The sequence below is a fragment of the Arvicola amphibius genome, chromosome 12 (assembly GCF_903992535.2).
Source record: "Arvicola amphibius chromosome 12, mArvAmp1.2, whole genome shotgun sequence".
NCBI lineage: Eukaryota > Metazoa > Chordata > Mammalia > Rodentia > Cricetidae > Arvicola > Arvicola amphibius.
Window position 1 is genome coordinate 59,557,013 of NC_052058.2, and position 144,179 is coordinate 59,701,191.

Here is a 144,179-nt window from a genome sequence, read left to right on the forward strand (position 1 = left end):
GGACTTTTCCTCAATCACCAGCTAAATACTTAACCGTTAGAAAAACTGTCAAAGATGGTCGTGCAGATAATGGGCAAGGAAGGAAACTTAAGGCAAGAAGCAAAAGTACATTTTTAAAGTTCTGAAACTACATATGGCAATGAGAATTCTAAGACCCTAAAATACAAGAGTCTGTAGGGAAATGTTCCTTTACTTCACATCTCCACTTGTTCTACTCTTGACTGTCTTGGAACTTGCTCTATAAACTAGGCTGACCTCAACCTCAGAGATTCCCCTGCCTCTGCCTCCTGAGTGCTAGGATTAAAGGCATGTGGCACCATTGCCTGACCCACACGTTAATATGCGTGTGTATACAAACATACATACATATATATATATATATATATATATATATATATATATATATATATATAATCTATATGCCATAGTAGATAGTATGGTTTGTCTCACTCACATACTCAATACAAAGGTATACAAAGATGGAGAACATGATTAAAATATGAACTTATTTTTCCATAAATAGCAAGTACCTGATGACGATGACATAAAATATTTTCCTAAATTCAGCTGTATGTATACCTAAGAATCAAATCATTCCAGTAAGATTATGAAAAATAAGTTTCCTAACCCCTACCACTTCTCACTATTCAACTGCTTTCATCTTTTATAGTCAATAATTCTGTTATTTACTCCCCGTCTTAAACAGCATGCTAATTATTCTTTGGTTTTGTATTTTAAATTGTAGACACTACTGACTTCAAGGGAGGCAGACGTGGGATTCCCCTCTGTATGCTGTGAATACCATTGGTTAAGAAAGAAGCTGTTTTGGGTCTGTGATATGATAGAGCAGAGCTAGGTGGAGAAAACTAAACCGAATACTGGGAGAAAGAAGGCAGAGTCAAAGAGAAGCCATGTAGTCCCTGCAGGAGGCAGACACCAGACAGAACTTTACTCGGTAAGCCACAGCCACGTAGCAATACACAGATTAGTAGAAATGGGTTAAATTAAAATGTAATAGTTAGCCGATAAGAAGCTAGAGCTAATGGGCTAAGCAGTGATTTAATTAATACAGTTTCTGTGTGGTTATTTTGGAGTCTGGGCAGCGGGGAACAAACAAGCAGCCTTCCTACGACAGGAGGCCAAGGATTTGCTTTTTCTTCCGTAGACTAGTAAGTCTCATGAGATCTATGCTTTTCTCCATTCCTCACCTTCTTGATGTAATTACATCACAATTTTGATGAATATTCAGTGTTTATATTGAGTATGTAACTGCTTTTCACAGACACACCTGTCACACAGAGCTGTTTTGCAGATTATGTTTGTTTTCTAGATGGCTGCTTCAATGGTCTGATTTTCTTTGTTTTCCACTACTTGTTTATATTTTGAAATCCTAGTCTTCAAGATGATAGTATTTGTAGATGGTTCCTCAGAAGGTGATTAGGTCTGTTTGCCTCCTCAGGGGGAAAAAAATCTTTTTACGTGTATGTTGTGTGCCACTATTTATGGGAAGATGTGAATAAAGGTCTATTCACCCCAGAAAAGGAACCAATGACACACTTAAGTAAGGATATCACCAAAGTCCAACTTGGTGAACCAATGAATTTTATTGGAGTTGCTTAAAGAGCAGAAATTATTCAACGACAACTTCATTACCTAAAGCCCACCCCGACATGAATCCTGGAAACTCGGAGAGAAGTGCAGTTTGCAGGTAGTTCAACTGCTGGATAGTGTCCTTTCCATGAAGTTCTACTGGACTGAGACTCTTATTGGCTGTCCAGCTTGTCTGAACGTCTTGGAGGCAACTGAGCTTATACTTTGGTGTCTCCAGTAGTCCTTGTAGGCTGAGACTGCTTGTTTGTTTCTGGCTACCCAGACCTAAAATAATCACATAGAAACAATATTAATTACATTACTGTTCAGCCAATTAGCTCATGCATACTTCTAGCTAACTCTTACATCTTGAATTAACCCATTTCTATTAATCTATGTATCACCATGAGGCTCGTGGTTTACCAGTAAGATTCTCAGGCGTCTATGTCTCCTTTGGCAGCTACATGGCATCTCTCTGATTCATCCTTCTTTCCTCCTCTATCTGTTTGGAATTCCTGCCTTACTCTATTCTGCCCTTCCTCAGGCCAAAGCAGCTTTATTCATTAACCAATAAAAGCAACACATATACAGAAGGACTTCCCACACCAAATCCTCACTGCTTAGATTTGCTTTCAGGGAAAGACCCAGTGAACCTAAAGATGCTCACTGACTATCTCTGTGAGTCAGAGTGTGACATTTGACTATGGCATTGCCTGGAGAATGAACTGGTTAAAAAACATCAGATCTCCATTAGGTGTCGGACTGTCCCCCTGCCCCTTTTACATAGAATTTCTCACTGGCCTGCAAATGAGTAGGCTAGGCTGGCTAGCTAGTGGCCTCTAGCAACACGCCTGGATCTGCTCCCAGTGCTGGAAGACAAGCCTTGCCACACCACTAATTTCTGTTTTTGAAAACGTGGGTTCTGGAAGTCAGGTTCAGCCCTCATGGTTGAAGTCAAGTACTTTACTGTCTTCACTGTGTCTCCAGCCCTGTACTATCTTTTATACATCCCATCTTTTTATGTAGACCATCTTTTGTATATCCCCAAAATATATCTACTTCTTCCCTCAAATAAAATGTAAATTCATTTTTCCCTTAACCTCGTGGCACTAGCTATTAATATCGTTTGGCCTTTATTCAACATGTCTTTTGCATCTTATTTCTCCTAGTGAAGATACTTTCACGTTATTTTGGGTGCAATCCATATTTAGATGTATTTTACACTGCAACCCAGTTTCATGAATATATATAACAGGACACACACACACACACAAGTGAAATAGGAGTGCCAAGAAAAATCATCTCCATTACAGAGACATACTCTGATCTTTTTTAAAAAAATGATTGTTTTATGCTTCTGAATTGTTTTTCATTCTTTAATTACAGTGGATCCAGAATTCATTTGGAGCTTAGGTAGCTTCAGACTCTCGGGTGGCCCTTCTGTCTCATCGTTGGTAGCACATGTTGTGGCATGAGCCACCATGCCTGGCACCATTTACTTTCTAAAATGTGCTGCTAGGCTTCCTCAAAATCAACCTCTTGACCCTCTAATGAATTGTGACCCAATCTGTTGTAAAGTTTCTTAATTTGAGGCATGGAAGCATCCTTTACCAGTCTAAAAACGTGGGTGAAAACACAATTCCACTTTCACTTTCACTAACTTCTGACGAAAATTTACACTTTTGTTTTATTATATGAATGTAGGTAACAGGCTGCGGCAATATTCTCAGGATATAGATTGTCACCAATAGAAATAGTACACATGTTCACACCACATTAAGTATATTGTAGGTATCCTGAAATATGCTGCTGCTGGATGCTGTAATTATGCATTAGTTCAAAGAATAGTTAGTATACTGTGGATTCCTTTTGATTATTGCATTCCATGATTGGCTTTTCTGTTATGCTATTCATTTTATGCCTTTATAAACTTTCTGTGATTCAACTTCACTAAACCACTGTCCAGTCCAGAAATATGCTAAGACTCCTTCTCTATAAGTGGGTCTCTGTATTAGTATTTTTTACATAAGGAAGGGTCAATAAATATTTCCTAAACAATTTAGTTTTCCATGTTGTACAAGGGTAACTGGAACTCAGAACAATCTAGCCAAACCCAAATCAAACGATATTATACAAATAAAACCTCGTGGTCATTAGTAGAGGAAGAGCTAGTTGGCTGGGTAGGGCCTCTGGGAATTAGCAACATCTTACTATTTCTAAGAATTTCAGTAATAGAGCAGGTTATATTTAGTGTGATTACATAAATCAAATAGTTAAGCAAAAATATTCCTTGTGCTCTTGTTAAAAAAGTTATTGTGTTATAAAATGCACCATCTCATAAGAATTTTATGCACTGTTTGTGAAGATAGAACACAAACAAATGAACATTAAATAAAATGGTCTTACAAGGGCCAAGTATTTCATGGCATGGAAAAGAGTTTGCTTTAGTGAGAAAATTGAGTTTTAAAAGGAAAAAAATGGTAGATAGGTCTTGAACCATCAGATACACTGAATTATAGAAGGCCTTGAAGCAGGCTTTTATTTATTTATTATTGGCCATTTAGGCCAATGGGAGATTTGTGAATGAAATCAAGGCAGGATGGAGGCAAAGTTTTAGGAAGCAATTACATGCTGTGCAGGAGGGACACAACAGAGCCTCCAGTACATACCTTAGTATCACTTCCCACTTTCTTCCACTTCCTCCTTATCTTATTCTGCAAAGTTGTTGCCAGATATTTCCACAGAGCCTTAAACCTAGTACTGTGTTTCAAAAGCAAAGGAATACTCCTTGAAAACCTGTTTCTACAGTTTGAACGTGCTCCCCAAAGTTTGTATGTTGGAAACTTAATCTCTAGTGCAATAGTGTCTGTGTGTAGGATTTAAAAAAAAAAACAAAAATCAACAAAAAATAACAAGAAGGATTATCAGGAAGACTACCGTCATGAAGGGTTTCATGCCGTTACTGCAAAATCAGATTCCTGATAAAGGGCTCTCTCTCCCTCCCTCCCTCTTCTCCACCCCGTTACCTCTCCAATCCCTCTCCTGCCTCTCTCCACTTTTTCCTCTCTCCTTCCCTTCATCTTTGCCAAGCTATGACACAGAGAGAAAGTCATCCTTGGGTCCTCCCTAGAGCCATCAATTGTTCTTGGACTTCTCAGCCTCTAGATCTGTAAAACACAAACAAAACAAAACAAAACAAAACAAAACCCAAATATCTTCAATTAAAAAAAATAGTTAAGCCTAAAGTATTCTGTTAGAGAGGCACAAAGTTAACACAGATAACCTGGAACTCCTGATTTTTACGTCAGTGCTCCGTATTTACCAGGAAGCTGTACGTTGCTTTCTCCCTCTTTCTCACCCAAATTTCCCCTGTTTACTTCCTCTTTGAGCTTATTAAACCTAGCCATCTAAAAAGCACTCATATGTTAAACTTGGGATCTAAACTTGTGAAGTCTGAATTTGGCATAGTAAAACAAAAGTATAAGTTTGAGGCAGGGTGTTGTTCAGGCTAATGGCATGCTCATAATCCTCCTGCCTCAGTGGCCTGGATTTTAGGATTTACGAACTAGCACCACAATTGCAGACTCAATTTTTTCAATGTACAAGTGTTTTTTGTTATTTGAAAGATAAACTAGACTCTACAGAACTAAAATAGAAATAGAATTTCTAACCTAGAAATAGAATTTCTTATTTTATTCCCTTCTAAATGCCACATTTTCCTCCCCAAATAGTCAAATTATACATGATTCTAAAATAGATTGACAAGGTAATTTAAGTTTTTTTAATTAAAAAAGAGTAGCTAAATAAAAAAGGTACATAAGGAAGGAAATTAGGTGGATTCAGTTGTACTTATTCATACATGAAGTTTTAAGTGCTGATTTCCACACTCACCCTTTCTACTATGGTTTGTTCTTTACACTCTGGCAGTTTTCACCTATTTCCAAGCAATTTCTGGCCTAATAGGCTTTTCACCATGGAAGCATCAAATCACGCTAGGTAACAACTATACAAAGCTTTCTTAGACACAGACCTCTCAGCATTTTGTTGGCAATAAAAGAAGCAGATAGAGTTTCAAGTCAATCAAAATACGTCAAAGCTTGCTGATCAAAAAACACCTCCTTAAATGGGACAAAACAGCTCTTTTCTTGAGTTTCTTAGGTATGATTGATATGTAAGATAAAGAACAAAGTGGCTGGCCAGAAGGTGCTGGCTTTCTTTCTGAGGTCTGCCTGTTCTTTCTTACCACCAGGGAAGACATTCTGATCTTTATCAGGGCTGGGACCTGAACTCTACATAGTTTCTGTGTAGTTAACCTTTTAGGAATGGCTGATCTTTTGTTCATCATACAGCACACCCTTTGTAAGTTCCAGAATAATCAAGGACTGACAGGGAACATCAGTTACCATGTGTAGGTGTGTTGTTAGGGGTTCTAGACTTTATCAAATTGAGAGATTTTGTTATATCTGATTCTCTTATAAAAATAAAAAACAAAACAATAAAACAAATAATCCAGTTAAAAAAATAAATGAAGACCTAATGGACATTTCTGAAAAGAAGGTATTCAATAACTACATGAAAAAAATACTTTCACTATTTCTTAGGGAAATGCAGATTGAAAATAATATTATAGAAACTTACTCTAGTGAGGATGACTACTATAAAAAGGACAAAAACATCTAGCTAGGGGACAGAGAAAAATGTGAATTCTTATAAACTCTTCAAGGAAATCTAAATGTATAGCGTTCCATGCTGTCTTAGTAAGTCAGTTAAGAGAGACAGACTATGGCACTATGGGAAATTGGAAAGTCTTATATTGTGATGTTGGCCTTAAAATGAGATCTTAAATAAACAAGAAAAGTTATAGTTGAAAAGGGATGTGTTTGTGTGTCAACTTGACAAGGAGTTAATTGTCCTCATTTTCTATTCGTTGTTCCTGTTTTGTTTTATTGTCAGCTTGGCACAAGCTAGAGTTAACTGTAAAGAGTAAGCTCAGTTGAGAAAATACCGCCTTTTAGATTGTGTGTAGGCAAGTCTACAGGGCATTTTCTTAATTAACTATTGATGTGGGAAATCAGGAATTCCCAGTTTACTGTAGGGGATGTCTACTCTGGGAGGTAGTTCTAAGTTGTATAAGAAAGCAGGCTGATGGACTGGAGCATTGGTTCAGTGGTTAAAAGCATCTGTTACTCTTGCAAAGAACCTGGGTTCAATTCCCAACTCCCAGATAACTACTCAACACCTCTATAGGCACCAGGCACACAAGTTGGTACACAGATATACCCACAGGGAAAGCACTCACACATACAAAATAATAAGTACTTTTAAAACAGAAATCAGACTGAGAAAGTTGTAGAATACCAATAAGCAGTGTTCTTCCACAGTATTTGATTTAATTCCTGCCTCTGGTCAGGTTCCTGTACTGATGTTCCTGCTCTGATTTCCTTTTGTAGTGGATTGACTGTAAACCAAATAAACCCTTTCCTCACCAAATTGATGTTGGAATGGTAATTTATTATAGCAATAGAAATCCTAACGAAAATACATAAAACAGTACAATGCTTTCTCAAAAACAAAAAAACTAAACAAAAAAGAACTGCCAAATAATTCAGCAATCCCACTGTGTAGGTATGTCAAGAGGAATTGAAATCAGTGTGTCAAAAAGATGGGTATATTTTCATTATTATTGCAACAGTAGACACAATAGTCAAATATGAAATTAACCTAGGCATTCATTCATAAATAAAGAAAAGAGTAAATTTAGACAATGGAATTCAGCCATTAAATGAAATATTGTCATTAGTTGTAACACAGATGGAATTGGAGAATGTCATGCAAGTAAATCAGGCATAGACATACAAATAACATGCATTCTCACTGCAACCAGACAGGCACTGCAGACGCTCTGCATCCTAGGGTACCTCAAAAGCAGGGAAAGCCACCTTCTCCACAGCAACTGCTGTGGACTGAGCAAAAAGAATTGTGTTTACAGATCCCAGGAGCTGAGAGGTAGGAGGAATACAGAAAGAACGGTTAGTAGGTATGGAAATGCAGCTGGATGAGAGGAACTGAATGAAAAAATTAAAAAGGAAGGACATGACTGCTTCTAGGTATAGTGGAGGAGAAGGTTTATTGTAGATAAAAGGGAGAACAGAGCCAGAGGCGGGGACTTCTGGAAGAGGCCAGAGTGAACATGACCTTGAGCCATGTGGGGAGCATCCTTACAACAAATTGGCACCCGTGTGGCCACCTAAAATCCACTTAAAACCTGAGAGGGCTTGCAAGGAATTGTAGACACTAAAAAAACAAAGTTTATCTGAATTTTTTTTCTAAATGGACTTTTGCTTGCTGGCAGCACACTGTGGCTCCTTTAAGAGAAGTTTTCCTGATTCAGTGGTAGCAGAAAAAAAAAAGCCTGAATTTTGAAACAAAGACTTCCTGGGCCATGCTGTCAGTGTGAACTGGCTCTTTCAGGAGGCCGAGAACTAAAATGGAGTTTGTAAGCAGTGCTACAAACTGCTTAATGGCTCAACATAGACCTGCTGCATACTTGGAACTGGGGCAATGTGCATGGCTTACGGAAGTGGTTAATGGACTTCCACCATGTTGGACTGTGCGGAACAAGCAGGCAGTGCTGAATATACCCTAGCAATACCACAACTTAGATTCTTAAGAAGCACTTAGCATTTTAAGAAGCACTTGTGGTCAGAAAAGATTTACAGATTCTCAGTAAAGACAGATTCAACATAAAAGACCTCTAAATGGGTCACAGTGTTGGATAAATGTATATAAGCTTAGGAAAGAGATGAAAAAGAAGATAGACAGTTATAAAAAGAAGTAAATGGTTTACAAAAAGTAAAGTCTTTAAAGAGACAGAGTACAGAAAGTTATAGATTAAAGGAGTAAAGATAATAGAATAAATATAAAAAAGTAATAGAGTAAAAACAAGCCAGGTAAAGATGAAATACGTGCAGAGTCTGAATTATGTATATTATTGTGTTTTCTTTGAAATTTTTGACTGTGAAGGAGCTAAGTACAGAGAGACATTTCATTGTACAGACTGTTAAACTAAAACAGAATATATACTCTAAAGGTATCTTGACTTCAGATTTTGGGTCTAAGAATTTGTTGCTTTGAAAAAGAGGGTCTGCCTTTGTTTTCACAGAGGATGAGAACCTATGGAATACTTCCAGACTATTGTGGTTTGATGCACCAAGACCCCCAAAAGGTTGCTGTGAACACCCTCCAACAAATACTTCACCCAACAAAAATCAGGAAGCAGTTTGGAGAGAACTATGCCCAAATTCCCTAAATGATTGTTTATAAATGTTTGTTTACATTTAAAGGGGGATATGCTATAGAGATTTGCATGGGTACGGATCTTGGTTTATTGATACAAATTTAAGGTCAATTTTGCTATACTGTGTATATATATATTTCTGCTCTTGATTAAGGTATTGTGATTGTGCAGCTCATTTTAAAATGTAATATATAATTGAGAAATGTATCTTAATAGAGAGTCATCTATAATAGTCAAGCTTGTAATCATGTTAGTTAGATTTTTTTAGATGTACCTAGATATATTTCAGATGGGTAGGCATTCTTCAAACCTTTCAAAGACTACAGAATATGGCATTTAAATGTTTTAAGTACTTAGGACTTTTCATGACAGTGAGACACATCTGCTCCTGGCAGCCTCAATAACTTCAAGATGAAGATGGACATCGAAGAGGCTCCTTATGGAGTTGGTTAGCTCTTTGGGCAAGAAACTGCTCTTGCCTGGACATTCAGGAATTGCAGAGAGATGACTGTTGAATTTGCCTAAAGGTGAGATGATCCTTTGGGGATCCTGCTTCATCAAAGAGTCTGCCAGAGATTCTGCAGGATACAGAAGAAAGTAACTGACAAACTGCCAATATAGGCAGAACTGTCTTTGAAATTTCCTGCTTTGCAGAAAAGTTTGCTGGATATTATGGGCCTGTAGGCTGAAGATGGATGCCCTAATGGTACAGAAGAACTTTGGGTGACTGTCCAGGCAGCGAGATGTCTCTGTCAATTTTAGAGTTTTGGAAGTTGCTTACAATGCATTTCCTGTTTACTTAGGTGATATATAAAATCCTTTTGGAGTCTTTGATGGAATTGAAGAATTTATAGTTATAGTTTTCCTTAGTTATAATGAAAAATAAAGTAGATATAAATATTGTAACTGTAATTCTTGCCTAATAACTATTTGGTATATGTAATTTTACTATTTTAAAGTTAAAACCTTCCTTTTTATTTAAAGAGAAAAGGGGAGGTGATGTGGGATTCCCCTCTGTGAATACCATTGGTTAATAATGACCTGTTGATAGGGCAGAACTTAGGTAGGTGGGGAAAACTAAACTGAATGCTGGGAGAAAGGAGGCAGAGTCAGAGAGAAGCCATAGAGCCCAGCCACAGACAGACGCTGGGAACTTTACCCAGTAAGCCACAACCTCATGACTATACACAGATTAATAGAAATGGATTAAATTAAGATGTAAGAATTAGCCAATAAGAAGCTAGAGCTAATGGGCCAAGCAGTGATTTAAATAATACAGTGTCTGTGTGATTATTTCGGGACTGAGCAGTAGGGAAACAAACAAGCATCCTCCTTATAACAATAGCAGAGGTATATCAGTTCCCTATACAGACTTCCATAGTTCATTTATTAAGAAAACAAGTAACAAGTGGTGGTACGTGCTCAAGATCTCAATACTCAGGAGGCTAAGGAAAGGAGAAAGTGGAGTTCAAGGCTAGTTTGCACTACATGGTAACACCATGTCTCAAACCAATATGTAAAAAAAACACTTGCAAACTAATAATTTGGTTTTGTATTTGAGGTAAATGCTGGTCTGCTGTGGGGAATAGACAAAAGGTTTTTATTGTCATATAACTAGAAATGGCATCAACAGATGATTCAGACTGTTAACTATTTAATTGTCAGATAAAGGTAATTTAAGGAGAACTCTTCTGAGGACAATATTAGCATCTTTCATAGATTTCCTAACATATGGTTGTATTATTTCCAAGAATTACTCAGTGGGTTATTTTTCCTCTGGAATATAACAACTTATTCAACTTAGATTCTTAAGGTAAACACCATGTCTCAAAAATCAGTATTCATTAGGCATTTCTTTGCGTTTTTCCTATGAAGGCATGAATAAGTATCGTCACTTTAAAGCCGTCCACCCTACCTCCAATAACAGAAACAACTATATTATGTCCTGAGACACAGATAATTGACAGTAACTCTGTGTCCCCTTCCTCCACTTTGTAGAACAGCTTTCTTCGGAAAGTAGTTTTGTCTTGCAGTAGGAAAAGGCAATAAGAACAACAAAATTGAGTTGCACTTTTATATTTTGTATCTAATAAAAGAAATATCTATCAGTAACGACTAGTTTCTATTAGTGTCAGAGTAATTATTAGTAAGTATTAGTAAGAAGTGTGCCAGCACAGACGAGGCCAAATGTCTCTTCCAACAGCTGAGTTTCAGAATCAGAAAGCTCCTCGAAAATCTGTCTGGCAGTAGCCATAAAGCATTCTGAAGTTGCACGCCAGCGTTCCCTAAATTATGATCCAAGGATCTCAGCTCCGTACACATTTGGGGGCTCCACGCTGTGGACATCAAACACTGAATTTTCTTTTTGCTCAGTCCATAGCAACTGTGTGGAGAAGGTGGCTTTCCCTGCTTTTGAGGTACCCTAGGATGCAGAGCGTCTGCAGTGCCTGTCTGGTTGCAGCGAACCCAAAGCCCAAAATAAAGACAACAAAAACGAATCCTATATCTCAGGAATCTGGCGGGCAGGGAGGAATTCTCACTTAGGTGCAAGAAAAAAAAAAAAAAAGCCAAAACAAAACAAAACAAAAAAACCTCTCAGCCCCAGCCAATCCTATGAGAGGAAGCCTCGACACGCCTCTTTCTATCTTCCAATCAGCATTTACCTCAATAAGGCAGCCCCACTGCCTTGGGTAAACCGATTTTTAAATTACGTTAGTATGGCTTTCTTCTGACCGTCCCCAGTAATTCTAGGCCATTCCATGACTGTGCTCAAAGAAAAAAAACAGGACGTAACAATGACGAAACTAGTCAGCCTGGAACTGAGAAGTGATAACTCAAAAATTCTAGAATCAACCAGCCGGTTCTAAGGAGCAAGAAAAGCAGGTTCGTTTAGGAGGACTACAACCCCCAGGTGGCCGTGCGCGGAGGCGGCGCGCGCAGCAAGAGGGGCGGCCCATTCAAAGGCGGAAGGCCGAGGGTCACAGGACTTCCTGTTCGAACGCCAGCAAGTGGGCGGGACCCGCGTAGGCAGGGCGGCGGTTGAGTCGCTCCGGAGCTTTGTCAGCGGCGGGGGCGTGGCCCGCGCTGAGCCTGGTGAAGTGAGCGGAGAGGGACGTGGGTGACGCGTCTCCTTCCAGCTCAGCGGCGTGCGAGGTGTCGGGGCCCGGGCGGCCATTGGCTGTTGAGAGGCGAGTACGCGGCGGCCGTTGGTCGCTGGCAGCACGGAGCGAGGGCTCGAGCGGGCGGGGCGGGGATGGGGAGGCAGTGGCGGCGACGGCCGGAGGAGGCGGGCTCGGGCGAGCGGGCGGACCCAGCGGCGGCGGCGGCAGTCCCCGGAGCGTCCCTGTGAAGCGTCCCTGTCCGCGCTGCCGTGGGCCTTTCGGGGAGGCCGGCCCGGAGGCAAGCCGCTGCGGAGCAGCTCCCCTAGCGCCACAGCCCTTCGGACTCTCGGTCCCAGCCTCGCGCTCCTGCTTCGGCTCCTCCATCTTGGCCTCGGCAGTGACTGCTGCGGGGAGGATGTGCCGCCTCCTGGCAGGGGGAAGAAGGAGGAGAAGATGAAGAAGTACCGGCGGGCCTTGGCCCTGGTCTCCTGCCTTTCTCTCTGCTCGCTAGTCTGGTGAGTAGGGGCGACCTCGCGGGACTTTCCGTGGGCACCATAGGGGAAAGGGAGCAGGTTGGGTCACACCCCCAAGTCATCTTGGCTTTTGGGGGTTGCGGGTGCTCCTGCTCCCCAAGCAGGGGACACAGCGGCCACCGGGCTCCTCCTCTTGAGATAATCGAGTTGTGTTTTGGAATTTGCAGAGTCTGACGGGGGGGGGGGGGGGGGAGGGAGAAGGGAACAGAGGGGGATGGATCACTTGGTGCCTTTGTACTCAGGTGCTCCCGCGCTGCAGATGGGGCAGTTTGGGTAGTGTTCAGAAAGCTGGCGAGCGAGTAACTCGGTTTTACTGGCAGTCATTTGCTTTCCTTATGAGGTCAGGGCATGGGCGAGTCAGGTGTGATGCGTTCCGGACCTGTGATTTTGAAAACGTGAGTCGGCTTGAGGGTAAGAGTACCGTATAAACAGTTGTTCTTCTGGTCAGTTCTTGCGCAGTCTTGACCAATGGTCCCTTTGGGGCTGCTGTTCTTGAAGCACAGGTCTTATGAAGCACTTTTCTGGCTACCTTGATGGAGAAGGTATCACGGAGTGTCTACCGTAGTTTTCGGTCATGGCCTTTGGTACTGGGAGAGTAAACTAAACAATCTGCTACCTGTTCCGTTCTTTGTCTCTGAAACTTTAAGTTTGTTTTAAGCATATCTCTGGTTTCTGAGGAGCAGAAATAGCTTGTGAGCCAAAGGATTGCTAAAGGTGTACTTGGGAAAGCCATTCTTTCTGAAGGAATTCCTGGAAGAATTCCTTCAGCGTCGTGACGTTTGGTGACCAAAAGGATGGCCTTTCTGTTGAAGTGATTTTGTTCCTTACATTAAAATCTAGATAGACTTTCTTATTTAGCTTTTTCAAAGCACTAACAATAATTCCGTTTTTATGGGTGTGTAATGGAATCCAGGGACTCTGAAGTTGTTAGAGTTGTTGCTAATATAGAATAATATATTAATAAGTGTGAAAAGAAATCTCCTGTCTGAGAAAATCTGACTGGAAGGGTCTATATTTTGGAGAACAAAATGTTTGGTCTCCTGTTTGTCATTCTGAGTCCTTTAAATACTCCTTAACAGAAACAAGTATCTGAAGCGGGTGTGGGGTTAGACATCAATTTCTTAGAGTTGATGAGCTTCTCCTTGTGGCCATTTTTTCTCCTCTCGTCCAGAAGTTGTCTCCATGTTGTGTTACCCACTTCTGTTTTGTAGATGGAGTGTTGTATGTTCATATTATAATCAGTTTCTGAAGTTTACCTCCTTATCTTCTAGTATTATTCATTTTAGTTTGATCTTACACTGTCATCGTTTGGTAGATTATGATAAACCTTTCTGCTTTTGTCTTTCCTGCTTAGAGTATTATAGATTTACCTTAACAGAAAAACAAACCCAGCCTATCCATCTCATTCATGATGGTTGCATTTTTTGTTTGTTTGTTTTTTCGAGACAGGGTTTCCCTGTAGTTTCTAGAGCCTGTCCTGGAACTAGCTCTTGTAGACCAGGCTGGCCTTGAACTCAGAGATCCGCCTGCCTCTGCCTCCCGAGTGCTGGGATTAAAGGCGTGCGCCACCACTGCCCGGCTTAATGGTTGCATTTTTTCTTTTGCACACTGTTGATCATAATTTTTGGATAAGTAGGACAATGTATTCTAGGTGTGATTGTAGCATAGCTATAGAACAGCGGTGGTAGCCAGTATTTGTCAGCCTTGCCAGTCATGTGGCATGTGTACATTTCAGCATCTTTGTCAGCACAGCCCACTCAGGTAGGTATTATTAACTTCATTTTGTATTTTACACATGAGTAAGTAGAGAGGCTGAGTGAGTTAAGCTTGTAACTGAGTAACATGGTTAAGGTTAAGCAGCTACTACATTCTGGAGCTTAGATTTGAACCTCTTTTGACTATAGGTTAAATAAGGCCTGTGTTATTAGACAGATATGGTACCATCACTTACTAGATACATCCACTCCAACATATTATATAACTTCTTTGAACTTTAGTCATTGGAATCTCAGTATGATAAATTTGATCCATTCGTTTCCAAGTTAGTAGAAGTAAATGAGCACACATAGACGACTCTTTATAATAAACAGTAAGGACATTGTATTTATGTACTTTATTACAAAAGCATTCAAAGGTGTTTTCTTATGTTACTGTGTAGTAAACATTGTGACTCTTAAGAGTGAGCAGTCCATCTTGTTTTCAGTACTGAAGCTATAGTGGCTAAGAAGCCCCCTTGTTAGTTCCTACTGCTGCAGTAACAAATTACCAGGAATTCAGTGGCTTACACGTAGTTATTTTATAGTTCTAGGGTGTGTGTGCAGGAGTCCAAAATCAGTCTCGCTAGGCCAAAGTCGTTAAGGAGGAATAGCTGGTTCATCCTTACTTTGATTATTTCTTTACTTTACCTTCTAGGGTTGCTTGTATTCTTTCTCCTGTCTCACATCACTTTATCCTCTTTCTTCAGCCTTCAACATCTGCTTATGACTCATCTTCTTGCCTCCTCTTTCTCCTCTAAGGACTTACTATATTGGGTATACTCTTGGTCAAATCTAGGAGACTCTTCATGTCTCAGAACTCTTAATTTGCTGAGGTCTTCAAAGTCTCTTACAGTATAAAGAACAATGTTGAGATGCTGGAGATGCAGAACTGACAGTCATTGGCATGGGAAGTTGATCATCTCACTGAAGTGGAACATGTGATCCATGCCTTTGAATAGATGTTCTAATTAGTAAAACTGCATGTGCCTTTAAAATGTGTCTGATTTTTTGTAAGTTATATACATGTGCTAATATGACATAGCATATTAGTATAATTACATAAGTAGGTAATTAAGAAAGTTAAAAATTATTTTAATATTACTGTTTCCATTAAAGTAATTTTCAATAGAGCTGTATGATTGACCATTTTATATCAAATGTAGATGAGTAATGGTTTATATTGGTTAGTCTTCTTAGCCTTGCTATTTTCTTAATGGCTTATGATTGTAATACTATGTTTGTTGACTGTTTTTTGAAAAAAATGTTGTAAGGGTTTATTTAGTTAAAACAAGATAAGATAATCCTTCAATTTTATTAGCTGGACATATGTGTAAACCACAGTGAATCATGGTATGCTGAAGGTAAACCCCACTGCTTTTGAACTTCCATTCTTCCTTTGGATTTCTGACTATAGGTACTACAGTTTTTGATGTGTGTCCAGCTAGCCCTTAAGATGAATAAATCCATACATCAATCTTAGTAAAGGCTTGTTTTTAAATAGTAACAGATCTCTCCTGTCTGGGCCTCAAAAGATGATCTTGGAAGAGCTAATATTTAGACCAATGAGAAGAGCTTGACATTTAACCAACTCTGATATATTTGACAAAAATATAAAGCTACATAGAGAGGACATTAGAAGCATCAAGTGAAGAATTTGTATTTTAGGGTATCCTTCCCGTTATTCTATCATAAATTATGCCTTTGGGTCAGTTATTTCTATGAACCTCAGTTCTTGCCTGTTTATATTTTCCAAGGTGAATAATTCAAAGAGGGAAACTTGTATTACAAGCAAAGGGAACATTTTTGTGAGGTTATCTAGAGTGTTTAGTAGTGTTTAGTAAAGTCTAAAAGGAATGTTAGAATTAGGTTTTTGAAGAGATTTGATTACAGTGTAGGTGAACTCTGATTTTAACCAGACAGCGAGCAAGTGAAGTAGGTTAAATGAGAACAAAAGAGGCAGGCCATATTGATATTTTAATTAGATTACTAGCAAATATAAAATTGATTGGCTGACAGACTTTGGAGGTGGTAGGTCATTAATGGAGATGCAGTAGGAGAGCATTGGGAGCTGTGTAAATTAAGATGACGACCTTTCTTGTACTTAGACATATGTCAGTCTAGTTTTCATGGATGGAAGAGGTTTTTTTTTTTTTCATTTCCCCCTTGGGTTATGATTCTATTTCTGTATTCTTAATTTTTTCCTCTCATAATTTTTTTCAATGTCTTACTTTTGATAATATATGGACAGAAAAACAAGAAACATGAGCTATGTGTTAGTTTTTTTTTTATTTGTATAAACATTGAAAATTTCTGTTCTGTCTTTACCTGGAAATTTTTATGAAAGATTGGGAAAAGATTGGGGTTTGTTCATATATAGTCAGAGAATAGCATGTGGTTCATTGTAAACAGTGCCAGATCCTTCATAGGAGCTGGATGAACTAGGTTGCTTTAGTGGGAATAGATCTGTGAAAGGTGGTACATCTTTATGAAAATCTGTAGCATCTGTGTCCAGATACAAAAAGGCAAATGACTCTTTCTAATGTTCTTTGAATTATTTTTAGGAGCTGGAGATGTGGCTCATGTTGCCCTTTAAGGTTAGACATTTGAAGATGTTTTAGAATATAAGTAGAAATAAGCTTGGCAGATAATAAAAAAAGAATCAAAGATATTAACACTTTATCTTTGAGCATTATCATTTTATATTTTTTTTTGTTTGTGACTAGTAAATTATTCTTTCATGTCTCAAGCTGAGCAGAGAAGTGAACCCAATACATATAGTTAATGTTCTTGCACTTCTAATGAAAAGGGAGATGCTTAGAAAAGTACTAAATTGCTTTTTTCCCCTCTCAAGTCTTCAGTTATGAATATTATACATATAAATACAATATAGACACACTTATTTTGTAGCTTATTTATATATGGAAATAAATAAAACACCCTGCTTGAAACAGTGATTTACACATTTTAAGTCGTTCTTTAGTGCCAGCTACCTAACATTTAGAGCAGAAAACACAGTTTTTACCTTCATTACCTTTTCAAGACCATATTATGAAGGGTTTTCACATAGTTCTACATGTCACAAGGGAATGGGAAATTGCTTTTGAGTATTTTCAGTATAAAAATACAATCCCTTGGGTTATACGTGTTTCATAAATAGAGTGCTTTTTTGTTGTTGTTTTGTTTGCTTTTGAAGGACCTGTCTTTTTTTGTGTGTTGGGTATAAAGCCTTGGGGTTTCCCAAGTGCTAGGCAAGTACTCTACCTTGTTCTGCACCCCAACCCCATAACTTTATTTTTGTGATGAATTACTAGCTAAAGTGATGTTTGAATTTTACATAAAAGTAAAAGTGATACCTAGCTTTATTTATCAATGTTTTATAATGATGACAGGGTTCTTAGGTACTTAAACTGATTTTATATCTTGTACTAAGTACTATTATGTATGTTCTGATTCATTCCATCTGGGTACTTTGGTAGCTTATTAAATAAAATAGGAAAATAGGAAAGGCTATAGATTAGTTTTGTTGTTTTTTTGAGACAGGGTTTCTCTCTGCAACAGCACTAGTTGCCCTGGAATTAGCTCTTGTAGAACAGACTGGCCTCGAACTCACAGATATCATCCTACTTCTGCCTCCCGAGTACTGGGATTAAAGGTGTGCGCCACCACTACCTGGCTAAGGCTATATATTAGGATTTAGACTATTCCACATTTTTTCACAAATTTATTTAAATTAATTCTTTGTTGGTACAGAGAGGGAAATAGTAAGTGTAGGACTTGAGCCTTGTGTACAAGTTGCTTGTCATAATACAGGTAGATACCTGTATTAGAGTAGTGGAAAGTGTCTGGTATTCATTTTATGATCATTGCAACTCTTGTGAAATATACAGCCTTTTAGTATGGACATTTTCATTTAAAGATGGAGAAGGAAGGCACATGGACATTAAGCAACTTGGCCAAGTTTTCTCACAGCTAATTTGGGGTGTATCCAGAATCCAGGTAGCTATGAGTTGTGAGCCTGTGTTCTCTTAACTGTCATTTTCTGCCTCTGTGCCAGTAGAAACTTGGACTAGTTTCTTTATCTCCTTTTTTGCAGACAGATTTCTTATTGAAAAGGTGCCTGGATGACCCAAGAGAGGATTTAAGAGCAGGAGTTAACAATCTGAAACTCTTTTGAAAAGCACACTTTCCAGCTGGGTGGTGATGGCGCATGCCTTTAATCCCAGCACTCAGAACGCAGAGGCAGGAGGATCTCTGTGAGTTTGAGGCTAGCCTGGGTAGAGCAAGTTCCAAAACAGCCAGAGCTGTTACACAGAGAAACCCTGTATTAAGAAAAAGAAAGGAAAAAAAGGGGGGAGAAAAGTACATTTTCCTAGGATTCCTACCTTATGGGTATTTTTGTTTTTATATTCAATTTAATGTTACTGGATTAAATAAACTCAGCTATTTTTATACAGCCAACATTCTAGAAATATGATTAGAATGCTAATGACTCGTTCAAAAAGCTGAGTTTCATAGTAGTTATTAAATGTAAAAAATAGGACTGGAGTTGCTAGGAAGGCTTGAATGTATGTGCCAGTTATAAACTCTCCTTTGTGAACAGGTGCTTCATGAGCTGAAATAAGAGCTCTGATGAAGCTAATATGAATGATGGCTAAATCTGTATGTATGTGTCTCACTGCCTGCAGTGAGCAGGTGGTATTTAATTGTCAAGGGGAAAAGAGTATGGGTAAATTGATAATGAATGGATAGAAGTGGTAATGCAGTTAAGCCTAAGGAAAAATGGCAGATATATTTGTGAGATTATGATAAATTTTATAAGTAAAGCCAAAGAGCTAGATGATAAATATCCAACAAGGGAATTTATCTTGAGAAGGTTTTTTTTTTGTTGTTGTTGTTGTTTTGACATTGTTGTGCTAGATGTCTTTCAGAAGAGAGACTTAATGAGAACAGGTACTTTGAAGCATAGTAATTAAGTTTGCCACAGCAAGAATGAAGAAAGTAAGTGCATTAAGCACACATTTTATGGAAGTAAATGATCTGGTTATGTGGTTGTGAAGTTGACCCGTAGTGCGACTGTAGAGTAAAAGTCACAGTGTTAAGCTAGTATTCAAAAGAACTGTCGTAGTTTGTGTCTAGCCTGCTCTTGTTGAGCACTCCTCTCTGTTACTCATCTCGCCATCAGCAGATCTACCAAGGCTCCTCTGCACTCTTTGTAGGAGTCTGCCAGAATTGTGTAAGACTTAAAAATGCAAGCCTGAGAGATAGAAGACTGGAGTTGTCTTCATAGAGGAAATTATTTTTTAAAGCGGAATGTTTGACTTTTGAAACAGAAAACTGAGCTTCTTAGATAATAAGAGTCAAAAAATGACCAAAGAAAGCGCCTTGAAGACCTGGTATGCTGCTGCCTCCCTGAAACCCCAGCACTTGGCAGGAGGGAGGATAAGCAATTCAAGGCCAGTCTCTGTTACTGGAGACAGTTAAAGGATAGAAAGGAGGAAACTGGAAACAAAGGAGGAAAGACCTTTAAGATCACTTTGTCAGCATAAGTTAGTGTCTGATAAGGTTGAAAAGTTTGAAAACAAAAACACCTTGTTTTTTAAGAGGGAAGTGTTGATAGACTTTTGGGAATTGAAAAAGATGATGTTTGGGAAGTTGCAGACATGCATTCTTACATATTTGTTTGGTAATCTGAAGGAAAAAGAATTCTTAGAATATTTATAATAAAAAAGTTAATGGCTACAGTAGCCTTACACTTTTTACTTTAATTTTTAAAAAGGATTTATTAAATTTTGTATATATGTGCATTGTCTCTGTGTGGGTATGTACAGTGTGAATGCAGTTGTATATGGAGGCCAGAAGAAGACATGGGATTCCCTGGATTTAGAGACTATTGTAGGTATGCAACTTGAGTTTTGGGAACTCTGGTACTCATCAAGAGTAGTACGTACTCTTAACCACTGAGCCATCTCTCCAGCCCCATACTTATATTTATCAGTCCCTTAATGAAATTCTTTTAAATGTTTGCCTAAGGATGAAAATTTGAAGACTTAGTCTTGAACCTACTTTTGAGGCTTAACTTTTTGTTGTTCTATGTGTAGATTTCTGTTTTGTCCAGACTATACTGTTACTCTGGCACTAATTTATTTGGGAACTTTATTTGTATTTTGAACTGAAATTACTGTATTTTGAATTTTATAGGATAAATACATCTTGCACAATTTCTTAAAATATGCCATTTTAACTGTGATTAGTGTCTGATTATTTCCAGTAGCTTCAAGAAAAAATTTATTGGCAAAATTAGTAATGGTAGATTAAGATATAAGACATTGCATACCTTGCTCAGTGCTTCTTCATGATGGATCACTGAAATTATAAATCAATCTTTAGTCATCAATCATTGAATAGATTTGATATATGGAGTTTAGTGACTAAAAATCCAAGACCAGTTCTTGAGTGATGGCTAGTAATTATCTGAACTTCTAAATTGAGAGGTTTGATTATCAGCAAGCAATAGAACAGAGTTTTCTCAGCTAGATTGAAAGAAGGGACACATTGTGCTGTTACCTATGAAGAGACTAAGAGACCAAGCAGAAGCAAAACAGTTTTTAAAGAACCCCATATACATATATACATACATATCTATATGTGTATGTATTTTAAAATTTTAAAACCAAGCATTTGAAAGAAAAAAAAGTTTGTGCCTATTAAGCAAAGACTCTGGAAGCCAAATGACAGTTTGGAACTATTTCATCACCAGTGTTTAACCAGAATGACTTCTGTGTTATTTACTCATTTCTCATAAGTCTTGTATTACTTCATAGAATTTTGTAGTTTAAAAAAAATTTAAGTAGTAATGTTAAAGAATAAAACCTGTATTTTTCACTGTTAACTTGAACCGTACTGCCCTAAATGAATGGCCAGCACTGTATTCCTGTATGAAGAATGAGGTGTGAATTTGGTATTGGAAGCATTCTTTAGCATTAGTGTTAACTACTGTTCTACATAGTGTAGATTATTAGATTCCTTTACATGCTTTGAATAGTTTAGGTATTTAGTCCTTGTATGGTTATGGCTATATAAATGCTGTTCACAGCTGATTCATGTTGTATAATCTGATAGTTCCCTTTTCTCTATCATCTTCCTAGAAGTACTGACATGCTTTTACTAAATTTGCTTTTTTTTTCTTTAAGTACAAAATCTTTCCAGTTACAGTGTATACTTGAGACTTTCAAAGACTAATCATTAGGTATGAATTTTACATTCTGTCAGGCTTATGACCTTCTGATAACCTTCCATCTGGACTGGTTCCCCAGTGTTCCTTGTTTTTAGCTGTCGTCCTGAAGCTACTCTTTCTAGACACAGAAGATAGAGTCCCTTTGATACTTCTCAGTACCATATTGCTGTAATTGTAGCTTCACAGGTTAATCAGTCCTTGTATGCATTAGAACTGTCTTTACTAGCGCTAGCCTACTTTAATTTTTTCAAAAGGTATCCATCCTTGTAGTTTCTGGATGTGGTTTTAAAATCTACCTTATATGTCAATATTTTGAATTGTGTTAAAATGACATTTTTTTCAAGTAAAACAGTTGTCTTAATATTGGCAATCTCAAATAGTTTGATTTAATAGTTTTCATGTTGTTTCTATCTTTTATTTATTGCAAGTAAGAGTTATATAACATTTTATAACTAGTAATGTAATTTTATATCTAATTTGTAATAATTAATTCCTTTATATTTTACACTTATGTGAACTCATCTGTATATGATAAACTCATTATTTGTAACTCATAATAATTTTATTGTTACTTTTCCACTTTGGTACTTTTTTAAAATTGAAAATAGATTTGCCCCCCCCCCCCCAATATAGTATTTCTGATTACGGTTTTCTCTTCCCCAACTCTGCACCCACTCAATTCCACCCCTTTTCTTTCTCTTTCTCACTAGAATACAGACTTCTAGATAATAATAATAATAATATAAAGTGAAAATAAGCAAACCAGAATAGGATGAAACATAAAATGGACTGGGTAGTGATGGCGACACCTTTAATCCCAGGACTCAGGAGACAGACAGGCTCAAAAAAATAATTAAAACAAAAGGAAAAAGAACCAAAGAGAAAGCACAAGAAGCATGTGCAGACACATACATACAGAGAGAAATTCCAGCAAAATTAATATATACACAGAAGACTGTAAGAGGAAAAATAAAACAGTAAAGCCCAGAAAAAGCTTTCTAAGACAAAAGCCTCCAAAAACGCCATTGAGTTCATTTTGTGTTGGCTATCTGCTGATGGGCTTGGAGTCTGTCCTGAAGAGTTGTTTTTATACCCAGTGAGACTCCATTGGAGAAAACTCAGTTTTCCTTTGGAAGCGATTATCAGTTGGAGATAGCTTCTGGGTTAGGGTTGGGAGCTTGTGTTGGCTTGTGTTCACTTCCCCTCTCAGTGCTGGGACCCCCCCCCCCCCCCCGTGGCTTAGACCTGTGCAGGCCCTGTGCTTGCTGCTACAGTCTCTGAGTTCATATGAGCATCAGTCCTTCTGGTGTGTAGAAAGCCTTGTATCCTTGATGTCCTTCATCCTCTCTGGCTCTTAAAGTCCTTCTACCTCCTCTTCTGAAGGATTCCCTGAGCTCTGAAGGAAGAGATTTGATTGAGGCCTCTCATTTAGAGCTGAGTATTCCAAGATCTCTGACTCATTCACTGTACATTGTCCTGTTGTGGGATCTATCTATCTATCTTTCTTTCTTTCTTTCTCTCTTTCTCTCTTTCTTTCTCTCTCTCTCTCTCTCTCTCTCTCTCTCTCTTCCTCCCTCCCTCCCTCCCTCCCTCCCTCCCTCCCTCCCTCCCTCCCTCCTTTCTTCCTTCCTTCTAGCATATGATACTAGTGACAGTAGATAGTGATGCTGGTCTTGTTTCATGGATTATTTTTGTTTTTTTTTTTTTAATACTGACTTTCTATTATATGGCATATATGTTCCTATACTGTATATGTGTTCTTTTCATTTGAAAAATCTTTATAGCTGTGTAAGTTTATCCAGTTGTCTTTTAGTGGGAGTGGTAATGGTCCAAGGTATGCATTACAAATAAAATAGATTTGTATCTCAACCAGTTTTGACAATCTGCTTTCTAATTTGTCTTAATTTAGAATGAAAGTAACTTAAATACTAGGCTAAAAATTTGGTAGAGATTTTTCTGTTTCATTGTTATGAGGAATTCCTGAGATAATTTTGACATTAAGATAGCTCAGAGATGTTTGTGTAGTTATTTTTGTTGATTGTTTTGAGCTAAATAATCATAAGGTATTCTATTCCTCCTTGCTATATTGGTAGAGAATTTTTTACTTTAGAAGAGCTGTATTTTATTTCATAATATTATTAACCTGTAGTATTTGAACTTATACAGTTTCTGTTACTTCTGGCTGTCAGAATTCTTTTTTTTTAAATATTTATTTATTTATTATGTATACAATATTCTGTCTGTGTATGTCTGCAGGGCCAGAAGAGGGCACCAGACCTCATTACAGATGGTTGTGAGCCACCATGTGGTTGCCGGGAATTGAACTCTGGACCTTTGGAAGAGCAGACTATGCTCTTAACCACTGAGCCATCTCTCCAGCCCCTAGAATTCTTTATGTAAAAATAGTTAAAAGTTTTACTTCCATGCTTTGGAATAATTGATGCAGGTTTTAGAGTTATCTTTAAATATTTGTTAATGTCTTTGACATCTGGACACTTTCTCAGGAGGCTAACTCTGATAACTTTCTGTACCTGCTGTGAGAATTATCAGATGCTGCTTTTGTGAGGTTGTTTATATTGCACTCTAGAAATTTATGTATTACTTGGCAGTGATAGCAATAGAATTATTAGCTTTTTCCCTTTAAAGATATTCATACTCTAAAGTTGTGTTCTTGAGATTAGAACAAGAACTTGTTTTTTATTGCCTCAGGTTGTAGTACATAAGAAGTGTATGTTAATTCCCTTTCTCTGTTGTTCATTGTTGCTGGTGGTTGGTGTCTGCAGGCTTCCTAGTTGGCATGTGTGCTGTAAAGAGAGTTCTTCAGCTTCAACATCGTATTATTCTCAAGACGACAATTGTGCATTAGAAAGTGAAGACGCACAGTCCCAGAAAAAGGTACCTTAAATGGAATTGACAGTCTTGCTTTCTAAGACTGTCTTAATTTAGAATGAAAGTAACTTGAGAAATACTAGGCTACAAATTTGTTGGGGATTTCTATTTAATTGTTATGAGGAGCTACAAAGATAATTTTGACATTATGATAGCTCAGAGATATATGTGTGTTAATTTTTTTTTTTTTTTGCTGTATTTCAGGTTTTGGTAGCATACCACGTTCTACAGTAGGGAATAAAAAATGATGTATATTCAATAAGATTGCTCTTTTATCGCTAAAGAGTAATATGCTTTTATAAATTAAAAGCTATCAGCAGTAAGTGCTTGGAGAAGTTGCAGTTGGAGGCTTTGTAGTTCCTTAGAAATAATTAAGTACAGTGAATAGATTTAAAATACCTGATAGTTTTGAAATCATTTATAACTTTACTATTTCAAATGATAAAGGTAAATATTGATTTGCATTTTTGTCTTTTGCATCCAATTTTGTGTGTTTTGAATTATAGAAGTAACTAAGGCTAACTATAAAACATCCTCTTTGTATTCCCAAAGGAACCTTAGTTTACTGCTTGTTGTGAATGTTCAGGCGTTTCCTGTGGGTATAGATACACATTTAAATAGGAGCACAAATTAATATTTTCATTTCCATTGAGATAACAAAAATGTTCGACCAATGATTTCCTTCCTTTTCCAAGGTATATCCTCATGCTCTTTGATCATTTACTGTTTATTCAGAATGGCTACATTTTCCTTTTATTACATAGATACATGAGAATGTATTTTTTCTTCATGGATTTTTGTGTTTTTTCTCAGCTTGCCTGCATGTATACCTATATAGGCATGTTAAGCATATGTATTATGAGATGTTTTTTGTTTACATATTTGGAAGTTTGAGATCTGATAATTTGGATTAGATTATTTAATTTTTTGAGTTGTATAAAATTTATTCCTGATGTAAACTTTTTGAAGATTTGTCTAAATCTTTAAAACCAAAATATAAAATTTTATGCTTTTATTCACAGTCAATAAAACTTGTCTCTAACTTCTTTTTTAAGTAAACATTAAGTAGGGAAAAATTCTTTCAGGAAACATTTCAATATTTTGTTATGTATTAGATAAGCTCAGCTTTAAAGGTGAATATAACTTTCCTTTTATGAAATGTGTATCCTAGGAAACATATTTAAAGACATAGGTGTAGAAAATTTTAATGAGCATATCAAAAGAGAGGTGAAACAAAAGCATGTATACTCCATGTAATTATGAAAGTTTTACTTTGTGTCTGATACATACTACTTCGTGATGTTTATTAAGCAGCCAAATGAGGTTCTTAAATTCACATTTTATATTTTAAGTGTGGTGGCAAGGATAGGGATAGTTGTAAATATAGTTGAGAGATGTATAGAAGACTGGTTCTGTAGCAAAGAAGGAGATAGTTCTGATGGCTGATTTTTTTTTAATAAAATAATTTTCTTAGTCATTTCTTTGTCATAATGTAGGATGAAAGAAAGGAACCTAGTAATGCTGAATTATCAGGAAAATTGAATTCATATTTACCTATTCTTCCAGAAGAAAATAAATTAAAAGATGACTACACTGTGGATGTACAAGTAAGCTTTATATTGCTTTTGCTTTTTATAATATACCTTTGTGGTCTTTTTGTATAGGATTGAATGCCTTTGTTTGCTCGTTCTTTACTCTAAATTACCGTATAGCAGAATGTAATATTAGCAATAGTAATAGTAGTACTTGTAATAGTAGTACTGATTTTGAGAAAATGTAAAATTACAGATTTAATAATAAATATTGTTTTCTTAGAAGTAAAATTTGAGTGCAAGTATTTATTTCTTCCTTTGTTCTATTATTTGGCTCATAAATATTTTCTTATTTTTAGGTACCATAATTTTTTTTCTGACCTGCTTTATTTTACAATAGTAGTTGTATGTAGAAGAACACAGAGCATTTTTGATATCAATATTTAAATTTATATAGGATGTAAAGTTAAAAGAATAGATTAAGATAAAATGTTTTACCCCTTTTCTTCAAATGATTGTTTTCTATTTTATGGACCAGAATTAATGGAAGATATTAAAACCTTAATAAATATACTGTAAACCTAGTAGAATGCTGATACATCTGGAAACCATTTAATTCAACAGTAGTTGAAAGAACTAGGGATATTTGATTTGTAGACAGAAAGATTAAGAAAAAAAGCAAAACATCTTAGATATTAAAAACATGTTCATCACAGTATGAGGGAGTTTTGTTTGATTTTCATAGGGGTCACAAATCAGATATTTATATTACAGTTCATAACAGTAGCAAAATTACAGTTAAAAAGTGTCAACAAAATAGTTTTGTGGTTTGGAATCACCACAACATGAGGAGCTGTATTAAAGGATCACAGCTTTAGAAAGGTTGAGAACCATGCTCTAGAAGCTTTTATCTCTAATCCTTTGAAATTTTACTGTTAAGTACAAAATACATGTTGAATATTAAGGACTTGGATTAAAAATATAAAATCACTTCAGAAAATTTTGAGTATATGCTGAAATAATGTAGTATTTGATAATGTCCTTTCCTAAAGACTTCCTACCTTAAAGAATAAACCAGTATTATTTGTGAAAATTTCTCTGCTACTCATTCTCCAAATGATCACACACATTGTAACCTGTTACACTGTCTAATGTCTTCTTTTTGTTTCCATACTGGCTCACCTATTTGGCAAGGCCTACATCATCTAGTCTGTAATAGTTGATAGTTTTCCTCTTTCCTTGAACTTGATATGAATTCTTCTCACTTGTTATTCTTTGTTAAACCTTTAAATGCATTGTGTGCTAGACGCTGGGAAAATTACAGTCAAAAGAGTGTTTTCCTTTTTTAATGCATTTATATTATAATTGAAAACAGGAGGGAGACAAATAATAGCAGTTGAGCTATTATGGATGTAATAAGTCTGAGTAGGGAATAGTGGAAATAGAAAGGATGGGAACTAGCTAGTTCTATTGTAGCCGGTTTTGGGGGGCTGATAAAGGTTTTCAGATATGAGAAGTGTTTGATCGATTTCTGTTTGGGAGGGGTGAATGACCTGGAACATTCTAGACTGAAAGAAAAGCAAATTATTTATTGCATTGTAATATTTGTGCATATGGTATATTGTTATTTAACTGATAAACATTTTCCATAAATTTTTAGGGATATGATTACTGTATCATACCATTTTATATTTACATAGGATTCTTTAGTTACTGCTGGTATTCATTAATTAAATAGAAGTGGGATTACTTGTAGGATCTGATATAAAATAGGAAGAAAGGAGAACAGGCAAGCTGTGCCTGCTGTATGAAAAATGCACATGTTCTGTATTCGAGTAACAAATTTATAATAATAAATAATAAATTTCTTAGGGTAGTAATGTTGGAAGAAAGGATTTTGTGTGTGTATATAAAAGTTTTTTTTGGTAATTTTCTTTTTTTAGTTCTGGAGAATTAAACTTGGGATTCCAGGTCTCATGTATATTAAGCACTTACCATTGGACTAAATACCCTTAGATTGTGCACATTATATAGTCATTTTTCAGCTTTCTATGAATTTTTCTCTATCAAAAAAGTGATTAATCTTAACAGTTAATAAAACCTTTAATAAAACAGAACATGGAAACAACAAAGTCAAGTCTACCTGTGGTTGACTCACTCCCTACGGTTGATTTACATGAAGATTCTTCCAGTGTAGTTGTGGGCAGTGAAGACATTGAAAATAGCTCCAGCTCATCTACCTCAGAAACGACTCCAGTCTTAAAGCTTGAGTAAGTCTTTATGAAGAGAAGGTTGGGTTGGGAGAGAAATCAAAACAACAAATTAGAAATATTCCATAATAGGACACCTTAATATACTCCGGGTTGATATTTGTGCTAAATAACAGATAAGATTTATTGTATCTGTGTCTAATTCGTGTGTATTGAATGTAATCTTAATAGTGAGCTTATTTACTTAGCTGAGTAAATGAATAAAATCGATTATGGCCCAGCCATGAATCTCTACAAAGCACAAGTTCTACTCAGGAGAATGTATGAGTTTGTTTGGTTTTTTTTTTTTTGTAATCTTTGTAGTTATTCAAAAATCAAATGTCAGTTTATTTATTATTACTAGTTTTTCAGTAATAGGTTTTTGTGTGACTAGTTATCTTTTTCTAACTTAATAATATTTGGAATATTTAAGCTTAAAAGTTATTTTTAGTAAATCAATTTTGTGCTTCTGAGTTCCTTCAGCTGTAATGCAAAGAGCAAAGCCAAACACCATCTCTTAATATTACATTATGTATTTACTCTATCATAAGAATTGACAATAGTAAGTGAAAGAATACGTAAGAACAAATGTTATTTATTTCCACTTTAAAAAAATTTTTATACTGCTGCAAGTCAGTTTAGTGGGCTGTTTAAGTGGTGCACAGAGATAGTGCCAGATTGCAATAAATGTTGCTTAGTTAAGGAAAGGGTACAGAAAGCATGTTGAGAAACAACTAGATGCTATTTCAGAAACAGTTTAAGACCAGGATACTGTTTATGTAAACAGTAGGTTCTTAATTCTCCCATATTGTTAAAAAGGATTGTGAATTAAAGGAAGGCAGGGGAAAATACTGCAATATTATTGCAGTTCTTTCAAAAGTAAAATTGTAAAAGTGCAGTAAAACTTTAGCAGAATGGCCTGAGATAATTGGTAGTTTTGCTGTATGTAACACTATTAATAGATTCAGTGTGAACAGAAATTGAATGTTAGGGAAGATACACTTAGAAAAATAACTCTTTTATTAGACCAAATACTAATTTAATGTTGTGTTTTAAAATTCAGTAGTGTTTTAGAACTAGGTATACTCACAGGTGGTTGGTTGTGCATGATTTAAAATAAAAAAAAGCCCAGGCTGGCCTTGGCCTCTCAGTCCTGTTTTAGCCTCCTAGGTAATAGGATTAAAAGCATGTGCCACTGTGTCCAATTTAAAAATAATTTTTGAAAACATTCCATAGATCCACAAAGCATTCTCCTTTTGGAGGCTTAGGTTATGTTTCAGTGCCACTATTAGAATTTTAAACTTGCATTAAGTCAATTAAATTATTGGATTATCGTTTTTTCTTTCCTCTTTTAGTGAAATAGAAAAATCTGGTACTTTATCTCTAGCCAAGCCTGGTGAAGCGGAGCAGTCTGAAGTTGACTGTGATGCTGGTGAGGCTCCTGATGCAGATGCTCCAGTTGAACAGCCTGCTTTTGTTAGTCCGCCTGAAAGGTGAGTGTAAGCATTTTAGTACGATTCTTTGTTGTTTTCATTTTGTTTTTTTATCATGACTGCATCTTATGTAGACCACTAGAACTTAATGTAACCCAGGTGGGCCTCACATCTGATTGTGATAGGATTCTATAATAACTACTATTACAACTGGAATTTTGATAATCATAATTGTATAATACTTTTTATCCAGCTAAAATATGTTTAATATATCTTTTGCTTTTAAATAGCCTCGTTGGACAGCATATAGAAAATGTGTCATCTTCACATGGCAAAGAAAAAATAACAAAATCAGAATTCGAATCGAAAGTTTCAGTGAGTGAACAAGATGGCAATGATCCAAAGTCTGTGTTGAATGCTTCAGTTACTGTAAAAAATGAGGTGAGTTATAACCTTGACTGTCTCCATCCATTATGTAATGTACTTTAGTGGAATCTTGAAAAAATTTGCTAACTATATTTGTTATAAGATTAGATATGTTATGCATAAAGCTGATAGAACTCTGATTCTATATATAACATATAGTTACCTTATGATCTGACTAGTTTTTACATATATAAGTGTTCTGGTATAGATTCTCTTTGGTTTTATATATAATTATACAACTTTCTGCCCACCATCTCAGCTATTTGGGGCCATATAAGTAAAGTCCTCACTTAAGCAATGTTTTAGAACTATAATAGATGCCACGACCATTGATTATATATTATGTATTTTTGTTTTTGTTTTGGGGGCTTTACTATCTCAGCCAAGTGACTTTTTATAATTAATTATTTACCAGAGCTAGTTTTCTAAATAGACTTTGTTAATAAGCACATTAAGGTTTTTGTTGTTGTTGTTGTTGTTTTTGTAATGCCCAAATGGTTAAAACATGACATGACTAGGTAAGTAAATTACTCTGTTTTAGGAAAAGGTAAAAAAACAAGAAGATCGTGTGCCCTTTCTTGATTATAGCTCCTCTTTAGACTGTGCTATATACATTTGGTGATTTTATGATTTTTTATTTGAGGACTTTGAAACAGAGTGTTCTGATGTTCTTTCCTTTATATGGACTTTTACTCAGTTTTGACATTGTGATTTGTCTCGTGTGCTTCTTGATTATTCTATTACAATTATTCACTTGAGGAATATTTAAGTTTCTGTTTTCCTTATATTAGAAGTAGTGTTGCAGTGTGCAATTACACACATTTAAAAAAATAACATACAAGCATTTTTACTGACAATGCACAGAAGTGTGAATTAGTGGGTATATATATTTTGCAAATACTGTTTTTAAGATTCCTTCAGCAATCTGATAGATTCCCCATGATGCATTAGATATATCACACTTTGCCAAGACTGTCACATTGTAACTGCCATCAGATTGGTATGATTTGTGTCTCTGATTTTATTAGCTTTTCGTGATTATTTTTATGATTGTATTTTCCTTTTGCTGAATTTGTTGCTTCTATTTCTTCTGCTTATTTATTTCCAGTCATTCTTTACATGCATTTATTTGTTGGTTGAAAATAGTATAAATCACTCTTGAGGCTTGTGTCATACAACTTATTGGCATAATTTTATTTTTAATTTTTATATTACCAGTGCATGGAGTTTTTAAAAGTGCATTTCATACATCCATTTTTTTGTTCAACCCTTTTGCTAGCATGAGATATGATCACTTTTTTGTGTGTGTTCTTTTAAAGTATAATAATCTTGGGGCTTTTAAAATAACGTTTTAAAATTACTTTAAAATTTTTGTGCCTATAATACTTGTTACTTTTTATAAAAATAATGTTACATCTAAAATTACTTCTTTATGAGTGTGTACATCTTAGAATTATTTGAAGGTGGTGTATTGCAAGTAAAAAAAATATATATGTATATGTTGAAAAAGAAATATTACTCATTCAAAATACATTTTTTTCTTTTTGAATAGAAATATTTTTTGAAAATATATTTCTATTCCATTCAAAAGAAATATATATATATATTTTTGAATGAGTAATGAATTTACTTAGAATATAGAATTCTGTTTATTTTTTAAGATAAGTTATGTTTATGTCACTAACATGTAAATGAATGTATTTTGTAATGCTTGAAGTTTCATTTCTTTTATATGAACTTGAATTTTTAAGTAAATTAATATTTCATGTTAAAATAGTTTTCATTACAAAAATTAAACTTTAATTTACTGTTAGAGAAACATTTGTGCTTACACTCATTTATTAATCTTTTTGAAAGATTAAAGTTTGTTGTTTTTCTTTTGTTTGGCGTTTTGGCATTTCTTTCAGAGCTCTGATTATACAAAGTCTGGAGAAACTGACCCTGCACCTGTCACAGGTCCCAAAGATCCAGAGGATATACCAACATTTGATGAGTGGAAGAAGAAAGTGATGGAAGTAGAAAAAGAAAAAAGTAAGGAAGCTCTAGGATTAGATTAACTTTTTTCTATTTTTTTTTAATTATTTGAGGGAGCGGTTTAAACATGCTCTTTTCTAAAAACTTCATCAGAGAGATTCACCACATTGCTGCTGATTACCTGCCATTTACTGGTAGTGTACAGTTTTAATCTTAATTAAATTCCATTCTTAGAGATTATCCACTGATAGTAAAATAAGAAGGAATAATGATATCACTCCCGATTTATGGGAAAATAACTTGAATGAGGAAAGTTTGGTCAGAAAGCTTTAAACGTTTTGTATAAAAATTCTGAGTTAAGAATTGTTGATGTTGGAGTTAGAAGTAGAAAAGGTAAAGCATAAAAAGTCAGGCTTTATTTTCATGGATGATCTTCATTTTATGCTCTTGGGCATATCTCAGGTAATGTGGATTTTTGTAGTTTATTACAAATATGTTAAAGCACTTTGAATTACTAATTTGTCAGTTTTGAGATAGGCCCCTGTGTGACCTTGGTCATCCTTGAGCTAACGGTGAAGTATAAGCTAGCTTCACACTCATGGCAGTCCTCTTTGCATGGCATCCCAAATGCTTGGATTGCAAGCGTATGCCACTATACCTGGCTTGAGTTTTCTCATTTATTTTAAAGCTGTATTTCTAAGAGTTAAAGCCTGTTCATTTCTGGAAAGCAGCCTGTTTGCTACTTTTGAGATCATTGTGTTTCTTAGGGGATATTTTCAATCATAATCATTATATATATGTTTATAATGAGGTTTGTCTACAGGTCAATCATAATCATATATATGTTTATAATGAGGTTTGTCTACAGGTCAGTCGTTGCATCCGTCTTCTAATGGAGGTCCACATGCTACCAAAAAGGTCCAGAAAAATAGAAATAATTATGCCTCAGTAGAATGTGGTGCCAAAATTTTGGCAGCTAATCCGGAAGCCAAGGTATTTAAAGTATATAAGTTTTTTAAAAAGAAAATACAAGAAACTAGCAACCTTATTAAAAACAGACATTTATGATAACTGTCTTTTAATGTGAGTTATTTTACAACTTTACTAATTATACATTATGCTTTTAAATACTTTGTAGTGTCGATTTTTGGTTATATTGGTTGATAACATTGTACCTTTAAAAGTATCGTTTAATAACCTTATGTAACTTTTAAAATAGCTAATAAAAAGTTACTTTTCCTTTATAATAACAGACGTAAATTTCAAAATGATAATTGATATAAGGCTAATTTAATGCTTTAGCCTTAATGGAAAATTTTAACCATTTAGTTAATTTTTTTCTCCTTATATATTCCATCATGTGCTTATTTTAAAAGTCTAAAATACAGGAATCTCACAAAATTTTAGAATTAAAATATTTTAAACTGTTTTTCTTTAATATAATTCTTTGCCTTGAAACAGAGCACATCTGCTATTCTTATAGAAAATATGGACCTTTATATGTTGAATCCTTGCAGCACTAAAATTTGGTAAGTAATGTAAAATTTACAAAGTGTATTTTATATGTGTGCATTTTTTATTGGGGTAAGATTGCTATATTTATGTAATTTAATGAGCATTTATGTTTGATCAGTATTGATATCACTTCCAAATTGAGAACAAACTGCTTTTCCTTTTAAGGAGGTAACAAAAGTGCTAACAGTGACAGGCCTGATCAAAAGTACTGTTGGAGTTTTCTAGAAAGAGATAGAAAAATGAAGGAGAAGCCGGGTGGTGGTGGCGCACGCCTTTAATCCCAGCACTCGGGAGGCAGAAACAGGTGAATCTCTGAGTTCGAGGCCAGCCTGGTCTACAAGAGCTAGTTCCAGGACAGGCTCTAGAAACTACAGGGAAACCCTGTCTCGAAAAAAAAAAAAAAAAAAAAAAAAAAAAAAAAAAAAAAAAAAAAGGAGAAATTCTTAGAAGAGTGTAATTCCTTTGCTGAATCTTGAAGGACACATAGACAATGGTAGATGACTGGATGACTATATAGAAGCAATTTAGTAGTGGCAAAAATAAGAGTAAAATTATGTATGACAAAAATAGGTATAATTATGATGAGATCAGAGCATTAGTCTAGCTACAGTCAGACCATTTGGTTCTGTATGTATGTACTCAGTTTGACAATGTGCATGCCTCCCCGACCCCCGTGTGTGTGTGGAGGGGGGCATACATGCTTGCTCTGGATGGAGGCCTGGTGTGTTTTCTTTATTCATTCTCCACTTTATATATTGAGGCACGGTCTCTCAGTTGAACCCAGAGTTTGCTGATTCCATTAGTCTAGATAGCTAGCTTGCTCCTCGAATTTTCTGGGATTGTTGGCAGTTCTCATACACACTCAGCTTTTACCTGAGTGCTGGGGATCTAAACATTGGTCCTCAAACTTGCCTAACACTTTTCCACTAAGCATTCTCCTCCAGTTTAACAGTTTGTAAGACCTGAAGGCTAACATTTATTTTAAAGAAGTGACATTATCTCATTAGCATTTCAAGAAAGAATGGCCTACAGGAAAATGCAGTGGAAGTAGAGAAATGAGATGGAAGACTGTTCTCATAGCCTTGGTCTGAAATCATGACCTTGAGCTATGTAATTGGCAATTTGAGTACAGAAGAGAGCACTCTATCTGAAAAACATCTGAACAGGTATAATTGACAGCCCTTAGTAATTTGGTATGGAGAAGAAAAAGCCATCTAAGAAATGCTCTATTATTTTGGCTTTACAGCTTTATAATTCTTTGATTAATGAATACTATAGACATGGGAACAGATTTATGGGGAAACAATACACTTTTATTACAATTTTATTTATTACTTGTTTGTTTATTTTTAGTTTCTTGATACAGGGTTTCACTGCATAGCCCTAGCTATCCTGGAACTTGCTCTGTAGACCAAGCTCACAGAGATCTGCCTGCCTCTGCCTCCCTAGTGCTGGAATTAAAGGCATGCACCACCGCTACCTCTGCATATTACATTATTTTATTATTTCTAAAAGCCAATTGAAGGGACTGGAGATCTGACTCACAGGTTAAGAGTGCTTACGGTTTTTCAGAAGACCCAGATTTGGTTTCCAGCACCTACATGACAGCTCACAATCATCTGTGACTCCAGTCCCAACGTCTCCAACATCCCCTTCTGGCTTCTGGGCAGCAGGCAGTGTAGTGCACATAGACATACATATGTTACATATTGTTACAAGCACTTTGCCAACTAAACCATCTGCCCAACCTCTTTATAGTGTCCTTTGATGAAACTTTTCACTTGGTTTTGATCTCTCTGGAATTATTTCTTACATTGTGTTTAGAAAGAATTCTTTCCATATTTCCTCATTTTCCTCTTGAGATAATTTTTTATTCAGTAATTTATTCTGTTTCTTAGCTTCAAAACCATTATCACAAAGTTTCCTTACATGCACTTTTGTTAAAATGCTTCTGTCCGTTTATCAGTTCATCATTATGTGCATCAATACCCTGTATAGCCTTACAGATCTTAATATCTAATAGGGCAAATTATTGTACATTAGGACTTTTTATGTTCTTTTGCCTCTTATTGATTACTGTTGTTTTTAACTTTTCTTGTTGAACTCCTGATTTCCAAATGGAGATTTTATTTGAAATTGTATTGAAACTGTAAATGATGGGTACTGAGTTTTTCTACCAGTAAATAAGCATCCTTATTGTTTACATATTTAACCCTTTCCATAACTTTTCTGAATTTTGTACCTCAGCAGTTTTCTTGTCGCTATTTTAAGAACCTCTGTTGATGAAGTCTCTTTCCTTCCTGGTCCCACAGCCGTTCAGTATCAACAAAATACACAGAGGTTTATAGTAATTATAATCTGGTTGGCCTATTAACTCAGGCTTTTTATTAATTAGCTCTTATGACTTAAATTAACCCATAATTCTTATCTATGTTTAGTCACATGGCTTGGTACCTTACCCAGTGAGGAATTCCCATCTTGCTTCCCCTGTGTCTGACTTATGACAGCAGACTGAGCCTTCCCTCTTCCCAGAATTCTCCCAGTCTGGTTGCCTGTCTATATTTCCTGCCTGGTGACTGGCCAATCAGCATTTATTAAAACAATACAAGTGACAACTCTTTACAGGGTACAAGACCATTATCCCATAGCAAATCTCTAAAAACTGTCGTATGTAGAGATACAATTAATCTATACATTTATATTATAGACTATATTATATACTACAATGAACAATATTCTATATACTATATACTACATATATATGATGTATAATATATATGGAGAGAGAGAGATAGCTGCCTTCTTTTTCTGTTGCTTACAGGAAGTAGTCAAGAAGCTTCTATGTAGGGAATTCTATATAGTGTTTCCAGTTCTTTCCAGTTCTCCTTATCACATTGACCTTTTCATCAACATGATGTTTCCACCTTGAAAATTGTTGAATAGAAAGTGACAACACACATTCTCAACTCATTCTGTATTTTAAAGGCAGTGCTGCTAACTTTGCACCTCTATTATTGTTTTTAAGATGTCTTAGGAGTGTTTGCTTGCATGTATGTATACCACATGTGTGCCAGGTATCCTCAGTAAGGCCAGGAAAGGGCATTAGAGCCCCTTGAAGTGAAGTTACAGATGTTTGTGGGTTACCATGTGGGTTCTGGCAATTGAATCTGGGTTTTCTGGAAGAATAGCCAATGTTCTAACTGCTGAGCCATCTCTCCAGTCCCAGGTACTATTAAATTTTTAAAGTTTGTCTCATCTGCTAATCCTCCTTGTAGAAGCTATTAATTTTAAATGAAATGTGTACTGTTTATGATAATGATTGAATTCACATGGTTTAAATTTTTTAAAAAGGAAATTTTCCAAGCTCTTTCATCTTTCATTTACTGTTAACATTTGAACCTGCATTTTCAGTGTCAATATACAAATACATTTATCTTTTTTCATGTAAATTAGTATATTTTACATCATATTTATAGCTTAGAAGTATTTAGGCCATCCCTTCTTTATTTTTGGAGACTGTTTCATTCTTTCTGATTACTAAAATTTATTTATGTAGCTATACTGAGTATAGTGGTATATTATTTGTGTTTTAATAAATAAAGCTTGCTTGAAGATCAGAAAGCAAAGCAGCCATACTAGTCAGCCATACAGGCTAGGGAGTGGTGGCATACACCTTTAATCTCAGGACTCAGGAGACAGAGGCAGAGGGATCTCTGAGTTCAAGGCTACCCTGGCTATACATGATTAAATCTGTCTAAAAAGAGAAACAGCTGATACAAAGGTGATCCCAGCACTTGGGATCACACACCTTTAATTTAGTTACAGCACTAGGGAGGCAGAGACAGGATTGATATGACTGGGCCGAGAGAGGAATATAAAGAGGAAGAGATAGGAACTTAGTGGAGTGTGGGGCATTGCAGGATTGCCCCTTTGTTTGTCTGAGCCTTGGTAGAGGTGAGATCTCTCTAATGGCTTGACTGCTTTGCTTTTCTGATCTTCAGCTTGAACCCCAATATCTGTCTCTGTGTTTTTATTTATGCTACAATTGATTTAATGAGTCCTCACTAAATGAATATTTGGATTATTTGTAATCATTTCCCTAGGGTAAGCAGTATTACTGTTAGCTGCCTGTGTGTTAACATCTTGTATTATATGAATACCAGCTGACAGACTGAATGACTGACAGGACCTCACTTGGTAGCATAGGCTAGCTCTGAATGTATTTTGTATCCCAGACTGATTTCATACTCAAAAATTTGCCTTTTCTTTTTATGCACTGGGATCATAGAAATGTACTATTTTGTCTAGCTTATATTGTAAATATTTAATTTTTGTGACTAGATTTTCTGTTCTTCTTGAGTTACCTTTTGTGGTAGTCAGTTTTTCTTCTGTAATATAAAATGCCTTAAAAAAAAGCCGGAGGAAGAATTTAATTTCACTTCAGTTCCAGTCTAAGGCTCTATTATTCTGAGCCTGTTCATGATGAGCAGGAAGCAGAGACAGGTGAAAGGTCTGTGGGAAAAGATAAATCCTCCTAAAACACAGCCCCTACTTTCTTCAAGTAGGCCCTATGTCCTGCTAGTCCATTCAGATATAAATTCATGACCGGATAAATCCATCCATGAAATTAGAGTCTTTATAGCCAATCATCTTTCAAAAACTTAGTAACTGACAGCTAAGCCTGTATGTAGTAAGATCTTTCACTGTGGAAATTGTAGATTTAAACCTCAACAGTTTTTGATAAATTACATATTGTAGAAATAAATTAATATTTTCAGTTTTATAATAAAAATTTTAAAGTATTGTCTTTCTTGAATTAGAGATCTATTCTTTTAAAAGTAGTATCTAATGTTTATGCTTCCACCTTTATCTTCATAAAGATCTTGTCATCGTTTCTTCTGCCATCTCTTCTTCACTCACAGATTTGCCTAAGTCATGAATTTTATATATTTAGATTTGTAAGATTCCTGTACTATAGATGCTTAATAGAATATATTGAAATTGGATTTGCTAGTATAGTTTTATACAACATTCGTTTAAATTTACACATTGTTCTCTCCAAGAAAACGAGAGATATAGTGTTGTGGACCAGCCCCAACAAAAATACCTCTTGCCAGGGTAGAGGTGTTGGGTTTTTGAAATATATGTAAAGAATTTGAAGATGCATGAAAAATATAAGAACATAAACCACATAAAGTACCGGGAAGGGCAATCCAGTGAATTCTAAAAATTGTCCTCATTTATTTTTCCATACATTTTTATACTCAATACAGACGGGAGGGAGGAGACAAAACAGGAGGGGGAAGACAAAAGACTTTATTAACATGATACAAAGGACAACTCAAGCAATTAATCTTTAATGAGACATCAAATCATTAACATTCTGTTGTTTAGGCAGAGAAGCTGCTCTAGACCAAGTATCCTGAAGGCAACCATCACCAGGTGACCTCATAGTTACAAAAGAAGGAGCAAAAGTACATTTTCATATCCTGACCACCTGTCGGGATGGCATGGACCTACTCATATGGACTATCTTAAAGTTAAAAGTATTAAGTAATCACTTCTTGAGTTGAGACATGCAACTACACTTGTCAGCCACTTTGAGCAACCTCCGACTCTGGCCATCAGACAAGGTGGAAATAGGCACACATTTTTGGGCCTCTACAGTATAGGTATAGTGAAAGATTGACAAAAAAATCTGATAAGCTATAGTAACCAATGTACTCGTATTTTCTATAATATGAGGCTTTTTTTTTACTGGGGATATATAGTTATTTAATTATGTTTCCCAAGTGAATTGACTTGATGGTGCATTTACCTGAAATATCTTTATATATAACATTTATGATATATTAGTACAGTTTTTATCTTTGAAACAGGGAAACATTTTATGTAAAAAATGAGAGTGGAGAAATTAGCTTGGTCTTAGAGAGATTAGGTATACAAGGATCATATCTAAATATAATAAAAGCATTATACAGCAAGCCAACAGCTAGCATCACATTAAATGGAGAGAAACTCGGGAACAAGACAAGGCTGTCCACTCTCTCCATATCTCTTCAACATAGTTCTTGAAGTTTTAGCAATAGTCATAAGACAACATAATATCAAGGGGATTCAAAATGGAAAGGAAGAAGCCAAACTTTCATTATTTGCAGATGATATGATAGTGTACATAAGTGACTCCAAAAACTCTACCAGAGAACTCTTACAGCTGATAAATACCTATAGTGATGTGGCAGGATACAAGATCAACTCAAATTTGTCCTATGCACAAAGAATAAAGAAGCTGAGAGGGAAATCAGAGAAACATCACCTTTCGCAATAGCCACAAATAACATAAAATATCTTGGGGTAACACTAATCAAGGGAGTGAAAGAGCTATTTGACAAGAACTTTAAGGCTTTGAAGAAAGAAATTAAAGAAGACACCAGAAAATGGAAAGATCTCCCATGTTCTTGGATAGGAAGGATCAACATAGTAAAAATGGCAATCCTACCAAAAACTATCTATAGATTCAATGCAATCCCCATCAAAATCCCAACACAATTCTTCACAGATCTTGAAAGAACAGTAATCAACTTCATATGGAAAAACAAAAAAACCCAGGATAGCCAAAACAATCCTATACAATAAAGGAACTTCTGGAGGCATTACCATCCCTGACATCAAACTCTATTACAGAGCCACACTAATCAAAACAGCTTGGTATTGGCATAAAAACAGAGACGTTGACCAATGGAATCAAATTGAAGACCCGGGTATTAATCCACATACCTATGAGCACCTGATTTTTGACAAGCTAAAATTAAACAATGGAAAAAAGAATCATCTTCAACAAATGGTGCTGACATAACAATGTCAACCTGTAGAAAAATGAGAATCTATATCGTCATACACAAAACTCAAGTCCAAATGGATTAAAGACTTGAATATAAATCCGACCACATTGAACCTGATAGAAGTGGAAACATACTTTTATGACCTTATTTTTTCACTAAGTAGTTGTAATATGACATTTTACTATATTAGTAGGCCTCTCACATCCCTTTCTTTTTGGTGGGGAGAGGTGTCTAAGTGATAGGAAGTGAACCATTGACTTTAATCTTAATGGACATTTGCTGCTTCATTGTCCAGGAAGACTATAAATTTTTAACCTTTTCGGCTTAATATATATTAGGACAGACATTTTTGCTGCTTTTCAATAACTTTTGCAAAATGTTAATATAAGGGTGACATTTGGGGCAGTGTTGCCTTCAGATAATATTAAAGAGTATATTGCTGAATCAAAGACTTTCATACTCTGTATATATCAGATTATTCTTGCCAGTTTATAATGTCACAGAATTTTTTTTGTAAAATCAAAGGTAACTTTAAGATGCTTGTCCTGATCAATACATTTTTACTAATGTGTAAGTTAGGTTACTAATGCTACTCTTTTGTTACATTTTAGTAACTTGTAGATGTCTAGTTTATACAGATGTTTAATATGAACCAGTTTGATTGGTTTATTTAAGTAATTGTCTTATTTTCTTTTAAAGGTTTGTTATTGAACTTTGTGAGCCAATTCAAGTCAAACAGTTTGATATTGCAAATTATGAATTATTTTCTTCTACTCCCAAAGACTTTCTGGTTTCTATCAGTGACAGGTAAATAAATTCTTAAGCTATTTCTTAAAGAGTCCATGATAGAATTTCAGAATAAAAATTAAATGCACATGCCAGTCTGTTGTCTTTTATCATTTTAGTTTTTATTTTAATACCAGTTTATAGTAATATTTTATTGTGGGCTCATGTTAATTATTTATCTTAGCTTTTGTAATATACAATCTGTTATGTTATTCCCTCATAAGCTAAAGACACAGATGGGGGTTAGTTTGCTTAAGACACATGATTGGTTATTTGGGAGAAGCAAGATTCCAATCTAGAACTATGTAACTTTTAATCGTTATGTTTATTGCTTTCAGACAGTTCTTTAAAACTTACTAAAAACATGCTTCATTTCATATCACAATATTTATTTTTGGTGAAATGTTTCAAAAACTTGTTTTACTTGCATGATTATGGAAGAAATGAAAATCTTAAAAATTAGAGTATATTCTGTTCCTGGTAATGAAAATTTACTATTCTTAGCATTTTAATATATTCTTTTCAGCTTTTCATGTATATTTTTTATTCCACTTAAATGTGCATATTCATATTTCTTACATCCTGAGACTATTTTGTCTTTTAAGCATAGCTTTTTTAATTAGAATTTAATTTTATCTGACAGTCAGGGTGTTTATTTGCTCCACAAGTACATTAGTGTGCTAGTGATTTACCATGGGGATTGTTGTGACGTCACTATGCGCTGCCATTGATTATCAAAGAGTTGCAGTGGTCTTTCTTTTCTTCACAGTCAATATTGTATCTGTACAGCTTTTGAAAGCTTTCTCAAAATTTCTTCAGAATTCCATCTACTGTTTTGTTATTAACCTTTTTTTTTCAGATTTCTTCCCCAATATTGTATGTGTTAGATGGCCATACCTAGCTCTGAAAATTGAAGTATACATATTTTTTAAAGATGAGAAGAGAGAACTCTGTATTTTGAGCTCTTTAAACATTACAAACAATAACAGGTGTAGAGTTGGAATGCTAGATTCCCTTTTAAAGAAATCAGCAATGGAGGATATCGGTTTAAATACAGTAAGATGTTATTGTTCCTTGTCTTCTGTTTGTTAATATGATTGATTGTTCAAGTAGTCCTTTTCAGTGAAGTGGAACTTGTCAGTTTAAAAAAAAATTAACTTAAAGGCCTGTTTTATTTAAATTCAGTGTGCTTAACACGAGAAGAAAAACTGTACATGATATATTTATTTTTTTATGTTTTCTAGATATCCCACAAATAAATGGATCAAGCTGGGCACTTTCCATGGTAGAGATGAGAGGAATGTCCAGAGTTTCCCTCTGGATGAACAGATGTATGCAAAATATGTGAAGGTAATCTTTATGCATATAGAACTATGTCTTTCCTGTAATAAAAATCTTATAGTTATTCCCCCTGCTCATTTAGAAATCCGAGAAACTAAGAGGAAATTTATAGCATAATATTATTTAATTAAATACTTCTTACTAGTCTGCATTTTTTTATGAGACAGATGGTACTCTGACATTTTTATATTCTTGGTAACCTAGACCAAAAAAAATTATTTCTGGCTCTAATAAAATGCCAAAATATAAGTTTTGTTTTGGAGTTTTTTGTTTTGAGGCTGAGCCTCTTGTAGCTCACCAGGCCTAACTGACCGGGTACTGTGAAGTACAGTAGTGCAGCACCATGCCAGCATGCTTTAGCATCTGTAAGTTGTCATCAGCCTGGTATTGTATTCTATTTTGAGACTTAAAACATTGCTACCATTGGAATCTTTTAAGTAGGTCTGATCTGTTTTTAATTTTTTAAATCTGATTCAATTTTATTTTCAATTTATTTATGACTCCACTTTTTATATTCAGGTGAAGCATTTTATGCCCATTTAGCAGTTTCAGATAAAAATTTAGACATAACTATTCCCATTGCTTCCTTCACCAATTGTCTTGAGTTGAATTTAAATAATAAATGGAAGTTTCTGTGCCTCTCTTTCCTACCCACCTTTTTCTGTATTAGAAAGTAAGAGAGGTTTCTTAAAGTACCATAATGTTAATAATAAGGCCTTTTCGAATTGCAGAACTTCTAACTTCTGTTCATTCTTCTTTAAATTGTAAGAACTTATAGCTACTGATTTTGTCTTCTGGGATTTTACTCTCTGTTTAAAGCATGACTCAAATTGATTTCTACAAATGGGTAAACTTGTAGTATTCCTAATTTCAGTATGAAAGTGCTAGATTCAATATTGAAAATGCAGTTGATAATTTTAGTATAAAAATTGCCATGTAAAACTCCCACTTTTATGGAGAGAAACTGTATAGAATTTTTTTGAATTGTTTAAGACAAGTCTAAAAACCATTTGCTTGTGATCTGTACAGTGATGAGTGCTGTCTATGCACACAAATTCTTACCTGGGTTTCTGCTCCACTAAAGGAACTAAATACAAATATACAAATAACTTTTTAAAATTTGCATTTTCTAAGTGAAGCATCTTTCAGTTGTGTTAGTTATATATGGAAAATTTATGCTTTCCCTGAAACACATTGTATATAATATTTTAAAACCACCAGAAACACTTCATAGTAAACTAATTTGTTTATTAAACTATACATTTATTCATAGATACATACATTTTAGATGGCAATTTAACATTGGTTTTAGAATCCTTTTTTAATCTAACAGAAAGCAATAGCAATGGATATAATTTCACTATTAACTTCAAGCTAATCTATTACATGTATTCAGATTATGCTTTTCAGTCGTTATGGTATTAAGTGGAAATTATGACTTTTGCTTCTGCAAAGAATTAAGAGTACTACAATGTTACCTGTCACAGTGCGTTGCCCTCTACACTTAATACCATATGGGTGCGGAAACTTAAGTTACTTATGGCATGTTATCCAGACTTTGGAACTGATTCCTTTTTCTTTTCCTTTCTCTTGCTTCAGATGTTCATCAAGTACATAAAGGTTAGCAACCTTCTCTTTTGCAATATTGAATAACAGAGCATGGCACATTAATGCATTACAAAAGAAATTTTCCAAAGCTTTACAAGTATTGATGGGGGAAATGACTTTACTTTTAGAAATGCTCTAATGAGAAGACCGAGTATACTGCTCACCTCACAGATGCACTGATGGTTTCCAAGTTTATGAACTTCTGTTTTTCAGGTGGAGTTAGTATCACATTTTGGATCTGAGCACTTTTGTCCTTTAAGCCTAATAAGGTAATACAAAGCAAAATATTTCCTGTTTTTACAAGTGATATAAAAAGCTAATGTTTTTAAAGTGAAGAGATATTTTTTTTTTTCCTCATGGTTTATTTTTTTTATATTTAAAAATTTCCATCTCCTTCCCTCCTCCTCCCCCCTCCCTCCCCTCCTTCTCCCCTTTCTCTCCCCTCCTTCTCCCCCTTCCCTCCCCTCCCCTCCACCCATACCTCCCCTCCCTCCCTCTCAAGGCCAAGGAGCCATCAGGGTTCCCCACTCTATGCTAAGACCAAGGTCCTCCCAACTCCCCCCAGGTCCAGGAAGGTGATCGACCAAGCTGAGAAGGCTCCCACAGAGCCCGTCCATGAAGAACAATCAGAGCCCAGAGCCATTGTCCTTTGCTTCTCAGTCAGCCCCCGCTGTTGGCCACACTCAGAGAGACGGGTTTGGTCGCATGATCCATCAGTCCCATTCCAACTGGAGTTGGTGATCTCCCATTAGTTCTGTCCCACCGTCTCCATGAGTGAACGCACCCCTCTCGTTCCTGACTTTCTCCCTCATGTTCTCGCTCCTTCTGCTCCTCATCGGGACCTTGGGAGCTCAGTCCAGTGCTCCAATGTGGGGCTCAGTCACCTTCCCCATCTGTCGCCAGCTGGAGGTTCCCTCACGGTCCTGACTTTCTTTCTCATGTTCTCTCTCCTTCTGCTCCTCATCAGGACCTTGGGAGCTCAGTCCGGTGCTCCAAGGTGGGGCTCTGTCATTTTCTTCATCTATCGTCAGGTGGAGGTTCTATGGTGATATGCAAGAAATTCATCAGTATGGCTAGAGGAACTGGCCTTTTCAGGCTCCCTCTCCTCAGCTGCCCAAGGAACTAACTGGGGGCGTCTCCCTGGAAACCTGGGAACCCCTCTAGGGTCAAGTCTCTTGACAACCCTCAGGTAGCTCCTTAAATTCAGATATATGCTTCCCTGCTCCCATATCCACCCTTCCTATATCCCAAGCACCCCATTCCTCCGAGCTCCCCCCACTCTCCCCTTCACACTTTTCTCTCCCCATCTTCCCTTGGCCCAGTCTTGCCCAACCCTCAAGTTCCCAATTTTGCCTGGCGATCGTGTCTACTTCCAATATCCAGGAGGATTACTATATCTTTTTTGGGAGTTCACCTTCTTATTATCTTCTCAAGGATCCCAAACTTATAGGCTCGATGTCCTTTAATCATGGCTAGAAACCGAATATGAGTGAGTACATCCCATGTTCATCTTTATGGGTCTGGGTTACCTCACTCAGAATAGTGTTTTCTATTTCCATCCATTTGCCTGCAAAATTCAAGATGTCATTGTTTTTTACCGCTGAGTAGTATTCTAGCATGTATATATTCCACAGTTTCTTCATCCATTCTTCCACTGAAGGGCATCTAGGCTGTCTCCAGGATCTGGCTATTACAAATAATGCTGCTATGAACATAGATGAGCATATGCTTTTGTTGTATGATTGGGCATCTCTTGGGTAGATTCCCAATAGTGGAATTGCTGGGTCCTGGGGTAGGTTGATCCCGAATTTCCTGAGAAACCGCCACACTGCTTTCCAAAGTGGTTGCACAAGTTTGCATTCCCACCAGCAATGGATGAGTGTGCCCCTTACCCCACAACCTCTCCAGCAAAGGTTATTATTGGTGTTTTGGATTTTAGCCAATCTGACAGGTGTAAGATGATATCTCAAAGTTGTTTTGATTTGCATTTCCCTGATAGCTAGGGAGGTTGAGCATGACCTTAAGTGTCTTTTGGCCATTCGAACTTCTTCTGCTGAGAATTCTCTGTTCAGTTCATCGCCCCATTTTTTAATTGGGTTAATTGGCATTTTACCGTCTAGTCTCTTGAGTTCCTTATATATTTTAGAGATCAGACCTTTGTCAGTTGCAGGGTTGGTGAAGATCTTTTCCCAGTCAGTAGGCTGCCTTTGTGTCTTAGTGACAATGTCCTTTGCTTTACAGAAGCTGCTCAACTTCAGGAGGTCCCATTTATTCAATGTTGCCCTTAAAGTCTGTGCAGCTGGGGTTATGCATAGGAAACGGTTCCCTGTGCCCATTTGTTGTAGAGTACTTCCCACTTTCTCCTCTATCAATCTCAATGTGTTCAAATTAATATTGAGGTCTTTAATCCATTTGGACTTGAGTTTTGTGCATGGTGATAGATATGGATCTACTTTCATTCTTCTACAGGTTGACATCCAGTTATGCCAGCACCATTTGTTGAAGATGCCCTCTTTTTTCCATTGTGTACTTTTGGCTCCTTTATCAAAAATCAGGTGTTCATAGGTTTGTGGTTTAAGATCCGGGTCTTCTATACGATTCCATTGGTCAACTTCTCTGTTCTTATGCCAATACCAAGCCGTTTTCAATACTGTAGCTCTGTAATAGAGTTTGAAGTCAGGGATGGTAATGCCTCCAGAAGTACCTTTATTGTATAAGATTTTTTTGGCTATCCTGGGTTTCTTGTTTTTCCATATAAAGTTGATTATTGTCCTCTCAATCTCTGTGAAGAATTTTAATGGGACCTTGATTGGGATTGCATTGAATCTATAGATTGCTTTTGGTAGAATTGCCATTTTTACTATGTTGATCCTCCCAATCCACGAGCAGGGGAGATCCTTCCATTTTCTGGTATCCTCTTCAATTTCTTTCTTCAAAGACTTAAAGTTCTTGTCAAATAAATCCTTCACTTCCTTGGTTAGCGATACTCCCAGATATCTTATGCTATTTGTGGCTATTGTGAAAGGTGATACTTCTCTGATTTCCCTCTCTGCTTCCTTATCCTTTGTGTATAGGAGGGCGACTGATTTTTTGGAGTTGATCTTGTATCCTGCCACGTTACTGAAGGAGTTTATCAGCTGTAGGAGTTCTTTGGTGGAGTTTTTGGGGTCACTTATGTATACTATCATATCATCTGCAAATAATGAAAGTTTAACTTCTTCCTTTCCAAATTGAATCCCCTTGATTCCCTTATGTTGTCTTATTGCTATTGCTAGAACTTCAAGCACTATATTGAAGAGATAAGGAGAGAGTGGACAGCCTTGTCGTGTTCCTGAATTTAGTGGGATAGCCTTGAGTTTCTCTCCGTTTAATTTGATGTTAGCTGTCGGCTTGCTGTAAATAGCTTTTATTATATTTAGGAATGACCCTTGTATCCCTAATCTCTCCAAGACCTTTATCATAAAAGGGTGCTGAATTTTGTCAAATGCTTTTTCAGCATCTAATGAGATGACCATATGGTTTTTTTCCTTCAGTTTGTTTATATGATGGATTACATTAATAGATTTTCGTATGTTGAACCAGCCCTGCATCTCTGGGATGAAGCCTACTTGATCGTAATGGATAATTTTTCTAATGTGTTCTTGGATTCGGTTTGCCAGTATTTTATTGAGAATTTTTGCGTCCATGTTCATGAGTGAGATTGGCCTGTAATTCTCTTTCTTGGTTGAGTCTTTGTGTGGTTTAGGTATCAGGGTAACTGTAGCTTCATAGAAGGAATTTGGCAGTGACTCTTGTGTTTCTATATTATGAAATACCTTAAGGAGTATAGGTATTAGGTCTTCTTGGAAGTTCTGGTAGAATTCCGCATTGAACCCATCAGGTCCTGGGCTCTTTTTGGTAGGGAGGTTTCTGATAACAGTTTCTAATTCTTCGCGACTAACAGGACGATTTAGAGCATTTACCTGGTCCTGGTTTAACTTTGGTATATGGTATTTATCTAAAAAACTGTCCATTTCTTTTACATTTTCCAATTTTGTGGCATACAGGCTTTTGTAGTAAGATCTAATGATTTTCTGAATTTCCTCTGTGTCTGTGGTTATGTCCCCCTTTTCATTTCTGATCTTGTTAATTTGCGTGTTCTCCCTCTGCCGTTTGATTAGTTTGGCTAAGGGTTTGTCAATCTTGTTGATTTTCTCCAAGAACCAGCTTCTTGTTTCATTGATTCTTTGGATTGTTTTCTGTGTTTCTATTTTGTTGATTTCTGCCCTCAGTTTGATTATTTCCAGTCTTCTACTTCTCCTAGGTGAGTCTGCTTCTTTTTTTTCCAGAGCTTTCAGGTGTGCTGTTAAGTCACCAATGAGTGCTTTCTCCGTTTTCTTTAAGTGGGCACTTAGTGCTATGAACTTTCCTCTTAGCACTGCTTTCATTGTGTCCCATAGGTTTGAGTATGTTGTGTCTTTGTTTTCATTAAATTCAAGAAAGACTTTAATTTCTTTCTTTATTTCTTCCTTGACCCAGGTGTGGGTCAGTAGTTGACTGTTCAGTTTCCATGAGTTTGTGGGCCTTCTGGGGGTAGCATTGTTGTTGAATTCTAATTTTAATCCATGGTGATCCGATAAGACACAGGTGGTTACTAATATTTTTTTGTAACTGTGGAAGTTTGCTTTGTTACCAAGTATATGGTCAATTTTCGAAAAGGTTCCATGAGCCGCAGAGAAGAAGGTATATTCTTTCCTATTTGGGTGGAATGTTCTATAGATGTCTGTTAAGTCCATTTGGTTCATTACCTCCATTAAGTCTTTCAATTCTCTGAGATATTTTTTCTTATGTGAAGTTAATACTATAGAAATATAGGGTATTGAGCTTCCATTTAAATTTATTTTAGAAAAATACCAAGATAGTCTGAAAAAATTATTTTATACTGTTTTTCTGTTAGTTTACTTTCTGTTTTATTGCGTTGATAATACATAGAAGCACAGATTGGTCCTTATATTTCTAAATGCTTTGTTACATTTATATTTTAATGAAGTAGTGGATGAATAATTGTAAGAAATACATTATTTTGATTGCAAAAGCTAGTGTTTGTGACCTTTTTACTCATGAGTTGTGAAGTGATGAGCCTTTGTAACCTCTATTTTAATGCAAGCCTTCAATGAAATTGTTACTAGGGTTTTCGGTACTAGCATGGTGGAAGAATATGAAGAAATTGCTGACTCCCAGTATCAGTCAGAACGTCAAGAACTATTTGATGAGGATTATGGTAAGTGATTTTAATTAGGTGACTAGCGGGAATTTTCTTTCTTTTTCTTTTTAGTAATTCAATAGTAATGGATTACATAAATCAACAATTGTGGTCACTTTATTTTATTGTTTTTAGCCCTAGTAACCAAATCTTTCTTAAATGATGTTCTAGTGTGAATGTTTTGTAACTTACATTCCAAACTTATCAGTGAGTTCTTTGCAATTGGGACTCCTTTGTAACACCAGCAATATAAATTTTGAGTAGTCCCAATTCTGGGCTTAAGAATCTGTTAAACTTATATGATACTGAAACAGCAGAAGTCAGTATTGAGTTCTTTGCTATGCCCTGTGCCGTGGAGTAAGTACATTAAGACCACAGTCTTTTAGAAGCTCCTTTGAGTCTGGGTTTAATCCCCTGGCTACTTTGTTTACTCAAAATGGTATAAATGTAATTTGAACAATTTAAAGTTTCTTTTGACATTTTCCTACAAAAAATACAAAGACATTTGCTAAAGGTTGGAAAAATGTTAAAAATATGTTTAATACTTTTAGTCAGCATTACATGTATTTTCCTTGATTTACATCAGGTAAAGGCTTCTGAACTTCTGGACATGTTTTAGGTTTATAATTAATATTTACTACACAGTGTTTTATATTTCAGTTGACTGACAAAATACAGATACTTTTAAATGCTTTTAGTAGAACTAGTTCTCATTAAAATTATTTTTGTCTTCTCTTAACAGATTATCCACTGGATTATAATACTGTGGAGGATAAATCTTCAAAAAATCTTCTTGGTTCTGCTACAAGTGAGTATTTGGGGTTTTCTATTTATATTATTAAAGTCTGTTTCTCTTGCTCTTCTTCTGACAGGCTGTTTGTTGCAATGTAGTTTAGAATGCTTATACTCCCACTCTTGAATTATATTAGCTTTTGGATGTGCTTTCCATGGAAATGAAATATAGTAGATGAAAAGGAGGAAAGTGTAAGCAGCAGATATCAAATTTGACGAGCTTAATCTCTTTGTAGTGAAGAAAGGACTATAAATTTCTTGGGAGAAAATTAAGAAAGGAGCACACCAGTAAATTTTTTGTGAGTGAAGGCTTAGTAATCTGTACTTACGCCTACTTTTCTGTTCAATTGCAAAATATAAAAGCTGTTTCCAGTGTGCACCAATAATAGTAATAATATGATATGGTGTTTTCAACTCTAAAGAAATGACTAAAATACCTACTTGGTGGTTTAGTTTGTTGTTCTTCCAAACTAGTGTGAACCTAGGGGTAGGCTTGCTAAAGATACTTTTAGATAAATCCTACCCGCTGGAACATTCTTTTTTTGTGGTTAATATAAAACTTAACTAAGAATTTTCTATTTATTTTGAGATTAATAACTGAATAACTAAATTTCATACCAGTGTGTGTATAAACTTTAATAAACAGCTTATATGCCATGTATATGGAGTTTAGTCACTAATTCTTTTCATCTTCCCTTTTCTCCTTCTATCTCTTTTCTTCTCCATGGAGGATTAAAAATTTTAGCAGTCTCTTAGGGATGAGAATAAAAATACTAAAAATACCTGGGAGAGTAGAGCCCATTTATGTAATGTTCATTACATACTAGTTCATTATACTGCATTTATATTTATTTTGTTTCCTTTCATATGTGAGGGTAAGCTCTATAGCACTGAGCTTAAACCCTAGCCTCTGTTGATAATTTTTGGCTTTTTAGGTTTGAGCAACTGTTCTCACTTAGGATCCATTGTTATTTTATTGCTGATATAAAAATAGTGCTGTGATACAACATTATTCTAGGGGTGAAAAAAGATGGTATGTTATATATGAATTTTACTATGATTTTAAGTATATATTTGTGTTACATAATAGTCATTATTCTTAATGTTGTTAAGCTAGTTTTGAGGAAGCATCTTTTTCCTTTTCTTTTTATACATGGTTAGACCCAGTCTAAATGATCTTTAGCTTTTAATGGTTACCAGAAAGGAGAGGGCACAAGGGAGGTAGTTTCTTACCATAGTTTTAGGTAACAGAAGAAAACCCTGTTAATACTCTGTGTTTTATTTTTTTCTTCCTATGGTATTTGTTCACAGCTACCATTAAAACATAGTTATATGCCAGTGTAGGACATTTCCCTGCTTGTAGTCTTTTCTCTGTCCATATACTGTTTTAATTAATTATATATAGACTATTATTTTGGTCCAATTTTTTTTTGCCTTTCTCTTTGATAAATGTTTCTTGTTAACATTTTATTTTTTTTCCTTTATGGGTTTTGAAAGGTAATCTATTTACTTTTGTGTGTTGTGAGTATTGAAAGAATTTACATAGTAAAATGATAAGAAACAGGGAGATGTTACCTGATCTATAGTATGGAAATTAACTTTTTGAAATGACATATACCTCTAAAAGTTTCAAAACGAGTGGCCACGAGAACAGTCTTACTTTGCTGTCATGAAGTTTACTGACCTGGTCTGTATAGTCTTCTCTAAAGAAACAGGGTTGCCTTTGAACCTGACTAGTTACATCTTCTATGATAGGATAGCTAACAGTGTAAGAAGTGCACAGTGTGTAGAATTAGAATAGAATATCCATGTTTTGCAGTTCTAAATGAGCTTGAAATCGGGCTTATGTGGAGCCCAGCATTTTGGTGCTGGAAAGTGGACCTATGGCTTTGCGCATGTTAGGCCAGCACTCTGTTACTGTATTGTTATCTTCCCACTCTTTAGATTTTTGAAACAAAATCAGTGTAGCCCAGGTTGCTTCAAACTTGCCATCCACCTGCCTCTACTTGTAAAATATGTATATTAGAGATGTGGACCAACACACAAACTTTTCCTTTTTAAAAATTTTACACAGTCAATAAAACAGAATTTTGTAACTTTGCTCTTAATAGAAAATCCTTTTTCCTCTATCTGTTGGGTACATATTTAGTATCCTTTAATTGAGATACTTCAAACCAGTAGTATTTCACAGTTTAGATTTCATAATATTTGCGTTTGTATAATGAGGTATCTTGAGGCTGGTATGTAAACATGAATTTCTGTTGTAGCTTATGCACATAGCTTAAGGTAATTTTATACAGTATTTGTAGTGTGTCTGACTTTTGACTATGATCCATCATATGAGGTCATATTTAAAATTTCTTACTTTTGGAAGTAAGAACTGTTAGTGCTCAAAAGTATATTTTGGCGCATTTTGGCTTTCAGTCTTTAGACTTTTGGAATAGGGATGATTACCCTATAGTTACTGTTCACAGGAAATATACATCAACAGACATGCTTGATACTGTAGAATTTTACTATTACAAAGGGAGAAATGGCTGTCATAGAGCAACATGTGTGCATGCCCGTTTTGACAGCTCTTGCGACTCTTGTTATCTTTTAGATCAGTAAGAATTCTCCCTAATGCTTCTGCTTCACTGGTGCTTTGTCTTGTAGATTTACTAGATGGCCATCTACTTTGATACTCTTATAAGCTTATCTTTTCTCTTAGATACATGTTTTACATTTTATTGAAATCTCTATATCTCCTAAACACATATGTACAGGTTAAGGACAAAATGCAGATTTTAAGTCAATATATTTCAATTTTGATGTGGTAAAATACAGTGGTTTGAACTACTTGGTTACTGAGTAAGTGATTTTGTGTTGCCATTTTTTTGTGTTCCTATAAAGAGGAAGTAAAGTAATTGTCAGGAGGGAACAGAGTACACATCGAAGGGGGTTGTTTTTGGTTAGTTTATTTTGGAATATTGAAGCATAGACAACTCCCCATTTCTTCATTGTAGACTAGAAGAGTTTGTATTCTGTAGCCAAAATGCCATCGAAGTATTGGAGACTCAGCAATAATGTAAAGAAAGGTGTTTGGTCACTAGGAATGTTTCATTCCTAAAGGAATAATGTGGAATGTGTAACTTGCCCAACGCAGAGAAATGAGAGAAATTAATCCAGTCTGGGATTGTGCTTGATGCTACTACTTTAGTAATTCTAAAGAGATCTTAGTGGCTTATGATGACAAAAGCTGCCCACATTTGGCTCTAAGTGGGAATGATCAGAATAGACTATTTACAAAGTTGTTTTGTCTCCAAAGACCAAAAGAGAGAGAAAAAAAAGTAATGTTCAGGGTTCCCTTCACTATGTTAAGTCCAAGGTCCTCCCAGCTCCCCCTAAGTCCAGGAAGGTGAGCAACCAAACTGACAAGGCTCACAGTGAGCCTGTCCATGCTGTAGAGTTCACGTTCATTGCCGTTGTCCTTGGTTTCTCAGTCCTCCTCCACCGTCAGCCACATTCAGAGAGTCCGATTTGGTCCCCTGTTCCATCAGTCCCATTCCAACTGGACTTGGTCTCCCGTTAGATCTGTCCCACCGTCTCAATGGGTAAACGCACTCCTCACGGTCTTGACTTCCTTGCTCATGAGCTCCCTCCTTTTGCTCCTCAACGGGACCTTGGGAGGAGAGGGGTGGGGTGGGGGTATGGGTGGAAGGGAGGGGAGGGAAGGGGGAGGAGGAGGGAAGGAGATGGAAATCTTTAATAAAAAAATGAGGAAAAAATAAATAAATAAATTTTTTAAAAGTGGGAAAAAAAGTAATGTTCTATGAACATAACGAAATTTTTTTTTTAGTTAAATGAGCTGAGAAAATAGAAATCTCCCAGATTTTGCTTTTTTTTTTAACTAAGCAGTCTCCTAAAATGATGACAGATAGGTCTTTAAGATGGAAATTCTGTGTGTCTTACTGTTAAGCTATTAATAAAATTAAGTTCAAAATGACAAAAAATAAGTTCTTTATACAGATTAATGTAGGTGTTTGTTTATTGAATTTTTTAATGACCTAAATTGGAAATATGAGATACAAGTTTACTTTGAATATAAGAGAATATAAAATTCAAAAATTTGATTTTTGTAAATCAGACAGATGTGACTGAACTTTGGATGGCAGGGTAAAGCAGAGGATCATGCCCAAAGGGTGGTATTATTGGCATTCAAAGTAGATTCATAAAGAAGCAGGAGTTTCCATTCCTGATGAGGTTTGTGAGGCGATAGGTATTCCTATCATACCTCAGTTTAAGTGTCCTCTTAACGTGAGTGACAAAATGGGGCTAGGGCTGTACTTCTCTGTTCACCAGCTTGTCACATCCAAGGGCAAGACATTTAAAAGTGACAGCCTTTGTGTTATTCTGATAAATATAAATAAGTACATTTTTTGTTTCATATTCAGATGTATAGCAAAATTACTCTACTTGGGAGTCCCCTTTAAAACAGTCAGAAGTCTTTTTCCCACCCTGCACACACATATATGAGTCTGTGTGACCACGCTGAGCTGACTTGCAGGCTTCTTGATGTACCTTCTCTTAGTACTTTTCACATCTTTGATTTTTGTTAAGTGTCCTGCAGACTCTATGGATCACTTTTATGATGAATCTAAGATGGATAACCTTAGGCTTAATACAGCTTCTGCCTACTCAGTGCTTTAATAGAAATGCATGATAGTATAGAACTGACTTCAAATGGCAGTTCTCAGTAGACTGGGGAAATTCCTCTGAAATATTGTTACATTATTAGAAGACTTCATACTCTGTCACCAGATTCTTGTGGAATTCTGCCATTTTTTGCTTCTCATGTATTATATATGTCTTAATATAGAAATGGAGGTTTATACCGCCTTTGTTTGTTAGCTAAATATTCCCCACTGGGGGAGTGGGGGCAAAAAATCAGAACAATCAACTTCACAAATTGTTCTACCTATTAACTTTAGTTTTGACTTTAAAAAATTTGCACTTTCCACAGAATCAAAAATATTAGGGGCTTTTATACAACCCACAAAACATTGTTTTGCCTAATTAGTTTTAAAAGTCATCAAAGAAATTTAATTGTGTATTACAGATTTATGTAATCAATAGATAATTATATGATAATATAAAATTAATAATAGTACATTTCTGCTTTTCTTTGGATAATAATCTTCCCTATTTTTACCTATGTAATCACTCTTTAGAAATTGCTTTGTCTATATAAGTTGGTTTTTTAACTATAGAACCTTTAAAAAACTGAAATATGAATTTTGAGTATCTCATTTTTTTCATGTTCCAGTCCAGGCTATATGTTGAACCATAATTGAATTTTGTAATGTGCTAAAAACAGTATTTCGTAAAAGATAAGAGGAAATTGTATTTTAAAAAACTGCATTCAAAATTCCTCTGTACATTAAAATTTCAACTTTGGTTAAAAATCTGTGTCCTTTATTGGACTTTGATAGGAAATACAAAGGTAACTAACCAAAAGAAAAAGGCTTAAAGACCTTTATGGACTTTTTAAAAACTATATTAAGATTTTAATGAGACTGTTTAGGTATATTGGTATTGTTTTTCTGATTGAATTCTGTTTTAGATGCCATTCTAAATATGGTGAATATTGCTGCTAATATTCTGGGAGCAAAAACTGAAGACTTGACAGAAGGTACCTAATCATTTTATGCATCTTTAAAATAGCTGGTGCTTCATGGATCCTTTAAGTTAGAAAAAGGAAGCAATAAACCAACAAAATAGAATTTTCATCTAGAAATGGAGAGACCATTGAAAAGAACTTAGCAGTCCTCTATTAATCATCATTAATCGAACTTCACAGATTCTTTTGTTAATGAAAGATCTACAGCTGCATAAAATTCATGAATTGATCCCTGCCCCTTCTACACTCCTCTCTCGCCCTGGTAGAATTGATTCAACCCAGGTCATCACATCTGCTGTACAAGTACTACTCTACTGAGCATTATTCCTAGGCTTTAAATTTTTTTTAGTTTTGAGGCAGGTCTTATTAAGTTGCCAGACTGGCCTTGAACTTAACAATCCTCCTACCTCAATCTCGCTAGTGTCTGTGTGGTGGCAGGTGCTACCACCCTGCCCAAATGAACTAATACTTGATTCTTCCTGGCTATGACAGTAATAATTCCATGCCCTCATCTCTTTCCTGAGAATTTGAAGTCCTAGTGATACTTCATATTGGGTTTTCCTTTGTGTAGCAGAAATATTAATGTAGTAAGCCAATTTTTTCTATAGAGAATGGCAAATAATAAAATTACCAAAGAATAACAAATGGTGCCTTTTATTTTTTAAAAAAAACCACTAAGCCAAGTGTAAGCTTAAAAATTACCCATTTTTCTTCCTCATTTTCTAATAACTTTCTGGTCTAGATACATATTAATAATGTAAGATTATGCAAAATTTATAATATCAAATAAGTTAAGGAATAACATTCATTCTTTATAGTTGTAATCGTGTACAATCATGTCTTTCTAGGAGAACTTAAATTTAAAAGAAAAAACTCCTTAGTAGCAAATGTGTTTGACCTTTTCCTTCCCCTTCCCCAAGAGGCTAAAGCTCTTTTTAATTTGTTACAGTAAAATATTTTATGGTACAACTTTTAAACATTGAACTCAAATGTGGGCATCTTTCTTAAAATAGGAAATAAAAGTATATCTGAGAATGCCACTGCCACAACTGCACCTAAAATGCCTGAATCAACTCGTGTTTCAGCTCCTGTTCCATCACCTGAGTAAGTTATATTGTGACATTAGTTCTATTAAAACAGAACTGAGTGTATTAATACAGCAAAGAGCTTGTAATATATATGCAGTCATCTGTGAGAACCTGAATCATAAGACAATATCCCTACAGCTACTTAGAACTTCAGTTACTTCTTTTCATTCCTGTATATGTGTGTTAAAAAATAGCACTGCATTCCATACCACACATTGGTTGTTTTGGTATTATGTATTATTTTCACACATTGAATCTTTTTTTAAGAAAAATATTTCTTTACTGAAGGTGATTGTTCTAGGCTTGAGGATAGATTTCAAAGACTTGTTTTTTTTTTTTTAATTAAGTTTGAAGAAATTGTATATATGATATCCCTACGGTAGTCAGAATACCTAGAGCAGTAGTGGTTCCTGAATTGCATTTGTCACCCAGCAAATTAAGTTGTTCCCTTTCTCAAACTGATTTGTATGTTTTTTTTTGTTTGTTTGTTTTTTCCAGTGGCACACTTTGGGCAGTGTTGTGTATATAGGTAACATAAAATAAAGTATCTTCATTTGAGGGGCTTTCTTATCAAAGATAGTATAGGTACATATTATTTGTAGGTACATATTTATCTATATTAGACAATAAATTTAGTTATTTGGCTGTTGGGTTGTGGTTATTGTGTAAAATCTGAAAATCTTTTTCTCAAGAACTCTAGTAGAGGGGCATATATAAATTTGAACTATTTCACAATAGTAGAAAATCAGAATTGCAATGTATATGCTTTGAACTGTAATACCCAAACAGCATGATAATTAAAAAATGATTTTGTGGGACTGACAATATGGCTCAGTGGTTAAAAGCACTGGCTGTTCTTCCAGAGGACCTGTGTTCAAACATTCCCAGCACCTGCATGGCAGTTCACAACTGTCTGTTACTCAGTTCCAGGGAATTTGACACCATCACACCAATGTGCATAAAATTAAATAAATTATTTAAAAAATGATTTTGTGCTTTGAAGAGCAGGGTGAGATATTTATATTCTGAAAGTGGCTGAAAACATTTATTAGGTGATTGTAGTGAAAAATATAGCATATGTGTTACTGATTCTTAAAAAGTCCTAAAATATGTATCAGTGATAGAGACATTCTTAGTATTTCTTATTTTCTGGGGGTTAATTGAAGTTTTTGATTTTATAACTAGGCTTCTTCAGTTAACTTTTTGGTTTTTCAGGACAGGGTTTCTCTGTAACTTTGGAGCCTGTCCTGGAAACTAGCTCTTGTAGACGAGACTGGCGTCGAACTCACAGAGATCTGCTTACCTCTGTCTCCCGGGTACTGGGATTAAAGATGTGTGCCACCACTGCCCGAATTAGCTTATTTTTTTTTAACAAATTAAGCAAATTATTTATATATATAATATGTGCACACATGCAATCATGAATATTTGAAAGGGGATATTGTGTAGACAAACATGATCTCCCTATGTAGTTCAGCCTGGCCCCAAACTTGTGATCCTCTTTGCTCTTTCTCCCAAGTACTGGATTTAAAGGTACAAGCTACCACATTGACTTTTATTATATATCATTGCATAGTAAAATTTCTTTATTTGTTTACTCTAATTTTTAAAAATGATTTTAGAGTAGTCACTTGGTGAGATAACAAAAAAGGCAGGACTCCATGCACAATATTACTAAAAGTTATGGAAAGCTGTTATTTTCTTTTCCTATGCTTAAGTTTTTTTTTTAACTATAACAGACTAGAGTATGTACAACAGTATATAGCTAAACATTTTCTCCTCCCTCTCTCCATACTGCTCCTTTTTACTGTCATAGTTTGTTCAGTAACTAATAGATGATGTGCCCTTGAATATGTAAGAAATATAATTTGGTACTAAATGGATCTATATGGCTATAGATAGCTCTTTCTGTTTAGAGAAGCATAACCTAATTGTTTTATCTTAACTGGTTAATATTTTGCTCTCAGCAAAAATGAAAGTCTACTTCTTAAATGTTCTTTGTCTTTGCTTTTGTAATTGTGGTGACAGAAGTCTGTACTTGGAAACATTTCCTGGTAGTAATTTTTTAGTAGGAGATTTTGCATGTAAAGATAATTTAATTTTGGTATTCATATTACCAGAGTTCTTCAGGTTTTTCATTTGTTCTTTAAGAGTGTACTCAAAAATCATCTGTATCTCAGACAGAACCATGGGCACTGTAACTTTCTACTATTACTCCACCCTACTAGGCCCAACCACACAGGCCTACTCTAGAGCCAATGGTGAGGCAGACTTAATGACATTGTTGGCTTTTTATGAGCCAAGACTTTTTATTAAAGTGGTCATATATTTGTCTTTTAGTAAGAAAACTAGCTCAGATGATAAGATTGTATTTCCTTAAAAGCAGTCTTCTGTGTGTATGGGGAGGTGGCGGGGAGAATCCTTAAAGCCTACAGAAATGTCATTGAGAGTTTGAGCTACCTTCTACAGATGATATTAAAATCCTGGAGTCTAGTTCTAGCTCTTGAGCATCTTACTTTCTAGTCTATAAAGAGTGGTGGTAAGGCTTGTAAAGAGTAAGTATGTTGTGGGAAGGTATACTGTATATGCAGGCAAGAGAAGTATTCACTTATTTAGAGTCAAACATTAAAAGGAAGCAAATTTGATCTGGTAAAATAGAGTGGTTTGAGCTACCTGGTTACATGGTAAGTGAATTTTGTGTTGCCATTTCTGACTTATATACATTCTTAAAAATATAATGAAAAAATATTTTATGGGGAAAACTCAGTAAAACTTTGTACTCACCATTACTTCTGTAATTCCAGTCTTTATGTTGTGCTAAGACATTTTCCTTAAGCTTATTTTAACATTAGATTTCTAAGTGATATGTAATTATATCTATGTGTTTCTAGATATGTAATCAATGAAGTCCATACACAGGACACAGAACCATCAACCTCAGATACTCCAAAAGAAAGTCCTATTGTACAGCTGGTTCAGGAGGAAGAAGAGGAAGCAAGTCCATCCACGGTGACCCTTTTGGGCAGCGGTGAACAAGAGGATGAGTCATCATCCTGGTTTGAATCTGAGACACAAATACTTTGTAGTGAACTGACCTCAATTTGTTGCATTTCTAGTTTTTCGGAGTACGTCTATAAATGGTGCTCATTTAGAATTGCTCTTTATCGAGAACGCAGCAGAACTGTTATGAGTAAAGGAAAAGATGTTGTGCCAGTTCAGCCATCGTTACTACTTCCAGTAGAATCAGTAGAGGTTTCAGTATTGCAGCCTTCCAGTGGAGATGTGGACAATGAGAACATGGAAAGAGAAGCTGAAACTGTTGTGCTCGATGACTTAAGTAGCATGCACCAAAGTGATTTGATAAATCACACAGTGGATGCAATTGAAATTGAACCAAGCCATCCTCAAACTCTTTCTCAGTCTCTTCTCTTAGATATTACTCCAGAAATCAATTCACTGTCTAAAGTAGAAGGATCTGAGTCTGTTAAATATGAGGGAGGACATACACCATTACAAGTAATGCCCCAAGAGAGTTCTGTTGAGTCTGATGATGAAACGGAAAAAAAGCCTGAGAGCTTTAGTTCTGTAGAGAAGCCTTCTGTTATTTATGAAACAAGTAAAGTTAATGAGGTAGTGGACAATACTGTGAAAGAAGACATATCCTCCACAGAAGTTGTCATCAGGGTCTCTGAAACAATACCGCTACCTATAAGCACAGCTACGGTGCCAGACACTGAAGACGGGGAAGCCAAAATGAATGTAGCTGATACACCAAAGCAAATAGTGACTCCAGTTATGGATCCTTCATTGCCTGAAGGAAAAGAGGACGATCAGTCTCCAGAAGATGCCCTTTTAAGAGGGTTACAGAGGACAGCTACAGATTTCTATGCTGAATTACAAAATTCTACAGATCTGGGATATGGTAATGGGAATCTTGTACATGGATCAAATCAGAAGGAGTCAGTATTTATGAGACTTAATAATCGTATTAAAGCCTTAGAAGTTAACATGTCTCTCAGTGGTCGCTATCTGGAGGAACTTAGTCAAAGGTAAGCTTTCTTATACATGAGCACAACCCATTTCAAATGGTAAGTTTGGTAGCTGAATAAGATCTACAAAGACATTATTATGGTAATGTAATAAGGATGGTTTTAACTGGAAAAAGAGGATAAGCCACTTGGATGGTGTTCAAAACTTTTCCAGAATTGTTATCTGTTTTTATGTTATAAGTTCTTAGTGACATGCTGTTATTATTAGGCTAAAGCATTTTCTATGTCACACTTTCTCCTTTATAATTTTCATGTTTTTACTGTGTCGCTGAGATTAGTCTTGAGCTCTTAGGCTTATGTGATCTTATCAACCTCTTGATTAACTGCAACTATAGGTGTGTGCTAGCATATTCAGCATCACTTTGTCCTTCTGTTGCTTGACTTTAGCAGTTTTTACTGATTGCCAGAGAGAACATGGGAAAAGTACCTTAAAGGGCTTGTAGTGCATCTGACCAGGTATTTCAGAGTTTAGATGTATAAAGATAAGGAAAAATCAGACAAGATTTCAGAATTCATATATGCAGACAAAATATGCAACATTTATAATCAATACATCTTTTATGCAGATCACAAAATCAGTTCCTTTGTCATAATTTATATCCTTTATTCCTTAGTTTCAGTGCACAATCTTCTTGTCTTTATTCTGTTTCATATTCTGTAAATGTCCAAAATTGTCCTAGAATTTCTTTCCCTTATATTTGCCATCACTTGGGCACCAAATATCTAGAGTTCTTGACATATCACTTTTTCTTATCCCTCTTAATTTGAAATGCTACTAAGGAGATGTCAGTAAAATACGACAAAAGATATTTGTTCCTGGTCTTTCCTCACTGTACTTCATCCCAAAAGAATCATACTAATTTTTTATAGCAATGAGAATAGACTTGATGTTCAGGATCTATTGGTTAATACCTTTTGTATGTGTTACTGTGTTTCACAGTCCTGAATAAGTCATTTTAAGAAAAGTGAATTGTCCAATGTCAAAATCAGAATTATTTTTCCAGTACTTCATGCATAAGTGAATTTAAAGGAATTTTTACTCTGTAGGTACCGAAAACAAATGGAAGAAATGCAGAAAGCTTTCAATAAAACAATAGTAAAGCTTCAGAATACTTCAAGAATAGCAGAAGAACAGGTTGGTTTCTTCATTATTGTATATTTATTTTTTAGAATGTAATCTGGTATGTATACATCCTTGTGGAGTGTATCGTAATTATTTTGCATGTACAATTTTTAATAGAAAATCAGGGTAATAGGTCACTTCAACCATTGTCAGTATTCTCTAGTTTCAAATGTATCATAAATTATTTTAACCAGTAGTTTTCCACTGTGCTAGAGAAGAAATAGAAGAAATTCTCCTACTCTATTGTGCTCTTTATTGAACATCTTTTCATCTTTTCACCTTCCTGCCTATGTAGATAGATTAACATAGTTTGCACAGATGAGTAAGAATATATGGCACATGTCTTTCTGTGTGTAGTTCATTTCACTTGAAGTAATAGCCTCCATATTGATCCACATTTCTACAAGCAACAATATTTTATAGCTGAATAGTATTCCATTGTGTAAATATACCAGTGTTTTTTTGTTTTTTGTCTTTTTATTCACAGAAAGTCAACTTGAGTTAATGACATATTTCATCTGTTATAAATAATTCTGCCATAAATGCTGGAAATTGTTTTATCTCCTTTGGCTACATACCCAGCAGTGCATTACTAGGTGATATGGAAAGTCTGTTTTACCATTTTGAGTAATTTCATTCTATTCTCCATAATGGTTCTTCTGATTTACATATTTCTTTTGATGTAGATACTGACTTTGGTAGGATGTAAGTAGCAAAAGTAACTTACCAAAAGTAACTTATTCACATTTTCCTCATAGAGGGATATGATGCCATGCTTGGGAAGGTATCTAGCTATTCATCTAGGAAACTTTTTTTTTTTTTTTTTTGGTTTTTCCAGACAGGGTTTCCCTGTAGTTTCTAGAGCCTGTCCTGGAACTAGCTCTTGTAGACCAGGCTGGCCTCGAACTCAGAGATCCGCCTGCATCTGCCTCCCGAGTGCTGGGATTAAAGGCGGGCGCCACCACCGCCTGGCTTAGGAAACCATTTTTTTTTGAACATTGAATTCATTTTGTGTATACAACCTTTCGGCAACTTTCTAAAAACTGCAGAAATGTTTTTTGTGGTTGTTCTCTGTAGTACGCTTGTTCATTACAGAAAAGAATAGCTTTATTTGTTTTTCATTCTTACATGTATTTGTCTCTTGATTCTTCCATCTTTTTATGTATTTATCTCTTGGCCCAATGTAGATAGTGATAACAGTATGACTGGTGATAACTTTGTACCCTCTGTCTTAGGGAGAAAAATTTCAGTATTATGTGTATATCACAAGTAACAAATATTATATTAAGTTTTAATCTGATAACGCCTTTATTTTCTCTTTCTTTATAAATAGTAGCTGTATCATATGTCTCAAAGACCTGTATAAGTACTTTTAATCTTAGCAAGTGTGTTGATTAGAAGTGTTAACCAGTTTAGACTTGTCTTTAGGCATTTGTAACTATCTCAGGCTAATCTGTGTATGTTGAGTTTCAAAAGAAGTGGTTTAATAAATCACTAATAGTATTTTAAGAAGGTATACTATACTGGAAAGAGTCAAAGGTTTGCAGTAATGAACCCTTTTTATATACCCCTCTTTCCTCACACACAGTTGACACTTAAAAACTTTTTTAATCAAATTGAAAATCATAGGTCTAGAATAAAAAATGGTTATGTAGTTTCTATGAGGTCTTATGTTAAAGTTTTCAATTATCTGGACTGACTTCCTTCCTTCCTTCCTTCCTTCCTTCCTTCCTTCCTTCCTTCCTTCCTTCCTTCCTTCCTTCTGATTCATTAATAGGTTTGAAATTTTAGTACCATTTGTCTAGTATACAGTATGCATGAGAATGATAATTTAAATAAAGATATACTGATTGTAAAAGCTTTTGAAATGAATACAGAGAGGTGACTTTGACCTTATTTTCATCTGTAGGAGTATAGCATCAATTAGATGACCACTCATAGGTATGACATCCTTGGTTAATTGTATTTTGCTGCGAAAGGAACAATTTTTTTTAAAAAAAAATTACATTAAAATACTCTGTATCCAGAAACTAACTTCAAAAGAGTTTGAGCATTTTTTTTCTGACTGTTTTACTTTTAAAAACACTTAGTGGGAGTAGCAGGTATGAGACTGGTGATCCACTAGTTTATACATACCTATGGAAACAACATTAATTTGGACAGTAGTTCATTAGCTTCTGTTAGATGGTATTTTACATCCTGAGAGCGACAAAGAATTTTTGAAGGGAAGCTAGAACACAACCTAAGATTCTTGGTTTGGTTTGGTTTGTTTTTGTTTTTAATTGATTTTTTATTGAGCTCTACATTTTTCTCTGATCCCCTCCCTGCCTCTGCCCTCCCCCTTCAATCCTCCCCCAAGGTTTGCATGCTTCCAATTTACTCAGGAGATCTTGTCTTTTCCTACTTCCCATGTAGATTAGATCTATGTAAGTCTCTCCTAGTATCCTCATTGTTGTCTAAGTTCTCTGGATTGTGATTTGTAGGCTGATTTTCTTTGCTTTATGTTTAAAAACCACCTACAAGTGAGTACATGTGATAATTGTCTTTCTGGGTCTGGGTTACCTAAGATTCTTAAAGGTTTTATATATTTTTTTAAACTTTTCATCAAAGTTTGTGTTTACCCATTAAGATCTTTGTAAAACTAAATTTTAAAAGAACTTAGTGGTTTTTCCACATTATACATTTTACTATGTAGTGAGGGGCTGCGGGCAGGCCTGCTTTTCATCCTGCCCAGCTCCCGGCCACCGGCTAGCTTATACCCCAAAATAATATCACACAAACTGTATTCTTTTAAATACTGCCTGACCCATTAGTTTCAGCCTCTTACTCACATCTTGATTAACCCATATCTAATAATCTGTGTAGCACCACGAAGTGTTGCCTTACCCGGAAGTTTCTAGCATATGTCCATCTTGGGCTGGAGCTTCATCGCATCTCGCTCAGAGAGCAGAGGCAGGGCAATTGTCTGAGCCATCTACCTCACTTCCTTCTTCCTGTTCTGTCTACTCCACCCACCTATTTTCTAACCTATTAGGCCAAGCAGTTTTCTTTATTAATTAACCAATGAAATCAACAGATTGATAGAAGACCCGCCTCCATCATTACTATAATGTGGTTAATGTACAGATGAAATATAAAGAAAAATGATAATCTTTTGTTACAGGATCAGCGACAAACTGAAGCCATCCACTTGCTACAGGCACAACTGACCAACATGACACAGCTTGTTTCAAACTTATCAGCAACTGTGGCAGAATTAAAACGGGAGGTAATTATTCAACTGCCTCTGTTGTAAGACCCTGTGCTCCTAGGAAGGTTGTCAGAGGGGCAAGCTTATAAACAGAAACATGATAGTTCAAAGCTTGAACCAAACAAAACTGTCACTTACATAGAACTTTTTCAAAACACCAAAATGCATTATTTTACTGTCTGGGAAGTATATTATGATAGTCTTTTCTAAAACATGACTTTCATTATTTGGTTTTACTTATAAGGCAGGTATGTTAATTCTGTTAGGTCTTTTGAAAAAAAAAATTAGTTAATTTTTATTCTGGGCATTGGAAATCATTGCAAATCAATTATTAAGTAATGAAATTATCTATGTCTTCTCAATAATGCTTAACATGTTGAAAAATTCTCATTTGCTGCCCTGTTGAAAATGGTCTGTTTAAGGACAAGAACAGAAACAGGAAAGGAGCTTATTAGGAGGCAATTGCGGTAACTTAGGTGAAGTTAACTTGGACCAGGATTTTAGAAGTACAAAATAGTATAAGGTTAGTTGAATTAAGTATATATTTAAAAGATAGAAAAGTGAGCCTTAATGAAGTATTAGGTGTGTAAAGTTAAGGCATTGAGGTTGAATCTGAGGGGTTTAATAACTGAGTTATATATAGTGGGAAAGGCTACATGTTAACATGGTTATCCCTGACGAAGGGAGTACAAATGGAAAGACAAACTACATGTTAGCAAAGCCTTGTGGTGTTCATTAGATGGGAAGAAACAGCAAGAACAAACGTCCAGTGGTTTGTTCTTAGGCAGCATGCTCTGTATTATGGCTTAGGAGCAAATTGACTATTTAAAATTACTCATTCTCTGAATTTTAGATTCCATTGTATATCCTTTAAAGTACTTTATTTTAATTGTTGTTGTTTATCTTTTTAGGTTTCAGATCGACAGAGTTACCTTGTTATGTCTTTGATTTTATGTGTTGTCTTGGGACTGATGCTTTGTATGCAACGTTGTCGAAACACTTCTCAATTTGATGGAGATTACATTTCAAAACTCCCAAAAAGTAATCAGTATCCAAGCCCTAAAAGGTAAGGTTAGCATCATAGATCACAGTTTTCTTCTTTCATCCCTTTTCCCCAAAGAAATGCTGAGAAGATAAAAGGACATGAAGTAATTTCTTCTTGAAATCCAAATATTAAAAACATCCTGGTAGCAAGAGGGCCACTATAATTATACCTGGAGATCACTTCATCGAATAATCGAGAGAAACTAATAATAAATGAATGAAACCTTTGAGTCATTTTGGTTGAGAAGGGTATTTGGATGTGGGCTTCAGAGATGGAAGAGAATCCACATTGTAAGATACGACCTTACAGATATGTTCTACTCACATTAGCAGTGTCTGGTTGTTAATTTAGGCTTGTTCCATTTGTTATGTGGTTCTCAGAATCCTCCATTTAAATGTGCTATGCAGTAAGTTAGATATCATATGCTCATTGTATACAATGTTTTCTTAATGTATTAGGTGTTTCTCTTCCTATGATGACATGAATTTGAAAAGAAGAACATCGTTTCCCCTCATCAGATCGAAATCTCTGCAGTTTACTAGCAAAGAAGGTAGATTTCTGTGACTATGATATATTTGTTTATGTGTATATCTTTGTAGTATGAAACTGGCTTCTGGCATGTATATAATGTACATGCTGTGTTTGTGACCATCTACAATCAAAAACTGAATCAAAATTATCTTTGTGTTTGTGCTAGTCAAAGCCACTCTATCATTTTCATACTTTAAACCTCTTTGTTCCATTGCAAGCCCAAAAGGTGGGAGGGGGACTTAGTTTTAATTAGTAGTTTTATTTGCACATGCTCCTGTTTAGAAGTATTTCTTTTTAGAAAGGGATGTTTGAGAAAGTTCAGCAGCTATGGAAAACCTGAATGCTCAATGTGCTCCCATAGCATCCTGTGCTTTTCTGCCTCCTCTTCTTGTGCAGGTAGGACCTTTTTTGTCTCTAGTTTAGGACTTTTGAGGCACTTTCATTGTCCCAAAGTTTATAATTGGGTTTCATTCAAGACATGCTAACATTTGGGTGAACAGATGAATACTGAATAATTATTTTCCTGTTTTATTTTCTTTGTAATTAGTGCTTATTAAGAAACTTAACAATTTATCCTTATAGAAAAGGTAAAATAACCAGTTATTTATATATTTCATTTAGGGGTGCTTTCTGAATAAAAGCTGTTCTCCCTTTCCTTAGGATTTTAGTAATTGATCAGAATGTTTCCATTGTTATGTCTTGCAAATAATCACTCCTGAGCCTGGCTAATGTAAGCTTTCTATACTTAATCCACTCCATATGCAAGCTTAGATAATTTTTACAAACTCAGTATGCCTGTGTAATCCACATCCTAATTAAAAAATGGAGTGTATTCTTAACACCCCTAAAACTACTTTGTGCATTTTCCCCTCCAAGTATAGCCAGTATTTTAACACCTAATTGTTGTGAGTCACTATACTGTCTAATATAGTTTATTCATTCTAATTCTAGTACAGCATTCCACTGTACAGATGCTGCACATTTAACACATTTACCTTTGGACTATTTTCATTTTGAGACTATTACATGTCTTTAAGTCAACACATACATGCCTCTGCCAACAGAAATGGAAGTGGGAGTGCTGGATCATAGCATATGTGTCAGCTTTAGTAAATATCAACACGTGGGTTTCTGAGTGTTCTATGGATGATGTCCCATCAGCTTTGGATGACTTCTTCCCAGCTTTTTCAGTTGTTCCACATTCTAGTAATCACTTAATAATTTGGGTCTTGTAGTCATTCTGATTGGTATGCATGCATTTTGTAATTGAGCTATATTCATGCAGTTGGGAGATAAATTTGTTTTCATCAGTTCTAGTCTTATTTCAGATTAAGTGAACTAATATATTTTATTATTTAGAGACAAATAGAATAGGCTTTGTTTCTGATAACAGAATTGCTTCTGTTTTAAACAGTGATGTAATCTTGACGTATCCTTGCTTCTAAAGAAAGATGAGGACAATAGGCAGGAAGGAACTGACTTTAGTCCTGATTCTGTTATTCATTTCTTTATTTTCTTCAGTTAAAACTCTTGGGGCATTTATTTAGTCTGCCTTGAATTTTCCCATTTTGTACGTATTTTCACTTCTTAGCCTAGAAGGAAGGAACCATGTCAAATTTTTTTTTAAGCAACAACATAAAAGATATCATTTTAACCATGTTTTAAGCATGAAATCCAATAGTAAGTTCACATTTTTGTGAAACAGATCTTCAGAATATTTTTATCTTAGAAATCTGAAAATTGTGTCTGTTGTCTATAAATACCTCAGTGTCCCCTCTACCTGACCTAAATACTATTGTAGTTTATGTTCCTTTTCATATAAATACTTTACTCCATATTCATGGTGCTGTCTTGGTTTTTCTGCACATGGTTTATTTTATATAGCATACATTCTGGGTACATCCATGTTGTAGTATGTAATAAGATCTCCTTTTTAAAGCTGAATAATTGTCTGCTTTGTGTATATACCACGTTTTCTTTCCATTTTTTCCCCCGTTTCATTAGCGTATGCACTCATGAATGCATATGTGTGAAGGGCAGAGGACAACTGTGAGAGTCAGTTCTCTCTTCTGCCATGGACTTGTGGATCCTAGAAATCAAGCTCAGGTTGTCAGCCTTGGTTCTGGTGCCTTTGTTTACCCACTAAGCCATCTCATCAGCCTTCTGTCTTCTGATGAGGATTTCAGTAGCTTTCTGTTTTTGCTGTTTTAAGTAATGCTGCTTGCTATGAGCATACCTGCACAAATACCACTTTGACAATCCTACTGTCAGTTTGTCTGGATATATAACTGCAATGGGATAGCTAGATCATGTGACAGTATTTTTCATTTCTTTTTGGGTAATCTCCATACTTCCCATAGTTACTCTACTCTACCCAAGCAATACTGTTCCATTGTTTACATATTTTCATACATGTTATTTTTTGTTTTTTTCTAATAAAAGCTTTCTAATATATGTGGGATATATTACTGTTCTTTGATTAGCTTTTCTCTAATTCATTATATGTGCTTGTGTATATATATATATATATATATACACACACACACATACTTGCATATAAATGTAAATATCATATATTATTTAAAAATATTTTCTCCCTTTCTGCACATAGCTTTTATCCTCTCCATTTTGTTTTTATTGTCAGTGTCCTAACCAGGAAATCTTTATGAAGACCTGAGCCCTAAAACTTTTATGTTTTTTTTTCCCTTTAGGTTTATAGGCTTAGGTCTTTATTCCACTTGGTGTTGATTTTTGTGTATGACATAAGGGTCCTTTTCCCTAGCTCAATTTGCTGACTAAATTATCCATTTCTCACTGACAGTAGTCTAAGAACCCTTCTCAGAAATCACTAGACTATATGCCCCTATACTGTGATGCCCTGTTGTTAAATGTGTATGCACTTATGACCAGTGTGTCTTCTTGGAATCATTATGTAATTTTTATTTCAAGATCAAAAGTCTCCTTTGTCTCAAATGAATGTAGCTGCTCTTTATTTTGTATTTAAATTATATTTTTTGGTGGTAATAGTTGGATCTCGTTACCCGATTGACTGGCAGTCTCCGTTAATCAGTTTATTTAGACCATTGATTTTAAAGATGGTTTTGTCTTAGATAGAACATTATCATATTATTTTTTTCCGTTTAAGTTTGTTTGTATTTTTGTCCTCTATATTATTTCTAGTCTTTTTGGTTATAATTGAGCATTTTGCCTGATTCTTTTTTTTTTTAGCATCCAGCATAATTCTTTATAGAGTTACTTTAATGATTGCTTGTTTACAGTATACATTTACAACTAACCCACCTCCACTTTTCAAATAAAGCCATACCCTTTCACAGGTATGGTTATAGCACCAAAGTAATACTAAATCCTGCCTCCCATCACTTGCATTATTATCATTCATTCCATTTATACATATACATACATAGCTTATACACACACACAAAATCATATTGGTATTAATTTTAACATAATTATCTGTTAACCAGCTAAAGATGAGAAAAAAATGAGTTTTTCTTATTTCATTTTAAACTATTACTATTTCTTGCAAAGCAGGTCTGTGGGTAGCAGAGTTCCTTCAATTTTGCTTATGAAGGTCTGTTTTTTCTCTTTTGAAGAATGCATAAGCAAGATAAGAACCACATCTGCTTTTTTTTCCTCCTCAAGAAACAGAATTTCATTATTTCACTGTTTCAGGTGTTGCTTCTGTTTTTTTTCTTCCTTCCTTCCTTCCTTCCTTCCTTCCTTCCTTCTTAACAAGCTTCTTAACAAGCTTCTGTTTCATCCTGTTGAGATATGCCATAGTTAGAGACCATAGGCTTCCTTTTTAATTAGTAAATTTACATGGGTATGCAATTTTCTTTGTAAGAGTATTTTAGGGTCTTTAAGTTGTTGTGATGAAGTTTTCTGGTACTGTTAAATCACAATTCCAAGAATGTAACCATTTTCTAAGTATGCATTAACACACATTTAGAACATTAGTGTTGTGGTGGCTTAGTGTACTCTCCATCATCATCATTGTAAGGAGGCTTTTTCTTCGGATGTGGTGGGTATTTAGTTCCCTATTAGAACACTTAGGTTGAAAATTGTTCACAGTCATTGTTCTTTATAGGCCATTTCAGAAAGGTACAAGTATTTCCTGTCTAAAGGAACATTTCCACCTCTTTCTGAACCAATACAATGATCTTATTAACAAACAAGTCCCTGTTTATTATGCTCAGTTTTGTTTTACATTAGTTCTAGTTTTTCTGCTTAATTCTAACTCATGACATTAAGTTTTGTATTGTTTATTGAAATTTGCATGAATATTTCATTTCATTTGTCATTAGATCTCTGAAATGCCTTTTTTTTTTTTTTTTTTTTTAAAGACAGGATGTCTCTATGTAGTTCTGGCTATCCTGTAACTAACTGTGTAGATCAGCCTGGTCTCTGACTCAGGGAGGTCTGCCTGCTACCACACCCCTTAAACTACTATTTTAATTTTTCTTTAATCCTGTGTTAGATTTGTTGAGCTCATTAGATCTCTACATAGATATTTTTTGAGTAATGGAAAATTATCAGCTATGGTTTTTCCTCCTACATAATTACTTATTCCTCAGTGTCTTAAGTCTCCAATTTCATAAATGTATTAATCCTTCCCTCTGTATTCTTTTTATTTTGTAAATTTTGTCATTTTTTATTTTTAAGATTTATTTTACAATGAAGTATGTGTGGCTGTATGACTGCAAACGCAGTGCCCTTGGAGGCCAGTTGATCCCCAGAGCTGTGAGCTTCTGACATGGGTGCTAGAAACCAAACTCAGGTCTTCTACAAGGGTAGTATATGCTCATAATCCACCCCTTTTTGCTTCCTTATGATACATTTTTGGTGATTGTTTTTTTTTCCTAATCCATTTTCTAAGTTACACAGTCTAAGCTATATCTAATCTGTTACTAAATTCATCCATTGAGTTTTAAATTTTATTTACCACATTGACTATTCCAAGAAATTTTTGTGTTTTGTTAAAAAGCCTTGTTTGAGTTTCTCTCTCTCTCTCTCTCTCTCTCTCTCTCTCTCTCTCTCTCTGTGTGTGTGTGTGTGTGTGTGTGTGTATGCATGTATGTATGTTTGTTTGGTTGGTTGGTTTTTTTTTGTTTTTTTTTGTTTTGTTTTGTTTTTTCGAGACAGGGTTTCCCTGTAGTTTCTAGAGCCTGTCCTGGAACTAGCTCTTGTAGACCAGGCTGGCCTCGAAATCAGAGATCCGCCTGCCTCTGCCTCCCGAGTGCTGGGATTAAAGGTGTGCTCCACCACCGCCCGGCATGTATGTATGTTTCTTGAGATACTTTCCAGCTTTTTTTTTCTTTTTTTTTTTTTTTTTGGTTTTTCGAGACAGGGTTTCTCTGTGGCTTTGGAGCCTGTCCTGGAACTAGCTCTTGTAGACCAGGCTGGTCTCGAACTCACAGAGATCCGCCTGCCTCTGCCTCCCGAGTGCTGGGATTAAAGGCGTGCGCCACCATCACCCGGCCACTTTCCAGCTTTTTAATATTTAGATACATTTAAGTACAATGTCTTTATTGCCCACATTTGAGATCAGGCACATTCACGCTGGTATGGGCTTTAGATGATACTAATCTGTGGTCATCCTGGTATCCTAAATATTTGCAAATCTTCATTTATTTGTGTTTATAGGCCCTTGTTCACAGTGTACTATGTCTTTGTGTGCTTGTTCATTTTTGTGTGCTTTTCCACTTTGAAAATTATTTGTAGGTCTAATCTAAGAATTAGGTTGTAGTGTCCTTGGCAGGTATTCAGTGGTATTAGCTTTGCTTTTTTTCCTTTTCCCACAACATTTGTTTATAGTGTGGAAGTCACTCTAACAACAGGATTCCTAGAGGAAGGCATCGTGATGTTTTTAAAAAGTAACTGGAGATTAATGGCTTGATAGGAATGGCTATTTAGAGGAATATTTGTATACTTTTGTGTTTTTAATGGCTTTTTAAGAGCCTTTGAGGAATAATAATGCAAGTTGTCACTGATTGGATCATGTTATTAATATGTTTCTAGTATGTGTAACTTAATGATAAATTTGCTGTTTACTAAATTAGTCTTTGTCAGACTGTGAGTTGTTGAATAGGGCTAAAGTTCCATAGCTCTGCTTAGAGGAGTGTGTTTGTTGTAGGGAGGGATAGGAGTGTCCCGAGTAACAGAATTGTTTAAACAAAGAGATAAATCATCTAATGTACTCATCATGTCAGAATGTTTTTTTTCATGAGTATGTGGTCACATATACTACATGTTCAAACTGTTTCTGTATTTTAGAGTTAATAATTTTAATCAGAACTATAAAGGGTTAGAAAAAAAGCATTCCTGAATGTCTCTTTATATTCTTCTAATTGGCATCTATATGTGATTCCAACTGATTGACATACATCATTAATGCATCTTTCTGACTCCATCTTTTAGGAATTACCTATAGGCTTTGTATTGGCTTGCCCAGTAATGTTATTGTTTTCATCATGTGGGATCTCGTTCAAGAAAGGGACCCTTCCTGTATCAATTGATGACTATTAATTCAGAATGTAAAATGGTAAATTCTTGAATGTTGGTTGTCTTCAGGGTTGATGACCAGCCTTCAAATAACTGACCAAATTCAGAGCCCACCTTGCCCATTCTGGCTTACTAATTTTCAACATAGAAATACGGTTATCCTGTCCTGATACCTGTCATCCATTTCATTAATAAAATAATCACTAATGTTGTTTTGGGTGCTTAGTCATAGCATAATACACGTTTCATTTTACACCCCCTTTCTTACTTACAGTAGACCCAAATGATTTGTACATCGTAGAACCCCTCAAGTTCTCTCCAGAGAAAAAGGTAATACTCTTTTTCTTTTGAAGTCTTTTGTAAGCTGTGCTTTAGTAAATAAAAGACAGATACTGAAAATGTTAATATTTTATTTCTTGGCATAATGTTTATTTTAATTTTTATTTTCCTTTTTAATTGTTTTGGGCGATTTTGTTGTTTTTACATTTATTTAGGGTGTGAAGGCCAGATGATGATAACTTGGAGAAGTCAGTTCTCCACCCTGTGAGTTATCAGCAACCAGTGACTTTACCTGCTAAGCCATCTTGCTAGCCCTGCTTTTTGGTTTTTTTTTGTTTGTTTGTTTGTTTTTTGAGACAAGCTCTCACTCGCACTGTAGTGTGACTATAATATGTAGTGTGACTATAATATGTAGTGTGACTATAATATGTAGTGTGACTATAATATGTAGTGTGACTATAATATGTAGCCTTGGCTGGCATCAACCTCACTGCAGTCCTCCTGCCTCTATCCCTACTGCAAGGGCTGAATAATAGATGTGAGTGAGACATCATACCCAACCATAATGATAATTTTCTTTCTTTTTTTCCCCCCTTGGTTTTGTTTGTTTAAGATAAAGTCTTATGTATCACAGTATGGCCTCAAACTTGCTACATGCCTGAGAATCTGATTCTCTGTCTTCACCTTTGAATTCAGATGCTAAGTTACAGACATCCTGATTATCACCATATTTTATACAGTATTCAGGATCAAACCTGGAGTTTCATTCCTACTGTACAAGCACTTTACTAACGGAATTGTCTTCTCAGTTCCCATACATTTGTTTTCAGTTGTGATAATGGTATAAATAATATCTAGAGAGGTCATCAAACTGTAGCCTATTTTCTACATTATAGGAGCCAATAAGTATTTTTAAAAGATTACAAAGTAAAAATCAAGAATATATTAATGAGACGTTTAAGAGGCCTGTGATGCCTAAATTATTATTATCCAACCATTTAGAGAAGAAAAGTGCTGATCCTTAGGTGAAAGTCATTATTTACTGAGCTTCTGATGCATACCAGGTACAGTGCAAGACTGTTGTGTACATTGGTGCTAACAACCCCATCTTAAAAGTTTCAGACTGGTTTACTTAGATGTCTCATTAGATAGTAGGCAATGTTTATGGTCTTGAGATTTTTCCACCTTGGCTATAAAGCTTGATTTTCTTTTTAACCTCTCAAATTACATAACATTTGATTAGCAATAATTGACTATAGATAATAAAATTTCTAATTAGTGCGAAGTAGGTTACAGTTTGATTCTGCCTTTGATACTTTGTTTTGTAACCTAGGCAGGGAGCCACATCTCTAAAGCTTGATTTTTTTTCATGTAGGAGCCAAAAACAAATCTTTCAAGGTTAACATATAAAATATACAAGGAAGTAACTTGTGTATCATCTGACACATAGAGGTCTTCAGATGTCAGTTGTCTCTAAGTCTGTATGCATAAGTGACTATAAGCTGTTGGAACTTTGAATTGAAGTAGCATTTACAAACTGGGATGTCAGTGATTCCATCTATTCACAACAGGAGAGTGGTGTGTGTGTGTAAAACACTGCTTTGCTTCTCATAGGCAGTAGTATCTCATATCTAATAAGAAGGAATAATTTCTGTGCTTTTTTTATTTCTGTTATAGAAGAAACGTTGCAAGTACAAAACGGAAAAAATTGAGACCATAAAGCCTGCAGATCCATTGCACTCTATAGCCAATGGAGACATAAAAGGAAGAAAGCCCTTTACGAACCAGAGAGATTTTTCTAATATGGGAGAAGTTTATCACTCTTCTTACAAGGGCCCTCCATCTGAGGGAAGCTCAGAAACTTCATCACAGTCAGAAGAGTCCTATTTTTGTGGCATTTCAGCTTGTACAAGTCTGTGCAATGGACAGACCCAAAAGACAAAAACTGAGAAGAGGGCTTTAAAACGAAGGCGGTCTAAAGTCCAAGACCAAGGAAAATTAATAAAAGCTCTTATACAGACTAAGTCGGGGTCATTGCCGAGCCTGCATGACATAATCAAAGGAAACAAGGAGATCACCGTAGGAGCGTTTGGTGTTACTGCAGTCTCGGGACATATCTAAAAGGAACTGGACATTTGTACTGAAGACTTTTTTTTGTTGTTCTTTGGAGAACAGCCTGTGGTATTTGAAGGGTTTAGGGGAGGGGTAAAATATTGGGGAAAGTATTCAAAAATTATGTTTTTTGCCTTTTTAGAAAGGAAACAGGATTGTGTCAATCTTGGCTGATGAACTACAGTTTTGCAAGACTGATCTCTCCCTATAAAGATGATAGACATTTTATAAAGATGTTTTTTTCACAGATAATTAATTACTGGGACAAAAGTAATTTGGAAGCCCAGTTCTTTGGGTGGGATAGGAATGAAAGCCTAAACCTCTTCCTTCAGCTTGGTTCCTATTTCTTGCACCTTCCCATATTTATGTGCCTTTTGTCTATTTATAATGCCACTGGAAGAGGAGGGAGGATTTTTTTGTCATTTGATTTGTTTTGTAACTTTATTAGGTTTTTGAAGCTGCAAACACTACAAGGCTTTAAGGTGGTCCATGTCTGAAGCTCAGCAGTGTGGGTCATTTGCATAAAGATCCTAAAGACTTGCCAACTTAGAGTTGCTCAGCAGTCTCACTGGAAATAAACACCTTCTGAAATTTTCTTAAATCCTTTTCCATAAAAGGTGATGATTCATTTTTGCTTTCATTGAATTTAGTTGGATTGGGTTATTTGTTTTCCTGAGTTATTAACTCAGTGAAATGGTAAGATATTTTCTTGGAAATGACAGATACCAGAAAACAAATTTATTATAAATTCACCTTTCAACACACTTAACTACTTGTGATGATTTTTTTACATTGTATTCTAAATGTTCACAGCAAACACGAATCCTCCAAATGTTCACATCACCAAGACCCAGGTTTCCCATGGCCCAGTCACTGCCATTGTATATAGTCACAGAAGCAGCCAGTGAGTGTGTCAGGCCTTACTCAGTTAAATTGGTTAAGTCTAACAGGATTATGATTCCTTGATGCTTGCTTTTGTTGGCTACAATGTGCAGATGTGTGTGTGTGTGTGTGTGTGTGTGTGTGTGTGTGTGTTTGGTGTCAGCGTCTGTCTCTGTTGGTCCCTTCTTCCCTTAAGAAATTGGCGGTGTCTGAGTATATTGGTTTCTTGATGTGATTGTACAGAGATGAGTGAAAGTGAAATGTGTTTCTTTCTGAGAGAATTGACCATTTTGTGTTGTAAAATTAAGTTATAACTTATTGAGCACTTTCGTTAATAATTGTTTTTTAATTTGTCTAATACCTTTCTTGGTATTGTTTGTAATGTGATTTATTTAAAGCCTTTTTTTGTTTTAAGTTGCTGCTTTAGGTTAACAGTATGTTTTAGGAGATGAACTTTCCCCCCTTCCTGTCTGCACAATTAGCTATTCAAAGCAACAGGGCCTGAAGGTACAGCAGGTTCTTGAAAAGAAATCCAGATGAGAGCCAAGCTAGAGTGGTAAGTCACACTGTTGTGTGTTGTGAAGAGGGTTTTAAATATGTAACTACAAAGCTGTAGTACCACTAGAAACTGTGAATTTCCAAATAAATCTGAACACTCGTCTTTATTAATTATTGACTCTTCTGTCCTTTAAAAGATTGCACACATGCCGGGCGGTGGTGGCGCACGCCTTTAATCCCAGCACTCTGGAGGCAGAGGCAGGCGGATATCTGAGTTCGAGGCCAACCTGGTCTACAAGAGCTAGTTCCAGGACAGGCTCTAGAAACTACAGGGAAACCCTGTCTCTAAAAACAAACAAACAAACAAACAAAAAGATTGCACACATTTATCACTCATAGATTTAAGCTGGTCTTTGTTTTTGTTTGCCATCTTTTAGGCTCACATTTCAGGCAACCATAATGTACCACTTAACATTAATGTTTCACTTAAACATTATGTTCCCTAATAATCATAGTTCACCTTTTCAAACACTAAAATTATGGTTCTAATAATAAGATGCATTATCTACCCAGAGAATTAAAATTTTAATCTACATTTTCTTTCTCTTTCAGAGTATTACTACACATAAGAGGGAAAACAATAACCCAAATCTTTAATAAGTGGAAATTATTGCCAGCAGCAGATTTGTGTCTGGTAAAAAGCAGCAATCAAAATCCATGGGTTGTAAAATCCTAACATTTGAATTACTGCTGGATTTTTGAAGTATTTGTAGCACTTTTGGATTTTAAATTTTGGAACTGAGGATGCCTACCCAGCATATATAATTAACAGAATCTAAAAAAATCTTCAAAATTCGAGGCACGTCTCCCAAGTGGTTTACACAAGACATACTCAAACCCTTATGTAAATCTTAAAGATTTTCAACATTCCCTAGTAACCAACCTTATTTTATTTGTGGTGCTAAGTAAGGTATTAAACCAAAATGAAATTTACTGAACTCAAGCAAAGTCAGTTCTTTGAGTTCTTAAAAATATCTGTTGAGGGTTTTTTGTGCATTTGATTTGAGGAATTATATAGTTTTTACAAAGCTTGTGCAGAAGTACAACATTTTCTCCCTCGTGCTGTCTCACCTAGTTCTCCCCCCAGCATGTCTTCTCCCCAGCAGCATCCAAGTCCCAGTGCCTACCTTGTGTCAGTCATATGCACACAGGAGCAGGCATAAGACAGATGTAAACCTGTATTTGTTTACCTAGACTAATGGTCCAATTTAAACCCACAGTAAATAATATAACTTAGAAATAGTTCTTTTTAAACTATATTTTATAAAATAGGTATTAAGAACCTGACATGCTTTTATTCTACTGTAATCTGAGAAATTTTGAAACTATGGAAAAGTGCCATAACCCATATTTAGCAGTTATTTTCAGTTTTCTTTATGTTTATATATGTATGTCTGTGCATATATATATATACATATATGGACATATATGTAATGTATATTATGGGTATATGGTATGTTTGTATATGTAAGACATTTGGTAGATGTGCTGAGGGACATATTGGTACATCATAACCCTTCATTTTGGATAACTTCATGTGTTTTCTAGAATAAAGATATTCACCTTACATGACTATATTATTCAGGATTCTCTAGAGTAACAGAATTTATTAAATGAGTCTTTATATTTAAAAAGGGATTTCTTAGAATGATTTACAGGTTGTGGTCCAGCTAATCCAACAATGGTTGCTTATGAACAGAAGTTCAAGAATACAATAGTTCTTCAGTCCATGAAGCTGAATGTCTCAGCTGGTTTTCAGTATATGCTGGAATCCTGAAGATGATTCTCTAATGCCAGTGAAGGGAATGGACTTGTTAGCAAGGCAAAAACAAAAACAAAGGCAAAACAAAAGATTCCTTATATTCCAGAAGAAAGCATGACCCAAGTTAGAGGTGAGTCTTCCTACCTCCAAAGATTTAAGATATATCTGCCCACTTCATATCAAGTAGAGTTCTCTCACAGGTATGCTCCTCCATTTTGGGGTTTTAGTTAATTCCAGATGTAGTCAAGTTGACAAACAAGAATAGCCATCACAAGTCAATCCTTTGACAGTTTGGCATACAATCATATATCCTTGTGATTAATTTCCAAATGAAAACAATAACAAGGTCATAATTACACCTAAATTGATATAACTATTCCACATATCATTGCATACGAATTATATATTTAACCAAGTCATAATTACACCTAACATGATATAACTGTCCCTCATATAACCACAAATGCATTATAAATTTAAACTAGGTGACAATGTCCCTTGAGGGAACATAATTTTAATATATAAAATATAACCATTGATATTCTTGTAACTGACATTACATCACATGATAAGGAAAGAAAACACAAGTATCTGTACCAATGCATTCTTAATACACCAGAAACACTCATTTAAATTATAATCCTTGTTTCTACAACTGATCATGTGGGCTTAGCTGATATTTATAACTACCTTCCTCTACTACTTGGGTTTATGCAGTTTACACCATATTTCTCTAGCTTTCATGGTACCTGTGAATGTAATTCCATAGTAGCTACAGCTAGCCACAGCTTCATGTGACCAGTGTGATGTGACCTATGTACCAGATGGGTTCTTTGCAAAGAAAAATTCTGCTTAGAATTCTGTTTTGATCGTTCCCTTAGAGCAGTGGTGTAGTGATGTTTCATTTGTATTTTAATAAATAAAGCTTGCCTGAAGATCAGAAAAGTAAAGCAGCCAAGCCACTAGAGAGCTCTTACCTCTATAAAATCTTCAGACTGAAGAGAGTGAGTTCCTGTCTTACCCTGCCTTATATTCCTCTCTAGTGCTAAGAATAAAGGCGTGCATCACCACTGCCTGGCCTCTATGACTAATTAGTGTGGCTGCTGGGATATAGGGTACCACCACAGACAAATCCAAGTACGAGCTGATGCCCTCAGTCAGGGTGGTGACTGCTCAGTGGTGTCTGACCTCCAGTTGTCTGTGAAAGCCTTCCTGTACTGTAGTGAGGAGCTGCAGGCAGGGCCTGCTTTTCATCCTGCCCGGCTCCCAGCCACCGACTAGCTTATGCCCCGAAGTAACAACACACAAATTGTATTCTTTTAAACACTGCCTGGCCCATTATTTTCAGCCTCTTACTCACATCTTGACTAACCCATATCTAATAATCTGTGTAGCACCACAAGCAGTGTCTTACCGGGAAATATTCAGCATGTCTGAGCTGGTGGCTAGCTTCATCGCATCTCAACCCTGAGCAGAGGCATGGCGGTCTGTCTAACTTAGGAGAGGCGTAGCATCTGACTGAGCCCTCTACCTCACTTCCTTCTTCCTGTTCTGTCTACTCCGCCCACCTAAGGGCTGGCCAATCAAATGGACCAGGCAGTTTCTTTATTAGCCAATGGGAATCCTCCATCACTGTACTTTTCACTTCACTCTCCTCTTGGGAAAACGTCTCACTCTTCATCCTTTAGCAGAAAAGACTAGTCGTGCCACGCAGTGGTTCCCAGCTTTCCTAATGCTGTGATCCCTTAGTACAATTTCTTATTTTGTGGTGACCCCGACCATGAAATTATTTTCGTTGCTACTTCATAACTAATTTTGCTACTGTTACGAATTTAATATAAATATCTGTGTTTTCCCAGGGTCTTAGGTGATCTCTTCATTGTGTCATGACCCACAAGTTGAAAACCACTGTCTTAGAGGATCTGCCAGGTTTAGTTTTGATTTTAAGATGTATTTTCATTTGTGTGTGTGTAGGTGTGTGTAGGAGAGGGTATGCAGAGGCCAGAAGAGGCATTTGGATCCTGGTGCTGGAATTGCAGGTAATTGTGAGCCATGCAGTGTGTGAACTAAGAACCAATTCTTGGTCTTTTTGAGTGGTCTTAATTGCTGAACCATCTCTCCAGCCTCTGCCTGATCCAGAATTCATTCTCCTGTGCTCACTGTTTTAATGACTGATGTGTAATTATATAACTCTAAAATGTTTGTGGTAGTCTATATCCAAATGAATATATTTATATTAAGAATTACTTTGTCAAATTCTTAAGACTTTATTTTGAACTTTTGTTTTAATTAAAATATAAAAATCAATATGTAGAGAAATGTTTATTTCAAAATGTTCAAGTCTTTTTCAAGCTATGTAATTATCAGGATTGCTGTAATATGCAATTCTCATTATTGTTGCCTTTATGAATGAGGTGCTTCAAATATATTTTCCAATAATTTTTGATAATATGAAAAAAGACAGGTGTTATTTAAACATTTTATTACTTTACTTGATTACGTTTTTTTCTTCTGTTGATTCTTTTCCATGTAGTCTACCCACATCACATTTCTCTCATTTCTATGCCTTTACCTATTTTCCTTTGGCTTTTGCTTCACATTTTTTGGGACTTGACAAATAATGCTAAGCAATAGGATGCTAGTAGGCATCATTTTCCTATGTATAAATTAGAAATTTTACAGTGGTTTGTAATTAATATTAGTGGTTAGTTTCAGATACACTCTTGATATTTGGGTGCAGTGGCTCATGATAGAATAGTAACGCCTGGGTAGGCTTATGGAGGAAAACGACTGTGGGTTTGAGGTGAGCCTGGACTACAGAGACCCTGCCAAAAAGCAAAACAACAACAAAAATTACTTCATTATTTTGTTGAAGATTCTTTCTTAGTTTGGAATACATGGTAGATTTTATTAAAAATGTTTTGAGCATCAAGCAAGTTAGCACTTTTCCCGTGATCTCTCTTGTGAAATGAATTATTTACAGTGTTTACAGAGAGGTTATCCAGTACCAAGTCATCCTTCATATTAGTTAGAGAAATCAACTTGGATTTTGAATCTACTATTGTATATTGGCTCTGTATTAGTTGACTAGGGTAAGTTTTTTTTTTTTTTTTTTTTTTTTTGGTTTTTCGAGACAGTGTTTCCCTGTAGTTTCTAGAGCCTGTCCTGGAACTAGCTCTTGTAGACCAGGCTGGCCTCGAACTCAGAGATCCGCCTGCCTCTGCCTCCCTAGTGCTGGGATTAAAGGCGTGCGCCACCACTGCCCGGCAAATTAAATCTGAAACCTCAATGGATTAACACATGAAATCTGTTTGTCATTTATATAATGTCTGATAGAGCCTGGTGGGCTTTCTCTGTTGTCTTAAGACTCCGGAACACTCAGTCTCAAAAACTTGGGCAAAAATGGAAGAGTGGGCACAGGGACAGCACACCTGTTTGAGAACCTCAAATGTGGGATGAAATGTTGTTTATATTCATATTTCAGTGCTGAAGCCACTGACATTGCCCCAAATTAAGCAAACCTGGGAGATCTCCTGTTTCTCTGCCCCAATATGTTTTGCAGTAACTTTGAATAGTATAAGGGAAAGGCAGAGGTTTGATTTAATCATTTTAAAGAATTTGCTGAATTCTATTCAGTGGGAGGCAGTGTGGTAAGCAGGCTCTGAAGCATTTCCAGTCATCCCTCTTCTGATTTCTGTGGAAAGCTTTGATGCTGGTATCCATGCCACAGTTTGCTCAGGTGCTGCTCTGGGCATATTTTCCCAGTTAAAGTTTATGTTGCATCTTCAACATGTTCTTTCCTTACTTTTTTCTCCATGGGTTATTAGACACTTCCCTTATTCCCACCTTTTAAGAGAAAGGGCACGTTCAGAACTGGTTCTTGTGCCTGTTTACATTCTTTTTGGTGTAATAGGAGACTGCATTGGTTTCCTAGCTGCCCAAACCCAAATAATCACACAGAAACTATAAAACTGCAACACTGTTATTTATATCTTAAGCCATTTCTATTTATGTATCACTTGAGCTTGTGGCCTACTGGTAAGATTCTGGTGTCTTTCTCTTTTGGTAGCTACAGGGTATCTCCTGACTCCACCTTCTTTCTCCCTGCATTCAGTTTAGTCCCATCCTGTCCCTCCCCACCTAGCTCTATTCTGCCCTGCCATAGGCCAGAGCAGCTTCTTTACTAACCAATGGTAATAAAACATTCAAGCATACGGAGAGGAATCACACATCAGTTTGGCATTTCACTTTACCTTTTAGGATATGTTTATCTTAAGATTATGACTTAATTTATCTCCCAAGCTCTTACCCTTTAGCTGGTATTATGGCCTAGTGTTTTCCTTTGAACTAGTAATTATTTTACTGCCTATACTGATTATTCTGAACTAGTGAAATATATAATTGTTTTTAATTCCATTATTCAGGAATTACTGTGGGCTTACTTTCTGTTTTTATCTATATTAGTTTTAGGGGCTTTATTTTTGAGAATGCAGTATCATGTACTTCATGGCCACTATCTCCTGGGACATGCTCTGTCTATGGATGTAGTAATAAATTTGGAAATCTCAAAAAGTAGCCTGCATGACAAAGATGCACATCCTACCTTCTGATTAGTATTCTGTCTGAGCCCTGGGGCATATAATACATGAGTTATAAGGTACATTTTAGTCTTTATCTTTTCTTTACATACGCCTGTTTCTTGATTTACCTTATCTCTCCTCCCCTCACATGTACGGTGGGTCTTCACACATCAATAATCAAGTCAAGAAATGAGGAGCCTGGTGGTGGAGGTGCATGCCTTTAATTTCAGCCCTCAGGAAACAGAGTCAGGCAGAATCTCTGTGAGTTTGAGGCCCAGCTGGTCTACAAAGTAAGTTCCAGGATAGCCAGGGCTATTATGCAGAGAAACCCTGTATCGAGAAATAAAAATCAACTAAGAAAAAAATAAAGAAATGAGGAATCGGGGAAATCCCCAGTGGCTCTCCTTTCAGTTCTTTCCAGATCCAATAACAGCCAAATATAACCAGCAGAACTGTCTCTAGCCTTTCTCTGCTCCTTTAGGCAGCCTAATGGAGAGAGCCCAGCTAAACCCCTGCCAGAAAGCTCTTGTGTGGGATTGGTGTTTCATCTTCAGAAAATGTTCATTCTTGGCACACAAACTCTGGGAATGCTGTCCAACGCAGTAGCAAACCCTACATTCATATTATGGGGGTAGTTAGCAGGAAGCCTTTAAACTTTCTAGTGGAGCTGGTGCTAGCTCTCATATGGTAACTCTTTTAAACTGATTCATACACTATTTTCACTAAGAAATGAAATTCTATGTTTGAAAAGTCCTGTGAGTCTGCATCACCATTTTATTAATGTTTATGGAAGAGGCACTAGTATAATTAAAAGGGCGCCCATTGTGCTGAATGTAAAGAAATGAATTCTCTTCAGCATTGTCACTGAGGGGTACGATCACTTTATCCACTTCTCTAAGACCAATACAGACACACACACACTTCCACAGGTAATTAAGTGTGATAATGTTCCTTGAGTTTGTAATCTGACTTCAGCACAATTTTATAGGTCTCAGGGCTTTTTCTCTAACAGCAAAGTATTAGCGATCTTTTATTGTTTGGCCCATATCCAAACATTTCTTCTATAGGTCAGCTTAATCTTCACAATCCAGTAATTCAGCTGTAATATACAGAGCTCTGTGAGGGATCCAGAAGGTTCAGGCTGTGCTAGATAATATGTTACTCCATGGTGGAGCCACAGAAAAGAAACCAAGGCTTAATTGTTCCCCAGTCTTGGTCTGGGCCTGCTCTATCCCCCATAAGAATTTCTCAGGCAAGTCCTTAAAGGTATATATGCTTATGGATGTGATGTATGACTTTCGAGGAAAACAATTGCATAGCTTTCAAATGAGAAATAGGTGCACATTTAGAGAAAAAAAAGTTCTAACCCCCGTCTCTGCGAACATGAGTGTGTTCTGTTTAGTTGTATGTTTCATGACAGTTTGCTTATATGTCAGTATACTTTTCCTGGTTACAAAAGTGAGGTGGAAGCCCAGAACAATATGAAGATTGGTATAATTCAGTCAATTCCTGACTCCTAGTTAAAATGTGTTTGGAAAACCCCTGCATTTGCATTTAAGAGGCTTCCTCAAGACCAGTGAAGATGCTTTAGGGTGGCAGAGTGGTTTTAAGCGTCTGTTATATGCTCCAGACACAGTCTTTAACTTTAGGAATTTCATAGTCTGGAGAGGAGACTAGATAAAAATAATGTGAACAAATACCCATTAATATACTATATTTATATTAATATAAATGTTCAACAAGTGCTATAATTGAAAATTAGCGGAACAAGGAGAATAATTCTCCATGGGAACAACAATCTTTGCATAAAAATTGCTCTTAGCTGGGTCTTGAAGGATGGAGCTTACGAGCAATAAACTCAGCACTGATAGACATTGCCAGAAGAGGGAGGGGTTGAGAGTGGGCGTCTGGAGCGCGTCATGCCCGAGTTCATGAGCCCCTGCCCTAGTCAGCTTCCACTCTCAACCTTACAGAACCTAGAGTCCTCTGAGGGATTCTCAGTCACGGGATCACCCACATCACATGGCTCTATAAGCCATGCTGTGGGGCATTATCTTGACGTGATTGATATAGGATTCAGGACATTTGGTGGCACCATTCCCAGTAGGCAGACCTTGACTATATTTGAAAACTGGCTGAGCATGAGTGATTGAGGGGAGCCAGAGAGTGAGTCTGTGTAAAGCTGTGGATAAGGAAGTCGTGATTTTTTTTTTTTTTTAGATATTAGAATCATTAAAAATAAGCCAAGTAGTTTTCATTTGGACAATAGGATACCTTGAAGATACCTTGAAGGTTTTGATGTGGTGAGACTTCACAAACTTAAGGGTCCTGTAAATTTATTTAAAACACTATGCTTTGAGAAGAAGGGACTGCTAGTGTGATCTGCTCACAAAAGGCCACTTAGGGAAGCATTTCTTTGTGTTTAGCCATCCACACGCACAAGTCACTGTAACTGCTGTCCAAGGGATTCCTGGATACTGCTTGAGCTGGCAGCAGATTGGTGTCATCTGTGCTGGATTTGCAGGCATAAACATGCATGAGTTATGAGATACTGGAGACTTCCACTTAGGTTTCAAAGAAAGGCCTGGGAGACACAACAGTCTAGCAGGTTAGGGATGCCCTGAGAAGGCAAGGGGTAATACTGTGACAGAGCCAAAGATGCAGTGGGGTTTCTGGGATGTTGATGTGAGGAAACAGAGATGGGTGTCTGCTGAGGAAAGCTTAGGCAGCGAGTCAAGCACTGCTTACCAAGAATGGTGACATGGGCTGCTGACAGCAAGGCCAGAGCAGAGAGGCTGTCTGCACCCTCCAGAGCTCACATCGTGTCAACATCTGTCCCAGTGCTGAATATGGAGCTGTGGATTTAATGTTTTCCCGCTGAGTTCTGATCTTTCCTCGCTGTACTGTTCATCCCTGTAGAGATGGAGATCTGTACTTTGAGCCTTTGAACATTGGCAATAAAAAAAATGTTCTTTTGGAAACTCTAAGGACTCATACCTAAAAGTCTTCCTGGAATCTCAGAAACTTTTTAAAAAGTATTTATTTTTGGATGTTGGAACTCTTAAAAAATATACTTTTACTTTCTAAAATTAAAATACAATCATATTTCCCCTTCTCTTTTCTCCAAACCCTTTCATATCCCTCACACTCATCACTCCCTTGCAAATTTATGGCATCGTTTTTTTGTTGTTGTTACATATATGTATAAATACAAACTGTTGCGTCTGTTTAATGTTGCTTATATGTATATGGTGTAAGGCCTGACCTCCCCCTGTGGTGATAACAGCCATATTATTGAGGTATATGGGTATGGCACCCCTGTCATTCCTCAGAGAGAGGTTCTCTGCATTTGACCAGTTGTGGCTCTCTGTAATGGTCTCTGCTGCAAGGAGAAACTTCTTTGACAAAGAATGTGAGCCATGCTTGTCTTTGGGTACAGAGGTAACATTTAGAATGCGGTTAGGAGTTGTGCTGGTTTAGTAAAGCGCTGGTATAAGGCTTCCTCTAGAAGTGTATTTCAAGGAGTGGGACAACGGCGCTCAGGCTGGCGCAGTGTGTGAAATAGCAGAAAGTTTTCTGAGCAGGAAAGATGATGACCTAGGTCACACTTTCTGACTCACGCCACACAGTCCCGAGAGCTTCAATGTTTTCCTTTTAGAAAGGCTGTGAAAATAAAAGAACAACAAAAATAGAGCTAAAAAAATAATACTGAGAGAGCTTTTCAAAATGAAACCATGGCAAAAGGGCAGGCCTTATGCATATCTCCAGCTGCTGCCTGGAGCGCGAACTTTTGTCCATAGACAGCTGAATTACAGTTTACCCAGAAATTCAAGATTCCTATGAAGAAGTCACTGGACACTGTTTTATGATATTTCCATGTTTATACAGTGTTGGTTTTAAACCTTTTGTCAGTTGCTTGTCCCTGTTCTTAACGTTTCATTGTGCTTCCTACAAAGGAATCACCTCCATAGGTTGCTTTCATTGGAACAGTGAGTGGAAGATGCCCTGAAGTGTAATTCCTCGAAGGAGGAAGTCAGATAGGAGCAGATGGCACTGTGGCCAGATCCTTTCCTCATAGCCCATAGCCCGAAAGGCAAACAGACCTTAAAAATAAGGTGCTAATTACTAGTCAGGGGAAGGGGACTGGATCATATCTTTGGTCCTGAGAGATGTGACTTTCTGAAAGTCATTAATGGATGACTTAAGTTCAGCTCTGAGAGCCCTAAATCTTCTCTAACTACTGTCCAGCAGGAGGCTTTCTGAAATGAATCCATACATGCCATTGCCCCCTTCTGTAATAGTCAATCCAAACAGGCCTGCCCATCACCCAGACAGGACATGGTCACCTGGGAAGGTTGCTAGTTCTAGTGATTTTAAAGACAGAATAAATTAGCTTGCCTTGTCTAGTTCAAAACAGTGGTCCTTTTGGCCACATGTCTACTCCCACTTCTTGACAACAGGTGAGCTTTATGATAATGTCTGCCTATCTTTCTATACCATTACTTTGTGTATCTCAGTTGAATTCTGCTGATGGAGACCACAGGGGCTGAGGACCTGAAGGGAGTCCAGATTTTGATCTTGGTGACACTAAAACTTCAAATAAAGTTCTTTTCACTTTGACATTTTCTGAGTTTAGATTGATCAACAATGATTTCTTAGCCAAGACTGCCAAGATAAAATACCATTAAATGGATGGCTTAAACAAAATCTATTTCTTACCATTCTAGCAGTAGAGCGTTTAGGATAAGGGTTGCCAACACTCTTTCTGGTTTTTGAAAATCATCATGCTGGGGCCGGAGATATGGTTCAGAGGTTAAGAGCACTGGCTGCTCTTCCAGAGGTCCTGAGTTCAATTCCCAGCAACCACGTGGTGACTCACAACCATCTGTAATGAGATCGAGCATCCTCCTCTAGTGTGTGTGCATACATGGAGGCAGAATGTTATGTACATAATAAATCTTTAAAAAGGGAAAAAAATCATCGTGCTGTGTCTTTCCATGACAGAAAGCAAGCTAACGAATGGACACCTTCTGAAGAAAGGCTAATCCCATCCATAAGACTGTAACTCTCGTGATCTAAGTAGGGGTTTCAAATTAGGAATTCTGAGGGACACCGAGATGTTCAATTAATCATAAGTAACATAATATATATTTTATATATTACTGGTTCGCCTCAATCTCATCAAACTAACTCATTTGGACATTTCATATAAATATTTACAGCGGTGGGGAAAATATTCTAAACACTGCTACTAGCGCTTCTAAGATAAAACTAGGGCTTCAGCAGCTCTTCCCCAAACTGTCAATTAATGTGATAAGTAATATTAAAAGACAAAGGAGAATTACTTAATGTGGCCACCTTGGGAAGAGCAACAAATAAAGGGGTTCAATGACCCCCAAGTCTTTAGGAACTACTGCATGAAGTTTAGGCTTAAAGAGAGGGAGATATATATAATGAAGCAGCTCTGTTCAGGGTGTAGTCCTGCCAATTGTAGGCTCATATTAGTCATGCAAAGTGACCCATAAATTATTAAGCTATGAATCTGTTGATCTAAGAGGTAGCCTCATCTTTGTGACAGTTGTCCTCATGTAGGGAATGATCTTTCCTAGGAGATTTTGCTCCTTTTGGAATTCAAAGTGATGCAAGAGGAAAGGTTAAAGATAGTAATTTATCTCTGTGCCGTCACCCAAAGTCCAGGTACAAAGTAAAGATAGAGATGCCAGACTTTCATCTTGTTCTTAGTTGCTGAGTGATAAGCCAGTGCCTTTTAGCCAAAGCAGCTTCTAATTGCCTGTTTCAGTACCCGCTGGAAGCTCAAGTCAGGAATAAATTTAATATATGTTTTGCTGTTAAATGGGTTATGGGAGAAAAGGTTCTCTGATCTTTAGGGAAGAGGGATTGTAAGTTGTGTGTGTGTGTTATACAGTAGATCTCTACAGCTCAACAAGTAAAACACTGTATCGAGACCATCCATACACAGCCTATTAAAAATCAGTCGGATATTGCTCTCCAGTTTCCCTAATGTCTAGAATTAGTCTGAGCACAGTGAGTTGATGTGATAAAAAAATTAATCTTCGATCTTTCCTTGATCAATAGCGCATAACTCCTCAACTTCTTAGACCCTCAGGAATGATAGACATGTTCTTTGTATGCAGAAAGGATGCTGTAGACCCATAGAGAGCTTCAGGATAGGAACTGGCAGCAGAAAAACCAAAGTGTGTTAAAGCATTTCCATCGTGACCCCTACTCCATGAACTTCAGGAAAGAGTAGGACTCAGAGATTGAGTTAATCACTGTGCAACATTGATATAATCAGTCATGTATAATTAGTGAAGCCTCTATAAAATTCCTTAGGATGACTCTCAAGAGTTTCTGGGTTTTTGACAGGACCAGAAGGAATTGGTCCACACCAGAGCAGAGGCTTTTCATTAGGGACTCTTCAAAGGATACTGAACCTGTATCCTTTATAATATCCTGATATATAAATGAGTAAACATGAGTAATTATCCCTAGACATATGAACAGAACTGCTTCAGAATTCTCATATCCTAAACACTCATATAAAATAGCATGTTGTTTGCATGTAGCTTATATTCTGCACACTTTTCAGTCTTGACTATATCACCTGTAATATCTACAGTACAATGTAAATGCTGTATGAATTAAACTGTATTGTTTGGAGATAACATTATGGAAAAATGTACATGTTCAGCACACCATATTTTTTTCAAATATTTTAAGATGTGGTCAGTTGAATGGTAAATTGCTATTTCTATAGCCATGTTTCCTATATACATCTGTCTGCTGTTATGCCCAAATCCGCACAGTCCCCCAAAAGCCAACAAGGATACCAAGTCCCATATGTAAAAACAAAGAGCCTTTATTTCATGCATTGATTGGCCGACATTTGTCCAGGAGTATCCTGGTGATTGTGTGCTGGCAGGTGATCCTATCTACATCATTTGGAACGTTAGGCATTTCCTTTGGATGGTCTGTTCTTGGGTGGTGCTCAGGTAATCTGTGTTTGTGGTTCTTCCTGCAACCAGGTATTGCTTCAGGTAAACTACTGAGACCCAGGCCTCCATTAAACTTATCAATGGCTGAGTCCTACACTGGCAGGTGATAATGGTTGGAAGTAAAGAGCTTCCTTTGGGTGATCTGTTCATATTTAGCTTATCATGGCTGGCTCCTACATTTGCCTGTCTGTACACCCATACATCTATCCACTCATCTATCCATCCATCCATTTACCTACCTACTTACTTACCCATTGCTTTACTGATCAATTATCAGATACCTGTCACCTCTATTTATCAATATGTTTACCTGTGGTCCATATTAAAATGTTTATCAACATCTATTTTAATTCTAAGCACATAGGTTGCCCACACGTGCACTTACCCTTAACATTCTCTAGCTAGTGAATCATGAGAAGAAGGGATACCTCGTGGGCTTGTAGAAGAAGCATTTAAAAGCAAATTACCTATACTTCCACCTCTTCTCTTTACAGGTGACTAGCAATGCAAATGATAGAGCCTCGACTGTTGAGGGTTCCTTGACACTGCAGATTACCAACTGTAGACTTTATAGAAACAAAAATACACAATCACTGTGGCAAGCCAATAGGGCTTTGGAATTGTTTCTCACTTAACCTAAGACAGCGATAAAAATGAATAAGGATAACGGATAGTGACGTTTGCCTTACTGAGCCATTGGGGAAAAGCATACCAATTGTGTGACTGGTAACCAGCATATATAACAGTATAAGAAACAACCTTTTGTATTTTGGTTCTTCAGTATGTACAGTTGATGATTTGTCTCTACTCAAGTACCTTTCCCCCTTTGTATTATAACAGAGAAAACCTTCCTCAGCTTTCCTACTTACTATCACAGTCCGGTTCCTTCTACTCATATGCGCGTCCGCCATTATTTCCTCTCCCCGTCACATGTATCACCGTACACCAGACTCTACGTTTTATTTCCTTTTAGGTCTGTCCCCTAAGACTAGACTGGAAACTTCATGAAAGATGAGTATCTTTATTAACTGTTACATCTCCAGCATATAGAATACTGCATGCTGTGTCAACTTGTGTTGCATACATAGTTTTAAATATGAGCTAATTATTTTGTAGAGGAGTCTTAGTACTGACTACCAATGGGGTGAGTAGCCACTTGCCTGAAACCTGAGTTTGAGATATGGAGACTTACACACCATTTGAAGAACACTTTCCTTGAGCCTAGTCTTCCTGACTCTTCTATCTTTATCTCCCCTTTCTGAAATCTGGACATGCTTCCCACTAGATAAGCTTCAACAACCATAATGAGAATCAAGTAAAAGAATGGTAATTATGGAACATTTATGATTTATTGACACTATGTGGTCTAACTTCAAGGCTAAGTATATTTCCATTCATGATCTAATATGAATTTTAATAATCCCTATAGTCAGTGCCATTATGATTGATCCTCATTTGTCTGAGAAAGTGCATAGAGGCACGCAGCTAAGGAGTGCCAATATGGGGATAGATAAGTGCGCTGCCATGTGACAAGACACAAAATACAGTGGTTCAAAGCAGTTATGTCTCATGGTTCTGTAAGCCAAATGGACACAGCCAAATCAGTCTCTTAAGATCTCTCATGTGCTTGTATATATTGTAATTAGGTGGAAGGTTTCTGTCTTGGAAGCTAATAATTGACCCCATAGTAAACACAGCTCTCACACATCTGGCGTCAGATGGCATGGGAAAACACTTAGGGATTCCAGGGCATCTCACTCCTCCCTGTGGCATCTTCAGTATTAGAGTGGGCCTCCTCACAGCATGGTGACCACAGGGTAGGAAGCCTCTGCTGCAATGGCTGGGTTCTTCACAGCTGGTCTCGCTTCCTTTGCAGTCTGTTTTCACACAGGAACACTTCAGATTCCATGAATACCCTACTGGAGGCATGGCTCCTCGGGAGATAATAACAAAGACTAGTAATTAGGGTGGAATTTTCAAACCTCACACTGTAAATCCAGGCCTGAAGTTGCAAGTTCTCTTTGTCCAGCAGGAAGGAGAAAGCAAAGTGTGTGAGGAGCACACGAGGCAAGACAATCCAGATGAGGGCAGACTATGGTGACCCAGACAGCACAGGCAGTATTAAAGAGACACTTGCTCCTCATCACAGGACTTTGCCTTCAAGGTTACCGGCTTCATGGTACTGCATCCTCTGAATCTTTAAGGGAATGTATCGGTTCAATATAAAATATTCTAGTGGAAATATGTTATTTGTCAAGCAAAACACTTCTGTGACTGACCCATGGGTTTCCAGCTTGGAAACACTGCTTTACACATCCAAGGTGATGCTGACACTCAGCACAGCACACAAGATCCTGTGGCAACTCCCTCACCTGTTTAGGTTCATTTCCAGTCCTCTCCATGTGCACGTATGCTGCAAGTGATTACTGACTTCCTATGTGACCAGCCATGTTCTAGGTGTGTAGATACAGCGTACAATATAGCAGTCCCTGCCTCCAGGGAGCTCATATTCTAGTTAGGGAGACAGTCAGCAAAGAGAATTGCAATATCAGGTAACACCAAGTACCATGGGAAATAATAAACTTGGCTGGGTTCCAGTGTGGGAAATAGCAGGACATTCCTTTCAACTGTGTCATGCTCTTTGTCTACCTCGACCGACCCTCCTTTCCCCATGACTTAGCTGCCTCCAACGCCTCGCTTGCACTGTGGCTTGATTGTCCCATCCACTGAAATGTATTCTGTCTTCTGCCTCCATCTTGCCAGTGTAAAACTGGCGACTCCCTCTTCTTTCTTCCAAGTGCCTGTTCTTGATATCTCATTCTGCATGGATATCACATTTTAAAGTTCACACTCCCATCCTCCTTACGTAGAGTAATTTGATGGCTTCTGCGTGTCCTTTTCTGCCTGTGTTGATCAAAAGGACTTTTTTCTGAAGATATTCAGGCAGGGAGCCGCTTCCTTAGAGAGAGCCTTGCTGAACTGTTTTCTACTTTCATTTCTTCTTAAAGAAAAGGAAGTTCTTTCCTGTGTTGTCTCAAGGCAGAGCTGTACATTTGGTGTTTTGGAAAACCAACTTGAGAGCCACTGTCTATGTCCCTCATTTTAGGGTACGTTCTCCCTGAGAGTGTTGTCTATTTCCAGTGTCTCAGTGGAGCCCATGTTACCATCACCAGGTGGGGAGATATCAGATGCACGTTCATATATAACCCATGCACATAAACATGTTAAGCATGTGGCCATGACATCTAAACACAGGGACTTATCTATATGCACAGACACTCCTCCACTTAGACAAACAGGATGCATTTTGACCACAGCAGGCAAACATAGATGCTTCTCCCAGCACAGCTCTCTCTTCGCTCAGTGTCTGACCTGTGCACTGTGGTTCGGTCTGACCCTGGCTGCCTGTGTTTCCACTGGTTAAGCCTCCCTAACAGTCTGAGGTGCCGGGAGACCAGCTGGGGTTTCTAGAAGACTGGAGGCTGAGGCTCTGTGGCCTTATGTGGTGCTGCTACATGGAACAAGATGAAGCCGAATTTCTGTTGTTCTGGGGAGGACGCACATGTTCCACCACACGCCGGAACGCTTGAGCTTTTGAGCTAGACCACAGAGTGCTGTGGGCAGATCTATCTGCCTCTGATCTCGCTCACCTCTGGAAACCTTGACTTTCAAGCTGCTTTGAGCCTCTCTAAAAGAAAGTGGTCAGAGTTGAACTCTGCTCAAGGATGGCTAGCTGCCCTGCAAGTCCGTGGTCTGAAAAGGTGGCTGAGAAAGAAATGATGGCCAAGAGGTGTCTTTATGTATCTTCTCTTGGAAGAGGATGGTTGCAGGTAGGATAGAAGAGTCAAGTGAGGAGGCCTAGCAAACTTAGCAGTCAGACGGGATTCAAACTACATATCAGATTAACTTCTGTTGAATTTTTTTCTTCATATGATCTTCTTAATGTACCAAGTCAAAGTATTTACTTTGTTTAAACAATTAAATGATTATGAGTTTTTTTTTTAAAAAAAAAAATAGGTTTTATCTGTGATCCTAGTTGTCCTAGAACTTGCTATGTAGACCAGGCTGGTCTCGAGCTCACAGAGATCCTCCTGCCTCTACTTTCCACATGTGGGATTAAAGACATGTACCACCACACCCAGTAAGATTAGGGCTATAACATCAGACACGGAGGAAATCCAGATAATCATCAGGTCATACTGTGATCTTTTAAAAACACCATTTCACATGTGACCTCCTCCATGAATATTTTCCTTAGCTCCCAACTTTGTCCATTCATCCAGCATCCTGTTTCAGGATGCTCTTTTCTCTTTAAACCAATAATAGCTTATTGGTTTCTTAGAGTGTTTTTTCACAATTAGTCATAATAATAGTTACTGGCACATGGGTACTTCCCAGGTTTAATGCTTTGGAGGGCCAGAACACAAGGGTTTGGCTCTCTGCCTCCTGCAGTGTTTGATGTAGAGTCTATCATTGATGGTCAATGATAGAGCCCTGGGACTCATCACCTGGCCACCTGCTTGTCTCCTCAATGGACTTGTGTCCTATGGTTGTCACATGCTGTCATAGGAAAGTCAGACAGTTCTAGTCACACTTCAAACCTGAGGGGGTTTCACGGAGCATACAGTATGAAACAAGCTTCAGAAACATGCGATGTCTTGTCTGCCCATCTTCATAACTATTTTATGATCAAGGAGCTTCCGGTAAGACTCCAGTAATAGTTTTCTGCCTAAATTCCTTAAGGATAGGATATTTTGCATTCTATTGTATTTCCTCAGTGGTACATGATGCTCAGAAGAAGTAAGTGAGACAACTAGGTGATCAACCTGGCTTTGCAGAGGCTCATCTATCTGTGATTTGTACCACTCGCCCTCAGCCGTGGTTGGAGAGGATGGACTAATAGTTAGCACAGATCACCCAGAAAATGGGACACAGCATAAAAGTATGTACTCCTAATAAGTCAGAAAGGCTCAGTACCGTGCTGTTGTTGAGTCTTCCCTGCTTGTGGGTGGGTGAACCCTGGAGGGAGGCAGTCATGAGGCAAGAAGGGCTTTCAGACCTGGATTTTTCTCATAAATGGAGGAAACTTAGGTTCCAGTGATCCTGAAAATATATCTGGTGATGAGCTGCAATTTCAGGCATTTTGAAATGCCTCTAAATTAAAAGATGTATTCTAGGGACCCAGAAAGCCTTGTGGGAGCCAAGCAAGCAAAACCTCATCAAGAGCAGTTTCATATTCCCCCATTAGAACTCAGTGGAATGTTAGGTGGGTGTAGGACGAGGTGTCAGCTGAGATGAACCTTCTCCTCCTGGGGAGCTCTGCTTTTCAATGAGGTCCACTGGTTAGGACCAAGTACCCCCATTTGGGTGGGACCAACTTTCCGATGAACTTACCAGAGATCCTGTCTGCCACCCCAGAAACTGTCACCCTCGCCCTTTCACTGAAATCTGTTCAAGTATCCCCAGTGTCTTTGTTGTGGGTGTGTATTGAATCTCTCATTCGAAAATCACAGGAACCCAGCACAAATTGGGTTATGCTAAAAAACTATATATATATATATATATGTATATATATATATATACATATATATATATATATATATATATATGACTTTCACAATTTATAGAATTGAGGACTTCTCAAATCAGAATCTGATACCCCAAGGAGATTCATGAGTCTCTCTGTCCATTTCTCTACAATCTTTAGATTCCCCCATATATGTGGTTAAAAGAAGCAGCCCAAGTCTCTACATCTACATTATCAACAATTCCAGTAGCAAAGATCTTGTTTTATATGCTACCCCCACTCTAGGTACCAAAATAGCTCCATAATGAACCATCTTAGAGTACTTGATGCTATTAGGGTTCTGGACAGTATTGGGACACAAGGGGTCCTGTGCTCAAGGCTGGAGTTGAATGGAGTTCATCTTGGGTCATTAGCAACTAGACCACAAAAATGGGGAGGACAAGTGGTTCTTCAAAGAAAATTGGACTGTTGTTACCAAAGATGGGGTGGTGGTTATAGGACAAATTTATATTGCAATGAACACGTTCAACCACTCAATAAGGACCCAGGTATAGCAGTATAACAGTGTTATCTGTAGAAACATTCATTTCACCTCAGCTGATCTTTAAAAGCCGGGTTCTTAAAGTTGGGTCTTACCTTTTCTCTGCCATATAGAAGCAGGTTTAATAAAAGATGGCCATGTTCCGGTTGCGGGGGAGGGGAGCAAACACCAACAGGACAAACCATTTAGTTCTTTTTCAGGCCAGAGAAATAAGAAGTATAATCTTTGCTTTGTTGACTAAGAAAAATGTGTAAGCCTCTAAAACCAGTTATCTGAACAGAATTACTTCCTTTATTTTCTAAATGGAAGCAAAACTGCATGTAGTTCAAGGCCCTTCTCCAAGCCAGGCCAGGCTCTTGGAAGTCCTGTGGGCAGAATATGTTACAAGATTGGAGGTTTGAGTTCTCTGAGGATCTTCACGTGGATTTGCCTGAGTAATTAACGCACCTCCACCTCCAAACTCAGCTTTCTCATCTATAGTATTGTTTTGAACTCAACATTTTCTTTCCAGTGTAGTCAGTTTCATTTCTAAATAGTTTTATTTTGTGTTGTTATTGATCCTCAAACACTGTGTTGATCTAAGTTACAAGCCTTCTTGCTTTTTCTATATTCCTAGGCAGGGAAGCCTAGATAGAAGGATTAAGCAAAACGTGAAAGGAGAACATGTCTAGATGACACAGAGAGGTGGGAGTGGGTCTGTGAGTGGCAAACAACCCTTCCTTCATGGTAAGAGGTTTCTCTAGAACACTGTGATCCAGGGAAGACCACACTTGGTTCTGGAGACACTAAACCATCAGTGTCTGCTGACCTTATGAAATGAAACCGTTGTGGTGGTTTGAATGATAATGGCCGCCATAGGCCCACAGATTTGAACACTTGGTCACCAGGAGCTGTGCTAGTTGAAAGGATTAGGAGTTTGTTGGAGAAAGTGTGTCACTGGGGGTGGGCTCTGATGTCTTAAAAGCCCATGATAAGCCCAGTCTACCCCCTTCCCCACCCCTCACCAGGAGATCAGGATGTAGCTAGCTAGCTCTGGCTACTTCTCTAGCACCATGCCTGCTATGCATGCTGCCATGCTCCCTGCCCTGATGCTAATGAACTCAGCCTCCGAAACTGTAAGCGAGTCCTCGGTTAAATGCTCTCCTTATAAGAGTTGCCTTGGTCACAGCATCTTTTCACAGCTAGAACAGTAACCAAGACAAGTGCTCACCAAAAATGATCCAACAGCCCTTGAATTCTGGAATTTTGGAGGGCAGGAAGTAAAGAAGGAGAGATCTGTACATAGACCTAATAAGTTTAATGTTTTATATTTTTCCTATTTGCACGGAGACATTTCACTGTTAGGGTCAATACAGTACTAGCTGTTACAGTATAGGTACAGATTTTCACCTAGACAATGAGCAGCTGATTTTATGGTTGGGATCTAGAAGCAGGTCCTACATTTAGCGCTGTGATACATTATATTCTCACAGCAAATGAATGAATGAATGAATGAATGAATGAATGAACAAACTCATGACTGAATTCTGTGAACTGGAAAGAATATAATGCAGAAGAGATTTTTTTTTCACAGAGAGGTCATGCCACTTAGCTTCTGCCCCCAAAAGCCTTCTGTCACAGGAAATGCCTGCTGCCACCTCTTTGACTACTTCCTCAGTAACCCACCAACCTGTTGGCTACTCCTGCTTTACTCTGTTGAGGTGGAACCCAAAGAAACATCCAAGAAAGTTACGGGGGAGTGAAACTGGTTCCTTAAGTAGTTTTACTCTCTGCCTCCTGCTCTTCTTCAGCCCTTTCTGTGTGAGTGTTGTTGGTGAGAAGTTTTTGAAGTAGGGCAGGTCACATGCTGTGTGCAAGGAAACAGATAGGGGAGGGCAGAGGAAGAGGAGAGAGAGAGAGGAGGGAGACAGAGACAGACAGACATAGGACACGTGCCGCGCGCGCAGGCACAGAGAGAGAGAGAGAGAGAGAGAGAGAGAGAGGGAGGGAGGGAGGGAGGGAGGGAGAGAGAGAAAGAGAAAGAGAAACAGTTGTAAGAATAAAGAATGTGTAGCACTACGGGGAGCTAATTCAGAGGCAATGAAAGCCCCAGTACTGCTGTTCCTTCTGCTGAATCCCCATGGGTGATAAGTGTCAAAGGAGTGACAGGGGCTCCAGAGCCAAGTTCACCTCATCGTTATGATCAAATACTCATGTGTGAGAAATTCAAGGGCAAAGGAGGAAATGTGTTGTTGGATTGGTGGTTTTCAAAAGTTTCTTATCTTTGATGAAGCAGCTGACTCATCCTGCTGGCTCTCATCTTGGAAATAAATTCAGGCGGCTCAGGGTATGTTACAAAAGATTCCATCCGGGAAAGGTGGAGCAGACGTAGGTAGAGAGTTGTAAACATTTTCCTCTGTAGCAACAATGCAGGTGGATTTCTGATGCTGGCAATGCAAGTCCAGCAGGCTGACCTCCACACAGCCACAGAAGGGAGGACCTCTGAGGCCGGCCGTGTCAAGGCATGTCTTAGGATGTTGCATCAGCAAACCTCAGGCAGTAGGTGGTAGAGACTCGGTACACAGAGGAGACTCTAGGGCAAAAGACCAGCATTTGGAAGACTGAAGAAGTAGGAAGGGCCCTGATTCAGAGCAAAGCACAGGTGAGCAGGGCTCCAGAGAAACGGGGGGCAGAATTCTGTTCCTGCAAAGCAGTGTTGTGGGCACCAAAGCCTTCCACTTGCAGTCTGTCTTGTGTTCTGTTTTTTGTTTGTTTGTTTGTTTTTGTTTTGTTCTGTTTTGTTTTGTTTTTTTTGTCAATTTGACACAAGCTGGGGTCATAGGAGAAGAAGGAACCTCAGTCCTCAGTTGGGAAAATGCGTGCATCAGATTGGTCTGTAGGACATTTTCTTGATTAGGGAGTGATGCAGCAGGGCTCAGCCATCCCTGTGCAGGTGGTCATAGGTTGCATGAGATATCAGTCTGAGCAGGCCAAGGCACAAGCCAGTAAGCAGCAACTCCTCCAAAGTCTCCATCCACCTCGAGTGCCTAATTCCAGCTTCCTGCCCTGAACTCCTTCTCTGGCTTCCCCTCTTGGATGAACGCTCAATGGTAAGGTGTAACAAACCCTGTCCTCCCCACATTGCTTTCCACAGTGTGCATGTGGAGGTCAGAGGACAGCTTGAGGGAGCTGGTTCTCTCCTTTTACCATGTGCCTCCCAGGGACTTAATTTAGACCTTCAGGCTTGGCATTACGGACCTCCACCTCCACCTCCACCTCCACCTCCACCTCCAGTCTGGGTTTGAGTCAAGACACTGCCATTTGATAGCTGCCTACAATAACTTTGTAAAAGCTCCTGCATCTTTTGCAACCTGCCCCCTCTTCTGCCAAGCAGGGCATTTGCAGTATATGCCACACTGGTTTATGCTGAGAAATGTGATAGTCCATTCAGAGGATGCAACTCAGTATCCCACTCACAAGAACCCTGTAACCATGCCTGGAGACATCAATGGATACTGGTAAGTATGTGAGGATGAAGGATAGACATTGAAGGCAATATTCTTCTAGGTTCCTTTTTCTCGGACTAGGAGTTTGATTGGTTCCCAGGCATGGGATGGCCCGAGCCTACAGTAGGACCACATCATCCAGCTGTCGGTTGTCCCAGTGATTAATTCAGGTGGGTCAGAGTGTGTTTTAAAAGGCTCTGATAAGAAGGATAGACTAGATGTGTGTGGTTGGCTGCAAGCTCACCTTTGTAGTGACAATCTAGGTGGATTTCCAATGCTGGCAGTGACGTACAGCAAGCTGGCCTCCACAGCACCTGTAGGAGACAGCATGGAGGTTCCTGGGGACAGTGACAGAATGTGCAGGAAAGTTCCGAAAAAAGAGAGTATGCAGCCTATGGGTCACATCTTGGGGGGGGGGTGGTTATGCCATCCCTTTATTTTGTTGAGGCCTGATGCTTCTAGATGGTTAACTTGGGGTTGGCAAGGGTATAACAGACAGGAGGAGGCTAGGAAGGGATTTTGTGGTTTTCCTGTGGGATTTGCTTTCCTTGCACTTTGGGTGTGGTGGACATTAAATCTCTGTAGGACTGACATGGAGTAGCAGCATCTTTCAGACTCCAGCTTCACTGCTGTGACTTCTGCTGTGGGTTAGAGAAACCTGGGGATCTAATCACACCCTGTAAGCATCTATATGGGGAAGGAGACAGGAATGCCCACTCGCTGTTCCACCATGTTCTCTCCAATCGCCTTCCAGTCTCCAGTTTTCACCTTCTCTTTCCTCAGTGACTCATTTCTTTTCCTTCTTATACCTCTTTTCCTTCCATCCACCCCATCTTCTACTCACCCTTTACTCAACCTCAACCTGGAACCATAGTCTTTGGAGAGACAGGAGGGATCTCAGAGACCTTTGCTATAGGTCTGTTCCCTGAACTTTGGCAAACCATAGCTTATCTGGCAGTTAGAATGTCTGGGACAGTGACTGCTCAGGGCAGCTTATTCTCCGCGTGGCATTCCTTGGTGATTATAATAGTGGGACCCAGGGTCAGAAGCTGTATTTCTTCCAGCCCTCTAGTAGCTCAGTCTAACAGAACTAACTGCACTTGCAGTCTGGCCCCAGCTCTACCCATAGAGTCAGAACAGGAAAGCAGTGACCTCAACCAAAGGCTGAGAAGTGATATTAGCAAGATCTTGTTGAGGATTTCCTATGAACCAGCCTCTAAGAGATGGCAGATTCTAAACTTCACACCTTGAAACATCCCCCAAAAAGAGGCTTGAGTTTAGAAAACAGACTTCTAGTTACTTGGTGTAGAGATTGTTGAGCCTCTGAATTGGAATATGCTGGAGGAGGTGGGTCCAGTGGGGGTGGAGCTTTCAGAGCCTTGTCCCACCTTTTGTCGTCTGGGTTTTTCTGACTGTATTGTAATGTGACCAACCGCTGCTATGCCATCCCCACCAGGATGGACTATATCTAACTGTAAGCCAAAGCTAAACAAAACCGAAAGCCTTCTTCCCTGAAGTGACGCCTGGTCGAGTATTTGGTAACAGTAAGGAAAGTAAGCCACCTTTGGGGAACTTTGGTTTGAAGGGCATCCTGTGAGGGTGTGAGAATCTGAAGGTGAGCGGAGACAGGTGTGAGGAGATGAAGTTAATGGGTGTGATGAGGTCTGCTGGACAGACTTGAATTCACATCCAGGTTCAACTGCTTCATGAGTTCTTTAACCTCTCCGAATCATTTGCAAAATGGAAATAAAGAATACTTATCTAAGACAACCCCTTGAAAGTCAAATAAAGTTGGTGTGTATTGTTCCTAGAACTCTGCCTGGTGTGCGGTAGACAATGAATACATCTGTCTTTCGACTCTTCCTCTCAATCTACCTCAAGAGAACATTGAGTTCATGTTTGATGATGAAAACCACGAATGTTCAGAAGTCGATAGGGTGAGGAGAACCGTAGGAACACGTGCTACCGTGAGTGTCTTGGAGTGCTGCAGCTATGGCCTCTGTCCTGTGCTTACATCCTCCACGATGCCTCCAGTATACTACATGCTGAACACACATGAGAATGGGCTGAAACAGAGACCAACTGTTGTGTGTTTTCATTTGCAGACATCTCTGATTTAGTGGGAAGGCACCAGGAAACAGGCCATGTTTTCTTCCTGATTCTTTCTGCCTGTGGGACATTGGAATCTTAGGGAATCCTCTTAAGTCTCTGAAGCTCAGTGTCCATCTTTGTGAAATAAAGAGCTAGGTGAGAAGAAGGGGCCTCAGAACCCACTGGCTGTGGCAATCTGACCTTGGACTTCTGGCCTTCTAAACTGGAAGAAAATGTTTCTGTTGCTTATGCTCCCCAAGTCTCTGTTATGTCTAAAGCAACAGCAGTGAAGATCATTTTCAAATTGGGCTCTGGGGAGGCTTATAAAATAGCCACTACAAGAGGCTCTAATTTCCCTCTTCTTTCAATGTCCCTGACACACAGTAAGTAAATCTATGACAAACAGATTAAGTGTGTACTCAATCATGATTTCTCATGAGATTCCCCTAAGGTTGGGACGCTCTCAAAGCATCCAGCTGCATGCCCTCCCCAGTGTCTGCAAAGCACTCAGAGGGAACAGTGGGTGACAAAAGCAACGACCTTGACATTTAAGTCAGCCTTTGGTGAGTCTGCTTTCCCACAAACCCACCGTGACATGTGTTTTTGTAATGAAGTTCAAACATCAAAAATAGTCCCATAAAAGATCCCTCAAGATAGTTAAGTGTGGTGGTGCAGTTATACCGTCCCGGCACTTAGGGTGTGGATGTAGTAGGGAGACTGGAGTTCAGAGTTATTGTTGGCTACATATGTAGTGAGTTTGAGGCCAGCCTGGGCTACGTGAGGCACTGTCTCAAAACTAGGTGCCCACCAGACCCCCACGTTTCCAGTCTTAATAGATATTTGTGAGGTGTGCCCCACCCCTGTCTCGTTTCCTTACTACCCTATAGGCTCTAGACTCTTCGCCTTAGGCACTTGAATATTTTTATGGTCGTTCTCACATTAGATCCTCTCTGGGCTGTAATTTCAGCTAAGATGTCAACTTGTGACTAGAGAGCCTAGATACTTCAAGGCCTTGGAAGTAAAGACGTTCAAATAAGTGTAGAGTTCAAATTTTACCTAAGATCAACGGGACGTCACTGATGTGCTATTTGAAATGGCACAGGGACAAGATCACATTCAAATTTTCAGAAGTGGCAACTTCAAGAATAGCATGATCCACCTTCAGGGAAGAAAGGGAGATGCAATGTCATCAGGCTCCAAGAGTAAAGCCACCTGCTGACTGACTCCTAACACCTATGGTGTTCTTGGTTCCTGGAACACAGAGTGTTCCTGGCTGAGCTGGCAAAAGAATCTCAGTTCTTAACAAGGGATCCTGTTCCTGACCCAGGACTCTCTTGCTTTCATCCATCAGCCAGAATCTACTTATGAATTCATTGATTATGAATATGAATATGGTTATGATTATGAATAAGTAGACACAAAGCACAACATACCATTTGTTAATGTTCAGTGCCATCTCCATCCTTCTACCCCCACCCCCATACCTTGCCTCCAGGAATTTAAGCCTAGAGATTATAATGATTATTCCTATTCTCCATTACAGGTAGGATCCCCTAATTAGAGTCCACTGACAAATGACAACTGAGTGAGGGGGGAAGATGGGAAGGAGAAGCACGTGCTCTTCACGGTAGCTCCTGGAGGACCAGTGAATATAGCAGAGGCCAAAGGGTGCTTCCTGTGGTCTTGGTGACTGCCTAACCACCACCAATCTCTGTGCTGTTAGGAACTGGAATTTTTGGTTTAAAAAGACCTCCGTCCCTTAAAGGTTTTAAAAATTGACCTTAATAACTTAAAAAAACCCAGCCTTTCAGTATATTAAGTCTTTCATTGTTCCTCATCCATAGAGTAACTTCCATTTTCCTGATCAGCCCTGACTGATATCCACAGGCTGCAGAAGGAAAGCAAATAGTTTTCAGATCATAATACTGTTGCATGTGGTATAAAGGCTGAAGCATAGGGTCCACCTATTGCTACTGTCATCACAGGCTGTTGACAGCCCCCTTGGGTCTGGTGTAAGAAGAAACAAGTTACCCTTGATAGCTTTTCCTTTCACGTTAAAAAAAGACCTATCAAACTTCTTCCTCTTGAAGACTAAACCTATCGAATTTAAGGTACAAGCAAGGGCTAGACATTTATCTATTAAGTTGAATAAACAGTACTCTTTCTCTAGTAAATTTTCTTAAACCAATTGGATCACAAATGAGGGGAATAAAGAGGGTTCCACACATCAAACAGTAACAGAAAGATTGCATATCACTGAGAAATGATACACTTGACATGAATAAATCCTGTTATCATCACCAGGATTATCTTGTTTCTCTCTCTCATCTACAAAGAAAATATGCTAATGTCCGTAGGATCCCCACACATACTTTCAATACTGAGTACAGCACTTCTCTCGGGTTATTTCAATTACAATTACTAGTCTGCAGGATATTTTTAAAAATAGGTCAGTTTTCTCTGCTAACATGTGGAAGATTAAATACACAAATAGTTGTTAATTTAAAAAAATCAGAGCATAAGGAGATTTTTGCCTAACTAGGTGTCAATAAATTTAAGACATAATGCAAAGTTGGTAGGCATGGTGGTGAACCTCTGTAATTCCATAATTTAAGGAAAGGACATGGGGGTTGTTAGTAGGAGGCCAGGCTGGGTTTGTACTGAGTTGGAAATCAGCTTGTCTCAAAAAAAAAAAGTATCTACAATGCTGTGACTATGAGGACTGTATAATTTTCTTATGAGGATAGTAGGATAGATCAAACAAAACTAATAGCTGTTAAGATGAATCAGTCATCAGTGGGAACTATGATTCAGCAGAAGAGAAAGTGCTTTGAATTGAGGGAACTGGTTCACACATAGTACAATGTTTGCATTTTTAAACTTTTATTATTTTTAATTGTGTGTATGCATGTATTTTTACATCTCATGTGTGGGTGTGTGCACATGAGTGCAGGGACCTGTGGAGGCCAGAAGAGGGTGCTGGATCCTGCAAGTAGTTGTAGGGTACCTGACATACATGCTGGGAAGTGCTCTTAACTGCAGAAGCATCTTTCCAGCCCCTGCTTTGAATTTTAAACATCTCCTCAGGGCTCATGTACTGGAGGTTTGGTCTTCAGTGCAAAGGGACCTCTAGGGGCTCAGTAATGTGATCATTACAATTCTGATATCATGAACTGAATAACTGTGGGAAGGAAAACTGTAATAAATGCAAATCCTGTGCTGGTTGACCACCATTAGACAATCAGCTTTGCTCTACAATAAGCTCCCTGCCATGGTGTTCACTCATGCCTCCCATGCACTGACATGACTCCCATTGCCGAAAATGAACCCTCTGAAGTCACGAGCAGCCGCTGCAACCTGGGTTCAGGTCCTGAAATGGGGAAGGGGCGTTGGCATGAAGAAATAAAGTGTCCGACCACCAGATGAATTTCACACAAAATAGCTCCAGCCATCTTTATGTATATGTAAAAAACAAGCATGTTTTTCCATACTAACAAACTAGTTTTCCCCATCCTTCAATGTGAAACTCCAGCAAAACCAAATATATTTTCTCCCAACTTTTACATCAAAACAGCTTTAAACCAAAAACAATACTTAATGTTAACTTGGCCAAATATCCAGCCAGGTACATCCCGTCTTTACAAAAACTATAAAGTGATTGACGTAGGTAGACATTTTCAAGACCAACAATCTCATTCAAAACATATTTACAGAATAGAGGTAATCTGCTTCCGATCCTGTCAGCACTGAATTAGAACAGCTCCAGAGGTATCCCAAACCTGAGAAGCATCACCTTTCAAAGAATTTTAGGGGAAGATGTTTGAGAAAAGAATGGGTTTTCCAGGAATGATCACATCTGTCCAAAGCATTATTGACAAAAAATGATGCTAAAACCACCAAGAGAATCATCAATCATTATAAGAGGGAAGAGCGCGTGTAGGCTGTGTGCTTCCAGCAGTATTCTGCACTGTCCCCAAAGTCCGCTGATCCTTGCCAAGGGAGACTGTCCCTGTGGGCTTTTGCCTCATCTGGAGACCCATTAGATAAACACTCATACTGTCTGAACCCAGGTCACGCAACTCTCAATCATGAGTGAAATCAATCTTTCTGTCTTCGAAATAGATTTCGCTCAGTTCTTTTTGTTACACACACAGACAAAACTATGGAGACTCCTGACTCAGAAGCAAAAAAGTGAGGTTGGGGTGTATTAAAACCCAAGTGTGCATCTGCATGGCTATGGGAGAAGACATTGCCAGTGTCTGAAAACAGTCATAGGTTGACATCTAAAGTATACATGAAGTATAAAAAGATCCTGCAAATCAGTAGGGAGGATACAAACAACTTTTAAATGGCAAACAGAATATACATATAAGGAAAATAGATTGCCCAACAAATGTATAACTGATGTTCACATTCATAAGAAAGCAGAAAGGAGGCAATTATTAGACCATGAGATTCCTTCATAGGCACAATGCTTAGCAAAAATCAGAAAGGTGGATACTACAAAGCAGGGAGCAAAGCAGAGGCTGGGGTGATCCTTTTGTACCTGCTAGTGGTGTCAAGGGACTGAACTGCTAAGTGAGCATCTTGGAAGTACTTAGAGAAGTTGAACTACTAGGTTCATGCACATAAATAAACTCAAACTTGGAGGGTACTGTGGTCTTTGCTCACATTTGCGATCTTCCTGTCTACTTGACAGATTGCCTTGGAGGGCTTCTCTAGGGTAGTTATGTTAATCAGCAGGTTCTCTGCATCCCCCTCTGCTGAGTCATCCCCAGAGCTCTGGCCTGCAGTCTACTGAGTCAGCTCTCCTGCTGATTCCCTGGTATCATAAGAGTAGGTGATGGAGAGAACTCATCTTGAGGTTCCAGCACCCACATGGTGGCTCCTCATTAGTTTCTCCTTCATCAGCCGCAGTGCTAAGATCTACTTTGAATAATCATTTCTTTTCTTTAGTAATATATTGGTACCAATACAATGGGTTCCCGTGACTGTTCAATAGGGGTATTTCTTCTTTCTTCATCTTGCCAGGGTGTAATGCTGGATAACACTACCAAACTCCAAAGCAGTTTCCAGAAGTTTCTCTCTTGTCTCTTTCAGCTAGGTACTCCTCTCCCTGAGATTGGAGGGTGGTATGGTAGGAATGGGCTTCTGATTCCTCTTTCAAAAAATAAATGAATCAAAAGAAGGGCAAAGAGAGACATGGAAGGACAGAATGATTATTGAAGAACGTTGGGAGTCTGAGGTAGGAAAGCAAGGAGAGACCAACTAGGGCCAAGAGTCATGGGAATAGTGAATGAGGTGAAAAAAAAAAAAAAGGAAGGGAGAAAAAACACATCTGGATAATCAGAAGTGTGAATTGCCAGCAGAGTGACCTCATGAGGAAGAGGTTGGATTGGCAGCTGGGGTGAGCAGAATGATAGCAACAGGAAAATGACACTTATGAGTAGGGTTAGCATAGGTGAGAGATGGAAGAATGATTATCTCAGAAGTCCCAGAACATGAGATAAAAATTAAGAATATTTAAAAAGTAGAGCTTCCCCCAAAAGGCAGAATATTGAACTTTATTGGGATTTATATGGCTTATATGGGAAGATGAAGGGAACTAGAGCTGAGTTCTTAGAGGTTATTAGACATAAATGCTGTGGTGTGTGTGTGTGTGTGTGTGTGTGTGTGTGTGTGTGTGGCCAGAGAGTGAAGTCAATCCAGACAGAGTGGGCACTTTTAGAAAGGCATAAGACATATATTTGATTTTGCTGTAGATGTTGAGTAAAGTTTTAGTATGTTCTATGTGTTGCCATAAAAAGTATTTGTGGCTTATCCCAAACTCGTCTGAGTTGGGCACCTCAAGTTTCATCTGGTGACCATAACAGGGATTGCAACAACAAATGTTTACAGAGATGTGGAAAGCCATTTCCCAGGGGAAGTGGGATAGGAGGCACAGTGGGGCCAGGGTAGCCTGGAACACCTGCGACACATTCCTGATGGGAGTTGATTGATGTTCAGAGAAGGCCAGGGATGTCCAATGTTTTACTATTTTCAATGAGAACAGACGTGTGTATTCTTAATGTGTGTGATCCCAATTTTGAGAGTGGGCAGCTAATGGAAGAAAAAGCACTGCTGATAGTAAAGCAGTCCTGGGCTACCACAAGACATATAGACCCATAGTTCGCAACCTCTGATCTAATCTGTGGGATGAGGGGGGCAGGTTTTACCCTTTCAGCTATGAATGATGGCGAGCTGCAAGGCTATGATAAGTAATAGTCAGTTGAGGGAAGGGACAGCAACAGGGGATTAAATTCCCCATGCAAAAGCTAAGATGTGGAGATAGCTTCTCTGGTCAAACTCCACAGTCTTCTCCCAGACCATCTGCACCAAAACGCCACACTGGACATTTCCTTGCAGCTGGGGACCAACTAATGGCCTCAAGGTGAATCCGGTGCTGGCTGAATGGGACCTCAGGCAGGCCCTTCTCAGCACAAAAAACGCCAATTGGAATTTCGAAGGCTTTCGTCAGAAATTGGTGGGCGGAAACTTCCTGGGGTTGCTGAGAGCCTTTTGAGGCTTCTCAGCCTCCGATGCAAAGTGAGTGGGTGTCTCACAGAGAAGTAAAGAGAGAAAGAGGTGTTTCCCTTGACAGTGGAAACTTTATAAAGAGAACTCACCCGACTTCTCTGGAACAGTCAGCGTCAGGAGCCCTGTTCTCCACACTTCGAGAGTCTCCGCAAGACTGAGAGAAGAAAATCCTTTCCCGGGGCTGGGTGCCATGCAACAGCCCTTGGATTATCAATGTCCCCAAATTTATTGGGTGGACAACAGTGCCACCTCTGCTTGGGCTCCTCCAGGGTCAGTTTTTCCCTGTCCATCTTCTGTGCCTGAAAAGCCGGACGAGAGGAGACCACCACCACCTCCATCACCGCTACCACCTCCATCACAACCACCACCACCACCACCCCTGCCGCCACCGCCCCCTCTAAAGAAGACGAAGGACCACAACATAGACCTATGGCTGCCGGTGGTGTTTCTGATGGTGCTGGTGGCTTTGGTTGGATTGGGGTTAGGAATGTATCAGCTCTTCCATCTGCAGAAGGAGCTGGCAGAACTCCGTGAGGTAAGCCTGGAACGGGTATTAAAGGCTCCCAAGTCCCTGGGTGCAACACGACTTTGCTGTATGTGGGTCACTGCGTTGCTTGCAATGATTTGGGTGTATGTTTGCTTGTTTGTTTGTTTTAATGGTAAAGATCATTTTAATCCCCTCCTTTTAGGAAAGGGTTGTTATATTATTTCTATTCCATAGTTGGAGAAACAGGCTCATTCTCCAAAGATATGTGGGTCGCGACCCCTCAGGATGGTTGAATGACTTTTGCATGGGTTGCACATCAGGTATCCCGGATATCGGATATTTACATTGTGGTTCATAACAGTAGCAAAATTACAGTTCTGAAGTAACAATTAAAATAATTTTATGTTTGGGGACCACCACAACATGAGGAACTATATTAAAGGTTTGAACCATTAGGAAGGTTGAAAACCACTGGTCAAAGGGAATATTTTCCATCTTTTAGAGAATCCGAGGCAAATAGTTAATTCTTTCTCAGCTGTCAAGAGGATGTTGAGCTTTTTACAGCTTCACATTTAGCGATTCAAGGGTAAAAATAAAATCAATTTTGAATTTTTCTTCAAAGTGTAGACTAAATCTGTTTGGAAAGACTTGCAAGTCTTAGTACTGCTCCAAACACCATTGTGTGGCTCAAGTCTAAGTTAAGCCAAGATCCAAAGTATCTGAGTTCTCTTTCTAGGGACTAGTGGGTTTTTTCGGCCTGCTTGGCTTAAATAACTCCATTATTTATTGTATGAATCTTTCTTTTTCACCAGTTCACCAACCAAAGCCTTAAAGTATCATCTTTCGAAAAGCAAACACGTAAGTACTTTTATGTGTGTCTTTCGGGTTCCCCGAAGTGGTCCTCAACACTTAACAAAGTTGGGAGGATGCCTAGGAGTCTGCTCCAGTCTCGGAATTGTGATTCCTAGGCAAAAAATCCTGGGGACATTAGACTCTGTGATCAGCCTGGTTCTGTGAAACACAGGAAATGTTGGATGCCGTTTATTGTCCAATAGTCATGTATCTCAATGAACACCACACATAACTCAAATGAATTGGGGCTTAGCTTTGGAAAGAGACACACATATAGCCCTGGACCTTTTCCCCTGGCTCCTTCCTTGCGCATATTGGTCCCATCTCTCATGATGGTAGCTGTGATTCCTCAGGACAGTAGAGGAGTAGAGGCAGACACAAATGTTTTTGAGGATGTCCTCTCCTCTTATCAAACTAAAAGTAACTACTCAAGAATCAAGCTGTATGTTTTAATTACATACATAAATGTTCTACGATACAACAATTTTAAGAAGTAAACTCATTGATTTCATTAGTGTGCTTCTGAAATCGTAAGAAGCTTGGGGAAGACTTTAGACATTGTTCACAGGACTGTACATCTTTCCCACAGAGGACTTAAGATGTCTTTGATGAGTTTGATGATAAAGCACCCCTCACCACCACCACACACAGATGTACTAGATCCAGGCTAAGGGGAAGATGACAGGTTTGAACATAAAATCTCAGAGCATGGTTCTGGAGAGTTCAGAATCTGCATTGTTTGCCTAGGAGTCAAGTTAATGAAGCTTTAAATTTGAATTGGAAAAGAGCTTATAGAGAAAGTGGTCTATTTTCCATTTTCAAAGAGATACAAAATACTAGATCAGTTAGGTGCAATGCCCAAGCCTCTTGGTATGAAACCGGTTCTAGGAGAACAGTCTTCCCCCATGCCTCATTATCTATAGGGCTTTCTGAGTCATAGAGAAACTCCTACCTCTCAATAATGGCCCTGAAATGATAAAAAAATAAGCAGTTACCTTTGTAAAGGCAATAGAGAAGCTTTATCCTAATAACTTTGAAGAAAGCTGAAGGGCAAGAGATAACGGTGGCCATGCATTAAGGAGAACTGGCTTCATATTCAGAAAATGATCATTCAGCTCTTGCCTGAGAATACAAGCTCTTGCAGGGGCCACGCTGGTGTGCTCTGGCTTTTAGCTCCACATTCAAGTCTCTAAGGACTAAAAAGCCCAGACTACGCAGGCACAGCGGAAATAACTTGTTAGAAAATGAAACCTCTCAGGATTTCTAAAGTGAAATCACTTTGAAAAGTAGCGGAATGCGGCTGTGCACCGGTGTCAATCACTCCCTGTCACCCACTCCATGGAGTCATTTTAGTGAGCAAAGGTCAAATGGACAGATGAGTCAGGTCTACCTACTCCAGTAGTTATCTTCTTTATATCATTGTAGATGGCCAGTGATAAACTGTCACAAGGAAGTCAGAAGAGTAACTTTACTACTAAGAGGAGCTGATTTAAAGAAAGGGATATTTATTTCTTCCATCAATTTCACAAAAACAAGGAAACAAAGATTTTCAAATAAATGAGAGAACAAAAGGCCATGTCTGGTACAATTTTCATCCAGCATCCTGAAGAACACTAGGAAAGTTCATTCCAAGGGTTTGAATTGTTGGTTTGTTTTGCAATCTTAAAAGATTTTTCTTAGGAAAATAGTTGGAGGTATAGATAAAAATTTATCTCTTTAGTGAAGTGTTCATCTCTTCCTTCTTTTCTCTCTCTCTCTCTCTCTCTCTCTCTCTCTCTCTCTCTTTTGAAGGTATGTACCACTACCACTTTTGTTCTATGTACGTTGGTGTTTTGCAAGCATGTCTGTATGAGGATGCCAAATCCCCTGGAACTGGAGTTAAAGACAGTTGTGAGCTGCCATGTGGTTGCTGGGATTAGAACTCAATACCTCTAGAGGAGCAGTTAGTTCTCTTAACCTCTGAGTCATTTCTCCAGCCCTATTTATCAGTTTCTTATAAAACAACAATTTGATAGAAACCTAGTTCTCAGAATGGGGAGATGTGTTGAATACATTGTGGCACATTAATAGAAGATCATGCTGAATAACACTAAAACATCTAGTAGGACCAGCTAGTAGGACTTTTAATGCTATGAATATTGTGCACTTTGTATTGTTAGGTAAACAGACATTATCAAAGGTAGTTTTTAGTTCAGTACTCACTATGAAGTACATATGCATGTTTTTAACTCCGAAGAATCACAAAACAATATAGTAAGTGATTTTTCTAGGAGATACTATAGCTATTATAGATTTTTTTCTTCCATTTAAAATGCTTTTCAGACATTTATTTATTTTATTGTGTGTTTGCATACACATGTGCATATGTATGTGCCACAGCTTGTGTGGAGGTCAGAGAACAATGGATAGGGATTGGTTCTCTCTTTTCACCTGTGGGTTCCAGGGATCAAACTCGGTCCTCAGGCTTGGAAGCAAGTGCCTCAGCCATCTAGCCAGTCCTATTTCTTTTTATGCTGCTACCTTTCCCATGGTTATGTAATTGTTATTTTATTTATATACAAGGATTTTAGAGAAACGCCTATGACTGAGTCTTAGTTGGTATTTGAGAATGAGAAAGAGAAAGATGGATGTCTGTTCTCATGGATCTTATAGCGCAGTGGAGAAGATGAGCAAAAACAAGCCAACAGTACAATTTCCAACAGAATTAAGGGGGATCCAAAGCCCCTTATAAGGCTGTCTATGCTGATGCATGAGGAATCTAGAAGAAACCTCTTAAGGAGAAGAGTTGCATGTATGGGTCATGGAGCAGAGAGAACATTCCACATTGCACATGCAAAGAGCCTGGGGCAGGAAAGAATCTTTTTTTTATTTCTAGACATTTCTAGGGCCTATCCAGCAGATAATTATAGGAGTGTATTTTATGAGAGTAACATTATACTAGACTCTATGAGAAATATAAAGATAAGCAACATGTGGTTCTTTGCTCCATTTCCTGTTAGTGCATGGCAGAATGCCAGGTCATCTGCTCGGGTGGTATGTGGTATATATGAGGTCCAGTCTTGCCTATCCTGTTCACTCACATTTCCTTTAAGATCTGTTCTTCTAGGTACCAGAGAGGTCATGATTGTTTAGATAATGTTTTCAGTAGACTAGAATATTTTCATACCCCATGTATATTTTATAGTCTAGTCCCAAACCTGAGGTGGACAAATGCCTTCCTATAAATAGTTTGTGAATGTATTCATTATCTGAATTTATGAAGCCTAGTACTAGATTTCTACCTTAGCTGAAATATTTGAAGTTAGAGAAACAGTGTTTATTTGAAAAGATATGTCAGTTTTCGTGGCTCTGATTTTATTTACTGATGCTATGCTAAACAAGGATAAATGCTCTTGTGACTTTACTGTATAGTAAAATAACATTAGAGAAAGACTTGGTAGCCAGGATCCCAAAGTCCAGCAGTGTTAATACTAGTTTAGATTGTAAATGGTTTATTCCAGAGAGCTACTATTTTCCTGGACAAGAAGGAAATAAAGACATTTTGATAGTTGCCCCAGCAAGGAGGAGCCAGCACTATCAAGAGAGGCAGACAAATGGATCTTAGGCTTCAAAGGTTGAGGGGTCATATTTGAAAAATGGTGTGGAAGGGTTTCCCAGAGGAAGAGCAGTGTAAAATGATCATTAGAGAACTTATGGGAATTTAGCACAGAGATTTCATCTGAAGGGTGTTCCAGACAGAATGAGCAAAAGCCCAGAGGAAGGGAAGAAGGGGGCATAATCAGGTCATAGGATTCATGCTGTGTGTGAGTATCTGATGGGATGGAGTAGGGAGAGTAGGCTGATACCATGTACAGCGGGCATTAGGCTATGGTGACAAGATGGAGTAAAATTGTGGACAGCCTCTTGATCCACACGGAAGTCTTAATATAATCAGTTTGGGAATAGATTGTAGAATGGTGGCCAAGAGATGAATCAGTCCTCTTTTTTAGACTCCATCAGTCAGATCGGGGTGTATAGAACCCTGGATTCACAGTCAGCCTGAGGTGTCCCTTGTATCCACCATTATAGTCAATCAGCTTCTAGTATCTTTTGCCAATTATAATTAGGACAATAATCTTAATCTAAAGAGGCCAAGGCAAGTCCTAAATGAAGTAACTGAAATGGCTGCTTTGTGCAGCGCTTTGTGCAGCAAAGTTTGTATTCACTATGTTTTATCATAATATAATTTATGTATATATATATATATATCATTCCCTATCTTGTCTTTTTAAACTATTTTTGAATTATAGACTCCCATGAGTCCCACAGTTTAGATTTTCTTAATAATGAGTATTTCTTCCTATGCTCTGAACATCTTATATTTAAATGGTGGGATTTATAGTTTCAGTCAAGATGATAATTGGCATCTATCACAATAATTTTCATACGCCTTTTATCTCTCTGTCATGCAGAACACCAGAATCTACCCTCTAAAAAACAAGAACCGAGGTGTGTGGCCCACTTAACAGGTTTGTGTCTGGAAGGACTGGGTGGGGACAGAAAGTCTTTGGGAAAATGTCAGCTGCCATTCTGGACATTCTGACCTTTTGTTAAGGAGGGGCCCGCAGTTTTGCCTTGGATGTTTAGCTTGTCAAATCCGGAGACTCTCTGGCTGAAAGTTCCTCTCTGGTTTATTACAGGCAACCCCAGCTCAAAGTCCGTCCTTCTGGAGTGGGAAGACACATACGGAATTGCTCTGATCTCTGGAGTAAAGTATGAGAAAGGTGGCCTTGTGATCAATGACTCTGGGTTGTACTTTGTATATTCCAAAGTATACTTCCGGGGTCAGTCTTGCAACAACCAGCCCCTAAACCACAAGGTCTACATGAGGAACTCTAAGTATCCTGGGGATCTGGTGCTAATGGAGGAGAAGAAGTTGAACTATTGCACTACTGGCCAGATGTGGGCCCACAGCAGCTATCTGGGGGCAGTATTTAATCTTACCAGTGCTGACCATTTATATGTCAACATATCTCAACTCTCTCTGATTAGTTTTGAGGAATCTAAGACCTTTTTTGGCTTATATAAGCTTTAAAAGAAAAAGCACTTTAGGATTATCTGTTATTCCTTGTCATGGGTACTAGGAATATTGTCTTGAATGAGAGTCTTCTTAAGACCAATTGAGGTTAATTGAAACTAACTGAGCCACAAAAACGTCGTGATCACAAGGTTCAATAGGTCAGCTATCCTTCATTTCCCAGAGGTCCATGGAGTGGTCCCTACCACTCCCATCATGAGCCAGATGGAAGGAGAACTGTGGCCAAGGAACATAGAACTTTAGGCTGCCACGTGCTGATACAGAGGCACGGAGAAGGAACTGTCAGATGCTAAATGGCCAAGAGAATTTTAGCCATTGAAGAGGACACTTTTAAACTCACCTTTCAGGGTGGGTCTGCTTACTACCTCAGAAAAGACCATCTTTTAGACACATAGTTGTGATCTGAAAATACAAGGGATGGGAAAGGGGGCCGGGTTTGAATGATAAGCTACAGACTGAAAGAGGCCAATGTCTCATTGGCAGCATCTTTACTTTTAACTGGTGTTTTTCTGAGCCAACCTTTGATGGTAACAGAGAAATAAGAGGGATGTTTGAGGCGCAAATCATTCTTTACACAGCATGTGTACCTCCAGTGCAATGGTGTCTGTGTGTGTTTGTATGTATGAGAGAGCAGACAGTCTCATATAAATAGAATGTGTTCATTACGAAGTACATATCAGAAGCATATGTGTTACATTTGATGGTAGATATTTAAATGTTTCTTGGCAATAAACTCTAATAGTCTTCAAAAATCTTTTATTATCAGCTGCTGATGCTGTTTTCCTTGAATATAGCTAGTATTTATATATTTTGTACATCTTAGTGAAGGAAAGACAAATAAAAATTGTATTGTAGATCATAAAAAATGCAGTGTTTGGAAACCAGTGAGATGCACTTGTTGTTTCTGTTCTCCATGGTTTCTTCATCCACAAGGACCTTGGAGCATTCTGAGAAGAAGTTGTAAAGGTGAGTGGAGTTGTGTGGCAAATTCTCCCATCGTTGTCAGTTTGTTTCTTCCCCCTCTCTCTAGTTACTTTCCTCTGCACCTCACATTACTCTGAGTTTTGTTTACCAACATTATGGCCAATGTTAAGCTGACCCAAATTTCCACATATTTGATGGCAACTCATCTTGTCTGGGGGAAAAGCCATGGCAAAATGGAAAGGATACATGCTTTGTAGTAAAAAGCCTGGAGCTGACCTTTGTTCTTGTTCTTAGCTCTCTTTGCAGTCTGGTAGATCACATGTCCTCTGATGTGCAGAAGAGTTGATGTGTGTGTAATACCAGTGCAGCCTCTTTATAACGTGTATGTTTAATAGAACTTTGTGCAGATTATCCAAAGGGGATTGGAAGAAACAGATGGGAGAAAAAGTTAAAAAGAGAACTGGAACATACCTCAATCCCTAACACTAGATACAAGAAAGATGTTATTAAGTAGCTGACATTTCCAGGAATTAAATAGGGGAGGAAGAAGGGAGATTGCCAAGTCATGAGACGCCAAACTGCCATTCAGAAGAGTCAACAAATGTTCCCTGAAATTTGATGGACAAAACCAAAGCTTTGGGTTGCAAAGTATCAGCATCTCATCTTCAGACTCTTCTGTCTGACATCTGCTTTGGGTGGGTTGGTTCCTTTATGGAGAATGTCTGGGAGGTATTTGGTCTTTAGTTGTAGATTTATTTTTCCAGCTATTATGATGAAATCCCCTTCATCTTTTCCCTTATATTTTGACCTCAATCATCAAAGATGCCTATTCCAAGGGTCATGGGATGTTTTCTGGATATTTTTTGTTCTTTGTCAAAGGGCATTTCTAGACAATCGTGCTACCAATGCCTTTAGAAACCTTAAGCTGTTTTTCTTTAACATTAGGAATGTTAAAACCAAAATGCATTTGAATGTATTCATTGAAAATGGGATCCCCCCATTGTTTCTTAGCGAAAGATGATTAAACACGAAGTTCAACACAGACGTACACAGAAAAGTAGCTTGTAGTTCAACAGTTTGAGGTTTTCTTTTCTAACATCTAACAGCACACAACAACCCTTCTTTTCTTAGCCCCTCAGACTGGTGGCTTTGTGTTCTCTGAAGTAGGTTTTGTCTGACCGCAGCTTAACAGGAAAGAGGTCTCCTGTGGCCATCATCAGAAGGGTGTCTATTCTGAGCCTCTTTCAGAAGAGGGAAATGGAGGGGAACGCCTGGCCCCCTTAAACCAAACTAGATGCTTGCTTTATGGGTTAAGCCTTAGACATGCCCTGGCCTTTATTGAAAGAAGTACAGAGGCCATGTGTTAAATTATATATATTTAAAGGTGCCTGGGTAGAAGTTCTACTTTATGGGCTCTTTTACCTAATGTGATAGGTCACGAGTGATCTAGAAAACGAGAGGCAGAACACATCACTTACGGTGTTTGTACTCAGCAGTGAGCCCAGCTGAGAAGTGATGAAGGCTTTGATAGTGCCAGGGACCTTTAAGATTCACCTGGAAACCCATCAGACTTGGCCATGTAGGTGGTTAAGCAGGCATTTTGTTCCTTGCAGTTAACTTAGAAGGTAGCAGAGTGTCATCTCAATGGTGACCTGCTCACCTCTGCCCCCAGATCCGCCAAACTGTGACACAGTTCTCCATACTCCTGAAAATGCATCTTCAGAATAAGGCAATGCAACTCCCATCCTGTTCCACTCAGAGGTCTCCTCCTCCAGCTGTGGGGTCACCTGTGGCAATGAGCTGTGGGCAGGCCTGCTTTTCGTCCCACCCTGCTCCCACATGGCTATACACCCGAAACAACAACACACAAATTGTATTCCTTTAAACACTGCCTGGCCCATTAGCTCTAGCCTCTCACATCTTGGTTAACCCATTTCTAATAATCTGTGTAGCACCACGAGGTGGTGGCTTACTGGGAAGATTCTAACCCACGTCCATCTTGGCCTGAGCTTCAACGCGTCTGTCCCAGAGAGGAGAGGCATGGCGGCTGTCTAACAACTTCCCTTCTTCCCAGCATTCTGTTCAGTCTACTCCACCCACCTAAGGGCTGGCCTATCAAATGGGCCAAGGCACTTTCTTTATTAACCAATGAGGGTCCTCCATCATTTCCCCTTTTTCTGTTTAAACAAAAAAAGAAGGCTTTAACTTCAGCATAACAAAATTACATAAACAAAACAGTTATCAAGTAAGAATTACGGTTACAATATTTACATCTATTTTATCTTTTATCATAACAAAGGAAAACCATAACTATCTATCTATTCTTCAACTCCATCAAAGACTCCAGAAGGATATAATATTACCTAAGCAAACAAGAAATAAGCAACTTCAAAACTCTAGAAATGACAGAGACAACTCGCTGCGTGGACAGTCACCCAAAGTTCCTCTGTACCGTTGGGGCATCCATCTTCGGCCTTCAGGCCCATAGTTTCCAGCAGACATTTCCATTAAGCAGGATTTTTCAAAGGCAGTTCAGTCAGTATCTGTTGTGTCCTGCAGAATGTCTCGCAGACTCTTTCATGAATCAGGAACCCCAAAGAATCATCTCACCTTTAGGCAAGTTCAGCAGTCCTCTTTCTAAGGGTTCTTTGTGTCCAGTTCATGCATCAGTCCAGGCAAGAGCAGTTTCTTGCCCAAATGGCTATCAAACTCCAAAGGAGCCTCTTCGATGCCCATCTTCCTTTTGAAGTAGATTGGTGCTGCCAGGAGCAGACTTGTCTCATTGTCATGAAAAGCCCTAAGTTATTAAAACATTAAATGTCATATTCTGTATTCTTTGAAAGATATGAAGAATGTCTATCTAAAATATATCTATGCACATCTAGAAAATCTAAATAACATGACTACAGCTTGACTATTATCGATGATTATTCAATTCATTAACAACCTATATTTCCTAATTATACCTTACATTTTTAAATGAACTACACAATCACAATACCTTAATCAAGATCAGAAATACATATACATATAACAAAATTGACCTTAAATTTAAATCACTAAAGCAAAATCCATATCAATGCAAATTATTCATACCTATATCATATCCCCCTTTAAATGTAAAAGAACACTTATAAACAATATTTGGGAATATGGGCACAGTTATTTCTCTCCAAACTGCTTCCTGCTGAATGGGGACGCTGTTAATCAGATCTTTCCTGGTGTAACTTGTGTGCTAGGTTCATCTCAGTCATCAGTTGGGTGAAGTAATTTTCTGAAGGTGTTCACAGCAACCTTTCAGGAGGGCATGGCAGCTGTCTAACTTCCCTTCTTCCCAGCGTTCTGTTCTGTCTACTCCACCCACCTAAGGGCTGGCCTATCAAATGGGCCAAGGCAGTTTCTTTATTAACCAATTAGAGTCCTCCATCAGTCACCCTTTCTTCTAATTCTATAGAAGAACAGACATGAACCTCATGCTCACTTTCTATAGGAGCTCTAATCTTCACATTTTCTAAGACTGTCAAAGGAGATCCCCATTCTCTATAAATGGGTAATGCCCATTGTAGCATGTTTCCTGGCTCCGATGAGTTCTAGCTATGGATGCTCTCCCGGGACACTTGCCACTCCCACAGTAGAGTACTTTATTGCTTTCAAGGCATCCCTACAACAACATGTGTAGACAAAACTTACAGAAGGTTTACAGTAATGCAGGAAGATAGAGTTATGTATGATAACATAGTATAAGCTACATGTAAAATTGAGTATTTGATGTCACCATTTCCAAACTCACAAATACCTCCTCAAGTAGACACTCAAAATTCTGGTATTTAAAGTAAGTATATGACATTCATTTATTCTATAAGTGTTTTTGCTTGTTTTTATTAACTGATTTATTCTTTCACAATTTCATGCATGTATATAATGTAAGCTGATTACTTTCTCCCTATACTCTTCATTAATTCCTTTCAACCTCCCTTACCCCTTACCAGTCCCTTTCTAAAACTTTCAGTTTTGTTTTGTGATTCATTTAGTTTAGCCCAGGCCATCTACATGAACAATTAGAGTTGATCTATTTGAATCTGGTGGGGTGAAAATACAACTGAAGGCAATTACTACCTCTCTCCATGAGCTGATCAGTAGCAAACAGTTTAGCAGTGAAGGACAGGGACATATGAAACACTCCTCTATCTATGTTTGACTTTTGTTGATGGGCCTAGTCTTGTGCAGCCCCAGTGCAAACATATGCAGGTATTGTGAGTCTATGGTTACGATTGCTATGTCTTACCCAGATGATAGCATTCTGCAGCCCTCTCTTGATCTTCTGGCCCTGACACTCTTTATAGCCCTCTTTCATAATAGTCTCTGAGTCTTCTGAGTATGGTATAAATGTCCTGTTTAGAACTGAGCACTTATTCATCACTTGTTCCCAGCACTTCGTATACAATGAGCCTCTTCACTCACCACCATTCACTTAGAGAAGAAGCTTCTCTGATTAAGGATAAGAGTAACATTTGTCTATGGGTATGTTATAAGTACTTATAAGACAGTTTGCTGCTATGAAAATTTTGCTAAACCATAATATCCAACTTCCCCTGCTAAGGTCTGTGATTTTCCCCAAGTAAATTTTTTTCTTTTCTCTTTTCTTTCTTTTTACAAGATTTATAGTACTAGAATGGCTTCCCTCCTATGGAGAAAATCTCAAATCCAGTTGAAGAGTTGTTTGTTACATCTGTAACAAAAGTGCCACTATAATACAAGCAGGTGCTTCTTGCCTGGAAGTTAGCAAGAGTACTTTTTTTAAATGTCTACCATATAGGAGAAAATTTCCTAGAAGATGCAATAATGGAACCTTTTATGGGAGTTATTTTAATGATGAAGTGGAGAAAAAGCAAGAAAAAACAATAAAAATGTATAGCTACATACCTGTTATTCATATACTTAGGAGACCAAGGTAGGGGGATTGCAGTTGTGAAGTTAGTTTGGGTTATATGAGTTCCAGTTCTCAAGGAGAAAGCACACAAATATTTAATGTGATGTGGTGCTAAGTGTTATGAAGAAAATTGGGTAAGGTGGCAGAGTGATAGAAAAATGGTTATTGGAAATAGGGAAAACAAGGCACACATATATCTAGGGCAAAGCACCACAAGCAGAGAAATTGCACGTGCAGAACATTAAGATAGAAAGTTGTTAGGTTTTATCCTAGTGTAATATAGACTCGTATGTTGATCCTTGAAGTGGTGGCTTGGGGATGTAACCTACCTACTAAGAGGTTGCTAGGCTATGAATGCAGAGCCCTCATGAATGGATTTATTTTATTTTATTTTTTGCAGCACTAGACTAATAATCGGTCCACTATGTTTTTTTGTTTTTGTTTTCCTTTTTTAAAAATGTGCTCTTGTCCTTTCACTTCCTGCCAAGTTATGGAGCAGCACAGAGACTGTCATCAAATGCCATCACTATGTCCTGCTCATAGTTATGCCCAACTTGTGCCCATGGACTTCCCAGCCTTTACAACCACGTTCTTCCCCTTATAAACTACTCAGCCTGTGACGCTGTATTGTAGCAATAGAAAACAGAGTTAGAGTAACCCTATAGATAAAGATTGCAGGGTCTTAGAGTTGTTCTTAGTTTTTTCTCTAGCTTCTTCCTAAGAGTTATGTACTCCCCGCTTCCATCTGAACTCCCAGAACGGCCACTCTGACATCAGTAGCAGCTCGTTTGTCTCAAGGTAAGAAAGGAAGAGATTGAACTCAGGGTGAGAAGGCCTGGGTTGTATCCAGACTCTGCTACTTGACTAACTATGTGTGTGGCTTTAAGTAAATCCCATGAACGCTGTGAGATTCCTATTCTTGTGTGTGTGTGTGTGTGTGTGTGTGTGTGTGTGTGTGTGCTTCAGCCAAGACTATTTTTCATTTAAAAAGACTTTTTCATACAATATATTTTGACTATGTTTTTCTTCCTGAATTCTTCCCAGATCCTCAATACCTCCTTACCCAACCAACTTTATGTTACCCCTCTCTAAAACAAATAAGCAAGCAAATATAAAACCGACTCTCTCTCTCTCTTTCTCTCTCTCTCTCTCTCTCTCTCTCTCTCTCTCTCTCTCTCTCTCTCTCTCACACACACACACACACACACACATCACCAAAGCAGACATCAAAATAAATGAGTAAACGACCAATAAGATCAAGAAAAAGGAATTAAAAGCCCACACAAATACCATTGAGTTTGTTTGATGTTGTCCAATTGCTCCTGGGCATGGGGCCTGCCCTCATGTGTGTTTTATGTAAGACTCTATTGGAGAAAGTTGATTACAGGTAGCTTCTAGGTTAGAGGTGGATGTCCATGTCCACTCCCCTCCCTTGGTGCTGGAACTCCTGCTTCACCCTGTGCAGGTCTGTGCATTCTACCACTTTCTTAGCCCTCTATAGAAATGCTGTTGATGCTCAACAACAAGAGGAAATCACTTCATGACTTGGGAAGACTACTGGTGGGAGACCAGTGGCACCGCCGTAGTCCTCAATAACGTTTTTCTGGGTAGGTGAGAAGGCTCTTCAGGCAAAGGTACTTCCCTTATAAAGCTAGTGACCTGAGGTTAATCCCCAGAAATTGTGTAAAGGTGGGAAGAGAAAACTGGCTCCACAAAGTTCTTTTCTGACCTCTACACATGTCACATACACACACACCATGCATTTATACACACAAACACAGAGAAAATTACGATTTCTTTCTCTTTGATTTTTTTCATAAGATCCATATAGAAATACCTCATCGGCTGTAAAAATTACCTGTATGAGCAGCAGATAGGAAAATATCATCTTCTGAGGTATGAAAGTAAAAGAATACAATTTTATATTAACCATAGTCTTTAAAAATTATTTTATAACTCTTGCTTTTATTTTTAAGCATGTCATTATACATGTAAGAACAACTGGTCATGCCAGACTCTCTATACATGAGAGTTGAGATACTGAATATATTCTGTGCTCATTAGTTTAGTATGATTAGTCATGTTTTAATTTGCATACAAAATAATGGGATTCATAACATACTCATAATCCATATCATGTACTTTGTTCATATTAATTTCCAGTTATCTTCTCTTGTTTCTCTCTCTCTTTTCTACTGGTCCCTTTCCCCCTTCTAATTTCTAGTCATAATACATATACTTAAATCTATGTTCTCAATCTGAAATAAGTCATTATATTGTCTATTTGGCTTTCTGAGTCTGGTTTATTTTGCCTAACATGATAATCTACAGTTGCTCCCATTTTCCTGCAGATAGGATTAGCTATCCTGATGATTATGTCTTCTTATTCCTAAACTACAATTTTAAAAGATGATAATTAAATATTTAATTGGGGTAACATGACATTTAAGCTTAGTACTATCCTTGATGGTAGCTGCCCTCCTCCTTAAGCTGGGATCACATCAGGAGATGAGAGCGGCCAAGGGAATCCCCCTCCTACAGTACAACTTGTCATAGAGGGACCAGAACCTCTTTATTCTCATGTTGTAGCCCCACTTTCTGTGGGTGAACCACTTCAAAGCCCATGTGAAGTTTTGGTAAGAGACACCCTCGATGCTATCACCTTTTAAAGTGTTCGAATATGTAAGGCAGGCAAAACAAGAACCATTGCAAATGAGACAACAGTCATTTCTTGGAGTGGCCAAGGCTCCTATGAGCATGAATAGATTTTTTTGGGGTTGTTTCTTCTAGATTTCATACACCATCCTGTTACATCCCAACACTGTTCTTACTCTACTTCTAATCTGTAGCAAAAATATGTATGCAGTTTTTTGGGAGGAAAAGTTCTAGAAGTTGTCAATCATTGAAAGAGAAGGTTCATGAAAAGTTCATGGAGCTACAAACAGACTTTTTCTGGCCTTAAATGAACTAAGATCCCTAGACCTTCACCAAAAATATTAAACTGTAGACTGAAGAGATTTTAGATTCATTGAGAAGAGACAACACCCTTTAACTAGATGGTGAGAAAGAGACACGGAGGTGTTAAACAGAACTCTGAAGTGTGAGCTCTAATGGAAGAATTATCTCAACCTCAGCATCCTCTTTGCATCATTTAGGTGGCTGTATTCTGGTTTCTAAGAAATTCGGAAGGCTTCTGCAGGGGTCTAGGAAGGGTGATGACGAGAAGAAACCAACAAGGATGGAGTCTGCTCAGAGTTCCTTTAGAGTTGTATTTTGGGGGTCCTGTTGTTGCTGACTAGGCTGGCCAGCCAGCTTTTCCAACCTTGTTCAATGAATATGAAGATTGCTTCTGCTCTAGCAGGGAATGTAGCAGGAGTCGAGGTGAGCACATCCTGGATTCACATTTGCTTAGGAATGCCCTTCTGCCTTACAGTCAAGTTTTATTTATGGTTCACTGGATGGGTAAATATATCAACCTTTAATTGAAAAGTGATAGAACATTTACTATAAGACTTTTGTTGCCCTCAAAGCAAGGATTTTGCACATGGTAAAAATGCATTGCCTCTATTTGAATGAGAGTTATATAAAGTGCCTATATTTAGGTTAGGTCATCTTCATAACAGCCACCTTAGCCAAGCATTACTGACTGCAGCTTGTGAGGAAGCCACTAGATATTTGCAGAAAATTAAGCATCTTGTCATAGGTCACAGAATAGCAGAGTTAGAACTCAAAAATAGGCTTCTCAGATTTAAAGACTGTTACCCATGTATCAGTTTGCCATACAGCCTCATTATAATTACCAATATTCAATTATTTAACAACCATTTGTTAAGTACATGCTAGAAATCAAGCATGTTTGTTTGAAGGGTAGAATGGTGAACAAAAAAGTGATGTTGATTATTCTTTTATTAACTTTTGTTTTGGGTCCTGGGGAGCAAACCTAGGACTGTGCACTTGCTAGACAAACCCTATTATTACTAAGTACACCCACAAATTCTGGTTTATTCTTAGTAAATTTAATCCTAAATGTGGTAGAGAGAGAGAGAGAGAGAGAGAGAGAGAGAGAGAGAGAGAGAGAGAGAGAGAAACTAAACAAGAAAATAAGCACACAAACTTAAAAATTACCAGGCAATGATAAATTCCATTTTGAGAATTAAAATAAATAAGTTACTAAAATAAATAAGAGCCTAGATAATTGCACTACAGAGAGGAGCCTGTGTGTGAATACAGTCGAAATACGTTATATGAATATATGGAAATACCTTCACGAAACCTCTTACTTTATATATTCAATATATGCTAGTGATTATAGTAAATATATCAATGAAAAGAACAATGCAAAGATGAAGATGTAGTTTAGGAGTATAATGCCTGTGGTAGTCACTGGGTTTCGTCCCTAGCACTATCATAATAACAAAATTATAAGATAGCATACATAAAATAAAATGATAATACAACCACTGAGTAGAGAGCATCGTATAGAGCAGAAATAGTCTTCTGTGGGCCAGCTTTAGGCATTTTGGATCAAACAACCCACGAAGGCAGGGGATTGTACAACACATGGCAGTATGCTTTCGGGAGCATTCCTAATGACAGGCTTAATCTACCTGTCATTGTGATATCAAACATCTGGGCTGATTACCAGATCTCCCACTAGATGGGTCTTTCTCCTCTCTCCTTACTGAAAGCTGCTAGGTGATGGATCTAAAACAGGAGTGTACTTCATATGTAGGATGGATAGAATGAAGAACCATGTGGCTGGACTGCTGGGGATGGCGAGAAATGGATATTGGAGAAGTAAGCAGGGTGACAGCTGGGCAGTGCTTTGGAAGCTGGGACGAGGCATTCCAGCTTTATTGATAGGACTGAGGGAAGCTGCAGGAAAGAGTCAGCGAAGGGGAATGAAGGAGAAGTGGAAAATGTTGCTACATATTTTGATAGCAGAGCTTTCAGGTCTGATGATTGGGTGTTGGGTGCATTGGAAAGAGATGAATCAAGGATCACGCCTACCCGTTCTCTGTTTCCTTTATAGCACTTACCATAATTATTTCCTAGACTTATTTTTCTATTTGTCTTTTTCTCCAACTAGATCCACAGCTGTTTTTATTCTGGTGCTAAGATTAAGTGCCTCAATAAAAAATAAAAACAATAAAAATATCTCCCCTCCACACAAGCAAAGCTTCCTTAGTCTTAGGGCACATAGTCCATCATTTCCCTAAAGGTAATAAAAAATTTTTTATTCTTTCAAAGAAGTTTACAGTGATTTTGTTTATGTGTCAATATTTCTGCTACGCTTCCCTTAGGAAAGAAAGGTCTAAACACATACTGTTACTACAACATCTGATGCATTAGTAAAACTGTTATTTAAAATGTATCACATCACTTCACACTCTTATTACAATTTACATTAAAAAAATACTTGGGATGTTGGTATTTTTATTTTTGGTTTTTGCCAGTGAATTATCCAATATAATTTTATCCCTTAAAAATTAGGTTATTGTGTTTTCTTCAATGGTGCATGATTTTTTGTGTGTGTTAATATAGCATATAACATCAGTTGTGTGTGACAGATATTTCCTCCAAATATGTCATCTGCCTGTTAATTTTTTCCATGTAGAAATGTATAAGTCTTGAAAGCACACCTCTTTCTGCCTTCTATGGCTTCTTAGACTTACCTCATTTTATAATTATATCTTTTTCTTCTTCTGTGTTTTGGCTCCACACTGCCTTTAAAATCTGTGTTGGTGCAGTATGGGTGGAGAGAGTGAATGGGATTTTCAGAAGCCAGAACTGAACACAGCAGTACCATCTTTGTGTTTTTGCTGCTTTGACATGACAGCATTGTCTTAGTCTTGGCTCCCCTTGACGCTGATGTCCGTCTGTCTGTCCTCTGGACCTCCTTATGACTGGACTACTACCTCTAACAGCTGTGTCTTTATGACATTTTCCTTCAGAGTCCTCTGGTAACTTTTGTTTGGAGAAAACTGATTCTTCCTTTCACTGTATAAGTGACAGTTCAGTTGTCAACCTTAACCTTTGCTCTAGTGGCTAAGTTTTCATTTATTCATTTAAAAAATATAACAAGATAAAATATAAAATAAAACAAAAATTGTCACATCGAAGTTGGGCAAGACAAACCAGCAGAGGAAAAAAAAAGAGATCAAGAGAAGGTATTAGAATCAGACTCACTTATCCACACACTCAGGAAACCCATAAAAAATGTACAATTTTATATATGGTCACTTTACAGGAACCTTTTATTTAAAATAGTCTAACCTTAAATGCCTGCATTTTCTTATTTTCTTGGGCATGGCTTTCATATCTGTGACCTCAAACTATCTAATCCTGCTTCCTCAGGAGCTCAGACTTTCGGATAGCCTAGTTTAGAACTGTGTAATGAAACATTAACTCTTAGGTAAGGCGTTGGGCCCAGTAGGAGGGAGCTCAGCAATCCTTATTTCTTATTCCCTTTTGTCTTCAAATCAGTCCTTTAACTTTTCCACTCTTCTGGGCAGCTGTGCTGGGCTTGCCAGATCCCCAAAGGTTTTTGTGTGGGTAGTGGGAGGTCAGGGGAGAACAGGCAGGACTTCCGGTCCTTTCCTTCTCCCCTTCTTTCCTTACACCATAGCACCAAAGCAGCAGCTGCCGGCTAGCCTGGCTTCGGATAATCCATGAGTTCACACGCTAATGGTAGACTGGTGATATCAAACATCCAAAATTCCAAGGGACAAATGCTATGGGTGGGATAAACACAAAATATCATAGAAAGACCAACAAGGGGCCCTTAAGTCAGCCTTGGCGAGCAAGGAGGAAGGTCTCTCAGGGAAAGCCAGTCAGGCAGACCACTAGTGTGGCAGAAGCAAGAGGCCTTTCTTCAAAGGAGAAAGTCAGGAAGGGATGCCTAAAGGTTGTTCTCTGACCTCTAAAAACTCTCTGTGTCATGTGGTGGCCATCCCCCCCCCCCCACCACACATTTCTTGATACAAGATACAAGCAGCTAGAGTACAGGGTATTTGTGGAAGAGCTGCAAGCACTGCAGTAATAGAACGACTCATGAAGGGTTTTGCACAGGCCCCAGTGATGTAACATTTACTTAAAACATCTTCCTTTCGCTTCTATTCACCTGTAAATTCCCTTGCCCTGCACAATGAACTGAGATGGTTCCACTTTAGAGAAGGGCTATTCTAGAAACACTTTCCAAAGTGTGATTCTATTAGACTATTAACAGCCAAAAGAAAGATGAACTCTTTCTTTTCAGTTCTATACCCTGAACCTAAACAGCTGGTCCATAGTAGTACTCAATGCACATTTACTTTCTCAATGATGAAAAGAACCATATTCTTAGTGACCATATGGAAACATCTTATTTTGAATTAAGAACTTGTGTTTTTGGACTATCAGTAATCTAAGTCTCAATGGATTCTAATAATCAAGCTAAGCACAAGTATGATTGATTTGGAAAGGTTAATGATTGGATTTTCTTATCCAATGTGGGGAAAATGTCTACTTCTAGATAAGAAAGACAATAAAATCTCAAGAGTAAGAAATGTCAGTAGTACCAAGGCTGAGAACCTCTGAGCTAATGGTTCCAACCATGGATGAGCTTTGCTTGACTCAAATATTCTGCAAATTTGTTATTTATTCTGTTATTGTTTCAAATTTGGTGAAGATCCCTTTATCATCATCTAGCCATACTTGATTACTCTAAGATTCTCATTTTAGAATGATATAATGACTAGCAGTAGACTGGGATGGTAGGAAGAAGAGTCAGAAAAATATAACTTTCTTTGTATCACTGAAGTCTGGGTAGTTGAAAATTTAGGACTGAGATTTAGTAATATTTAGCAATTAAGTAGTTGCTACAGGTAAGCTGATGTCTGAAGCTGAAACTTTCTTACTGAATGGGCAATTGTGCCAGTTATTAAATAAAAGAAAAAATGAAAAAAAGGAGAAGAGATTTGAAGAGGCCGAGTTTGAGACAAAACTATCACTCAGTAAGTATTTTCTTCCATTAGAATCATTTTCTTGAGTTTTTGATGTGTTTGGATGACTTTGCTTGCCTGCTGGGAAGCAGAGGAAATTTGGTTAGGTTTTCTTTTCTTTCTTTCTTTCTTTCTTTCTTTCTTTCTTTCTTTCTTTCTTTCTTTCTTTTTTCTTTCTTTCTTTTAAAGAGGCACTGCATTTTTCTTCTCGGGGAACTTCCACCATATGAAGAATATATCCCTTCAATCTGGGTTCCATAACCCATGTGCACACATAGATCTGAACTTCTCTCACAGCCTAGAACAGAGCTTCCCAAGCAAGTCCAACCCAGATGAACTGCAGTCAGCCTGTTGGTTGATGAGCTTGAGAATCAATGTTTCTCATCACTGCCTTTTGAGAAGTTTGTAAAACACTGATAGCATGGCAACTTTTAAAGCTGAAGAATATACGCATGAAATCATAGAGTAGAGAATTGTATATACAGATCTCAAAATCAGATGATGATGATGATGATGATGTAAAAATGGATAATACTCTGGAGACAGAACCACAGGTGATGTTGACATTGAAAGACCTGGATAAAACCAGGTCTCCCCGAAGAAAACCCTGGATAAATCCAGGTTTACCCCCCCCCCCCCAAGCAGGAAGAAAATAGCCAAAAATCTAAGCAGGAAGAGAAGAATCAGAAATCTAGGATTAGCCAGTTCAGTGACTGTGTTTCAGGAACTAGCTGAAGATAAAGTTAGATTGTAATCTTGAGAAAGGAACTAGTTGATTATGACTTTGGGAGTGGTCTTGAGAGGCAGGGAGTTGCTCCCTTGTGATCATCACTGGTATTCTTGGAATTTTCTACACCCTCCCTGCCCCTTTCGGAACACTGGGCAACGGTTTCTTCCCTTAAAAGCCCCTTCTCCCGGTCACTCATGGTCGAACTCTTCCCCTGCGTGGGTTATGAGTCTCGGCCCCAGTGCATTGGTTCCCGTCTCATCTCATCATTAAACCTCGTGTTATTGCAGCAAGGATGGTCTCTCGTGAGTTACTGGGGGGGGGGGGGTCATGTTATCCCGAGACTTGAGTGAGAGTCTCCCCACACTGGGGGTCTTTTAACATATCAACCATCTTTCTGCTAGACATGTTTGACTCTCAGCATTGGTGGTGGCTTCTGTTGGACATGCCTGATCCTTAGTAGTTTGGTGACTTCTGTTGGACATGCTTGACTCTCAGTAGTTGTGGTAAATCAGGATGTAGACACAATAAGAACCTTCTATCTGTACTACTGAATTATTTAAAACTAAGTTAGTCACACAGACTGTGGATTGTCTAAACCTAGTTTAAAAAATGTTACATCATTTCTGATTCAGAGTAAAATTTGCTGTTCTGGTTTTGAAGGAAGTAGCCCCCACTTCTCTTGACTTTCTACTCTAGCTTTTGGCTGAATTCTATCTCTACAACAAAAGCTCTCTAGACTCATAGATCAGTCATTATTAGAAACCACTTAATATCTCCCCTGGAGATTAATTTGTCCATTTTATTTATCTTTTCTCAATATTAAATCAAAATAAAATGTCCTGACCAGCAGGACATGAATCAGGAGCCAAACCCTGAAGGAGAGGAATGGGAGGTACAAGAGACACGAGAAATGGACAACAAGTCTGTATTCTGATCAAGCTGCAAATTTTATTTTTTCTCTGGAGCATTATATAGCAGAAAGGGCAGGGGGCTGGGTAGGATGCTGGAATGTCAGGGCTGGAGACTCCCTAGCTGATAGGAGGTGCGTGGTTGATCGGCAGTTATGATTCACCAGACTAGCTTTAATATATATATATATTTCAGTTTTAATAAAGGAAAGGAAAGGGAACTTACAAATCCAAGGTTCCAGCGAGGAGCGTAGGAAAAAAAAGAGCAGGCGGGCCCGAAGGCCCGCAAGATTTTATAAGTCAATATTAGCCTAAGGGGGACACGCCTTTAGACCAAGGGGGACACGCCTTACAAAACAAGGTTTTTGGCTAGGCTTCCCCTTCATCTCCCCCTTTTGTCTAAATAAGACAGAACCAAACCAAATATAACTATATTCAATAGGAACAAATAATAAATATAAAATTACAAACAACAAATAATATTAAGAAGAAACATATAACAAAAGTTTTACTAAGCATTCTATTTCAAGGAGTCTAAATAATGTAGAGGGTAACTACAATTATCTAATCTGAGGGTCTGTAAATGTTTACTAACAGGGGGAATGCTAATTACTTCCGGAGCCTGCAGTTCCACAGGCATACTTAACTCACCGGGAGATAAGAGTTATTTCCTGGGCCCGGAACTTGCCCTACAGAGGTGAATATCTTAATTTGTGAACTAAGATGTCTTGACTATAACCAAATACAGGTCTTTGCTCCCAGAAATAATGTATTGTTTTTCCTTTAAAATATTGAAAAGCTCATTTTATTTCACAAGATTGGAGGTTCTTGTTTTATGTTAATGTTCTATCTTTTTCTCCCTAGTCTCCTTCTTTGTTCTTCTCCTCCCATCCCCTTCCCTCCCTTTCCTTATTCTCTCCTCTCCTCTTCTTCTCTCCCCTCTTGTGTCCCACTTCCACAACTGTAAAGGTTTTCCTCTCTTCTTTCCTGTCTTCCTTCCTTTCCCCTGCATTTCTTTTCCTCTCTCTCTGTCTCCCTCATACACACACACACACACACACACACACACACACACACACACACACACACACGTGTCAGAGGGCAGAGTGTGCATGCTTGTTTACACACCTGCACAGGCCAGACGTTTGACACTGGTCATCTCCCTTATTTGTTATCCATCTTGTATTTTGAGACAGAGTCTCTAATTGAATATGGAGCTTGCCAATGTGGAGTACAAATGTGCACTGCCACACCCGGCAGTGCTGTGGGATGAACTTAGGTCCTCATGGTTATATAGCAAACACTTTGTTGACAAAGTCATGTCCCCAGTCTTCCTTCCTTCCTTCCTTCCTTCCTTCCTTCCTTCCTTCCTTCCTTCCTTCCTTCCTTCCCCCTCCCTCCTTCTCTCCCTTCCTCCCTCTCTTCTTTCCTTCCTACCCTCTTTCCTGTCTTTCTTCCTCCCATAGTCATAAATGTTTACTTTCCATTTTAATTGCCACAGTTTTTATGTGCCAGAATTACAGTCATATCATGAACCACAAATATACTTTATCTTGATGGGGCCCGGACCCTCTGCTCCCTGTCTAGATGGGACAGAACAACTGGATTTAAATTAAACCTCACTCCATGGGTTGATCTAGCTAACCTTTAGAGAAAGGTCTTCTCTGGAGGAACAAACTGAAATAAATTGCTTAATTCAGGAAAAGAAGACAGAATAAAGACAGTGCCATTTCTTACTTTGAGGCTGTGACTTGGCTGAAACCTGCAGCAGAAAGGAGAGCCCTAGTAGAGAGTGGATTATGAGGAAGCAGACACCTTTGACTTTAGAAATAGCATATCCCAGTTTGGGAACTGATGTAATTAGTCTGGCTTTGAGCAACCTGGTGTTGACGTCATGGTGTTTCCATATGGTGTCCACTTGGCAGGACTGACACATGAGGAAGATGTAAGATACATGATTATGATATGTATTATACATGGTTAGGGCTTACCTAAGATTTTGAAGTTTTGAGAGATGATGGGGAATATGTACTGGAAAACTTTGGAGGCTGAGAATTGAACCTTGGCTTGTGTCAGCCTTGTCAGATGATGGAGTAAAGCCAGTGAAAGAGAAAGATTAACTTATACAGCTTGAGAATTGTGGCAATGTAGCCCCTTTCATGCAAATGATTGGCAGAATTCTGAGAAGGAACGTGTGGTTGTTAATGTCTGGGACTAATGAGAGATCAGGAGGCTGAGAAGTGAGTAGAAGTCATGTGACTAGATGACCAAAACCAATGGGTCCATAGGAGACAGTTTCAGTAAGAGGGTGCAGATGGAGACTGAGCATTTAGGATTAGAAAGTGATTCTGTGGTGAAGAAATGGGAGATGAGGGCAGGCAAGATTTCCAAAAACGTAGGCAGGAAATGAAGAAAGTCTAGAATGCAGTCACTGTGAGCTGGGAAACAAAGTCTGGAGTTCTTCACTTCTGGTTCTGCATTTAGTGGCATTTGCGCTATGACCTGCTTTGTTTTTAAAAGCATAATTTGGAATCATTTCTGTTCTGATTCTAATGCTTGCTTTGATATATAATTTTTACTTTTGTAAAATTACTTTTGTGTTCATTGTTTTCTGAAAGTTGCTGCCTGGGTTGTTTTAAGCTTTAGGAACCCAAATCTGGATAACCCCCAGCAAGGAATTGTCTTCGTGTCTTCTGTCCCATCTTCTGAGGTTGAAGACCAGTTTGTGTAGAGATGAGAAGTGATTCTCCAATGACCACACCAGCATGGTGGGCCCAGCCAAGCAGCTACACTTGTCTGGTGACTGAATGCTGAAGGGGTATTTGAAACCCCCTTTTCTTAACTTTTCATTAGAACGATCGCTAGATCATATTTGTTATTAATAGTGTGGAAGATTACCTTAATGGGCGAGATTAAATAATTGCTTTTCTTTGTTTTCTTTTTGTTCCAAAGAACATGGGTGAGGGACTTCATGGGGACAGAGGGCAGAAGGAGAAAGTGGCAGTAATGAGGCGAATGGATCTGAGAGGACCCTAAAGTGGACAGGATGAGAGGTTTTGTCCTGGTCAGTGTTCTAGGATAAAATGGCATGGTTTCCTGCAGATGGCTTAGGACACGGGATCATCTGACAAGAAAAGGGCAGAAATCAAAATGAACCCTGGAGGGTTTGCAGAGGCAAGTGTGGGAAGGTAAGGGTGATGTCAAGTGTGGGTGTGGCCACCTCAGAGTCACAGAGACCTCACTCACAGGAAGCCTGCTGATCACTGACTCACTGTGTGGCCAACTCTTCCTGTGTGTTAGTTTCCTTTCTCTAAATAAGATGAAAAGAGCTGCATAGGGCTGTGGGAACCCAAACTAAGCAAAATAACCTCCAAAACACTGCTGCTGTATAAAAGTCATCTGCGGTTTCTATGGTAATAAGCTTGGGCTAAAGTAAAATAACAAAGTAATTAAAACGCTATCAAGTAAGACCCCCCCCCCCCCCCATTGATTAGCAAAATGCTTCCTGTCTTCCTTCCCTCTTTCCTTCCTTCTTTTATTATTCTGAGGGTTATCACTAAAAGAAGTAATATCTTGAAGAAAAATCAGAAGCAAGCCTCAGGGTTGCTCACTGCCATGAGACTATGGAATTAGGTACACCCTCTTTGCAGTAGGAAAAGAAACGATGAGTAAATATTGGTTCTGCCATTCAAGATAAGATCTGCTGAGTGCATACCATGAGCTGGTCTTTGGTAGTGCTTAGGTTGCAGACATGTAAAGGGTAGATTTAGCTGCAAAGAAGTGAGAAGAAAGGTGCACAGCTAGTAGTGATTGCATGAAGCCGAGGCTCTCCGTCACAGAGGGAGATAACCAGTGCTCTGAGGTCAGGCAAGCCAGGCACAAAAGCTCCGAAGCCAGTGAGAATCTGGCATACAACAGCTTCTAGCAGAGTTGAATGGGGAGGGTCTAGGAGCTGACGCAGGGTAGCAGGATATGGAGAATTGCTCTACTCTGGCAATATGCCTCAAGTCAGACTATTCAAATGACAGTTTTGATGATAGATTCATCTTTATGTGTCCCAGGGGTTTCCCCCAGACTTTTCCCTGCTGGGAGCCCTAACAGATTTCTGCTCAATCCCTTTTGTGGTCTAAAAGAATTCAGTAGTTTGCAATTGATTATGAATATGCAAAATATTCACCAGCTTCTGGACTATGAAGATTTGCATGGTCCTCTCTCACCTGGAGTTTCCGTTCACCCACTTGACCCTATCAATTGTCCTGTGACCCCTACTCTCTAGGTGTCTGTGGAAAGCCCTCCTTTCTAAGGGTCTGTATTGGCCAGCTTATCTAGATAAGTTCTTCATATTCCATTAAAATGTTCTTCATCATTTACATGCTGTCACTAAATATTATCTCAATATTAGCTGAAGTAGTAATATTTATTGAGTGTTTACTGTGACACTATGCTCTTTTCTTAATAAGTATTGCCTTATTTGGTCTTACCACGTAAGATCTGTTGTCATTATTATTATGCCTGTTGCATGGAAGAGGAAATTGAAACACAACAGAAACCACGCAAACTGGCCCAGGAAACACGCCTAACACCATCACAACGCGCTTAGAAGTCAGGATCTTAGATTCTGTGCAGTTAAATATACTGTTCTGGGAAATCTTGAGTCAAGTTGACTTAAGCTGGAGTTGCCTGAAAGGAAGAAACTACAACTGAGACAATGCCTCCATGAGATCAGCTGCAAGGTGTTTTCTTAATCAGTGATTGATGGGCGAGGCCCCAGCCTATTGTGGGTGGTGTCATCCTTTGGCTGGTAGTCCTGGGTTCTATAAGAAAATAGGCTGAACAAGCCATGGTTAGCAAATCAGTAAGAAGCAGCCCTCAGTGACCTCTAAATCAGTTCCTGCCTCTGGGTTCTCACCCTGCTTGAGTTCCTGTCCTGACTTTCTTCAGTGATGAACAGCGATGTGGAAGTGTGAGTCAAACAACCCCTTTCCTCTCTAACTTGCTTTTGGTCATGGTGTCTCATCGCAGCAGTAGTAACCCAAACTAGAACACATGTCCAGATAATCATGCTCTTTGAATGTTTACAATTTCACACAGTATTAGGAAGTGACCATGCATTTCTTTCAGACTGGAGTTGTGTTTCTGCATTTTTAAGTAATCTCAAACTTTCTCGATCACATTTCTTTTTGTCGCTCATGACATCAGATCCTTGGTCTTCAGGAAAGGGGAAGCCTATAGGAGCTTTTATGCTTATCTACACATCAGATTTTTCTTGTACACACAATGCGCTTGTGTTCTGGGTGTGGGGGGTGTTCCAAGGCAATAAACCTCAGTCATTTCATCTGGGGATGTCACTGAAAAGCATCTTCAGACTCAGGAGAACGTTGATGGGGCCTGAGACTCTGCATTTCTAGTAAACTTCCAGGTGAAGCAGATCCTATTTGTTGAAGATCAAACTTTGAATAGTAAGATCTTAGAGACAGTGTAATACAGTCCATTCAACTCTCTAGAACCTCATCCTTTCCTGAATTTATTCAGAATTCATGGTCAACAATGTTTGTCTTTTATAAACGCAGGATTCTAACTGGATTGAATAATTTCTTCCTTTATATCAATATTATTGATTTTTTTCTCTTTGTAATGGGTTACTAGAATAGAAAGTGATATCTAGTCACTAAACGGTTTAAAGATATGTGCTGATATGGGGACCAGTCAAGGGTAAGTTCTGATTGACGCTGTGACCTTGGGTAAACCACATCCATTTAGAACCAAGGCAGTCCTGACCTCACTAAGTACCACATACTCTTCCCAATCCACTCTAGTCTGAACTGTAAGAAGGAGAGCCTCTGGGGTAGATGGTGGTCCATGAGTTTCTGAGGTGGGGCTGTGGATTAAGACCTTGCACCTGGTAAAATGGACTTGGCAGAGATTTTAAAGAAGGCAGAGGACAGCAATGCTCTTGGATTGTGTAAGCACCAATATACTGGCCCGTTTGTCCCCAAAGTTGAGCAACTGTGACAGAGAAGCTTCGGAACAAATTGTAAGTAGACAAATCATTTTGAAATCTCATGTCGGTCAATGTTGTGACTTCTCGACTCAAGGAACCTTTAATATTAAGTCTAAGAAGAAACAAGAAATTATTAGTCATTTTAACACTAGGTACCCTCACCCCTTTGATCCTGTGAGTGGTTCTTATAAGGAAGACACACCCATTATTATCAGAGGAGCGGGGGTATGGCAACTGTTCAGATAGATGGTCAGGGGTCAGCAGACTACTAGCTGCCTTTGATTTTTAAGAGAGTGGTCTCCAGCCATGAGCACTGTCTTCCTGGCTTACCCTGGATGCAGAAGAAAGAAATGCTTTTGTAGGTGAGAATGTAGAAATGTAGAAATACTTCTACACATTAACATCCATGCGCCATCTTTCTACTTCTGTAGCCTTTAAACTTCCCATAAGGAGAAAGAAACAAGAGGAGCTTGGTGAATTGCCCAGCTCAGAACCGCTCAGGGTATTCATACTTATTCTCCCTCTCTCTCTCTCTCTCTCTCTCTCTCTCTCTCTCTCTCTCTCTCTCTCTCTCTCTCTCTCTCTCTCTCTCTCTCTCTCTCTCTCTCTCTCTGTGTGTGTGTGTGTGTGTGTGTGTGTCCAAAGAAGAGAAATGTCACAGTGTGCAGAATATAGCAGGCAAAGAGAGGACCCAGACTTCGCCCTTCCACAGTTGCTGTCCCAGCCTCCACGGCATACCCAGCACTGTCTTAGTGACCATTTCTGGATTCCTTCCAAGACGTCACTACAGGCAATCAGGCATGGTTTGCCCAAAATGATGAGTTGTCATTTCCCAAAATCTTCTGAAGGCCTTGAACCCCACTTCAGTCTGTCTTTCAGAGCTCATTCTATACTAGAAGTCAATCTCTCTTTTGTTCTCTGAACAAAAGCAGACTCTGTGGTGGTTTTCATGTGAGCCCTTCTTGAGAAGAGACATTTCCTGGCAGGGTGTACTGTGGTCTTGTCTGAAAGTGGGCTTTGGTTGAGGTTTAAAGACTTTTTCATAACGACCAAAGGTGTTAAATTGGTCAGACGTAGAGCAACTTGATAAACTGACACAGGCTTGGGGATGATTCATTGCATCATGTCGTGCTGCCATTTTACAATAATTGGGATAGATTATGCAAAAGCAGGAACACATCAAGGATTATTGGAGAAGTCAAATAGAAAAGCCATCATCATCTTATTAGGCATTGGATAGAAAACATGGTTAATTTAGCCATTCTACGATGAACATGTATTTAAAACACCAAATTCTACACAGTAACTATATATATATATATATATATATATATATATATATATATATATATATATATATCTCAAAGGAACTAATATATATAGTTCTCAATATATTATATATATAATATATAATATATATAAATATATGTTATATATAAATTATATATAATATATAATATATAATATATTATATGTAATATATAATATATATTATATATTATATATATTATATATATAAAATATATATTATATTATTATATAGATAATATAATATATAATAATATATAATAAATAATAATATATAATAAATGATATAATAAATAATATATATAATATATAATATATATAGTTCTCAAAGGAACTATATATATATATAGTTACTATATATATATAGTCAATTACAAACATCTACATATATTTATTAGTTCCTTTGAGAGTTTTGTGCAGTGTATTTTGATTGTATTCACCACCTTTCCCCCAGTTCTTCCAGATCCACACCTCTTTCCAGGATTTCTTTTAGGCCACCAACCAGGTCCCAAATCATGGCATGGAGGCTTAATTAGTTATGTATGCTCAGCCTTATATTGTTCTTGTTCCACTAGCACAATTTAATTTATCCTGTTTCTCTTCATCTACGTTTTGCCTTGGAGCTTTCTACCTTTCTTTTGCTCTGTGTGTCTGATGTGGGGTTCTCCTCTGTATGCTCTGAATATGTTTTACTACCATTGGTTAATAAAGAAGCAGCTTTGGCCTATGGAAGGACAGAATATAGGGAGGTGGGAAAACTTCAAGTTGCCTTGCTGGCTGGTGGCTGCCTGACTGATTGACCTTGGGTGTCTTTCTCTCTTTTTCTTCTTTCCTCTTCTCCCCAGCTTAGATTCCTCCTTCTACTTATTCTCTCTGCCTGCCAGTCCCACCTATCCCTCTACTGCCTAGCTATTGGCCATTTGGCTTTTTATTAGGCCAATCAGGTGCCTTAGGCAGGCAAAGCAACACATCTATACATCATTAAACAAATGCAGCCTAAACAAATGTAAAACATCTTTGCCTCGTTAAACAAATTCTCCACAACACTTGCCCATCTCTGTGTCACCACCCCCACCATAGCCAATTTGTGCTGCCCAACTATCCTTGGATACATAGCCTTCCACTGGAGAGGGGTCGAGTTATCAGGATCTGCATTCTAACTAATGCTCCCTCTCCCCAGTAGCTAAAAATTGTCAATAACTCCGCAGCTAGAGGTGAGACACTTTCTGTCCAACTCCTTGCTTTATGATGGGATTTGGCCTGGTTTGGGCTTGCACATGTCTTGTGCAGGCTCTCACAACTACTGTGTGTTTATTTGATATATAGTTGCCCTGCTGTTCCAGAAGATGCTTTTTAAAAGAGGATATGTTTTATTTAGTTTGATAGATTTTCTTTTCTATACCATCATCTATAAATTTTGTACTCCTCAACCAGCCCTGAGCAGAGAGCAAAAAACTAAAAATCAAAACAACACAAAACCCTAGAATCTACCCCTTCAATGTAGAAAAGCCCATTACATTCCAAACCATGTATTCCATAAACAAAGGATGCTCCCTGGACCCCTCAAAGACTTTCACATGGTCGATAGCTGTTTTGAATTTTTTACTTTTCAAGAATATAATCCAGATAATTGGCTTGCAGATTGTATGTGGTGACTACCAGGCATTCACTCTATTTAATGAAGACTATGAGCAAAATAGATTTTCCCTAAGAGTACGCATGTGATTTTTGGTTTGTTTGTTTGGTACTGAGGATCAAACCTAGGGTTTCCCACATGCTGGGGCAGGTGCTCTACCAAAGAGGTCCATCCCAGGTTTTTTCAAGTTCCCCAGGCTAGCCTCACTTCAGGACTTACCTACCTTGGCCTTTGGAAAACTTAGGTTACTGGTAAGTGCCACCATACCCAGCTAAATCATGTTATTTAATTATGCCAAGTGATACATCTACATCCACATGTGAAGAATCCACTTTAATTTCTGTTATTTTGGTCCCTTCTGTGTACAACTAAAGTCTAGGACCAATGAAAGGCCCTGTGCTGAAGTGCTGGTACTGCTTTTTGGTTCTATATTAAGCAGACAGTGTGACTTCTATGGAGAGAGATAACCTGAAATGAACATGGAAAAGTTTAAGCAGTGGAATGGAACACATTTGTGGGGACTCACCGAAGATCCTTATGTCACAAATAGTAGTTGCACCAGCCAGAGAACCAATTAGAAGGCTCTGGGTGTATGGATGGGTTGTGGGGGTTCAATGTGTATAACTTCTCCAACTCCAGATGCTCAAACTCAGTGTTTATTTTAGTTAAGGTTTCTTTTTTTAAAAAAAGATTTATTTTTATTATTTTAATTATGCATACATGTGTGTGTGTGTGAGGGGATGGTATGTACATATAAATGCCAAAGCCCACAGAGGTCAGAGGTGTGAGATCCTCTGGAGCTGAGGTTACAGGCAGTTGTGAGCCACCTACTGTGGGTGCTGGGAATTGAACCCAGGTCCTCAGGAAAAGTGGTACGTGCTCTTAACCACTAATTTATCCCACCAGTCCCTTAGTTAGGGTTCCTGTTGCTGTGAAGAGGCACCATGATCTTTAATAAAGGAAAACATCTAATTGGGCCTGGCTTACAGCTCAGAGGTCATCATGGCAGGAAGCACAGTGGGGTGCAGGCAGGCATGGTGCTGGAGAGGAAGCCAAGAGTTCTTCATCTGGATCTGAAGGCAGCAGGAAGAGAGCACCACACTGGGCCTGGCTTGAACATCTGAGCATTCAAATCTGGCCTGCTCCCAATGACACAGTTCCTACATCATCAATGGCACACTTACTCCAACAAGGCTACACCTTCTAATAGTGCCACTCCCTATGAGCCTATGGGGGTCATTATTTTTCAAACCACCACAGTATTGTAAATAAAGCTGCCAGATTTCTCTGTTTAAATCAATCCCCCCCCAACTCTGTGTGTGTGTGTGTGTGTGTGTGTTTGTGTTTTCTCTTTCTCAGAGAAATGAAAAGGACTCAATCTTTGCTGCCCCTTATACTGATCAAAATGAATGTTCCTTAAGCTGAATTTCTGGTTCTCTTAACCCCCACATGCTCCACCTCACCCCACCTCCATTCTGAATCTGAGTAACGGAACTGGTCTCCACTAATAGATCACACTGTTAGAAGTCATTCCTAGTTCTCTTTACCCCTGTGCCCACCACGTCAGTACCAAGGCTTCCCCTCCCATTCTTCCCATCAGCTAGGACGGGTTCTCACCCTGTTCCTATTTTGCTCATGGCTCACTCTCTAGCCCCACTCTTACCCTCCAGGAGTCAATCTACATGCAACTGTGACATCCCTCTACAGTCATGCACCTGCTGCCGCCATTCATGACTGTGCTCAAGACTTTCTAGTCATACTAGAATGACTATAGTTCCATATTCATTTTGTAAAACAGAATCACATTGTAGCCAAGTCTGGCCTGGAGCTCACTACATAGCCTTGGCTGGCCTCAGACTCTTGGCAATCCTCTTCTCTTGCCTCGGACTCCTAAGTGCAGGTATTACGGATATGAGCCAGTGCCACATTCTGGGTTTTGTTGTTGTTTGTTTGTTTTTTTTAATTTTGGGGTTTTTTTTGACAGGGTTTCTCTGTGTAGCTTTGGAGACTGTCCTGGCACTACCTCTTGTAGACCAGGCTGACTTGGAGCTCACAGAGATCCTCCTTCCTCTGCCTCCCCAGTGCTGATATTAAAGGTGTATGCCACCACGGCCCGGCTAGTGCCACATTCTTAATGCTAGTTTACTTGCTGGTAGTTATGTTGTCTCTGTTGCCTTGGAGCTTCACTCAGAGCTCCTTCCCTCTTTGCCCAGTAGCACCGGAGATGGTCAGCTTCTCAAGGCTGTCTCCTGTTTCCTCTGGACTATCCTTTTACCTGTAACTCCCTATCCCCAGCTACACATGACGACACTCTTTGCTTAATTAACTTCCCTCCCCACTCTTTATTTGATTTCTTTATAAATACCCACAGGTTCTGATATTTTCCCATGTGGTGCTTTGCCCAACATAAATTTCTTCATTACATACATCTGAGTCTTCTGGACTCAGCTTCAGGGAGAGTTCCTCACCAGTCTCCAGTAACCAGTGCTGTGTCTGCACAGAGATCCACCTCACAAACACTTATTATGATCAATACTGGCTTTTGAATCATGATGGTTCTGCCAATTCATAGTAGGATTCCTATAGCATGTGTGATTTCTTTAACATAAGGCGCAGGCTCACTTCTGTACCCGTGACAGCAAGTAGGGTAGGTATCAGGATTGGTTCCCACCTGGTGAACCAAGAGGTCCTGACAGAGGTAATCACATTGCTTCCTTCCACACTGGCTTCATCTGGAGACAGTTTTCATGTGTGGCTTCTAGATACAGCCACAGTCTGTTTTGCTGCTCAGCAAACACAGGTAGGAAGCATCTGTGGCCACACAAACCTTATTAGGAACCCAGCGGTGGGCCTCTGCAACTCCCAAGGCCCTCTGGAGCAATCCTTATGTTCCTTTTATGCTGTTATTGCTTGTGCCTTAGTGTTCTAGTAGTCTCAGAGATTCCATAAAAACCAACACTTTGGCCACGCTCTTTATTTAAGACTTCTTGATGAAAGCGGTAATCATGGTGTTCTCAATCCTTCTGAGGCATCACTAGTGAAAGACTCTGAGGAAGAATGATGGCAAGAGAAGCTTCCCTCTTCAGCTTATCCGGATTTTCCTTGTGCTTTCCAGGGATTCAAAATTAAACCTTGTGAGAGAGATTTACTTTCTAGGAGAGCTGAAACTGGCTTTTATCACCTTTTCAGAAGCAGTGATGAAGGCATCCTGGGTCTTCGCTGCCTTAGTGGTGAGCTGGTGCTGAAGCTGGCTGACAGCATCTTTTTTGAAGCAGTGATAACGTACTGACTCTGTGCTGCCTTAGTGGTGAGCTGGATAGTTTTTGTCAACTTGACACAAGCTAGCCACTGGGGAAGAAGAAACCTCTGTTGAAGAGTTGAGACTTGCCTCCATGAGATTGCCCTGTAGAGTTGCCTATGGCAGTGTTTTCTTGATTAATGACTAACATGGGAGGGACCAGCCCACTGTGCATAAGTGCCATTCTCTGAGCAGTAGATCTAGGTTGTCTAAGAAAGCAAGCTGAGTAAGTCCAGGAAAGCAAGTCACTGAGCAGTGGTCTCTGCTTTAGCTCCTTTCTCCAGGTTCCTTTTGAGTTCCGGCTCTGGCTTCCCTTGATTCCAATAAACCACACCAAAGCAAATAAGCAAACAAACAAACAAACAAAAAATGAAAAACAAAAACCCCTTTCTTCCTCCAAGGTGCTTTTGACCATGATGCTTACTTATGACAGCAAACAACAGGCTTTTCAAAAGTCTCATTTTAGCTGGGCTTGGCACAGCAAGGCCAAGGCAGGAGGATCACTGCAACTTTGAGGCAGACCTGGTCTACACAGTGAACAGTAGGACAGCTTGTTCTGTCTCAGAAAAGTCAAAAAACAAAACAAAATCAAATCCCCACATTCCATCTTGAAACAGAGCGAATTTGGGGTTGATCATGTATAATCGGTATCCAGTATTTATTTCTACCAAATCCAGTCTAGGTCTAAACTTATCACTGGATCTGAGACTTGTGGCTTAATGAAGAGACAAAACTTTTTCTATTTTCTGTATTCTGTGGAAATCAATAATAAGACTTCAGGTTATTTTATTTGACAAAGTATTTAAATTAAAAAGTATCTATGTATATATGAGACAGAAGGGGACCAAGAACGACAGAGACAGAGAGGGGAAGATGGCCTCAGTGAAAAAACAACGGCTGATATGGTGGCTGGGCCTTCATTTACACTGGACTGAGAGTGTCCGGACAAGAACAGATTCAAACGAGGAAGGCCCTGGCTCTGCAGATTCTGAGAAAAGCACTTTCTCAGCAGAGGCGTGGGACTTGGGTTCCACTGTGGCCATATTGAAGCTTCTCTCTGACTGATTCTTCTCCCCTGCTTCATTAGACTCCGTGGTTGTTGTTTCTTAGTTTTCTTTGTTATTGTTCTTAAGCGAGTCGCTGCTGTGAAGCCTGGTGGGAACCCTCCGTTTCTCGCCAAGCCTGTGTGGGAGGTGGGCATTCCCTCCCTGAGCCGGCGAGAGGACACC

General features: G+C 38.1%; 2 protein-coding genes across 5 annotated transcripts; both read left to right on the forward strand.

Annotated features, from left to right (window-relative positions):
* Positions 1-12,167: 12,167 nt before the first annotated feature.
* Positions 12,168-77,350, forward strand: Suco (SUN domain containing ossification factor). Of its 4 annotated transcripts, none has more exons than XM_038349046.2 (24): positions 12,168-12,503; positions 24,296-24,407; positions 25,898-26,008; positions 28,049-28,203; positions 29,538-29,675; positions 29,906-30,056; positions 31,949-32,072; positions 32,872-33,008; positions 33,477-33,544; positions 41,072-41,179; positions 42,403-42,508; positions 44,099-44,119; positions 44,321-44,376; positions 49,276-49,367; positions 50,092-50,157; positions 55,744-55,812; positions 56,814-56,904; positions 59,780-60,937; positions 61,985-62,072; positions 65,224-65,328; positions 66,222-66,376; positions 66,814-66,905; positions 73,683-73,738; positions 75,365-77,350. In XM_038349046.2, exons 1-24 carry the CDS (start codon positions 12,442-12,444, stop codon positions 75,806-75,808), a joined length of 3,765 nt encoding a protein of 1,254 aa, XP_038204974.1. In that variant the 5' UTR covers positions 12,168-12,441; the 3' UTR covers positions 75,809-77,350. The 4 variants fall into 4 exon arrangements, with proteins under 4 accessions (XP_038204974.1, XP_038204976.1, XP_038204977.1 ...); XM_038349048.2 differs by having other exon boundaries at positions 32,884-33,008; XM_038349049.2 differs by lacking the exon at positions 44,099-44,119.
* Positions 77,351-108,939: 31,589 nt separating this feature from the next.
* Positions 108,940-115,928, forward strand: Faslg (Fas ligand). The gene is made up of 4 exons (XM_038349827.1): positions 108,940-109,352; positions 110,117-110,162; positions 114,608-114,664; positions 114,836-115,928. The coding sequence occupies exons 1-4, from the start codon at positions 109,008-109,010 to the stop codon at positions 115,228-115,230; spliced, it is 843 nt and encodes a 280-aa protein (XP_038205755.1). The 5' UTR covers positions 108,940-109,007; the 3' UTR covers positions 115,231-115,928.
* The last annotated feature ends 28,251 nt before the right edge of the window (positions 115,929-144,179 follow it).

What these genes read in the sequence shown, in the direction of transcription:
- Suco (XM_038349046.2), top strand. Translation starts at nt 12,442, where the DNA reads ATGAAGAAGTACCGGCGGGCCTTGGCCCTGGTCTCCTGCCTTTCTCTC. An exon ending in ACGCACAGTCCCAGAAAAAG is followed by an intron (nt 24,408 to 25,897) that starts GTACCTTAAATG and finishes GTCATAATGTAG; the next exon opens with GATGAAAGAAAGGAACCTAG. An exon ending in ACTACACTGTGGATGTACAA is followed by an intron (nt 26,009 to 28,048) that starts GTAAGCTTTATA and finishes TTAATAAAACAG; the next exon opens with AACATGGAAACAACAAAGTC.
- Faslg (XM_038349827.1), top strand. Translation starts at nt 109,008, where the DNA reads ATGCAACAGCCCTTGGATTATCAATGTCCCCAAATTTATTGGGTGGAC. An exon ending in AGCTGGCAGAACTCCGTGAG is followed by an intron (nt 109,353 to 110,116) that starts GTAAGCCTGGAA and finishes CTTTTTCACCAG; the next exon opens with TTCACCAACCAAAGCCTTAA. An exon ending in GTGTGTGGCCCACTTAACAG is followed by an intron (nt 114,665 to 114,835) that starts GTTTGTGTCTGG and finishes GGTTTATTACAG; the next exon opens with GCAACCCCAGCTCAAAGTCC.